The 116429-nt window shown below is 42.0% G+C and overlaps 1 protein-coding gene across 2 annotated transcripts; it reads right to left on the bottom strand.

Annotated features, from left to right (window-relative positions):
• Positions 1-7157: 7157 nt before the first annotated feature.
• On the bottom strand, positions 7158-113664 carry GAREM1 (GRB2 associated regulator of MAPK1 subtype 1). 2 transcript variants are annotated; one of them, XM_055800141.1, is made up of 6 exons: positions 109629-113664; positions 86076-86216; positions 30805-30935; positions 22364-23542; positions 16956-17122; positions 7158-13400 (listed from the first exon to the last, which is right to left on the bottom strand). In XM_055800141.1, exons 1-6 carry the CDS (start codon positions 109747-109749, stop codon positions 12491-12493), a joined length of 2649 nt encoding a protein of 882 aa, XP_055656116.1. In that variant the 5' UTR covers positions 109750-113664; the 3' UTR covers positions 7158-12490. The 2 variants fall into 2 exon arrangements, with proteins under 2 accessions (XP_055656116.1, XP_055656117.1); XM_055800142.1 differs by lacking the exons at positions 30805-30935; positions 109629-113664 and having other exon boundaries at positions 86076-86188.
• Between the last annotated feature and the right edge of the window lie 2765 nt (positions 113665-116429).

Here is a 116429-nt window from a genome sequence, read left to right as displayed (position 1 = left end):
ATACAGCTGAGAGATAAAACACAGACCAAGTTACAACAAAGCTTAAATCCAAAATAATTACATTTTGTCACAATTCCTTCCACACGGCCCAAGCTACCAAGGAAGTGAGCTGCCAGCACCCGGGGAGAGACATGATTTGCTCCACAGCTCCCTTCAATCCCAGTGCAAAAATTTCCAAATGTTTGAAACAGGGAGCAACTAAATCTTTTAATGCTCTCTGAAAAGCAATCAGCTCACCAAACGCATCATTCAGCAGCCTCCAATATAAAATAATTAAACCATGAAAAGCTGCTGCTATAATCTTACTTTAAAATCCTAAATTCCTTTACATTTTGAGGATCTGATGGTATTGACTCCAGTCAGACACACACAGGCAGGGCAGAGACCACGGGAGCTTCTCACAGCTCAGCTGAACACACCTCTTCCACTCCTTGAGCAGAGGCAGCTTAACTTTATGAAGATTTGTTGTTGCAGCAAAACTATCCAGGAGATACAGCTAAATCCAAATTCATTTCATTTCCAGCCAAATTATACTAGAAGTTAATCTTTCATCTCTGTTTTTCATAAATGAAAACACTTGCCCCCCATAAAAAAAAGAATTTCAGATTAAGCAGCATTTATCATACTAAATGGAATCAAATCAAATGGAAAATTGCATAAAGAAACTCAGTTAAAACAATAAAATTAAAAAGCCCTTTACCTGTGTGAATGTAATCTTCGATTTTCTCAGAAGTGAAGAAACCCTTGTTATTAAGTGAACTTAAAAGGGAGCCTGGATTACCCTTTTCCCATTTCTCTGAACTTGAACTGTCAGTCTGTCTTCATCAACAGATTTTCCTTCCCGTCTGTCAGGCAAGTTCACTTGCTTGTTCTCACATGCTAGAAAAACTCATGTTTTCATTATTGCAGAAGCACTTAAGCTGTACAGTAAGCAGCAGACAAGTAGCAGGTGATTTTTTATTTGCGTATTTTTTGCTAGTTACTTGCATATATAAGGACATGCAGGTGCGTACACACCCACCTGCATTCTGTAATGTGTTGCAGCTTTAGCAAAAAATTGAGCTAACCAGAGGCTAGCCTGCTTTTAACAACCTTTTGATGATGCTCTGGCTTTTAAAGAGCTCCCATCTGAAATAGCTTATGGTAAGTATTAAAAATGAAGAAACAGCAAAGCCTTCTAGAAGACACCTATTTAAAATTATCTTACAAATATTTCAGCATAATTGGAGGAATTATAATCCTTCTTTCCCCCACAAAGTTCCAAGTCTTCCATTACATCAATTAAAACTGCATTTATGAGCTTGGCTTACGGCAAAATCAAGAGCAATAAGCAGTGGCTGTTATGGAGAATAGCTCTCTGGGAAGAATTTTTCTGATATATAACACAGGTCTAAAAGGCTCAATAATGCCTTAGGTCAAATTCTGCTGATAAACATTATCTTAGTTCCTTGGCTGGAATCCCCTCTGGCTTCTAAAAACCCTATTTCATTTCAGGGTGAATTTTGTCTGAGAAATAAATGCAGAAACCCACGCAGTAAGATTGGTTTCACGCAGAACTTGAGAAATGCTGAGGTTTGGGGTCCAAGACAACATTTACTTTGTTCCTTGGTATTTGGGCACATTTCCTTTAGAACCCCATGAATGAGCCGGTACAAACTGCACCTCTTGAGAATTGGGAGAAATTTTTTTTTTTTACAGAGTCATTTACAAGCATCCCTTAATTCAAGGTGCTCCACAGGTTGTTGCATGAATCTCAAGCTCTGTGAGTACCAACAGAAAGTTGTAACACCTTGGAAAAGCATGCAAGAACAAAAATACCAGAGGCAGAGTCACATATGGTTTACAAACACAACATGCTGATCCTGTTTTAGTGGTGGCACTGGGGTCTTGAAATGCATCTGTTCCCAAATTCTTGATTTTGGCTTAGCATTTCTGAATAAAATCCAACATAAGGCACAGGTAAAAATTTGCATTTTAGCATGAAACTTCAAAACTCATTAGTGAAGACAGTGACTTTTAAATACAAAATATCACTTCTGTCTCTGAAAGCCCCCCAGATGTAAATCATTGGAGACGGGGAAAGCAGTCCCAAGGAATATCCTGGTTTATCCTGTTCCCATTCCTTTGCCATGCTTTTTGCTCAGAGCTGCTGTGAGGGAGGTGCTACCAGGCTACAACCTTGCTCTGAGCCGCTGCGCTTCAGTTTATGCTTGCTTTTTTTCTGTATGTTGGTCCTTTGTGTCTGGAGATGAAAGGTGCAGCACGACAGAGAGGCCTCTCTCTTTACTTTAGAAACTGCCTTCTCATCTCTGGTTTTTTACAGTTCAAACATAAGACTTTGAAAAAGATTTCAAAGCTCCGTCTTGTATATGGAAATTCATGGCTCCAGGCAGGTTCATGATCAGCCCTGAGATTTCATGTTGGAGATTAAGAACCTGCAGCCTTACTATAACTCCTTTTACTTGTGCTTTGCCCATCTCTGTTTTTTTCTGTTTAAAACCATCAATAGGAATAGCATTATACCAGTTTTCGTGGATCATCTACGTAGTTTTACTTATGTAGATACTTCAATTTTCTTGTAAAAACACTGGCTTAAGGAAATATGAAAACAAGCCATCTGGATAAACTATAAAAATCAAATTCCAGCTGCTAGCTATCAAATATAAATGACATTATACATGTTTAGGAAACTGAACTCCACACAACTAGACAGCAGCTGAAGGTGCCTCAGTAATCCCCAGAGGGCTGAAATAACCAAACGCCTTTCAGGGTGGTAGGAGCAGAATATCATGCCATACACTAGGACTGGGGATGGGCTCATTTCACATGTGAAGAACCAGGGAAGAAGAATGAAAGGAACTCTATCAACTGATAGCTTTGTAGTCCTCAAAACAGCTCTTACTACTCAACAGTAGTGCAGTATTTTACAAACATTGGTTGCCTGCTTTTATGTGTGCATATCACCCTACCTGATTCCTTCAGGATTTTCAGCCATGGTGGAAGCCAAACCCAAGTTATCTGCAATGAAGGCTCAGAGGTTAAAGCTCTTGGTGCAAGAGGGGTACCGACAGCAGGAGCAGGGCAGGAAAAGGATGGCCTTTTTTGCCTAGGCACAGCTGTAGGGCTCTGTGTGGGACCAGAGGCAGCCACACATCCCTGCAAGTGCCCTGTCACTAACGGCAAGAGGCACTCAGTCAGTATCTGGAGGCCAAAAGGTAGCAGAGGAGGGTGACAAAATGAAACTGTACGCTGGGTTGAGTTTGTAGGTCAAACTGGGAAACTTAGTTTTGTATTGTTGCTTGTTGCTTTTTAAATTTGTGTGCTTTTTATCCTTGGCCTGCCGCATTCCCACTGGAGGCTCAGTTTCCAAGTCCTAGTTTTTCACATTGCACAAGAAGCTCAGATCTAAATCTATAAAGTAACAATGAACATTGGGGAACCTGTGAAATGACACTATTTTTTCAGCAAACCAGCCATAGCAGAGCAGAAAAAAATCAAAAGAAGAAACAATACGTGTCCTTAGTTTGGTTTTTTTTTTTTCAAGTCAGGAAAGAAGGGTTATTGGAAAACTGACTAGATAGGCAAACTAAAACTGTTTAAACTAATCATTGCCTTTCATTACAGGAAGCAGAAAAGGAAAACATTTGACAAATCAATAGCAAGGCAAGAGAAAATGCAGACCTCTGTGGGACAGATATAGACAGAGGGCCGTGCCCATCTCTACTACCATTTCACTGATTTGGTAGTAAAAGGAGAAAATTCAGGGCCATGAAAATGGTCAGAGGGCTGGAACAACCGCTCCTATGAGGAAAAGCTGTTCAGCCTGGAGAAGGCTCCAGGGACCCTTCCTTACATTTTTTCAATATATAAAGGTGGCTTATAAGAAAGATGGAGAGAGGCTTTTTACCAAGAACTGCACAAACAGGACAAGGCACAGCAGTTTTAAATTGAAAAAAGGGTAGATTAAATTTTGACATAGGGAAGACATGTTTTTACAACAAGCCTCGTGAGACACTGGAACAGGTTGCCCAGAGAAGCTGTGGATGCCCCGTCATTGGAAGTGTTTGAGGTCAGGTTGGATGGGGCTTTGAGCAACCTGGTCCAGTGAAGGATGTCCCTGCCCATGGCAGGGGCATTGGAACTAGGTGATCCTGAAAGGTCCCTTCCAACTCAAACCATTTTACCATTCTATGAAATACTAAACCAGCGTGATTTTCCAGAGGGACAAAAATACCCATTTTCTTCAGGGGGAAACTGGAGGGCTTTAACGGGATGGCCTATGCTTCATTTCTCAGGACCAGAGGCTATCTAGGCATAGCATTTAGGATCGATTCTAGCTGTCACATATTTCTCACACTTGCAGAGCTGCAGTTAAATAAACAAGATTGCTCAAGATACATGCAGTTCTTCAGGACTCTGCTAGATCTTCTGCCCGGTCTTGTATTGCCGACGCATTAAGAGTTTCCTCCTGCTTTGTGTTTGCACTAATCCATGGGAAACTCAGTCCTGGACAACTGCTTCACTGACCCCCATATTCATTAAGAATAATTGTTGATACTGTATAATGGAATAGCAGCAACACAACTGAAACATCTTGCGGCGTAGCTTTTATAGGATTAGCAGAGAGTCCCAATGAGGTCCCTGAACCCATCTATCACCCTCTGCAATCCCTACAGCAGGTTTCATCTTTTGCAGCTGTCTGCCAGTCTGACACCATGGCACATACAAGTACTATGGCAGACACTGCCACACAAAGCAAGAGGACACGTCCCTCTGCTTCATTGCCAGCTCCTTAGACTTGGCAGCTTAAATATATTTTCTCCTTCCTCCCTATTTTCTTTCCTCTTATTCTTCTTCCTCCTACACCAGACTCACCTGTGAGGAATAGTTTTTGTTTAATCCAAGCATGTTTGGCACCACATTCCTTTTGTCCTGCCCAGGAGCCAAGGTCATTTTGAGGTCTCATCAAGCAATAAACAAAGATTTGGTTCATATTTCTATGCTCACATTGTGGTGGCTTGGTTACCCATCTTGAACTTTCCCCCTTTGGAATCTGATGGCAAGAACAGGGAGAAGACACCTCCTTCTCAAAGCCATTCTTCACGTCAGCTCTTCATTGTGTTGAGTGAAAATGAATAGCAAGGTTTTATCCTGGGAAAGGAGAAACACTGCATCCAGGGAACTGAATAAAAATATAAATACTGTCAACTTTCAATACAAATTGATCTTCGCTGAGTGTGACAACCACGGGCAAGAGAAAAAAAAAAGTATATAAAGAATAAAATTAATCTTGAGTTTTTGTGGAACTACCAGAGTTGCCATTCCAACAGCTGCCCATAGGGGCATAGACGGTGCTGAGCAAGGGGTGCCAAGCAAACCCCCGAAAATCATGCTGCCGTGGGAGCAAGGCTGCTAGGGAGATGGTCCAGCAGCACCAAGGGCCTGGGCAAAATCACCTACAGCTACTGCCAGAGCAGCCCAGATTTTCTCTCCATTCTGCAATGGCAAATCCCACCATCTGCTCAAGGCATGGAACAAAGGGAGAGCAGAAGAGCTTTCCCAGGTTTGCAGGTCACCCTGTGCACAGGAGAAAGTGTTTACATATGACGTGTGCATCTGGTGACATAGAGCATATTTATACCTGGGCAACAGAGCATGGTGTAGAGTGCTAGTGACAATCTGAACTACCACAGCCTACTGCAACTAATGACTTCGGCAAGTTCAGTTCAGCATCATGAGACAGGACATCATGCTTTCTCAACATCCTGAATCCCACAGCAACTCGACTCAAGGGCAGGAGCCCCAGTGAGAGGGAGAACAGGGTACATACCCACCTAACAGATCTAGGGGAGCCCTAATCAATGAATGTGTCACACCAAGATGAGCGATACATCCACGAGCGTTAAGCTTGCACTTCCCAAACTGGAGAGGTCCCTCCCCTGCCTGTATTCCTTACTCACATTTATAGGTAGCCATGGCGACTAGTCAGACAGGAGATTTATGTCAGGATTGATGACTACTATAATACAGATAAACAGAAAATGCCCGCCTTAGAACAGCACTTCCTTGATAGATAGGGAGATGGCCACACTTTCACTTAGGCTATAGTCCTTCCCTTCCCCTTCGTGCATTGAATGCTTCCCCACAGACCCCTTTCACTCAGCCTGAAGCCAACTGACTATAGTATTCAAAATATTAAATATTTTTTCTTCCCCCTCTTTGGACAGCAGAGCAGAGATGCGCTCTAGACAGCCCTGCTCACTGCAAATTAGATATTTCTTAACCGGTGAAAGCAGTTCTGCTTCTCTCTGTTTCCCTCTCCCCAGATGCACATCGTGCCTCCAGACAAACTTCTCCCCTCTCCTAGATGTGAGGGTTGGAGGTAAGTAAACCCCATCTGTCTCAAATCCAATAGCAACCACTGTGGCAGATTCTGCCCTGCTTTATTTCTCATAAACATATAGTAATAAGTCCTTCCATAAAACCCTCCACAACTACCGTTGTGCTGGAGTAAACTTTCTTTTGGCCCAGTATCAGCAAACAAAGCTTCAGCCCAAAGCGGAATTTGGCACAACAGCAACTTATCTGCATGACCTGGATGGCTGTAGAACTGATGTTTCATCCTACTGCCAATAGTGGCGGAAATGTGAACAGCCAACCTGGAGCACAATGGTTTTTTGCCTCTAATTCTCTCCCCACCCAATAAATGCTTCAGAGAGTTTTTGCAAAGCAGAAATCCTTGTACATGGTCTTGCACTTAAAAGCATATGCAAATTATAATTGAATACATTTCTCCAAAACAAAAATAATAGGCTGAGGGCTTGGAAAATAATGTTTTAGGTGAATGTCTGCTGGAGCCAGGAGAGCTATGTGGCAACAAATTCTTCGGAGAACACACAGCTTGATACTCTTGCTGAAGGGGATCAAGTGAAATTACAAGACAGGGAAAAGTAATGTGTCTTGAGAGGTTAAATGCAAAAGCCTGACTGCTCCTCTCAATTACCACAATCTCACTTTGTGAATTCACTAAGAAAGCTTATTTCCAAATTATACTGAGATGAGCAAGAGGATAAGTCAGCAAAATTACAAAATGAAAGCTAACCATTTTATATAATACATGCAACCCAACCAACTGATTACAACAAATTCTGTACACATTTGAAATACCATGAAAATAGTGTCTTTAATATACAGTTTATATACTTACAATACGCAGTTTAAATTTTTTCATATACATTACAGGGATATTTATTTGCACCTGGTTTAAATAATAATCCGCCTTCAGCCTTTTACACAAAAGCCCAAAACAGCACAGAATTCCACAAAAACCATGCTTCGTTTTATAACGGAAATGTACTAAGCCAAAGTTTTGGGGCTTTCTCTTTTTTTGTCCCAAGTGTTACTTTTTTGACCTACCCAAAGTGAATCTAAAGAGCTAAGAACTAACAGATAATTTAAATATAATTCCAAAGATTGTCCAAGTTAAGAGAATCACTCTGCAGATCTCTGCAGATTTTCACACTGAAAATTTGGTTATTACGCACAGAAACGGTAAAGTCTGAACAACTCCGAACTATTAGGATTTGAAGACATAACAACTGAAGAGTCATTTATTGCTAGATCTCACCAAGGGGCCTGCATTTCCCCACTGCCCTGCTGTCCCTAATATTGCAAATATAAAGGACGATCTCTTGCTTTGACTAGGATTTCATTTGTACCTTCTAGCTTGTACGTGGCAACACTGCAATTTCAGAGCATCAAAAAGAGAAGCCAGGAGAGCTGGGCTAAGCCCTGCTCCTTTCACAGAGGGCTGGTGTTTGGCTTTTCAGTAGTGCGGTGTCCCCCCTGCCTGGCCCGCAGGCAGGGCTTTGCTGACCTGCACTGCAGGCAGACACCCCGCCGGGCAGTGCACAAGTAGCTGGTGCCAGCACATTTAATTTAGTAGGGAGACAATCAAGAAGCTGATTCAAGAAGAAAACATAGGAGAAAACACTTCAAGTATTTACAGATTTGAAACATGGTGGGTTTTGAGACAGTATTGCTATTTATGCTGTTTCTCTTGAAGCTGTTGTGGAATAAAGTCCACTAAAGTGGCAAGTAAAGCTGTTGTATTGGAAAAAAACCCTCTGAACACACAGTTACTTCACACCCTTGCTTCTAGCTGGAAAGAATACTTCAAAATACATTTTCCTTCTAATTCTGCGTGGACCAAATGTTTTCCGTCTCTAATTTTCTAGCTGTAGGCAATTTTTACAATACAGCAAGAATAAGAATGCAAATATGCACTTTGAGTTGATTTCAATACAGCTTTGGTTAGCCAGCCAGGCAGCGATACAAAGAACCTGAATCCTAGGCACAAGGAGCATTTAAAGGAAACAAGCATTTCTCCTCAAGCTTCCTCCCCATCCCTCCCCCAGGCAATTCTGTGTCCCCCTCCAGAAAAGCCCCCATGCCAGAATCCAGCTTTCACCACTGAAGGCAGCATCAGACCCTGTGGTGCCATGCAACTGTTGCATAGAAAGGATGTGTTTCCTGGTGCAGGACAGACAGGCTCACACGGAATGACACGCCAGATTTTTTGCTACCAAAACCCCCCAGACAAACAAAAACTCCCGAGGATAACACACAGCTTCAGACACCGATAACTAAACAAGCACCACAGGCCTTACATTTATTTAATCTGAGGAAAGAAATACAAGAGTAGGACTGGCCTATTTTAGTAGACTGCCTCCAAAAGTAAGAGATTTTAGGTCCACTCTGGCATGATGCGTGTTGTCTGAACTCAATGGCTGCATTTCTATTAGTAGACAAAATGGGCCAGAGCCTGCTCTCAGGCCCCAAGGACAACCAACACAGCTTGCATCAACGTGGTTGAACTCCATTACCCTCCAAAACCAGGCTGGTTTCCCCCACTGCTAAGCTCCAAGCTGAGCTTGGGAGTTGTCTGGGATCACCCATTGCACAGGCTGGTTGGGTTGCACCAAACCAGGCAAGAGCCCACAGCAACAGCTCAGCAGCAAGGGACCCCCACCAGAGAGTGCCTATGCTCCGGCGCCGCCCAGTTTGCTGGTACGGCTTGCAAGTCCTGTGAAAAGCTGAGTGCTGTCTTCTATTCACATCAGCTGGTAAAAAGTTCATATCACAGGGATATTCCCTAGAGCGTTTGGACACTTCTTAATCACAGTGGGAACATTAAAGTAACCCTTCATCTCAAAGTACAGCAGGCAGTGCAGCATTCTGTGACCTTTTAGAGATTTTAAGCCTCCAGGTTTTACCCCCCATCCTCCTAAAGAGACTGTGGTTCTCTGCTCAGGCCTGAAGCTCTCCTCTACTCCTGTCCCATTTCAAAGGTTCCACCATGCCTTTATTCCCAGGGACATCCATAATACCAACACATTCACATCAGTCCATCCTGTTCAGACTGTCTTCTACAGCACCAAGGACAGTCCTGACCCCCTAACACCCCAGCAGGGAAGCTCAAGAGGAAAGCAAATACATTATTTCCCATGGGCATCAGCGCTGCCATAGCCTGGCTACCTACACAGCGGTGCAGAGGCCAAGCCACCACACTCCAGATGCCCGGATTGCTCATCACTGTCTTGACTTCACCAGAGCAGATGCTTCAGTCCAGCCTGGGCATCACAGCAGGCACCTCAACACTACAGTCATACAATTTACACAACGCAAAGGTTAGGAACACATACATCACTAAAAAAGGCTTGAAAAATTAAGGTGATCAGCAGCTAAGGGCAAAAGAAAAGGTCAAATGCTAAAATATTGTGCATAAAAATAAGCAAGCAGTGCCAAGGCAGAACAAGACAACTGGACGGACATCAATAGCAAGTCTGCAGTTAGAGGTTTTAGCTGTACTTCTGCACACAGGCTCTGCTTCTGAAATTATTGCACATTTCTGGGCCTTTGAACAGGCCAGTTGTATTTTGGTCTATGCATATGTGATGCTACTGCAGCACACTCAACGAATGCAAGTTCCATCAGGCTGCTTGCGAGAAAACACATTCCAAGCAGGTAAGCAGAGATAACAGAACAGGTGACCATCCATAGTCAAAGAACACTATTTTCTTGGGGATGTTAATATCCCAGGGGCATTAGCAATATTTAATGCTAATATTAACAAGACTCAATTGCCCCCTTTTTTTTTTCTTTTGTCTTTTTTGGGTGGTTTCTTTTTTTTTTCTTTTTTTTTTTTTTTCCCCTCGAAAGAGATTTTACTTGTTTTACCTGGTATTAACAAGCCAAGCAAACCAAAGAAAAGTACCTAACATTTAAAATCTGGCCCTTTCAAATCTGAATGCTCATTTGACATAGTGAGGGTTAAAATGCAACTGACTTCAACTTGCACATGCCTACCAACAAGCATACACATCTGAACGCTACTTCGATTTGATTTAGTCTTACTTGCAGCTAAAATATTTTAGGATGCTAATTAAAAAGCATCCAGACAAAGCCATTAATCTGCTGCTAAAAGTCAATACATTAAGAAGAAGAGTAGGATTATGAACTCTTGGGGTTTTTCTATTGGGATATTTTTTGGCTCACTGCTTTCTAGTACCCACATCAATTGGGCTTTGCTCTCTGGTTAGGAACTGGTGGTTTGCATTATTGCAAGATGCAAATGATGCATCTTGGCTTCGACATGGAGACATGACATGAAATTTGCCCAGGCAACAGAAAACTCCATTTGCAAATAAATTCTTTTTAATAAGTCAATATGGTTGAGAAAACAGGCAAATCAGCCTCCCAGTTTTGTCCCTGCTCTGTATTTTCTCTTGATGCTCCTACTGGATGCCTTACAATGAACAAAGATTTTTTTGTACTTCAAAAAGGTCAGGAAGGCAAGTGATGGTGTTAACCTGGCCAGGGCTCTGCTCAGCAGCAGGTGCAAGTGAAGCTGCTTCAGCATCCCTGGCTCTGACTATATGAGGATCCTGGGCACACACACTTGCCAAGGATGGACACCACTGCCTCTTTCCAGAGGACATCCAAAAATCCTTGCATTCGGTACTACAAAGGCAGGGGATCCTGGGGTTATTTAAACACATTTCAGAGAGCTCTGCCAATTACAAGCAATCAACAACTGACTGTCAAAAGTTAACCCTATTTCTAGCCTTCTGAGCAGTTAAAATCTGAAAGGTCTCCAGGGGCAGACTAATGCCCCCTTCCCATCTCTGTGCTCCTTTTTGACTGCTACTTCTGCATGACACCTACTGCAGTGAGTTTTTGCAGCTGGGCAACTGAATTAGCATATCTTACAATGCTGCAGTCCCTCCCACTTCGACACCCACATCCTCCTAGTCCTCTGCAAACAAGTCAGGTGAACTTAAACATCACAAGTATTTCCTGTAGCACGGCCCAAAACCTCACTTGGCCCCTTCTTACCAGCACGCCATGTGCTGTTTCTGTTGTCTCCCACCTCGCTAATGCTTTATTTCAAAGGCATCCTACAGGAGTACTGTCACCTTCCCACACAGATCCGACCACAGGAATAGGACAGCACATCCAGCGCATTTTCAGATCACGGTAACAGCAGCAGAGGAACCATAAGGGGGTGCCTTTCGCCAGAGCCAGGCTATTGCAAGGGCTGTGCTAGCAGGCTACAGATGCAGGCAGGATCTGCCAAAAGAAGAGTCTGTGCACCGAACTGCCTCTCCCATGAGAAAGCTGCACGACCAGAAGTCATGCTACTTACTCCGGCCACCTGACTACAAAAGCAACTTTTGAAATCTACAAGTCATAAACTTCTAACTGGCCAGGGCAGAGTGGCTCAGTAGGAAAGTGCCCCTTCTTCCTCCCCTCTGGGCAATGAGCTAAGCAAAACTCTTGTTCTAAAAACATTTGTTTTCACTCAAAGTAACATGGAAAATGTATCCACATTACAGGTAGTCAGGAAGATACCATTAATAAAAATATGCTGCAAGGATAGTGTATTAGTGGCACTTCACAGCAATTCTTAACATTTTCAGATGTAGTGTTAAAATGTTTTTGTATATCTGAACATGCTTTTGTTTACAGAAATGGAAGAAAGTCACAGCATGTTGCCAAATATTATTTGAACAGAAATAACCCCATAAGAAATACATTTTTTTTGCAGTTAACACAAAACTGTAAACTGGATTGGTGTGTGTCTTTCAGCATTACATTGTTCAGTAATAAATACGACTAAGTCTTAACAGACCATGGAGTAAAAGTTCCCTTAAGTGTTCAGTTTTTAGCAGCTGTCGAATGTTTAGGGATGCACAAGGCACCTCTGCAGATTCTCTACCTTTATTATTGACATTAAAAAAAAAACCCAAAATACCCACCAAAACCCCAAACCAAAATCTGTTCACCACTCAAAAATGTTTATCTGCATAGTAAGAATTTTTCTACTACTATTTACACGAAGGGCTTTTAGTGCAAAAAACAGGAAGTGATGTATTAGCTGAAGTGCAACAAGCACATCTTGCACAGTTTCACTACTAACTAGTTGGCATCACATCTTGGGCCGCCAGCCATTAATGAACTGTAGTATTTTCTTAACCTGCAATTTGCTTAGCTTAAAGTCTTCTGACAGAATTTCTTCAGTAAGCTGAACTAGTAAATTGCCATCAATCTTCTCTGTAACAAAAAATGATATGACATCTTCTGACAGACCAATAAACCTCAGTGATTTAGACACTTCCTCTATCGAGAGTCCAGAAAGGTCTGTGGGTGGCTGCCAAGGAGAGCCATCCCCACAAGATCTTGGTGCTAACTGGAGGTGGAGGGGAGATGAGAAGGGGTATGACACAGAGAATGTATCCTGTGTGCCCTTTTTAACGAGATACTGATCTTCCAAGAGGTCTGGAGAACCAGTTTTCGACTCCTCCTCAGCACCATCTATTTTCAGTGGCAAGGGACACATGTCTGTAACCATTTTCTCTTCACTTGACTTCGGTGCCCGAGGAGGTAAGGCAGGACACGAATGGCTCTGCTTTGCGTTGCTGACTCCCAGAGTTTTCTCATCCGTGCAGTCTAGAGAGTAACTTGCTGACTTCGGACAGCTAGACATGGTGTTCGTAAACTCTGCTGGGGTCAGTGGGGAGTACCCTGCCGGGAGCTCACACCCGTCAAAGTCAAAAGTCAAAGGTGCTGGGCAGTTTCTCTTTGGCGTGCCTGGAGTCTTCTGTCTGGGGTAACTGTAGCTCCTGCTTGGATCGAGCAGGAAATCAGTCCTATTCAGGCCTTCAGCAGTTCCTGAAAAATGGTTTGGCCAAGATAGCCTTGAAGGCAGAGCTTCAGCTGAGGGGCTTCCCAAAGGCAGTGTGCTCTCAGGCTCTTTGGATTCAGTTTTCATCATGTTACAAGGGTAGCAGGAAACAGGTGTGCTCTCAGCTGGGTTAGTGTCGCTCTCTGTGACATTGCTTAAGGAACAAAGCAAAAAGGATGTCATTAGTACAAAGAAAAAAAAAGCATCTGAACATATTCATAAATCATCTGACAGAGTCAGAGGGTGGCTGTCACAAGGAAAGAATCTTCTTTCCTCCAGCAGAACTTTTGAGATTTGAATTAACAACATGTTTGAATAATGCACTGACAGTTCTTTTACTCCTTCTACAAGCCTGACAAGATGCTGATATACCCAAAGCCTCATGTCTCGGTTTTTCAAGCTCATAAAAAAGTAGATGTCTCAATTCAGTTCTGTGTCACCTCCCAAATACTCAGTTTTTCCACTGCCAAATTCCTGAGGGACACCACCACAGAAAAGGAACAGACTCACATATACTAGGAGACATTCTAATCCTGTATTTTATATTTATATACCACAGGTGCGCCATGGTATGCAAAAGCCTGGAAGAGAGGCAGGTAACCATTGCACTAGACCCAAGCTTGACTGACTTCAGAGATGACCAGAAGCCCTTTTGGAAACAACATTTTCATTTGTTACGGCACTTGCATGGGCACAGGGTCCTGCCCCACTGGTCACCAGTGCAAAAACTGCACCAGTGCACAGTACAATAACATAGAATAAGTTAATGCTTACTGCCAAAGGAAAGAGTTTTACCTGGAAGAGTAAGCAGACCTAGCTGTATGTGTTGAAGTATCAAGCTTTAAGCTTGCCCCAACAGTACCTTGTTTGTGTGTCCATGTCGTTAAAAAGCATGATGACAAACGCCCTTCAAAGGCACCTAAAGAAAGTTACCCTGACCTACTTCCAGGTGGTAAACTAAGCTCAGGCTGTCCGAAGGAACCGATGCTTTATATCCAGATATTCCCGAGAGACTGAGATGCCAACAAAAGCATGCAATCTGTTATCAAAAGCGAATGTTTGCTGCTTTTATGCCACTTCCTAAGAGAAAGTCTAAAGGATTGGGTTGGCCTTTGGAATTCTGGCCAATTAAGCCTGAACACTGGAAAAACAATTAGCAGATTTATAAAATCCTTACTTAATACAACAGACTGAAACCAACAGTTGAAAAAAGTTTTAATTACGCACCTCTCTCTCCTGGAAACTAACTACTCAAGAAAATCTCGGTAGTCATTCTCTGACAGCTCAGTGAAAAGTGCTTGAGGAGGGCAGCAGCTTTCAGAAAAGCAGCATAGTTTTGAATAGATTGACACAAAATTAGTTCCCTGTGTGCTTACAGTGAGTCAGAGAGGAAGCCAACCTGGACGTGCCCAGCTCAAACACAAAGCACAGATGCCTAAAATCAGCTATACTAGCGGAAAACCAGTTATAAACCTCTTCCCCAACAGATGCACTTTCCCTCTATCTAACCATCCCTCTGTCTCCATTCCGTGCCCTCCAAACTTTTTTTTCCTGTTTATGTCACCAAGACAAGTCTGCCAGTTAAAGCAGTTAGATGCAATAGCAGAAATGTTTGGGTTTTTTTTTTCCCCTCAACAAGGATACACTGCCAACTGGTCATTTCTGGCTGCTTAAAGGCCAACTGGTCTAACATACACAGTGCAAAGCATTTTTCACAAACCAAGCCATCAGGTTGCTCAATTCAGAGAAGACAGTCAGTGAGGAGTTGTAAACAACTAATGATACAGAGGAATTAAATTGATTGATCCTGTCTCTGTTCTCTAATTCAATATTAGAAATGGAAACATTTAATGATTTAAAAGATTAACAGAATTACCCAAAACTGATAAAGTAACATTTCCAAAGCAGTTCCTCATTCATCCTCCACCAAAATTAATTCACTGGGACTCAGTGCCAAAGGATGCAAGAGAAATCTCAAATACAGTTGAAGTGAGGAATCAGGCTTTTTTATAGGCAGATAAGGACAGATCATATCGGCTTTATTTGTGTTTAAAATATTGGCTGCAACCTTCTGTGATCCAGAAAATAAGATCAATGATAAAAATGGCAAGACTTGAAAAGCAACTTCACCAGCAATCTGGTTACTCCATCCGTTGCCGATTTTCTAGCAGCTTTCTCTGCAGCACTACGTCAATGCTACCAAAATAGAGATATCTGGCCTGGACCCAAGCTGGAGATTAATTTCATGTAAATATTGTCAAGTTCAAGACAAGTCACAGAATCATAGACTTGTTTAGGTTGGAAAAGACCTTTAAAATCATCAAGTCCAACCATTAACCTAATACTGCCAAGTCCACCACTAAACCACATCCTTAAGTGCCACATCTACACGTCTTTTTAAATACCTCCAGAGATGGTGACTCAACCACCTCCCTGGGCAGCCTGTTCCAATGCCTGACAACCCTTTTGGTGAAGAAATTTTTCCTAATATCCAAGCTAAACCTCCCCTGGTGCAACTTGAGACTATTTCCTCTTGTCCTATGGCTCGTTACTTGGGAGAAGACACTGATGCCCACCTTGCCACAACCTCCTGCATTCTCAAGAAGCTTTACTTCTCACTGTTCTCCTGGTTTCTTGGGAGGCAGATGTACTATTAGCTACAAAGAGAGAAAGCAGCATTTGCCAGGCCCCACATGCTGGGAGGTCTTGCGCTCAGCCTCCTGTGGAGGAGACCTTGACAGAACTATCCAACAGGCTTTCAAAAAACCAAACAAGCAGCCTTGATCTAGAGTGATCAGTATCAGACACACAACACTAAGCTGCAAATGAGCAGTATGGCTTAGAAAGGCAATTCCAGCATAAGTTATTACACCAATTGCATCTAGGCTGAAGTGATTTCAGTGGCATTTCAGGCCAGTTTGTAATATCCAGGCAGGTAGTATCTTGTCATTGAAGAGATACTAAAAATAACAGCAACAAGACATTCACGGCAAAAAGGAGGTGAGACTTCAAAAGTCTTACATACTTTCTAGAACCAGAGAAAGAATACTGCATTGCTAGGAAAAGGTATGAGCCACATAATACAGAATTCACTGTCAACTTTGACTAGCGCGAGTGTTTTTTCCAGTTTGTGAATTAGGTTTGTGCTGAAGTGAGTTTGATCTGGAAGCTGTTTGGCCCCCTTTTGCTCCACCTTACTTTGCACTTAGTGGTGCCTGCTGGCCTCTCTGTCCTCTGTCACACCCATCCCATACAGCTGGCACAACACGTTTCTGGATTACCATGCCCCTTTTGTGCCGCACTGATCAGAGCTGGTTGCACTGCATGCACGTAGCACTGAAATCCCATGTGAAAACTAGCTTCAGGATGTTTTGGTTTGAAGATTCAAGCCCTTCAACATTATAGAGAACTGTACAGGATTTTCCATATAGACAACCTGTGCCACCTTACAGTGAGATTACCTATAGCAAAATGAGCAGATATTTGATATAAATTGCTATGTCCTATCTAGTAAAACACAGTTTCTGCTGGAGCTTTGCTTCCTCTTGAATATTTAAAAATAACTTGACAGGTTAGCCCATTTCATAAAAAGTCAGCCACTCTGACACAGTACCATGCCTTTATAAAGGAGCGCCTTCGAAAAGAACACTGCTAAATTTAACTTTCTCAAAAAGCGCTAGTATGGGGCTCTCACAGCTCAAACACATACATGTTGTGCAGTCCTGAAGAGTAGTAGGACAGAGTAGGGCTAGGAGAGCGGGTCTGCTGTCGCGTAGGTTTGACTGTACGAGGAGGGATGGAAGGACTGGTGGAGGACGGCTTTGAACTCCGCGGTGGGACAGGGGGAGCATTCAGAAGCCTGCATTCCTCTTTTACCTGTACAAAAGAAGAACATGTAAGTAAGCAGTGAGAAAATCTGGGGAAGAGCACTTTCAACCGGATGAAACACATCTGGTTCTGCCTTATTCTGTGAAAAGAAGTAATTAAAAAGGGAGAAGAGAAAAATTATGCTAAGTATATACATTTGCAACAGTAGGCGGCTGTCATAAAGTAGTCCGAAAGAATGCCTTGCTACCAGGAGAGCTACTAGCAATCTTTTTTTAGCATGCTCTTCAGTAGTTTGATATCCACTCATTTAAAAAGCAGCAGTAATGAAACAATGTAATATAACCTTCTAGTAACAAACAAAATCAGACAGACTGTTCTAGATATTTTACATTTTGTAAGGAGCAATTGATTAGGCTTAAACTTCATTAGTGTTGTTTATTTAGATGTAACAAACCAAGCTTACATAATGAAAAGATCTCAACAGACTTTGATGTTTCCTGACTGACTTCACCAGTGATATCAGCCATCCAAGCTCTAGGATAATTCTCAGCCTCCTTTCCCCAGGAACAGCATATGTATCTGGAGATTCTGTCCTTCTGTAGCTGTCAAAGCAGTCCAGGATAAGGCTAACTACAAAACGTGCAAGTTGAAAGGTGGGGGCAAAAGAGTTTGTTCAAATAATGCACCCAGCCAACAGGTCTACTTTTTGCAGCCAGCCAACTTTGCAGTGTAAAACACATGACACTAGCACTGCTTATCTGACATCTAGTTTAGTCTGCCTGTGTAGGAGCAAAATATCAATATCCATCCCCATAGAAAAAAATGATGGAATTAAGATCTTAATCTCGTCAGTACATATCTGTGAGAGCAAGTTTATTTAGTTGGGGTAGAGGTGAGCAAGGCTCTTGAGAATTAGGCTGTCAAGCAGGATTTTTAAAGACCCACCACCTCCCCCTGGGCAGGAGGAGACCTCTAAGTTCTCCTTGTCTGAAACAGTCTTAGATAACAACACTGCAGAACTAAAAGTTATCATAGCAGTTCTGCAACACATAATTAGCAATTAAAGTGACTTAATTTATTTAAAAACAAAATAAATGTGGAACCTTTTGCAATCCACTTCAGTGCTTTCAAAATGCAACAACCCATTTAGTACTTTTCTGAAATGGAAAACTGGGGACTAGGACATTGTAGTACATTTTTTCCCTAATTCAAAACAAGTCAAAATTACAGGAAATGCCCGACAGCATAAAACACTGAAATAAATCTTGCTCTAAGGGTGCTTATTTGCTCTTTCAAGAAAAAAAAATATCAATTTTATTCATGTTTGTTATTGAATTCAGGCATAAAACTCTTCAACCATTTTAGTGCTGTGCCCCAAGAATGCCTAAGGACTTCAGTCCCATCGTGTCCCCACCCCCCGCTCCGCAGTCAGACTATGCAAAGTTAATACTGCATGCTATTGAATATATATATATACTCATGGGGGTTCGAGACCATTCAGGGGAGCTCCTGGAGCACAGCAGACGGTCAGGGGGTTAAAGGGATTCTTTCCTGGGAAGACTGCCGGCATTCATAGGTGCTGGCGTAACAAACTATGCCAAGCTCCCTTGCTGACCTAGATTGCCGATCAGAACGAGGCCATAAATAATACCGTTTTGCGGTCCCAGTTGGTCCCTGTCACAAGACTGTGATTACAGATGCCAGACACAGCCTTCAGGAAACCCAGCAAAGGAATAAAAGGAGAGATTTTGCAGATTAAACTGACAGGGGCAAGGGGAAACTTCAGAGAAGAGCTACCCTCACTAGGTCCAAGACAACAGCAATGAAATAAGTGTGGGAGAGGAGGGGAACAGTCACAGTGCAGCACGACGATCACCTCGATGGCTGCTGCTGCTCTTAGTAGACAACACTCTTTCGCCCAGAAGCACTAGATGTCATACGGCTGCCTGATACAGACAAAGTGCATTTGCACTGCACGTCCTGGGACTTTTATTTGTCACCATCTGAGTCCTCCCATCCTCCAACACTCCTTCCTGTGACACGGGGACAGTGACCCCTTTCCAAAGGTGTGAGGTGCTACGCTGATTTTAAGACCTCTGGTCCTGTTCCTTGGTGCCAGCCCAAGCCCTGCCAGCAGCACCTGGGGCGTCACTCCTGAATTGGGCATCGCAGGTGCCCGTCACAGTGATGCTTTCGAGGCTGCCCAGATAAAACCCACCCCATCACTGGCAAGACCACAAGCGTAATGCAAAGTGGTTCAATGCTCCTTGCCAACAGCAGCCTGAACTTCCAGCACACTCCATCAGGGACATGCTTTAAATCAATCAGGAAAACAGACTCTGATTTTATGCAAATTAGTGTTTGGGGACTGAAGCAATTTCTAATTTACAGGCCTTATTTCAGAGAGCGTTTCCCCCCTCCCTCCCCCTTCTGCCTTCATGCTACTTTGATTTTCTAAAAGGTATTTAGAAAATACATGATATATCAGAATTCTTCAACCTGCCAGAGAAAAGAAAACCAGAACAATTTCTGAAATACCCAACTGTCCTTTTTTCTCCTGCAAACAGCTCCTGTACACACATTTAAAATTTAGTGCATGCAAAAATACAATTGTCAGCCAACCTTCAAACAGAAATCTATGGAATATCTTTCTAGAGGGAGTGATGACTAAACCGCATGTTCATCAGCAGCTCTTGAGATCTACTTATTCTATAAATAACCTACGTGGAAACCATGCAAACATCTCCTCGGCCCCAGCCCACTGATGAATTCAGTAGGTCACTGATACTCATTCCAAAGCTGTTCCAGGAAGCCACAAACCTGAGTCTATATTATCATCATCTACGGAGATGTAGACTTTTTATTTTATTTTTATGGGGTTACAACCCCTGCCCACCCCTAAATGCAAGATACTATCTTTAGCAGAAATTTTTTCTTCTACGTGGCTAGAAAGCAATACCGAAATTGCTGACAGCACTCACATGTTACCTCAGTAATGTAAGACACGTAACAAAATTGCACATTTCAAAAAGACCTTAACAGGCAGCATACACATCTATATCTCAAATGCCACCCTGCTGCCCCCAGAAGGGAGCTGCTATGCAATGAGATCTCCCCAAATGTGAGGGTCCACACCGATGCTGTGCAGATGCTCCCTCAGCATCCCATCACCCATGCCTCAGGCATGATCCGGGGGGCCGGCTCCCCCCTGCCAGCAGGGCTGCCCTCACCCCAGCACCCCCTCGCTCTCCCACCCACTCCCTAGTGCTGGCTCCGGCACTCTGACCCCGTGCTGAAGCAGTTCAGCTCACAGAAATCAGCAGGAAACTAATCATTTTCCAGATCCAGACCTGGCCGCTTGCCCAGGCGCAGGAGTGCCAGAGCCAGCACAAAAGAGGAGCCAGGACCATGTGGCTGGGAAAGGAGGAGGAGGGTGGGACCAGCCCCACGCCAGTTTACGTCAGTGTAGGGTGCCAGGGAACCTCATCCCAGTATGGTGCTGCTGGGTACTTGGTCCCAGTCTGGCCAAAGCTTCAGTGCATACCTGACCTCGCAGGCAAGGGAGTGCTCGTGGGTTCCTGCACTTAGACATTACACATAAACACACTTTACTACGAACGCATAATGTCTTGACTTCCCTGTCTTTGCACAAGCTGCTGCAGCTGCTTTTTGGGGAAGTTTTGGCAGCGTAGTCAAAGGGCTGCAGTTGTGCGTTTTGTGTCTGCACTGGCATCCTCCTTCCCTCCCCTTGCCACACCGCCCCAGCAGCTGCACAGCCTGGCCAGGGGGATCTCCACAGCACTCTGCTGCAGGCTAACCCAGCACAAATAAATGCAGCTTTCAACCAGATTGTGACCTGGATCATGATGGGAAGGCTACAGCCAAAGCTGCTGGACTGTTAGATGGCAATAGGAAAGGGATGGGATCACTGTGGTTTGCTGCAGTTTGGTCTTAGATTAGTCTCGGTTTACTGTGCAGCCATGCTCTTGAAAATACCACAGCACTTGCAAGTGGAATGATTTTTTAATTTAAATTCCACCAGAAAAATGGCAAAACTGATTTGTTAAATACTAATATCCACCAAGAGTCACATGATGTAAGTACATATCATTTACATTTTGCTAAAGGCTCCTAGACACCTTTCCCTGGGGGAATTTTTCTTTTTTTTTTTTTTTTTTTTTTTCTTTTTTTTTTTTTCTTCCAAATAACTGTGTCAAGTGACCACACAACGGGTAGATTTTCTGGCCAGCCCACATAAGCTCCTGTTGATAAAACACATTTGTATTTTTGCCTCTGAAGTCTCCATGACATTTCAGATTCGTAGTGATTTCTCCCACAAGTTTTCATTAGAAACCCTAGGACCAAAACCATGCTATGTTTAAAATCGAGTCCTCTACAAGGCTCATTTATCAACTCTGCAGAGTTCTTATTTAAACATATTTTCTTTCAATAAGCACTACAGAGCGATTAGTTCAGGTCTAGTTTGATACAGTTTCCCTGGGGACAACGACACTTTATAGTCTTCAAAATCTGCCACACACTCCTTAACAGACAGGACAATCCCACACCAACAAACACTTCAAAACCGTAACAATTCTAGCTGTCATCGTTATCAGGGCCTGTTAACTGAAGATGCACACCCCAAGGTGATCTGAGGCTGTTCAAAGTGGGGTGGTGCCCCACACACTTCAGCCACAGAAAATATGAGAAAGCATGGAGGCCGTGCGGAGAGATGATGTGGAAAGCAAGGGAAGGAAGTGACCCGGCAATTCTTAGACCTTGTTTGTGTGAGCAAAAAACCCCCAGAAACACTAACACAAGGACATAATAATGAACATGCTGTATAAGCTGTAGAACTACTTGTCCATACAAGCTGGTAATTTTGAATGCAGAAACCCTGAGAATCTAAAAAGCAAATGCATTCATGTTAGTGAAGTGAGGGATCACATGGTGAATATAACTGGTAGTTCCCCCACAGAAGTTTGACGCTGCCCTGCACTGGACACTACACAGTAACAAGGATTTAGGACTACTTAGAAAAAAATTTAAAAAATCCAGAAAGTATCAGGATTAAGCTACTAGATCAGTTATATTAAATATACTTCAGTGATTTTTAGGACATGACTTACACTTGGTAGGAAACTAGTTGGAAGTTGCACATCCCAAAAAGTCTCACCATCTCCTTGCCCTCCATGTGCCCCCGCTCCCAAGTCTTCCCTAAAAAACATCCCCAAGCAAAGTTCACCAGCTAAAAAAAGAAACAAACCAATATAAATAACACTGACTTACTGCTTCAGATTTGGGAGGCACTGGAGGTGGAGGTAGGGAAACATCTGAAGACTTTGTGGTTGCTCCAACAGTTGCAGGCACAGGAAGAGATGCGGTACCACACTTTGATCGGAAAGACCCTCTGGAGTTGTCACATTTGTTCTTCTCGCTTAGCGAGCGAGAGAGAGGCTGTTCACCAGCTTTTCCAGACCCTTGGTCCAACCACAGCTCTTCATAAGGAAGTTCTGGTTTTGTAGGCAGAAACATCGATTCTTCGCTAACTTCAGGAAAAAGGTAATCACTGCTACTGTCACCAGACTCCTGGTACTGAAGAGCATCGTGAGAGAAGAGCGCCCACTCGTTACACAAGTCCCTGCAGCCATGGAGGTTCACTTCACTATTCCCATGCAAGTTGTTTCCATAGACGCACACCGAGAGCCGGTGGAAGGACTGCGTCAGCTCGTCCCGTGCGTAGCTGAGGGAGTTGGGCACGTGGCTGTGCCCCGTGCATCGGCTCTTCTTCGGGCTCTTGCAGTCTTCATTCCAATCAGTTTTCACATCTCTCACGGCACGGGAATACTCATCTATGTCAAACTGTTCCTGGCATATATTAAACCAATGCTGGATGAGGGATTCGTGCCACAGCTCCCCCTTCACCAGACTGTCAGGTAGAGTAAATTTCGGAAGCGTCAAGTGCAAGGGAAAATGCATGGGAATAATTTTGTTGCCGCGAAGCACGCAACAAACCACCACAGTCTTTGTTTGAATGTTGACAAACTTGTACCTGTGCCCTTCACGGATAAAATGCAGGTCATAAGGGTTTCTTGGTGTAGGACTCGGCACAGTCACGTTAACAGGCAGCCTGGTTTTTTCTACTATATTGCGAATCGTATGCTCACCTTCTTGCATCTGCACCTCCAGTGGGCTGCGAGTGCTAAACTTGCCCTTACACTGGAAAGGGAGACTGATGCTTTCGTTGGTCCTGTGGTTCATGCAGATGAGGCAGGGCATTTTGCCTCTGCCTAGCTTACTGATTGAATTGAGTTTCCCAATTTTTTTGAAGATAGTGTTGAGTCGTGACTTCTCCTTAGAAGATTTTGCATAAAGGATTTCAGCTTGCCCCATTAAAGTGAGCTCATCCCCAGTACTAAGGGTAATGTTGTAAACCTCAGTGTCTTCATTGCATTCACCTGAAGCCACCTGCAAAATAATAACAAAAAGTTTGGTTTCCCCCACTGAAGTTAATACTTCAAATCATATCAAATCTATTAAGACTGAACTTACAAGACCACATATGGGGAGAAACTAAACTCACTTTATTTGAGGAGCTGAGTAGTTAAGCACAATGTATTTAACCTGAAGTTTGGCCATATGAACTTTTTTTATTGTTCTGCACATTCCTGCATCTTACTTGAGGGGAAACAACCACCTGAAACTGCCAAAGAAGGCATGAGAAAAAACATAACCAGTTTTTAAAGAAAGGACAAACCCACATATCCCAGCAATTCAAACAGCCACTTGCACCATACAGCTATGACAGAGCAAATCTGGATTCCCTTGGGTATCTTTTTCCCGTCCCCTTGCTTTTGCTGTTTGCTGGAACTTATTCACCAGGCTCTTGAGGGAAGCAAACTTCTTCTTTCACCATCTTCAGCTCCCCGAGGAACAGAAAAGATGATGTCATCACTATAGATGAAGCATATCCCTTTGATATAATCTCTTCCAGGCTAGGCGGAATGACAGATGACATTATTCCTTGAAGAAGTCAAGAATATCTGTCTACCCCACATGCCTAACTCCCCCCTCTGCTTTGCTCTCCTAGTCATAGACTTCCTTCCCCATTTTTTTGATCACAATTGCAATTTAAGAGATTAAACAACATATGCACAGCCATGTGTGTGCTTTTCTAGTATGGAAGTTGTACTGGAGAAAAAAAAAAAAAGTAAAAAGCAAAACAGATGTCCAAGGCTCATTTGTTCCTGAAGTTATTTCCTTAAGATTAGAATAACTCTTTACAGAAAAGATTGCTCTACTTCACATTTGCGTGGTTTAATGTGAAAAGCCCTTTTCAGGGACCTAACAGAACCCACCAAGTTCTTCCTCAGCAGCAGCAGCAATCTGCTCATAAAGGAAGATGTGTCAGATAAACGCTACTGGTCTGTTACAGACCATTTTATTTGGAAATATTGAACACACTAAAAAAATTGCAAAGGAAAACATATGCTAAATTTGTACATCCCTTCCTCACCTTCGCAACCCCTAAGGACTTCACGGAGCTGTGTGCAGTTCAAATATCAGGCTTGAAACTCCAGTATCATCACAGAACAGCCACTGCATGAAATCAAGGCTGTAATTCCAATCAGTTATTAACTGAGAAGTGCTGCAGATAAGGCATCCCCTTGGAAGATGTGATCTGCAATTCACCCATATTTGTGGAGGTGTGATTATCTTCTGTGAGCCCCTCAGCGCAAACGCCCAGGCAGCACGGCCGAGGTGTGCCGCCTTAGCCGTTCAGTCTCGGGGCTTCCGCATAGGAAGTCCTCCAAGCCCTGAATTATCTAAACAAACACTAATTGGTCTAATCCAGGAAACTACTAGGATTTATGGGACGTAATACTCATTCACAGTTCACACCGCTGGCCAGACAGCATTTTGAAACGCCACGACATGAAAGGAAAGTGCTTGGGTTTTTGTGCGGCTAACACCGGTGTGACACTCATTGCTGGTTTCTCCTCAGAACGGCGGCAGAGCACTGCTTGTGAGCTGCGGCCACACAGCCCTGCCCTCGGTGGAGCTGGTGAGGACTGAGGACACACAGGGCTCTGTGCATATACCATTCATTCCCACCCTCTCTTTCTGGGAGGGTGCGTTCCGTAAGAATACCGGTTTCTAGTATCAACAAGTCCCCACAGATGGCTTCTTTGGACAACGCCAGCTACGCTGTCAGATATTTTAACCTGAGCTGCTGCAGTTACAGCTTGTTCTCTCTTCCTGTGGGACACTGGCTGGAGCGAGGGAGGTGTCACAGCCTATGGCTGTGGGAGCTCCCGCTTGGCCAACTCGCAGATCCCTGGTGATTCACAAACAAACAAGCCACTGTAGAAGGAAATGATGGGTCAGATGTGAAACCACAGAGGTAACTAACTGGCCAAGCTTCACAACAAAGATCTCATGAAGCAGCTGCTTGTTAATGGCATCCATTTCAACCAGCCAAACAGTAAATGGATTTTTAGATTCAACTGGCACATTTAAAGACAGTTATTATCAATTAAAAAAATCTGGGAAACTTTTTTTTTTTTTTTTAAATACAGTTATAGGATAACAATAGGTGAAATGAGGCTGAATTTTACTGTGCTGGAACAAAAGAAAAATCATGCCATGTTTCTAGTGGATGGTATCCCTGCCCATGGCAGGAGGGTTGGAACTAGATGATCTTTAAGGTGTCTTCCAACCCAAACCATTTTATGATTCTATGATTATGCTCCTTTACAGCAGTGGGTTAAGTCTTAAATTAACCTAACAGGGTTATGTTTTAAATTTTAAGACTCCCACAAATTCAATAACATTCAGAAGCCAATTACATCTACCGCAGAATACAGCCATCAGGAAAACAATGAATGATTATCTAGGAAACGCGTTCTTTGGGGAAAGCTCAGGTACGTAGTTTCTTTTGTTTAAGGAAAGGTTAACTCAGAAAAATAGATTTTGGTAACACCTGAGACAATAGCCTATCCTGGACTCCAATTGTTCTAATTTGTTATATTTTGAAGTAGAAGTTGTTAATCACTTGGACACATAGAAACTCCTTATAAAGATGATTTGTGGCTTTATACTGCTTGTTATACCTGCTAGATTTTATTAGACTAATGCAAGCATTTCATTCACTTCAGATATACAGTTCAATTTTATTTTTTTTTGGTAGAGCTCTTTTTAACTGTTAAGTCTGATTCATAGTTACCACATAAGGTTTTTACTATTAAAGCCAAGAGACCAGTCATAGCGCTACACACATTTATATAATACATACCACATTAATTTTTTATTTTTTTTACAGGTCACAAAAAATGGGTAAAGATTTTTAAAATAGAAAGAGTCTTCAGGAGAGCTATTAGCAGAAAAAAATATGCAAATATTTTTAAAGGAAGTTGACTAAATTCAGTAAGACAATATCCCATTTTTCTTTTATAAATGTGCCTCCCAAGACAAAGAATCAGCTAGTACAACTCTTCATGTTAGCATATGTGCATTTTCCCTCTCAGCCGAGAGGCACTATGCCCTGACTGCTACATTAAAAAGCTACTGGCTTCAGTGCTGTTTAAGGATGTCTCAAATAAATCAAAGTGTTCCAAAACTGACCCAAAACATGACAGGTAATACCGCAGAGCTCTAACATGAAGCATCCCTTCACATGGGATGTCAGGCAGGCCAGCTCCTGAGGCCACTGTAAGGCAATGGTGCTCACTATCCATGCTCCTTTCAGAGCAGAAACCCTCTAGCAGGTGCATCCACGTAGGTATGAAGCAGCAGGTCCGCTTCTTTCTTACTCAAGCCACGCACCAGATGCTGGAGGAAAGGGGCAGCCACAGCAGTGCATGGCCAGTGCAAGACACTGTGGTGCACAGCCTGTGTGTACTGGGGACAGAGGGGGAAGAGAAGAAAACCTTCTCAGAGCTGAGGCTTGTACCCTCATAGGGCTGGCATCAGTCCACAAGGCAAAGGGGAAAAAGAGGACTAAAACACTAATTCTCAAGGTGAAGTACTATGAATCGCTTGCAAGTTTGGAGCTAAAACCTACACATGAACTGATCTCAAAAAAGTCTCTATTGCAGCATCTAAAAATGCCAATGCAGGTTACAACCTTCTATATGTGCTTTTTGGAAACTCAGGACAAGTTTATCAGAGCCAAAAGAATTGAAATCAATCACTGTACTGCATTAAAATTGTAAAAAATAAAAAGTGCAAGGTTTTTGCTATAGATTGGTTTCTGCAAAAATGTACACTGTATGGGCCAACACAGTTAAACCACTGTGAAAAGAGGATTACGTTAAAAAAAATAAACAAACCAGATATTAAAAGTACACACCAGCCAAACAATGTCTTTGATAGGAAAAAAAGGAATCATTATAGGGCTAACTAACTAACCCACCTCTCCATCCTGGAAAGGATCTGCACAGCCTCTCCAGGGAGATGGAGTGGTATCTTCAGGACAAAAATGATATCCCAGAAGATTTGAAGGGTCCTGCAACACTAATTGGGCTGGTTTTTAGAGTGCAGGAATGAATGGCTTGTCCAATGTTCAATCTATCAGACCATATTTTTGCTTTTTAAGAGAACTTTTGTGAATTGCCCTCGGTATGATATGGGGCTTTTGCTGATAGATCTGTTTTTAACTCTTAATGCAAACAACTTCCTGAGTATTTGTACAGTCCAATATCTGTACGTGACCACAGCAGCCAACTGCAGAAATACAATGCTGTTGCTTCAGCAAAAGCTAGGGCCCTGAGGTAGCTCAACTTTCTTAACAATATTTTTTCTACCTAGCATGGAGAAACAAAAAAAATCCTCATCTTTGTAGTGCAATGCTGTTACATAAAATTAGGTGCAATTATGCACTGAATATTAATACAAAAAAGGTTATCCCCTATCTGGTCAGTGAAGAAAAGACAGAATGCCTCTAATTTTCCATCAGGAACAGATTAAATACCTACTGACTGAGTGAAATTAGCTTATCCCCAGAACATTGTACGTTACTGTGCCTATAGATGCTGCTGGCCACTAGGTACCTGTGGCAACCGACTGGGTATCCAAGCACAGTACTGATATGTACATACATAGATCCAAAGAAGTTACCAGAAGTAGTTTTAGCCATTACAAAAGTTGGGTTTAATCTAAAACAGGGGTCCTCAAATACGGCCTCCCAGGGTCCTCAATCCGGCCCCTGGTATTTACAGAACCCCCCCGCCCCCCCCCCCGCCGGGGGTTGGGGGGGAAACCAAGCAGCCGCAGATGACTGCCTGCCACTGCATCCATGCGCCGGCCCCCTGGTTAAAAAGTGTGAGGACCCCTGGTCTAAAATTTTTGTTTGCTATTCTGTGCAAAGTGACTCCACCTTCCAATCCCAGCTCTGCTTGCTGGCACATGTTATAGCCCTCCTTCAAGTATCTGGCAGGTCCCAACCCCCCTGCCTCAACACACCGCCCAGAAAGCCCACCTAGCTGCAAAACTGTGGGGAAGGGAGGGAGGGAGACCCATCCCCTCTGTCTCCCCTAGGATAAGATGGATTACTTTTCCCTTTAACAACTAATACATGAAGTAAAAATAAAATAACCATCTTGAAGAAGATCCCGCAGCCTGTCACAGCGAGAAGGCAGTTTGCTGAACAGCAGTGCTAGCTGTAAAATCCTGCTGGAGCAGCAAAGCATTTACATGGAGGAACAAAGTTTGCACCAAGTTGAACCATAACCATGGCATATCAGCACATGCAAGCAGACCTCAACGATCACAGACAAAACCATGCAGTTGCTGTCTGATGGCACCTTGTAACTCTACAGGCTCTTTCTTCAAAAATTATCCGTGAAAGACTTGAGCGTTTGAAACAAGAAAGAATTCCCAGACTTCAGAGTTCATCCCCCGCGTAAATGTTTTTATATCTGGTTAGCTATCTTCTGATACTGTTCTGAATTTAAATGGGCACACTGCGCTGGACAGAAATCAACCGCATTTAGTATTCCTCCCTTTGCTCTAATCAGCTTGACAGGATCTCCCCTATATTAAAATTTTAGCATATATAATTCTCTTGCATGTAAAGGGTTATTAAACACTTTAATAGATTCTGTTAAGTTCATTTACTTTTTGGAAGATGATAATCTTGGAATAGGCTTCTATGAAACTGGAAAAACTGCCATGAGAAATACTGCCAAGATAACTGTGTAAGTAGGTTAAACCTGGATTATTATTACTGTTATTTATGTTAAGGAGTATCACTATAATACTTTTTAAAAATTGATTTTATATCTAACAGTAAACTATACTTATTTCTCAGTTTGCTAAATATGACGAAGAGTTTCAAGAACACTCATATGAAACTCAAGACACAACATTTTACATTCAAACAAGTCTTTCTCCCTAAAAAAATCAAAGCTGCATGTTTTACTCTACAACTCCTTTGATTTGGTCATTGAACAACCGAGAAGTAATGGCACAGCACTGGATAAGGCCAGCAGTCCCAAGGTTAGACTGATTTTCTTGGGTAAAAATTAAATTTTCTTGTTGCCTTGATTTATCCAGCTACGTCCTAAATGTACAAAAGTGTTCCAACTTTCTCATGTAGCCTTCATTGACGAAAGGCTCTATTTCATGGGTTCAGGTTAATGGAGAGCATAAATGAAAACAACATACTGTCTTGAAAGGCATGAGTCTGTGTTGCTAAATGAATTAACTGATCAGCTCTCGCGCTTCAGCAGTCTTCAGCAATCTTGTTTCACCTATAAAAATCGCAAACTAGCTGATGTCCCCCAACTCTAGCAGTACAAGTAAGAGAAAAAGCCATTAAAAGATTGTTATACAAACCCTACCTTGCTACACACAGGACCAGGAAACTCTATACTGGTTTTGCACCAGAGGTATCAACCAGTTTCCCCTGTAGGGTACATGATGAGGATTTGTGCCACTGCATCCCAGTTCTAGGATGCTCTTCTACCAGTCTTAGGTGGTGTACCAACTGAAGCAAACCAGACAAGCCAAAGAACCACCCTGCTCTGCTGGCAGAACTGACCTGCCTTGGGGTAGTGTCACACATATGGGTATGACAAGGAAGAACAAGTTCTCTGTTTCATGCCCTGCTCTGCAGTGTTTGGTGATAGCAAGCCCTCTGACATTCATGAGATTGCTGACCCTTTGACGAGCTCAAGAGGAGTGCACATGCAAACAAACACACATGCACACAGAGAACAAGTGTGTCTTTTGGTTTTTTGTTTTATTCACAATGCTATTTAGCTGCAGTAATTTTGAGACTAGCAACCCCATCATTTCACCCTGCATGCTCTCTGAGAACAAGGCTTTCTGGACAGGGATTTGAGCAGCTGCTGCTTAGCAGAGAATAAAATTCAGACTGCTAGAGGGGGAGGACAAAGTGGGCAACAAACAACATTTGTTTAAAATCTGGCAGAAGCATCCTAAATAGATGAATTATTGGATGGATCATCAGGACTGCTCCCCAAAGTGCCATAGGACAGGAGAGCGCTTAGAGGACGTGTTGATTTAAGACTGCAAAAAGCATCCCAAAGAGCATCATCACCGAATGCAGAACATTAAAGGCTCATTTGTCTCAAAAAAAAAAAAAAAAAAAAAAAAAAAGAAAAATCATCACACTTCCCACACAGCGCCGTTGCTCACTTGCCACATATATAAAGGTTGTAACAGTTAATCATTTGGACAGAGATAAATATTTATTCAGGGACTACCTTAACGTTGAATGTTATTTCCTCCATGACGTAAACTCGTTCAGGAAATGCTTTAGCCACCTCCTCCACACTGTTAAAATACTGCACTGGCTCCTTAATATCTCGGTCTTGTTCCAGCAGCTTAAACTGCCCTGAAAACAGATGATAAACAGAAAAGTTTTAAGATATTTATATTGGACAACTGTCACTGTGGCAACTGCTGGGTCAACTTCTTCACCATTTTGCTCGGTGGATTTTTCCGGTTATTAGCAGCCAAACAAGACGACAAAAGATTGCAAGGAGTCTCCTGAACCTGCCGTGAAAGACATCCCATTTCACCAGGTCAGAATGAAAAGAACATGTGGGAGCCAAAGTTAAATTTAAATAGATCCTTTTATCACACGCTCTCTAGAAATAGTAAATAAGTACAGAGACATTTGTGTACTTAATTCAGTGTAACAGTATCTGTACCGATAGCATTTTTTGGCCCTTAATATTAAAAGTTTTACAGAAAGAAAACACACCCATGATCATAAAATTCCAAAACAATAAACACAAAGCGTTTGGTTTTGGTTTTAGCATCAAACAGCTATTACAAAATGCTAGGCTAAAACCCTTTTCCCCCTAGGCTTCCCAAACAGTGGAAGAGCACCTAACTTTCCTCAACCATAAACTAAGCCCTCTGAGAACTTCAGCTAACATAGAAAATTAAACCATACACATTTAAAATCCTTTTGAAGGTGGTCACCTTCAGAAGAACATTATAAAGAAGTGTTTCTTGCTGACTTTACCTCCCCCCAGCACAAAAACCTTGGCTATTTTTTAAGTCTTGTAAAAGGCAAGAACTAACACGGAGGCAGCTGCCCTGGGCAGATCTGCCAGGGACAGCCAGGCACATCAATCACCTCTGTGCACCATGAACACAAAGTTTAAAAGCTTTCTTTTATAAATACAGCAATAACGAAAGCTTAGACAGACATATTTGCTGCTTATATGACTTGAGGTCAGTAGAGTGATCCTCCCAAATTTAGAAACATTAACTGCTAGAAGTTAAAGGCTGGTCTCAGCAAGATTCAATGTAAGAAACAACTCCAGAAAACAAGAACAAGACTGAACAAAATCAATGGTTAGTGCATCTCCTGTAAGCCACATTTTAAAATTAGCAATGCATGCAGCCACTGGATTATCATCCCCAAACAGTGCTCAGCTTCATTAAAATACATCAGGATGTCAGCCACCTACAGAAATATTTTCTCACTCCTTCAGCATTTTTGTGCACAACACCCTGCTGCCCCTATACACCACATCAGACTTGAGACTTTTGTAACCTCATTGGAGAATTCACCCATACTAAACTATTTCAGGCCACCTAACAGCAGAGGAGGAAACTAACATAAGCTCGGCAGGTTCTGATGCCCAATGAAAAAGTCCTGTCCCACCACCCTGCCAGGTGTGTGCACACATGTACACACACGGACACCAAGAGAGGAATGAGACTAAGAGGCTCAGCTCCTCCATGCAACCCCAGCACCCCACTGACAGAGGCACACTCTTCTAACCAGTATGCTTGAGTACTGTGTTGTAAGGCTACATACCAACTTACAAGACAGAAGACTTCCTTTCATTCCCTTCCATACATTTTGTCTTTCTGAAGTGACCACAGTAACTGTGAAGTATTACCAGCAGAGTAACTAAAGATGCCGATACTTCCCCTTGCAAGACTGCACTTTGCAAGTGTTTAGTAAGCTTTGCTACACTTGAAAAATCAGTTGCCTTGGAGTTTTGCTAACTTTGTGTCTGCTTTAGGACATGCTATTCTTTGAAGTTCAGCCAAGACAATTTATGTACTTCGAAGACCAACGCTAGGGTAGAAGCAGCAGGACTTTGGGTCTGACCTGCTGAAGCCATTCCTGCACTATATTACAGCAACGTAGTTAACTACAGGAACGGCTTCTTCAGGTCAGACCAAGGTCTGTCTCATGCAGCATTCTGCCTTAGACAGAAGTAAACAACAGCCGTGCAAGAGGACTTTAAGCACAATTAGCAAAACCACCCAGAGTCTCCTCCACACCTGTCAGAGGAAACTCATGGCTCAAGAATGCCCAGAGCAGGGAAGAGGCATCTTTGGGCTTAGTAGTTCCAGCGGTTTTCTTCCCTGTATATTTTAACTGCTTACTGAAAGTATCTAAAACTTCCATTGTAGACAAGCCCTTTATCTTGAAAAATTACGGCAACCTCTTCTTCCAGACTTTACAAGACCTCCAGGATTAAGAGTGGAAATTTTGGGAGTCACAAAGCTACACCCGGCAGACACTATGGGTAGCAACAGCAAACCTGACAGCGGACAAGCATTTGGAAAAACACTTCACATACTCAGTAGAAACTTGTCAGCATCCTAAAGCTGAATGCCTCAGCCTGTCCGCTCTGAGCCCCTTTTGGTGCAATGCAATAGAGAGGCCAGGCAGCTGGCACCTCTGGGCTCAGGGAATTTGGCGTTAGCAGGGAGGTGTTCAGCTAAGTGATGATGGAAACTGTGTTGTGACTGACACCCGAGGCGCAGACAGAGGAATAGGAAGAGAGGAGAACTGTGCTTTTTAATCCCCAGTCTGCCATACAGACCATGTAAATCCTGGTTTCAGGATTTACCTGTCAGCCACAGCCTAACCAAGAAGAAGATGCTTTCCTTGGCACTGCAGCTCCTTCCTCCTGCAGGCACCCCACTTTCTTGCAAAGGAAATTCAGGAGCTGCAGGAGAGCTGAATGAAGTCAGAGGTCCTCCCATATGGACTCAGGACATGCCAGGACATCATGCAGCAGCAGGGACTGTAAGCTGCACCAGGGAGCACATGAAAACTACTACTTTAGTGCAATGACCCTGTTTCACAGACAGTCACTACGGGCGGGATGTTCTTAAATTTTACAGAACTTGTCACACAGTGTTTGTTCACCACAGGCTGACCTGAGGTTGTTGCTCTCTCCGGCTTACCTCTCAATTGCTCTCCTCTGACTACCAACACAGCCACCTGGATGCAAACCTAATTGATTGCCCAATTTAGGATCCAGGGTTCTGATCTGTAGGATTCCCAGCTGTGGTTACTACTCAAGGCAAGCTGTGATTACAATTTATAATGACATTTCATAGTTTAAGTTCCCTGAAGAAAAAACCACACAAAACCACAGCAAGTTTGAGTCACCTGAGACAGATGTAAATCCAGTGGGGTTACTTCTGATTTAAAACTCCTCCCTTACATAAAGAATGGAGTTGACTGCAATACTGCATGAAAGCTACATAGTTTTTTGAAACTGTGTGACACTGTAGTGATAAAATTTTGTTAGTTCAGAAAGAAACTGAAAACACTCACTTCAGAGCAGGAACTGAATTGGGCACAGTAACAAAGCACGAATTCACATGAACAAGGAAGGAAAACAACATACTGAATAATAACACATTATATGAACAATACTCATCCAGCACTTTGAATAAGACATTGGTCTTTAATTCTAGATTCTCTAGTTACTCTGTTTGGTAATACTACTAGTTTACTATGACTTATGTATTTAACATTAGATAGCTTGGTGGCAAGAAAAGGTCAGTTACTCATTGCAACCCAAATGACTACAAAGAAATTACAAATTCCTCAGCACAGAACAAATGCTTTAGGCTGTGTGCCACCAGGAGCAGAGTCTGCCATCTATTGTAGAATTACACATAGAATCAGAGAATCATTTAGGTTGGAAAAATCATTGAGTCCAACCATGTTCTTACACCCCCACCCTATGCACCTCCCCTCCCCCCCCCCCCCCCCCCAAAAAAAAAAAAAAAAAGTCAGCTGGAGCTTTGCTTCGGTACAAAGAGATGCTCAGAACCATCTATGTCACTATCTGTGCCATCCTCCCCTTCCTTCAGCTGAGCTGTGCAAACACAAAGCTGTCTGTGCCTTCACTGCTAATAAGCAGCAGTTCACGAGGAGGTTGACTACAGAGGAGTACACACAGATCCCAAAGCATATAATAGAAGGGCAGCATTAATCTCCTCTTGTTACGAAATCAAGAAGTATGCAGTGCATGGAAGCTGTCAGGGCTAGATGTTAAAATGCCTTTCTTCTGGAAAAAACAGTTTATAACTTGAAATTTTCGACAGTTTTAAAAAGCTTATTTCCTCATTGAAAAAGGCAGACTTTTTTATTGGAAGGAGAGAAAGAAGGTCTTAAGAGGGGCCTGCAATACACATTTGAGCCAGATGTTACTAACTCATGGGGAAGATGGAGACAATTTCTTGTTGTGTTTCTCCCCAGCCTCTATTCAACCTGCCATAAAAAAAAAAAAAAAAAAAAAAAAAAAAAAAAAAGACAGCATGGCTGAAATACAAGTTAAATGGTCATAAGTCTGGCTTGACTGCAAATTAAAGTGGAATTTTATTACACTTTGCAAGAGGCATGATTTCATCAGGAGACTTTACAAAACTGACAGCAAGCTTAAATTACAAGTCAATTTAACTGTGTGTTAATTAGGTATTTAACAAGAAATTAAAGACAATCTAAAGCTAAAACTGTACTTTTATAGAAGTCTATCCCTCTCTCTCTTACTAGGACAAAAGGAATAATGAAATGTTTCTCTAGTAAATCAGCACAAGTTCAGAAAGATCAAAGATTTGTAATACCTACATGGTCCACTGAGCAGGTGTGGTTACTCCTTCGCAGCCAAATGCAAGGGAGTAATGAACAGCCACTGCAAGCCTTATATCTCTTTGTCTTTCAGCCTGGCCTCTGACAGGCACAGTATTGGAACAGTTTCATTCTAGTATATATTATCTCTGCAGATTATGAAATCTTATTTCCCTGTGAAAGTACTTACAGCAAAGACAGTAAATCCACTACTGCTGGAAATGAGTCCAGAAAGATAAAAAGGGAGGAAAAGACCTAAACCAGGGCTTATCCTCCAGTTTATGGAGACATTTATTAACACCCAGTAGGAGCAGGAAGATCAGTCCATCTTCCTTCCTGCCAGAAGTTACCCGTGCAATATCTGCGAGCAGGGGCATTAACCAGCCCTTTCTGTCCCAGCCTTCAGGTTGCTTCTGCTGCTTCCACTTCTTAGGCTCCTGCAGGGTTACAGATGCTCACAACTCTAATTCAACTCACACTGGTTATTTCTGTAAGGTAAGATCCCTTTGTTTTTGCAGCAAACTTACCCCTCGCCACCAAATAGTCCAGTCGTTTCCAACAGTCCGGAACGTTTCCAAGACAGAAACATTAATTTTGTACTGAGCCTAGACCAAGGGAGTCCTTATCTCTGGCAAGGCTTCACAGACTGAACAAACAGTCAAGCTTTCATTGATATAAAAGGATGAGAACACATACATGCTCATATACTAAAAAGAACATCTGAAAAAAGAAATGCTGTTAAAATAAAGAAAACAAAAACAGAAACTGCATGTCATCAGTAGGAAACATGGAAGGTCACTGAAACATCTGCTCAATTGCGTTATCTGTTAAATGTTTCTTCAAGAAGGCAGGGGTTGTATTGTCTTTCAGCAGCTTTGATTATTTTGTAAGCCTCACATCTCTCTATGTGAGATTGTACGCAAAGCCCAGCGCATCTCAAGAATGTGCAGACAGGCACAGCAGGGTAGCAAAAGTACTGCAGAGGTTTATGTTTCATATTATTTGTTGACTGCTGACTGCATTTCAGTATTTCAAAGAACAGCAGAACTGACTCCAAAAGAAAAGGCTCTCTACCTGCCAGAACACCACAATTTTGGAAAAAGACAACTTTTGTCTATATTTTTCAGCATTCATGTGCATCAAGCTGATAGGAAGTAACTGGTTTCCTCCCCCCAAAATGATCCTTGATGAAACTGGGCAGAGTTGAAGAGCATAAGCCTAAGGCATAAATAAGACATAATAACAAAGGGCACAGGGAGGTGGATTGCTAGATATCGGGAAGAATGCAGCTGCATGAACTGGTAAGTACACTTTAGCAGGCCCAGTTTTTAGATGGACCTCTACAGTCTACAGCTGACAGTGCACTGCTCTCAACACCTGATGCAGAAAAGTTTGCCTCTGTGGTGGATGATGGAAGGAAATCTGTTTATGGTCTCACTTGTCAGCCCATCAACAAGATCATATGGTCGGTAGAGCTATTTCAGCCATACCTAATCCTTAGACAAGGTAGCCAGTCAAGAGGGAGCCTGGCAAACCAAAGACTCTAAAATAATAGATTAAGATAGAATCCTAACACTCCAGCCTACATGTATTTTTTTTTAAATCAGGTTTTTATTTAAATTGACATTTGCCAATATATCTTTGCATAGAACCTACACGTTGCATTTTTTTGTTGCAAGAAGTATTGTCATGGCAGTGGCTGTAGCTGTCTAGACCTGAAAAAAGGAAGAACAAAAAAAGAATCCATTGCATCTTTGATACAGCTATTACGTGACTAACTGGAACCAAGGTATGAAGTCATGCTGCAGCTCTTTTGGGGACCTATCACCAAGTAAACATCAGAAGGTTTGGCAGACATGCAGAAGTAACGATGAGTGGGAAACAAATGCCTTGCTTCACTTCTGTCATCTTCCAGCTTGTTGAAACTTCAGTGTTTGTTCACAGGTCTCCAGAGGAGAGAAGAGCGCCTGTGTGCTCAGGTCCTGTGGAGCAGTAGGGCTGCCAGGTCCCCACCGCAGGGGGAACAGTACAGGGTAAAAAGACTCACCTCAGAGAGAAACTGCAAGTATAAATGGAATTACAAAACTCTGTTTTGAGCAGTGGGTGCAGACAATAGTCTGCAAACAAACTAGCGCAGACAGGCTCACAGCCCTGCTGCCCACGGAGAGAACAGGAAGGCCAGCCATCTGCCCCGTCACCTCTGGGTTCCCCATTGAAGGAGCCACTGAACCACCTCAGTTAGGACCTGGCAGCAGACAGGGATGCGATGCTATGGTAAGTTCCCTCCCTCAGTCCAAGAAAGAGCAAGGCAAGCCAACGGTACAGGTTCATCCTTACCAGCCACACTGATAGCGATGCAAAACAAAGGTTTGGGGGACAGAAAAGGAAGTTTTTCCTAGTTATTCATACAAATTTCTTTGTTTATTTTCATATCATGGCCTATTGAAAGCTTACAGGAAACTATAAAAGGGTGGAGAATAAAGCAGGAAAATACACAACGAGAGTCTTAAGTACACAGTTTCCAAAGGACAACAACTGGGCCGTGACCTGGAAAAGCTACAGTTGATTCTTATATTATAATCACCATGAAACAGCTAATAAACAGGCTTTGAAATACTGCTTCTGTTTTTTTAAGAGCTGCCTGTCAGTACTTTTTCTTGAAGGGAGGGAGAGGGGTAAAGAGGAGGACCTCCTGTGTCCCCTTCTGCACCCAATCTTCTGGAAATTTTGGGAATGTATTAAAAAAACAGATGAAACATGAACTAGAGACATATCTAAGTAAACATGATGAATTCTACTTGTATTAAGTGTACTGGAGCTAAACTTATGGCGCTGCAAAGCAGAGGGCAAGGCACAAAGGCACATTCAGTCAGAGATTGTGCAACATTTCATGAGGAAGGAGCCCTTCAGAATGAATAGCTTTACTTCTCGGAAGTATTATGAAGATTCTGAAGCCTCAGATGCCTTTATTCCTCTCTGTGTTATGTCTGCAGTATGAATACCCATTCAACCAAGAGCGAATGAGTCAGGCATCACAACCTGGTGAGACATGTCAAAGCAGAGTATCAGCGTGCTGACGCATCACCTGTGCATATGCATAGACACCATTTGAGAGATCAAGGAAGGGAATCCAACCAAGCTTCCCACACAGCAACGCAATGCTTGCTAATCAAAACCTCTAATCCTATGCTGGCAAAGCAAAGGGGATGGTAGAGCCTAGCGCCCTCTTTTCTCTTATCTGACTTTCATGATTTAAGTAGCACAGCAAAAAACCCCAACTTGATTCTGTTGGCAGCATAACAAAGAAAAATCAGTTCAAATGGTGACTGATGATAGCTTAAAGCAGATTTAACTCAGAAATATTGCATGAGAGGGAATTTTGGGTTACAAATGATGTAAAAAGACAGACAGGGAAAACAAGCTTAACCTCTAACCTTTGTTTCATAAATTATTATCATCACAAATACAAGGTTACCACAATGAAATGTTCCAATTTACAGGGTCACATGTTTGAGTGTCTGGACTGTAAATTAACTAGATTTAACTTACTCACTGGGTTATCATCATTCTAACTTGTAATTAACATAATTCTATTCCTTTCCCATGTGTGGCCAACAGATGCCAAGAATATTCCATAGGTAGCATGTTAGTTCCCATTCCCCAGTGACCATGCAGAGGACTCTAATGACTACCACACCATCTGACTTTCCTAATTAGGATTAACAAAAGCTGTTGCTAGTTTCCTGTTAACACTAAGAATATACAGACATGCACATGAAGATGGCATGCTCTCCTGGTGAGTACCAGAGCATATCCAGATAGCAGCACAAAAATGCATCAAGAGAAAAAGTTACAGAAACCCCAACTAAACCAACCTAGACCTTGCATGAAACAGTGTTGAGATGACTATGTTTAACAGCAGCTGCCCAATGACAAAAGCTTTTCTTATGTAACTACCAGCACAGTTCCCTTGGTACCAGAGCGGATACGCACTTTTACTGTTTTCATGACTGAGGTCTGAGTCACTGAAAGCTTATGGCTTCAATCCACTACAGTGGCACCCAGGATCCTTAAGAAAACATCTGCTGGAACTGCCTGCGACCACAGAGGAAGATTTGATAAGCCAACTTATCCCTCACTTAACAGAAGCCTCTAGCAAAACCTGCTATCCTCTATACGAACAGCCAGAAAATGTGGTAGAACCAAAGATGAAAGAGTACATGGTTGTAGTTCTTACTGTACTTTGAATCAGTTGTCTTACTAAGCAAATACATTGCTTTCATTTATAAGTTAACACTGATCGAGGGCTAAAAATCAGTCCTTAAGGAGTGGAGACCCCACTTGGCTACGTCAACACAAACTGAACATCAGCCATTGCACTGGATGGCAGACAAGTCACTTAACAGCATTTTAAATTGTTCTGCTCAAGCAGATTTTCCTATTTCAGTGAAAGACATCACATATGTTTAAATTAAGAAGCAGCATAGACTTAACCTGCCTTTGGATCTATTCTTAACTAGGTGATCTCCTCCCACATCACCAGTATACACTTGTCCCAAGACAGACATACATTAAAAAAACACGGTTGTCTACAACAGATTAACGTTTAATTAAAGAACAGGAGAAAGTTGAGATGAGAATAACAAAATAAACTCCAGGTTAACATTTGAAATTAATATTACTAGTTTCAAGTAGGCTCAAACAGACCACATTAGAATACCTGTTAAAGGTTAGCCAAGCATCCTGGGATTTTATGTCACAGCTCCATCAAAAAATTCTTCCTTTACACCACTGATTCCCTCCTCATTAACACTGATTTCAGTAGAAATTATGAATGCATACAATTTCCTCTTTAACACAGAAAAAGCAAAATCCAATTTTTTATCAAAACAAAGTTTGTGATCATTAGTTTGAAAAAAACACAGTAACAGCAAACTTCTTCTGTTTGGGCTGATGCCCCCACCAGCAACTGTGCAGTTTTAGTTCATAATCTGTGTGACTCCAAGCACCAAATGAGTATAGAAACCCAATTCCATCCTTCCCCTGCTTCAGTGGATGTGTCCTCAAGAGAAATCTACATGGGAAGAAACCTTTCTGCCCTTTTACTCTCCCTGTGTTGGTTGCCAAGTAGTGAATTTTAGTTTCTTGTGCAACTGAAGTGTCAATGAAAGAAACTGCAGTATTTTCTTAGGGCAGCAATATTTCAAGACCTCAGCTCAGTGCAGCTGTAGTTGAACAGATCCTTCTAATTCTAGTGTCTAAATTTGTTCAAAAAGGTGAAGGGGATTTTTGCACTGATAAAGAAATATTTTAAACATAGACTGTACTTATGGAGAGTAGTTCAGTCTATCTCCTCATTACCTGTGGACGCAGGTAAGTGACGTTGTTTATCTGAAGTTAAGATAAAAACCAGCCACCACTCAAAAAAGAAATTCTGTCTGGTGGTGGCGAAGAGGCTTCATTCTTAGAGGAACAGCTGAGTTTAGAAAGAGGGCTAATCATTTTAGGGGACTGAAATTTGATTGCATTGAAGAAAGCAAACTTCTGCAATTTAGAAACTACCAGGTTACAACCTTTGTGTCAAGCCTTCTCTGAGTAGTATTACTTCACTTTGCTGATTAAAAAATTGGAGAGAATTGCAATTACAGGGAGGAATTTAAGATGTGCAGTGGCATCTTTTTGGTCATAACATGGATTGCAGAGATCCTAATCATGAGTGACTTGTGGATTTACACCAGACATAACTTTTTGGATTTGGTAGCCATCCCTTAAAAAATAAATTTGACAGAACAATAAGTGGCTTCTCCAAACAACTTCATACACATTCTTTTATTTCTTGGCAAGTCAAAGCTTTTGCTAAAATGACAGCAGCAACTGCTGAGCTTAATCGTTGTCTGCCTTACTGAGTAACAGCTTTTATTTATTTTTCAAAAGCTTCAAAGTCCACACTCACCAAAACTCAAGCTCTTAATTATTTCTGCCACAGTGCAAAGCCACTTTCTTCAATCATAAACCCACCACCCTTTATGCTTTCTGCTCTTTTGCTGACACATCTTTTTCCTCCTGCTACTCCCACGTGAGTATCCCCATTTCTATGGTCTGACTTCAGCACCATTCATTGCTTTCTTGTTTGCTGAGCACCCTTTTCTGCCTTTCAGGTTCTGACCCCGTCCCATGCTCAACGAGCCCCAGCACAAGTGTAGGATGGTGTGTAGTGAAATATTCCACCCAAGAAGGACAGTCATGTTGACAGTACTGCCCCTGGCAGGCACTTGTGCTGCAATAAACAAAGCTAAAAGAAACAGTGCATTCACGGAGCAGAAATCTTGAAAATGTACATAGATCAATTCTGTATAAAAAGTGCTTTTGTTTCCTGTTCAGGAACAGGTTTTTTAATTAACTGAAAGGGAGGAGTTGTAAAAACCAGGAACAATGACTGAGTCAGCAGCTCAGCCAGTTCTTAGTAGCTTACAGGGCTTTTACATGAGACAGAATAAACGTATTTCATTCAGAGTTAGAGACGTTTTTATCAATATGTAGAGAGACTTCAGAGCCTGGGCTTGGTATCCTGAAAGACCGTCTGTGTATTACAGAGCAGCTTATTGTTTCAAAGCTCATATCTCATTTGCTTGCTGAATATACATGTGGTTTACAATCTCTAGCTGAGTGTGTATTTTTTTTTTTCTTTCTCCCCTCTCCCTCAACTTAAATCTACTGAAGTATTGCACTCAAATTACTGGAAAACCTGTTGCTCAAGTAGTTCCCAGCGTCTGTGTATGAGCAATGGAAAGGAGGAGTTGCTGTTCTTTTGTGTGATTAAAAAGACAATTTTCTTGGGAAAGGTACTATCACTGTGGATTGTCAATGCCCAGTGCAGACTGTAGCTTTGCTTACATATTTTCAAAGTGTTTAAATTAGGGAGGAATTCAATTTACTATAGCTCTGACCACCAGCGATCACGAGCAAGTTCTGAAAACAAGTTCACTTCTGGAACAAATTAGACAACATATTTATAACTGAAATTAAGCCAATTTCCAAAGAAACTCCCTAATTACACAACAGAACTGGTTCATTCAGCTAAAGTCTCCTGTCAAGGACAGTATTCAGTGTTAACTACATTTTATGCTACAGGTAAAACTATACTAAAGAGAATTTAAAACAAGTGTAGAGCCAAAATAATACACAATCTGCAAATCACCTTAATGAAATGCATGTAGTAGCTTACTCTCCAAAAATTGTCATCCATAATGCTGTAATATCTATCAAGCATGCCAACTAACTTGCAGCAAGCAAACATTTGTAACTTTTTTGGTTTAGGATCAGCAGTCACGTTTATATCATTGCCTTAGTGCCTCAGCTGAAAAGCTGGTGGTATTTTGATACCCATACTCTGCAAGAGGTAAGCCATCTCTTCACTCACTCTGTATGAATGCAACAGAGCTTCTGTCAGAATCATTTGTCTGGTTTCCAGTACAAGAGGACATTGATTCAGCACTGTGCAATTTATCTATGAAGCAGACAAAGCTCTTGATAACAGCTCAAGATGAATGAAATCAGCTTTTAAGAATGAACATTTTGGCATATGTTCACAGCATGTGCTAGTGGGACGAAAAGAGGAGAAGAAAAGAAAAGAGGAGAAGAAAAGAAAAGAGGAGAAGAAAAGAAAAGAGGAGAAGAAAAGAAAAGAGGAGAAGAAAAGAAAAGAGGAGAAGAAAAGAAAAGAGGAGAAGAAAAGAAAAGAGGAGAAGAAAAGAAAAGAGGAGAAGAAAAGAAAAGAGGAGAAGAAAAGAAAAGAGGAGAAGAAAAGAAAAGAGGAGAAGAAAAGAAAAGAGGAGAAGAAAAGAAAAGAGGAGAAGAAAAGAAAAGAGGAGAAGAAAAGAAAAGAGGAGAAGAAAAGAAAAGAGGAGAAGAAAAGAAAAGAGGAGAAGAAAAGAAAAGAGGAGAAGAAAAGAAAAGAGGAGAAGAAAAGAAAAGAGGAGAAGAAAAGAAAAGAGGAGAAGAAAAGAAAAGAGGAGAAGAAAAGAAAAGAGGAGAAGAAAAGAAAAGAGGAGAAGAAAAGAAAAGAGGAGAAGAAAAGAAAAGAGGAGAAGAAAAGAAAAGAGGAGAAGAAAAGAAAAGAGGAGAAGAAAAGAAAAGAGGAGAAGAAAAGAAAAGAGGAGAAGAAAAGAAAAGAGGAGAAGAAAAGAAAAGAGGAGAAGAAAAGAAAAGAGGAGAAGAAAAGAAAAGAGGAGAAGAAAAGAAAAGAGGAGAAGAAAAGAAAAGAGGAGAAGAAAAGAAAAGAGGAGAAGAAAAGAAAAGAGGAGAAGAAAAGAGAAAAGATGAGCTGAAAAGGTGGGTGAAGAGAGATGGTGGGTAAGAGCACTGCCACTTCATTTAATTTTCACTGCTACTTAAGAAGGCAACAAAGATGATAAATCTAAAATGCAGATCTAAGTAAGATACGCATCTACCTCAGTTCTCTTGAACACATTCCATCACACATATTTTGTTTCATTACCTTAAATAAGGTGGGTACCATCTAAACCCCTCTCTGGCAGTTCAAATTATCATAGCTGAATCCAAATGGTATAAAGAAACAGAATACCCAGCCAATTTTTCCCTCTTACAAGAAGCCTGCCTGCTTGCTGAGAGCCAAACAAAACCAGTTAGTAGAGGCAGCCTAGCTTAAAACAGCTTGACAGAAAATAAATGCTACAGACTACACATGGAGTGATTCAGTTTCAAAGGTGTTTTTAGAAGACCACTTAGGGGATTTTGTTTTCTCCATGTAAATGGTAATTCATGATTTGAAGAGTTGTACTATGCCTTGCTAATGCTTTCTGAAATGCTATTGAATATTTCATCCTACATGCATTTCCAGTGAAACCTTCTTACTAAAACTGGTTTGGGCATCTCCGGTTGAAAGCCATTTTTGCACCAATTCCATTTTGCAGCCTTTCAAAGAAAGGGCTGTGAAGTAGTAATTATCACAGTGGCTGGCCGCCTATTTGTCTTTGAATGCCCATGGACCTCCCCAGCTGCTAGACTATCAATGAGATATGTTATTATATACTGATTTTTAAGTACACAAGCTAACATTAGCAGCTGAGAATGCGCCAGAGAAATTCTGTGCTTTGAATTCCTGTAAAAGATCTTCAGTTTTAAAACAAAGTGATCTTACATCTACCTCTGGGATTAAGAGAAATACTATTAAAATCTTCAGTTCGAAAAAGTTATTCCCTGAACAATGAAACTAAATCAATACTGAGCAGTTTGTACTAGCACACAGATTTAGGGTGGTTACTGTAGATATTTTGAAAGAGTCAGATGATGCTTAGAGACCAGAAAAACTGGGACATCCCAAGCTAAAAGCAACTCAAACCCCAAAACCATCAAAAGATCGGTCTTTGCTAGAGTTATCACAAAGTATTGAAAAAGTCCCAACAGCTTAACATTCCTTCCAGGAAAATGACTATTTCAGTCGAGATTTCTGAAACATAGACATTTCTGTCTTTCTGAGCAGAAAGACAAAGACACAGTTAAGAACCCCCACCTCTGAAATTACATGAACTGCACTCTTTGAGGCAGTGATTTCCTAAAAATGTCCTTCCCTTCATTCTTCAACTGCACTACTGCAATACCCAGCAAGAGCAAAGCCCAACAGCATACGTGGCCTCCCACGCAGCAAGCCACCACAGACATGCAGTGGCACAGTCATTACCATGCTGCAGAAGATCGCTTGCAGAAGGGTCACCCTGCTCCAAGGAAGCACCCCAACACCTCTCTCAGCCCTTCAGTCTGCCACCGCCTTCTACCATGATGGGTTGCCTTGAGGGGACCGAGCATCTACACCACCACCACTACCCTGCCACTGAAAACGTCGGTCTTTACCACTAGTAAACTTGGCCAACAGTGCGTGCTGGGGTTCATAGTAGTCACAGGCATGGCTTACTCTGACTGGACATACGGCACTACAGCCAGTAGGCTTATCTACACACAGCTTCAATATCTGCTTAACTAAATTAGTACAAAACATGTTTAGTTAAATCACTGGAAAGACCGTCACCAGCTAAGCCAAGCCAATCTGGTTTACAATCTGTACAATTTTATCTGCTGGGGGGTCTCTGACTGCAGGATGTTGAAGGGAGCAATTCCAGGGTCCTCACCTTTCTTCCCTGCAACCCCTCCGCTTGCTTTGAGCACAACACAGAGGCCTCCCTTGCCACTCTGTGCTGTGAATTGCCCCAGTGGCCAGGGGTCTAAATACCTATAACAGTTACTTAACGTCTTACCTACAGGTTACTCTTCACCATACGCACTCCTGCCTGCTACAGGCTTCTCACGGCTGACCAGGCAGATCAGTTGCCAGCTCTGGGAAGACTCAGCTGAGCCAGCTCTCAGAAAGCTGTATGCCAGCTGACCCAAGATTTTTCTTGGACAGGAGTCAGAAAACCACTCTGCACACTTTCCATCTGATTCGCATTAAACAAGTGCTATGATAGCCAAATAGCACAAAGCGACAATCTGCAGTATGATAAAAAGGTGGGTATTTCTCATTTTCCATAGTAGAGAAGATGAGTGGTATGCATCTATTCTGTTTGGATGTACAGCCGTCACATATGCTATTGCACGTATCCGCTTCTTTGAACCAGCACGCCTGGCAGCAGCAAGGCGGATACGGCAGCGCCGGGCCTCATCCTGAAAAGCGCAGGACGTCTTCCAGGGACTCCCGGCATGCAGACCTTGGTTGCTATCGGATGCTGGGTTGCTGCTCCTTCCCTGCTATTGTTAAATGGGCAAGGCAGTACACGCTGTGATCTTATGCATCCATGGTGCTGTGTGGGTAGACCCTACGGGCCTCACTTCCAGGGCTTTTAGGGAAAATCCAAGGTCGTGGCAGACAGCTGATCCATGAAGCCTGAGCACATCTTCGTTCAGAGCTGAAAGCTTAGTGTGGCCCTTTATGTTTTACTTACTTGCTTCTTCCCTGGCAAACATCATGTGTGCCAATTCCTCCCTACTCCCACTCTCCCTCGCTCAGAAATATTTCCCTCTGAAGAAAAGGAAAAGCAAGCAAGAAAATATGTTAGAAACATCATTTGTGATTCTCCTCTAGAAAGTAGTATAGCCAGGAATCAGTATGACCCAGTTTTCATAGTAAATGTCTGAATTGTACGGTTAAAAAAAAAAAAAAAATCTATGCTACTCAAAATTATTTTTTTCTTCCACCATTAAAAAAAATGCTTTAGAGTTAATAGTATTATTGAGAGAAGTGAAAGTTAAAAAGCATTCTTCCTGGAGAAATAATAGAGAATGAGTTTATCTATGACCACATAGCACAACACTCTAATGATCAGCAAGAAAAGAAAGCTTAATTAGTAAGTAAATTAAGCCAGATTCCAATCCTTCACAACAGAAAAGCAGTATTAGCAGCTTACTTATACCAGAAATATCAAAACCACACACTTAAGATCTTTGTGCAAGATTATAGCACAAAGCACTATAGGCTAATGCAGGAATGCCAGACAATTTAATTACATTTTCTATTGAAAAATTAAACCATATGTATAGTTCATCAGATCAAGCTTTCTAACATGTTTCTGTTTTTGATATCCAACATCTGTCTGAAAATGAGATTTTCGTTTCCCTCATGAAATCTGATTCTAGCTCCACAGCCAAACTGAAGCAGCATTGATGGAAAGAAGTGAGGGAAAAGAGCGAGTGTTGGGTCATCTGATTTAGCCTTATAGCAGAGTTCAACCTCTAAATAGTAAAAATGTTAGAATATGACAACTCTTTTTTTATAGGTGAAGGCAACAGGGCAATGCAAGAATAATCAGGTTTTTTCACCCCTAGAAAATATATCCTAATTTTTCTTCATTTTCTTCCTTCAGGTCCACAAGTAGTTAGGGTCTCAGCCGTCATTAAATGATTCCTCTGACACTGTAGTACTGCTTCACTAGTTTTGGCTGTCTCCTTGGCAAAACCATGCAGAAGGACTGCACATCTGCAATGTAAAGATAAAGTGACCCAATGCTGCTGCTGGATCAGCTCATCTGCCATCTACATCATCTGCCACCTGCTGTCACTGAGCAACATGAAGCACGGTGAGCTTTAGAAACTCACCCATCATGAGGCAATGCACAGTGCTCTAGCTCATATCAGCTGAACAACGTATTAATAGTAAGGAGAACCGTATGAGCAGGGATTGAACCCCAAAAATCGTTGCTATAAATGATCTTTTACATAGTCAGACCAATAAAAAGCGTTTTTCTGTAGAAGGCAAGCCTGCATATTACATCTATATTTTACCTTATACTAGCAATTTGCTTGACCATTTTTTGAGCAGCTTCTTTCCAAAGGATCTCAAACTTTCTATGAAAACTTTATTCCACTGAATGTACAGAATAGTTCTGTATTCAGAAACTTGGTTAAATTTTTCCACCCCTCCTCATACAGATCTGAAGTCTTAGAGTTATTTCTTTCTTTTCTGCAGCAGTACTACTCTGAGATACTTTCCCAGCGCTTTGATGCCTACAGAATGCATGCCTGCATGCATGTGCACTCGGTGCCACCAATTAGGGTTGGACAACCCTACATCTTGGTGAGCAACTTTAGTTCACCCCACTCCTCTTCAGTTTCATTTGAGCTAGCAGTTTGAATCCAGTCTCACATCCCTGCTACAAAACAGAAAAAGAAAAAAACCCAACCTTTCTGCTGCCACCAGAACTGTATATACATCAAAACAATAATGAACTGCTCCAAATATAATCCTTGGGGTAGAGCAGTTGAGTATGGTCAGGGAACCATGAACATATGAAGAAAATTTCAAGCCACCGCTTCAAATCCAACAGGGCAGGAAATGCATGAGCATACACATTTTACATTATATGCTGAAGTTTTAAATTACCAGTTATTGTATGGTACAATTTTCTTTTCTACTTCCACTGTGGATCTGAGAAGCCTTTCAATCAAAACCAAAAATACCCCAAAAAGCGCCAGCCTTCAGACTGAACTCAGTGTGGTCCTGCAACAGATTCAACAGGTCAGCATCCCCAAGGCAAAATGGAATACTTGAAAATTAATTCTGCTAACTCTAATTTCAAATCGCTATGAAGAGATCATTATGAATGTTCACTTGCAACATTCACCCACACTTATACTAACAGCTGTATTTGACTACAAATTTCCTGGTGATGGACATGCAATAAAAAGCAACAGCAAAATGTCTTGCCCACATTGCTGTCAATTTAGCAGAAAAAAAATTCTTGAACCAGAGGGACGCAAGTTAAAAGTTTCATCAATACACGTCAGACAGCAGGAACTGGAACTGTATACGTTCTTTTTAATGATTTCCAAGTAATGTTTGCTCATTACATTAATTAAAATAATAGCTCAATCTTTTCAGGGTCAACAGTTTTCTAAAACTTAAACTGCTTTATTTTAGCTTCATCCATCACCAAGAGTAGGAAATTATTTTTACACCAGAAGGGGGTTCCTTCTCACCAGACAATTTACAGGATAATCCTAGATGCTGCAGAGAAGCCAGCCAGCACAAGGGGGGCATTGTTAGAAGACCCCTGCCTTGCAGGGGCACCCTAGCTCCCCTTAGGGCAAGGGTTCAAAGGCTTCATACAAAGCAGTGGACGGGGCAAGCTGTAATTCATCCTCTGCCCTGCTTCTTCTCCTTGCCTGGAGAGCCCGAGCTGATGCCTTGGAGACAGGTTTCAAGGATCAGGTCTCCAACCTTGACTTTCTGCACTCATCTGACTTGACAATGAACTCTCCTGAAGGCTGGTGGCAGAGAGAGGGTTGGGGCTGTGTATCCTTCCCTGTCAGGACCAGTCCCACAGGAGCAGAGACACAGTTAAGCTGTTACACAGAAGGGAGTTTTGTTTTCATTTGGCATCAGAACTGATACAGAGAATCAAAGGGAGGATCAGCACTGAAGATTCATTTGTACATCAAGGGGAAATCCAGCAGCCATTGAAACTGTTTACAGCAGGTTGAAAGAATAATACAAAGAACAAACTTTAAACTGACAGATACTCAGATCACATTTGTAGGCAAATCTCAACACCTTTAGCCCAGCTAAGTTTCATTAACACTGACATGTCATTTCAGGATTTTATTTCTAACATTTAAAAAGCATCAAATTATGAAGGTTTCAGAGAAATGGGAGTCAGCATGCCTCCCCCCCCCCAACTCTGCTTTGTGATTGAATTGTATTTACTTGGCAGAGCAAAATGGTTCAAGCAACTGGTGCAGGTGACAAAGAGGGGAATGGAGGAAAAGGTGTAATGCACCGGGGAACTAAAGGGCGCTGCTTGTGCACCCCCAGAGCTTTCCTTTGACAGTTTCATGGAATACCTGCAAAGCTACTCACTGCCCGAACAGGCCACCCTGAGATATGGAAAAGGCAAAACACACATACAAGAGAAGGCAGGTCCACCCATCACCTTGTATTGAAACACTTAATTCTTCCTACACAGGCTCACCCTGGCAACTTTGTTGTCATTTGAAATCCCTGTGTCTAGGAGGATGACAGCAAACCACAGCAAGGGTTGTTTCCCTACCCAATACAAAAGCGAGTCAGGAGGAATGTGTGAAGGACTTGCAGTATCCCGTGGAGGCCACTCTCTCCTCAGTGGGAATCTGGGTGAAAGTATTCAGGCTTGTTTTAAGACACAGAGTCATGAACATTGAAAATATCCATCCATGATGTGCACAAATTAAAAGTTTACCTGGTAAACCCCTTCCCCATTTTCTGGTACCAAAATTTCTTTACTTCAGTACCAATGCATTTTGGGCCACACCACTGACAGCTTTTTCATGCATTGGTATGGACAGAGTGAAAACACTTAATGTTTTTCAGTCTATCCAACTACATTCCAGGTTGCTGATGGAGGTAAGAAAGGGTGAAAAAGTAGCACCCAATCCTTCACTTTCATATAACAGCACTGAAGTTAAAAATAGATTTATAAAATATTCATAGTCCTTAATCTCCCTTCAAATCAAAGTGGCGGCTATATTTGCTAGTGATTAGAGACCCCAAGAGATTTGTTTGTAAATGGCTGGCTCAGACTCTGCTAAATCCTCCTGCTTTTTTATTTGGCCAGTTTGGTGACCTGGTAACTATTCAAAACATAAATTTTAATGAGAAAAATATCCAACCACCTCCAGCACATTAAACTTCTATAACAGACATTATAATGGGGAAAAAAAATAAAATAAGGTGTTGGTTCACACAAAGCTGGTGGGGGGAGGGAGACCTTTTCAGCAGCAGATGAATTCAATGTTGAGAAGCGTCCTAATTCTTCCATATAGGCAATGTGTTTTGTGGTTCCCTGCACAACTAATCTGTTGTTACTCATTCTTTTTCCTTCAGTATAGATGGACCCTGGTAGCAGGGAACAGGGTTTTGGAGAACAACCCTCATTTTGTTCAGTACAATACAGCCTTCTCAACTCTTACGCTGCCACTTGAACCCTCAAACCATACACAGGCGAGAGAAGGACAATTTTGAAATGAATTAAGTAAATAACTGATTTTAGTCTCCTTTGGGTGTAACGTCACATCCCAACTTAAGGGCTAGTAAAAACTTCTATGTAATATTTTCCATGCCTGGGAGTTTATACAAACACCCCCTACAGGTATTTCTTGGCTTTCCTGGAAAGGAGACAATTGTTCATATACCAAACAGATTTCCAATAAGATGTTTGGTGAAGGTCAGAGAGGAAGGCATTAACTGTCTGCTTGCACGTGACTGATTAGCATCCACTGCAGACTAGTGGATAGCTGCATTTGTCTAAGGAAATGTTTTAGGCTTTATCAGTGACATTTTCGATCATGGTCAAGGAAGGCTTGCTGAGCTATCATGACTCAACCAGATTAATATTTCCCATAACAAATTTAGTAGTACAGAAAGAAGTTTAAAACTTCCCACAGCAACTAAAAAAAAAAATAAATCCCATCAAAAGCAGTTTTTGGTGAATGCTGATATTTTTATATCACAACACCCAAAAATACAATTCACATACTAAATGTGTTCCACTTAGATAAAGTTGTAACAGATTTTTATCCATCACGGCTCAGAGAAATGCAAGCCCAATTCTCAAAAGACGAAGGAATTCCCATTCTCATAGTTAGAAGTGAAAAGAGTGGGCTGGAGAGGAAAGTGATTGTAGTTAAAAATGTCAAGGAGTCTCAAGGAATGAATATGCATTGCCTGACCTGAATCCATTCCAGTTTCACATGGTATGAGAACAGAACATTTGTTTCCAGCTGAAGAACAAAAAAATAAATGGGTTTCCATGGCTTTCCTGGGTAAAGCTATATCTGAGTTTGTTTTGAGATAGCACTTTCTGTAAAACGATTTTGTTAATAATAAACAGTTCAGAGCACTTCAGTCTGCTAAAGGATAAAGCAGTTAGATCGTTGGCTCACTAAGATAACACTGCTTTCAAATATTGTACAACAAACAGAAAAAAACCCTTAATTTCAAGCAAAGAAAATCATCAGCAGCAGGAGATCTGTGTTGGCATTTCATTAAACAGGATGAAATCTATTGCTCAAGAAGAAAGTTCAGGACATCGGAATCTTGCCATTTGCTGCGAGGCTGGATGTTGGTGTGAGAAGCAGGTGTGACTGAGCAAAGAGTTGTTGAAACATGCTAAAGCAAGCACGTCCCCTGAACTCCTCCAAACACCAAGAGTTCATTTAAGAAGTTTGTTGTCTTAAAGTGGTATTTGTGAGCTTTAGGTTTCTGAACCCAAATGTGCCCAAGCACAGTATTGGCACTTTACGGACTTGCCCCCAAGGAAAATGTATGACTAACATACCTTTTAAGGATACCTATGCTGAGCTATGAGACATGGGTCAGGACATCAGAATTCACTCTTGTGGGAAATTCTGCACTGAGAAGGATTTTATTTTATCTTTTATAAGCAGTTTTTGGCAAGTGTCATTACTAGGACTGCAAAAAAGAAACCATGGAAGATAGAAAAGGAACGGAAAAAAAGAAGAGAAAAGAAAAAAAAAAGATTGGTGATATTAATGGTTACATCTAGCAAAGAACTAAATTAGCACAAAATTGTATAATCATGAAGCTTAGAAATCATGGTTCTTTAGCTGCAAAAAGAAAACCCTAGCCTAGCAAGCACAGTGGCTGTTTATCTATTGTACCCTGAGCAATGGGGGGAAAAGAGAGGTGACAATTCAGAGTATTTGGCATCTATCTCAGCGTGCCACTAAGCCCTCTCCTTCCATCCCTGCCCAAAGCTCCAATCCATAAGATTGCAAAGAGCAGCTTCCAAGGAACTAACTTATGCAGTGGTTTAAGGGAAACCTGGAACCACATATATGGAAAAAGAAACAGTAAGGCTCGAGTATATTAGGGTCTTTACATTTGATGGAAAGAAAGTTTGAGCACACAGGTAATTCTGGGGAGTTGATATAAAAAAATAGGCAAAAGACTGTTTACTCTTAAAAGAAAAAGAATCCTAAAACTCAGACCTTGGTTTCTGCTTGTATCTGGTCACCTCTTGAAAAACTGCATGGATGTTTGAGCCTAAGAGGTAACCTGGATGGGTATGAAAAATTTTTTGGAAGAAAATGAGGTGGCTGAAGAAGGGAGAAAACTGTGTGCCTCAGGGACAACTGCACAGATGAACACGAGTAGTCCCAACTTGGATGCATAAGGGCTTAAACCAGTAGGATCCAGTTTTCACAAGTTAACAGCCATGAGCACCGAGACCTCTCTTAAGAGAAGAGCGGGGGAGGAGAACCAGCAAGCTAGCCAAGGAAGGCCATCTGTTAAGTGAACCTCAGCTATGAACTCAAGACCTGCCCTCAAACATTAATAGAAGTGTCCAGAAAACACCAATAGCTAAACAAAAACATTCCTTTAAATAAATAAATAAGAATAAAATTGAGGTGTCTTATTTCCAAACGCTGTTACCGTACGCTATAGCCAATTAGTCACAAATTGGATACAAAATAAACTTCACAACAAACTGCAAAATGAGAATATTCTTAGTATATTCTCGTCAATTAGGGATAAGTGAACAATTAAATTATACGCACACGCCAAGTTTTATCCTGGCAGTATTTGTAAAGTTTAGAAAATTTTGGAGGGATGCAAGGAAGAAAAGGGAGAGGAAAAAAAACCCCTCCCACACACATCCCCAGCTCCTAGCAGAAAGGGAGAAAAAAAAGTGAATCTGAATATCAGCTCCAAATTTCACAGTATAATTTAGAAGGTGGGGAACCTGAGGAACAAGAGAAACTAGATGGCTATCTATAGCTATAGAGCTGCCTTTCCAAGGAAAAGGAATTTCACCAGTGTACTGCAGGTGGTAAAGACAGGTTCATTCCTTTCCCCATCTTGCTGCCCAACTCTTAACAGCATCTCAAAATGAGATAAATGTCAGAATAAAATTGTCCATTTTAAATCAAGGTGTCAGTACTACAGATTCAGCTTTTAGTAATAAGCAGGAAATAAAGAGAAGGGACTTCTGTCCTTACAGGACAAATCTGTAGTGTCCTTAACAAATCACAATTTAATTTGGAAGGGACCTGGAGGTCATGAAGTCTAATCTCCTGCTCAAAGCCAGATGATTCTGAAAGGTGGATTGCAGCACTTCACTCTATCAAGGTTTGAAGGTGTCCAAGGACAGAGACTCCACAGCACCTTTAGGTGATCCCCTTCTCAGCTTTAACCACAACCATGGTGACAAAGCTTTTCCTTACATCCAAGTGGAATTTTCCCTATTGGACATGGTGTACAAGGAAAGGGCAATATACACAACTACGAGTCTGACTTGTCTACTCTACAAACCTGCTCTGGCTGGTGGAAGATTGGCACTCTCATGTTTTTCCTCTCTAGGCTGAGCAAGCCTACCTTCCTCCAACTTTCCTCATACACAGTGCATTACAGCGCCCAACTATCCCAGTGACTTTTTGCTGTTGATTACTAATTCCAGATACACTAAAATTTGTGGAGAGCTCTTCTCAGCTAAATAAGCTTGCCAGCAAGACCATTCAGAAGTCAGCAATATTCCTTCTCTGACATTACCTACTTGCCTTTATATAGTATGTTGTTGCCATTTCCCTCAACGTGAAATATGTATTGTTTCATAATTCTATCTATAAAGGGTTAACAAGTACTGAAAATGTAAGCCACGCCTCCTCTGCCCCAAAATAAATTCATGGTATTTTTAATGCAAAAAAAAATATCCACACCACCAACTGCTTGGTTGTTGTTCTTCTTCCTCAGATTTTGCAGCTTTCAGGACACATTTATATAGTAGTTTCTAGCTTTTATTTACTAAGAATTTAAGAAACTTGTATCAGCAATTATGTGACTCCAGAAATTGTAGTGTTAGATAAAAGAACCAAATGAAACAATTACTGAAGTAAAAAAAAAAAAATAAATTAAAATCAGAATTGAGAGGAGTTCCCTTGATGGTAACTGAACAGTCCCCTCCCTGCTGTGAGAAGAAAAAAAAAAAAGCTAAAAGATGCTCCTCTGACATCAAAATTGATAGAAACACTAATGACCTAACAGGCTCAAAGACTAAAACAGACACTTTCAGAGAGAGATTACAAAATACCAGTCATGGGAAAACCCTCCTTTCATTCCCACGAGAGCTCCTAATCTCTCATGTACCACCCCACCCCCCATTTTGCAAAATAAATTATGAAGCCAGAAGGAGCCAATGTAATCATCTAAGCCTTATCTTTTTGATAGCACAAGCCAGAGGATTGCAACAAATTATTTCTTTTGGGTTAAGGCTTATGGGTTTTTGCTTTTTCCAAAGGGGAGAAACAAATTCCACCGTCAATCTTGATTGAAATGTTTCCAGGGAAGGAAGTTCTACCCTGAAATTCATATTTTTTCCTCATGTTCATTGGTATCATTTTGTTTACTTTCAATTCCAGTTCTGCTGTGACTTGGTCTGGCAGGCTCTTTCAGCTTCAACATTACATAGCTTAATTTCACTTTGATAAGGCAAAGCTTTTGGAGACAACAGTTGAGTAAAACTAGCTTCCCTTCCAAACCCCCAGAGTCTGCAAGTAATATTATTTTCCAGCCTGTCATGTTCATATGCCTTTTCTAGGAACTCTGCTTTTCTCCCCGTATCTCTTCCACTGTGAAAAATCACCCATAAATTTTATTCCGGCTGCAGTCACATGAGTCCCAAAGACAGATTTGTATATGCCTGTTTTATATACCCATTGGTTACATTAGGCCCATTTACCACAGAATCCGACAAAAACATCACAGTAGATAATGAAGCCCTTTTCAGAAATAGTGCTTCTTAAAATAGTGCTTCACTATCCAGTAAATAGAACTTATATTCCTTTGTTCAAACACATATAATTTTTATATCTCTCTGTACTGAAATAGTTTTAATATAGATCAACATGTAACGTGGTTTCCTTTACTACGTATGTCAACCTTCTGCTTCCCAGCCCTTTAATTCATTAATAGAAATACTAAAAAACACATAAGAATGGATATGAACACAGCTTAATACAACCTCAGTTCTTAAATAACAGAAAACAAGAGCTGATGTCCAAAGGTTCCTTCTTCCCTCCCTTCTCCCACCCCCAATGCAGAACGTTACCTCTAAACCAATTCTAGCAAATGTCTGACCTGTTCCTAAAAAAGTTCTGACACAGGAATTGTGAAGGCAATTCATGCCAGTATGTAGCACCCTCACATTCAGAAAAGTTTTTGGGGATACTTGAAATAGCTCATGTAAATCTCCCTTGTTAGAACTATTTCCTTCAGAGGCAGTGTTTCCTAGCTCTTGATTATTCTTGCTGCTGTAACCTGGAATTTCAGTTGTCTGTATTTTTGCTGAAGTTCAGTGTCAAAAGTGAATGTGCTGCTCAGCTGATGCCTTAACAACAGCTGACAGAGCAGAATCGTATCACCCTACAGCCTGAATTTTATCTGAGACACTTCACCCCTCCTCTTCCCTTGAGGTAACATCATGATATTGTTGACTCATGTTCAGATTTATAAACAGAAGTAAACTATTACTAAATTTGTTTTCTGTATCTAAATAACCAGCTGAAAAGAGGATCTTTGATGTCTGTTGCCAGCAACGTGCCTGATGTCTGCCTTTTAACCTTTTTTCATGCTCTTATTCTAAAGCAGATTTCCTTTCAGCTCTCACCAATTTTCAAACTACAACCATGAATAGCTTGGTTGATTTTCAGACATATCAGAAAGCCATTTTCTCAATAAACAAATAAAAGCATATCAGAGTGGTAGATGCAGACCACAAATACTACTTGCTTGAATATCAATTCTCTGTACAGGTGAAAGGACTGAGTATCCAACTCAGCTTGGACATACATTTTCTATTTCTTCAGGAAAAAAGATCTATCGTTAAAAAAGTTTCAGTGAGGTAGAACGTCTTGCAGAACTGGATGACAATTAGGAGGAAGAGGCACCTGCAATAACCACTGAGATAAAGTGTTTAGTTGCATACAGAGATTTCTGTCTTTGTAGCAATACAGAAATAAAAACCCAGCAAGGGAGCAATCAGGCTATAACCCTCTACAACATTCATGAGTTTAGACAACTTCTGTCCTTACATATAAAACCAACTGTTTTCATCACACATACACTCTCCATGTTTTAGAAATGCTTGTAAATTCTACGCACTCCAAAACCATATTGCATTAGAACATTTGACAGAATAGATGATGTTGATATCAAGTACCACTACAATAGTTTTCCAAATGGAAGCTGATGTGCAAGACCAGTGAGGGCACTGCAAGGTGGGCAGAGTTGAGGAAGAGTCAAAAGAAGCATTTTAAATATAGGAAGTAATGGATAGGAGAGGCATTATGCATATGTAAATGCAAATGTCTTAAGTTCCAGTAGTTCCTAATGAACAGAGATGAATAAACACTATGAAGCAACTGTAGAAGTCTTAAATAAAAAGGATTTATTTTTTCTAACATTTTCTAAATGCTGTTGGACAGAAGGCTGATAGTGAAGGAAAAAGTAGGTTGCTTGAAGCAATTAAATTTATGTCTTTACTTGTCACCTGCTAAGATATGCTGAACAGTTCTGACATGGGCTTTGAATTCCTCAAAATTAGTCCAAGAAAACAAAGAAGCTTGTATTGAATATCCTCCTTCTGAAAGGTGTCAGGCAAACATATTTTTTTCCCCTCCTAAGGAAAGAAGTCGCAAGACTTATTAATAATATGCAAGAGTTTACAGAAATAAACACTGAAGTAATACCATAAAAGGCAGAAATAAGCTGTAAAATTAAGAACTAAAAAATGACATCTCAATGATGCCTCCCAAGCAATGATTAATATATTCCTTGCCTCATATCTGTGTAAGTTCTGGAAGCTATGGTATGACAGGCTACAGCCTTCTTTCCGGAAAGAAATAGAAAATCTTTGGATTTCTCTTTCAAAAGCTGTAAACCAGAGCAGCGTGAGGGAGTTTAAGTGAGGCAACTCCTGTACTTCGTACACTTAATACAGAGGGCATCCTTAAAACAGCTTGAATCTTGAAAGCTGCTTTTAAGTATTAGTTACATAGCGCTAGTCCTCTGAATTCTAGAAAGGGACATCATTTAAGAAACAGTTCTGCCTAGCTGATTTCTGAATTGCTAGTTAAGGTAGATCTTATTATACATAATTTTATAAAAACATTCAAATCTGATAGGGGATGGAAGTACTTATAAACTGTAGTAAATACCATTAAAACCATCCTCATTCATAGTGAAAGATGCTATGGTCTTACATGAGGCCAACAGACAGGAATTGCCTTTTCTATCAATGAACAAAGTTCATCCTTTCCTTCAAATACATTTTTCCACGCTTTACTAAACAGTGTTTTGTACTACAAACATAACTTTTCCAGTTTGCCTAGTGTGCTCCTGTTCTCAGCTGTAGGACAAAAGTGACGTAACTTTAGTCAAGACTTCAGAGTCTTTTATGGAAGCACTGTTATTTTGTTAAGTATACCAAGATAAACACTATGTACATTTCAAAAAGTCTTGTCTTGTAACAGCATATAAAAGCATTCTGAATTCTAGAAATTTCTAAACGATCAGACAATATTCTTTTAAATCAAGCTATTAGCTCCCTCCACACCCTACCCATCACCACCAACAAGCATCTCTAAGAACCTCTTGGCACATCTCAATTTTCAGGATGCTGTCTAAGCCTAAATACTACTAAATCTATTACTCTCAATGAGACTACTAATGAAAAATCTAGTAAGGTCAGACGCTTTCTTACATAGATACTGCTGTACTTTTCACTACACAGACATATTAAGCAAGTCTATAAGCTTGTAAGGCATCTTTATGCACTGATCTACTAGATGCCTAGTATATTGTATTTGCCTTTATTTCCTCCCACCTGATGCTTACAGTGACTACAATGTTTAGGACCTGAATTACATCAGAATTGAAACAGTGCTAGGAAGTTATTTGGAGAATCAGCATTGTCTAATAGCTTTGAGTTGTTCAGACCTATTAGAAAAATACCGATAAAGTCTTTTTGCATGGTTAAAGTACCTAAATTAAATTCTTGCATGTGTGGCCTCTTTAATCCAGACTAATCACAGATGGTGAATGCATGCATTATAAGACCACGCATCTAGCTCACTCTTTGAACTCTTCTTCTATTGGTAGCTAGTAAATGAGTGCTTTTGAGACGGACTTGCAGAACTAAAGTCCCCTTAAACACATTCTCAAAAGTGCAAAATTACATAGTAAACAACTATCTTCAGTCTTCTAAAGGAGAACTGGTTGAGGTTAGAAAGGCACATGCAATTTGAGACAATGACATCACAGATTGGTCAGGGTTGGAAGGAATCTCTGGAGATCATCTAGTGCAACCCCCTGCTAAAGCAGGTTGCACAAAGTCACGTCCTGGTGCATTTTGAATGTGTCCAGAGAAGGAGACTCCACAGCCTCAGGGTAAAGAAGTTCTTCCTCATACTCAGATGGAACTGCCTGTGCCTCAGTTTGTGGCCATTGCCCCTTGTCCTGTCACTGGGCACCACTGAAAAGAACCTGGCCTCATCCTCTTGACACTCACCCTTAAGATATTTATATGCATTAATAAGATCCCCTCTCTCAGTCTTTTCTTCTCCAGGCTGAACAGGCCCAGCTCCCTCAGCCTTTCCTCACAAGGGAGATGCTCCAGACCCCTCATCATCTTTGTATCCCTCCGCTGGGCCCTCTCCAGTAGTTCCCTGTTTCCCCTGAACTGGGGAGCCCAGAACTGGACACAGCACTCCAGATGGGGCCTCACCAGGGCAGAGCAGAGGGGGAGGACAGCCTCCCTCCACCTGCTGGCCACACTTCTCCTGATGACAGTACAGTACAGCTCCTCTATGTTACAGTACAAGATAGTGTTTTTGTGTGTGTGTTTTTTTTTTAAATGCTATTAGAATCCATTTAAAAATATATATATTTTAACCGTATAAACAACTAAAAAAAAAAAGGTTATTTCTAAGAAATTTTTGCTGGATTTTTCTACTACAACCACTGGATTTCAGATCCTACAACATCCTTTGTCATAGTTCACTGCTTAGATTTGGGACTACAGGCAGCATCTCTCTTCCATGCCTGACAAACCAGGCAGTCATCAGGCTCACCTGCCACACAAGAGGTCCAGCTTCCCAGTCTGCTAGACCAGGGACTGAAATGGACATGACTTGTGTTCAGGTGAGCACTCCTGGTTATCTTCTAAGAAGGTCTCCAACATGGCTTTTTCTCCTCCCCATATAACAAGAACGCCTCCTCCCGTCACTTGTGCCTTCCCACAGAAGACAAATTTCCCGGGTGCTGGAGTACTAAGAATCAGAAGAGGTCTTAGACGAATGCACCACTCCAAAACCAACGTGGTGCCCACAGCGCACTGAACCAGGCACTTCCCACACCACTGTCCGTCAGTTAATAACAATGGCCAGTCACACAGAAAACCAAGCTTAAAGTCTCACTCTGTAAGGCTGAGATAATTTTCTGCTGTACATCAAACGGTGTTTTGCCCTCCTGCTCCGATACGTCCTCCATTTTTTTCTTTCTGCCAAGGACTCCATGTGCCTCATTCCTCCCATGCAGTGCAAAAATAGCTGTTCCTCCCTAAGGACCATGTGCCCTAAAATCTGCCTGCCTTTTCCAACTGTGCCTTGTGAAATTTCGCCTGGTCTAACAACAATATTATGTCTCCCCATATAATTTGTTGTTGCAGTGAAGCAACATCCCTACAAACACTACAGCTACTGTCCCCCTCTGCACTGTCCTCCTCCTGCACTTTTTCCACAGATAAAGAAGAAACAAGCCATTCCAGGGTATCTAGGTTTTACATCTTTAGCTGAGATTTAAAGTCAGACTACCCAAGAAGCTGTCATTTATTTGATTTACAGAGAAAGGATCAAACCTGCTCAGAGTGCTAGCCGAAGGCCTTCTGCTCTCTGATACTTCAAACATCTACTGGCATTTTGGCATCAGCTACATGTAGCATCCACAGAAACATGGGACTGGAAAGAGTCATCTGGGCCATCAAGTTGGGGTTTTTGATCAACCACAGACCATCACAGTAACAGCTCTGTAGTCCACCAAGTCTTCCAGGATAACCAGCTCCCACTGATTATGTCATTATGGACACAGGCACCACAGGATATCGCACTGGCCTCTCTATGACCGGCAAAGGAGAACTACCCTACAATTTCCAGAAAGACCAAAGAGATTCTTCTTTTGTAGAAGAATCTTCTACAAAGAATTCTTCTACAGGAGTTCATTTAAGTGAAAAGCATTACCAACCAGCTCTTTTTTCCATAGACACAGTGAGATGATGTAGCTCTCCAATGATCTCACAGGAAAGTGCCTCAAGTTCATGCACCCAGATTTTAAAAGCATATGCCCCCACCTTCTCCCAAGCAAACCTTTCACTTCCCAGAGGTGAAAGCACCCTCCCTGCAGAGCCAGGCTGGCTTCTCACCCCTCTGTACTGACCTCTGGGAGAAGCAGTTAGCAGCTGGAGCTCCGAGCAGGGTCTCTACCAACTGCTACCAGCAAGTTTCACTCCAATTAACATTTTTGTCCTGAACTCCCTCCCTGTCTACCGTTAGGCCAAGTACTAGTAACCTGTCACCACCTGGAAATGACAGCCCTGTGCCTAGGACCTGAGCTTCTGCTGTGATCACAGAAAGTCAAAAACACCTCGCCTCTTCCAAGTAGGTAGTGGCCACCCATTAGAAGTTAGTTTTCATGTTAACACACACTATGGGACATATTCCCCAGTTTGGCTCACCTGTGCAGGATTTCCAGCCTCAGAACATGAACTGATGCATCCCACATGTAAGCCATGTGCTTCTACTTTCAATTTAGACAGAGGACAAGCAGTGAGGTTTAAGCTTCTTTTGGATGCTGGAACAAGTCTACTTACATTTATCCACCCATGCAAAATTGTTAGGAATCTATCTCATTTGCTGCAGGACAGTCATAATTATCTAAAAACCTTAGGTTCTTATATGGATTTTAATTAAATGTGTTTATAAACTGATTTATAAGATTACAGACAGCATCTGAATCACCAGGAAAGCCCTTAGGAAGCATTTAGTAAAGTAAGAGAATTCACAAACAAAAACACACCTGGAAAAAGCTAGATAGCTGCATGTTTTGGCAGGCCCCCAACAATTGCTTTTACTGGTAGCAATCAACATCCACCACAGACCCTGTTTTGTCATCTACTACTTTTAAAGCCCAAACACCACTTTAACCGAAAACTCCAGTCAAATCAAGTTTCCAGAAAAACTGAGCTAGGCAATGTACCCTTCTCTGTTTTCGTTAAGTAAAAGGTAATACACACACACTACAGAAAGCTTATACTTCAGAGTAATGACACGACAAAATCAAGTAGTTGGTAGTTATAGCTGTTCTTGATTAGTTCAGAGGTAATAAATTAATGCACATTAGTTTGGTACAGTGCCATCTCAATCAGCTAGGCGTAACTGAGTCGATGTGCCATCAAGAATACTCATGAACAGAAACTTCATCATCTAGGTTAGACCAGCATAGTCCTTTGCTTGATGTAAGAACACTTCAGCCTGCACAGCAGCTATCGGTTTTATATATAAAATAACCTAAAGAAGAAGAAACCCTGTACAACTTCAACAGCAGGTAAGTGGTCCAGCCACTCCAGTGAAGTCAGAATGACTGCCTCCAGTTCCACAAGTCTGTCCATCAGCATAATATGTTTGCTGTACTGAGACAGCGTCTGGGGTAGTCCCGATTTTTAACTTTTAACTGTTAGGTAAAAGTTGGAAACATGGAGCAGCACAGTGTCACCACCCTGCTAGTGCTCCAAAGACCAACTAGTAGGTGGTCCCACAGGCCATCACCTAAAAGCTTTCTGCTTTGGAACAAAACACCTTTAGGTACTAATTAACTTTGCAAGATTGGTGAAGAGTAGCAATGAATGAGTCAAGTATAAGATTTTCAGTTCCACATAAGTATAATTACCGTACCCAACTACCAAGCATAAAACTGACATTATCCTGGAAAACCTCCAAGGGTCACAGGCACGATACAGGAAAGGAAGTTACAGAAGGAGCTACTGTATTTGCTTAATAAATCTACTGCACAGGCTGTTGTCAGTGGATTTTGTTCCAAGAAGCTACGCAAACAAAACAGTCTTTACAGACAGAAGAGAGGAAAGGGGGTGGGAGAGAGGCGAGAAGGATTTGATCTCATGATCTCTAACGAAGTTGAACAGCTGAAACGTTCACGGACAATGCCTGTTGAGCCCATGAATTTTCTGAATTATTGTGACAAACTTCAATTTCACAACTTGAAGGAGATGAAGACCACTTCTGGAAGAAACCAAGAAAGAGCCACAGTTTGTTGTTTAAACATGAGGCTGTAATTCAACAGATGGATTGTTTTTTGTTGAGCCATTTGCATTCTTTGATAAATTTCCCATCTTTTTGCAAGATGGGAGTCATTCAAACATTGTCTACAATAGCTTTTCTAGTAGAATGAATGGATCAAATTTTATACAATCAACTTTCCTATAAGATCACTGGAGAACTCTACATATACACTTAAGTTTGATTTTTTTCACATTACCTTCTCAAATCACTGTAGTTTAACTAGTAGGCCTAAACTGTGCTCTCTCTGTATGGAAACATCAATGTTAAGGAAAAGAAAAGATGTCTTTATCACAAGTTCTCCTAAATTTAAGACTAAATACACTGCAAATATAAGGATGCCTTAAGATCACAGAAAAATATATTTCGTTATTCAGCTTTAGGAACAGAAAAAAAAAAAAAAAAAAGAGTAGTCAGTTCTTCTTATATTCTTCAGCTATGCTGCTTTTCAGTAAAATTAATATACCCCAAAAGGTGTGACTTTCATATCAGACTGTCTGTACAGTAATCACTGAAACACAGCATTAAATAAAATAATTATGTACAAATAAGGTAACACTACTGGCTCTTTCAAAGTTTTCCTGAGGAAACATTTTTGACAGGACTCTCAGATGACTTAGTAGATGGCAAAATTGACTGTACTGCCATTTATTAATGAAGACTTATTTTAGAGAATTAAGCTTGCATACAAGTGTCTTTTGTAAATCAAACTCCTTGCAACTAGGTCTTGGCATGTAATTCTGGTGCTCATCACCTTCCTAACAGGCTTAATTGTTCTGCAGAAATATTTTTTCCTTCACTTCTTATACTACTCTTATTTTTCTGTTATCTGTAACAAGAAATTGGCCTTCAGGAGCAGCATTGTAAAACTCTGAATTATTAACGGTCACTAAAAGAGGTAGCAGTAATTAGTAATCATAGTTTCATACATATATATACTTTTATAGATACAGATATGTGTGTGTATCTATCTGTGTATATATATATATTTATATATGCTTCATATATATATGCATATAAACTATCAATTTTAAAAACACAGACCTTACCTTTCAACCCCTGCAGAGAAATAAACAAACCCAAGAATCCTGCTTCAGAAACTGTAAAGGAGATGTTTCCCTCCAATTTCCCCCCTCCACATCCACCACAATATACTTAAAGCATCTGTAGATGTCAGAACAGCATAGCCTTCCCTCCTTCAACACATAACCCTGACCCACTTCACTGCGGAGAGCTAGTGAAACAGGCTCCAAATATTTCATTCTGCAGCTGGTCTTTAAGCCCTAATAACCAAGGGAGGTTGGAGTCACTCTCTAATCTCCTAATGTGTAAGAATCAACAGAGCTCCCCTTTGAGCAGCCAGCCTACACCAGAGCACAGAACAGATTGTGTCAAGTGACAGCTGCTTTCTGGCAGAACACGCAGGCTCCCTACCAAGAAAGGGAGGCAGGAAGCATCACTCAGTTGCGGAAGAGGTTGCCAGCTTGAAAAAAAATAAAAAAATTAAATCATACAGCCATTCAAGTAAGATCCATGCAATTCTTTAGAGTTGCCTGGATATACGTTAAATGTATATACGCCGTTGCTGTCTCTTCTTCCCCTCCCCTCTTGCTTCCTTTTAGCTGGATTAAAGTTTCCCACCTCAAGGACATTTGCCTGTGTATCTGGATGGTGCTTAAGATATTACGGCTGCTCTACGAAGACAAATAATAAAGGATTGTCAAGCTCTCTAGTTACATCAAGTTTGAGATCAAAGCTGTCATACAGATACTCACTTTTCTTTGAAAAGATTTAGGCATAAGAAAGTTAGCTGTAGTCTGCTGACTGATCAGAGGTATCACTGTGTGTGTATACACACATGCAAACATGTGGAGGCACATTCCTTGCAGTCTTATCAGCCACGCATAAACTAGGCAGGTAATAAAAAACTGTTTCATAGCTCCATGTTTTGCCCAGCTTATGCAAGTATTTTAATTTGGAAGTAGCCACTAAATACAGCTTAAGACCAGTCACAGCTCAATTCAAGTAAGAGGTTTCTGAAGTTAGTCATGTAAGCATTTTTCCTGGGTGTCTATAATGTTTTGAAGAACCAAGTTAGTTGTTTGGTTTTTTTTTTTAAAATGCTACTTTTATTGAAGACAGGTTGCTGGAACTACACTTTTATACTTCTGGGTGTAAAATGTTCCAAGATGGGGGAAAAATATCCAGCCCAAGCACCTTTCCCACCTCTGTTAAAAAAACTCCCAAGAGAAATCTTGGCAACGAATCAGCAACTCCTTTTTTAAAAGGACCACTTTAGATGATACTATGGCTGCAACACTTGACAAATTGCATTCATATCCTTTAGTTGTATGACTTAGCCCTTGTTAGCTTGATTTTGGTCCCGCTTAAAACCTTTGTCGCTATGTCAGACACAAAGCAGGCTGCAACAAACTGCTTTGTCAAATCCACATTTATGTGGAAGCAGCCAACATACAGACCAAATGAAAGGATTTTTACCAGTTAGCTTCAGCAGGATAAATAAAGGACTGGAAAAGGATGTGGAACTAAGCATTTTTAGAGGAAATGGACTATCTAGGTTGGCTGTTCTTTTGAAAGAAGGTGGTCATATAAAAATCAGACTTAAATCAGTTCTAATACTATACTGTCAGTGAAGAATGTTAAACTGCAGAACGGAATCTTTCAGGAACTCAAAAAAGGCAAAATGGGTGTAACATAAATACACCAGGCCGTTCAATTTGTGGATGAAAGAGAAGCCTCAACCCCTAAGAATAAACACACCTACAAACAGTTCTGGTAATAGGAAGAGTTTTGCAATACAAAATAATACTAATAAAACAGGAAAGGCGGTTACAAAATCCCCTCGTGTAAGTGTCCTGATGTCATCATGAATTTAAGATTATAAATTATTGTCTTTACTACTTCCTCCACTACTTCACATTCAGTTTACCAAACAAAAATAGCATGCAAGGAGTCTGTAGCAGGTGTCCCACTTCGCTCTATGGCAGCAGCGTCCCACTTGGCCACTACCTGCCACGCGCCAGCAGTGGGGCACCTCTGTGGAGCCAATACTCCAGCTCACGGGACAACTATGAAGCTAAAGCACAGCTGGGGCACATGAACAGAACACAGATTCAGACTCCAGAACTAGGTAACCAAAAGCTGCTGCTGCTACTGTTGAGATGTTAGTGGCTGGACAGACATTTTCCATTGCAACTACATGACACTCTTCTAGATCTGCATCTGTGTTCATGAATACACCGCAACTCAATACCAGATTACAACTGTTCTTACAAACATTCCTCTCTAGCCAGATACCAAGTACTTTTAAAGCTGGTCTGTGTTCAGGATCAGGCTAGTTTAGTTACTGTCCTTAATTCAAGGTCTCTCTAGCACAAGCCCACATGAATACTTCAGCGCAGAGTCAGGAATTCCTCCTCATTTTCCATCATTTCAGCCTGCACCATCTGGTATACAAAAATACAGTGTCTCTTATCTTAGAGGAGCAGCTTATCTAGAGGCAGGTTATGACCCTCGTGCTCTGTGTCCAGCCTGAGGAACTTCAGGCTCATCCACCTTCTTGTTTCACCTGGGAAGCTCTCCTTTTCCTCCTGGCTGGGCCTAACCATCGAGCTGCATCCACAGGAAGACCTTCAACAGCACGTTCATAGCCAGGAAAGCAATTCATCTCACAAAGACCCACCAGGATGGCCCCACCGTCTTGTCCTTGCAAGACCACAACAATAAGCAGTCTCTTCGAGAGCTTTACAGAACTGAAGAAACCTTAGAAAACCTATTGCCAGTATTTTGGACCTGAGCAAGATTTTTTCTAACACAAAGCAGCTTTTAAGACCATATATCAGTAACTTTTTAGAAAGTAATAATGAATTCTACCAACAAAACCACCCTACATATATATATATATATATATAAAATTGCCAAATGATATACAGGACTTGCTAACTGCACAACGAACGAAGGAAGTGTTTAGTTTTTTTAAATGGCCTAAAATCTACTCTCACCATCAACAGCTATTCAAAAAAGATTGCTAAAAATTTCTGCTAGTCAATTACAACATAAAGATACTTTTAAAACTACTACTTTTTGCAATTCTCAAGACCAGAGAGCTTTTACTCAAAACCTAAACGCTGAAGTATTGAACTTGCAGAATAGTGGTGCTTAACAGCCCACAGAGGAACATGCATCTCTGGATGACTGCAAAACAACAGGGAGAGAACAGTCTAAAAGTGACTTTGCTATATTTAGGAATAGCACAATCAATACAATACAGACATCAACTCCACAAATATAACTCGGGTCAGTCGCCAATGCCTGAAGCCAATACATCTGCAGGGAAATCAAGTAGTACATAAACAAACAAACAAATAAATAGAAAAATCAGTCTGATAGCATAAAGGGAAAAAATTCTAATAAAAGGATTTGCCAGGCAGAGAAGAAATGCTTGCTTGTTTTGGGGGGAAATTTACCAAATCTCTATACAAGCAAACTCTTAGCTGTTTTCACATTTACTTTAATTTTGTGTTAGTTAACATGAGATTGTTGAGCAGTCAAAAACATTCAGGTGATGCCACTCACAGGCTCAAAATGACAGCAAAAAAAGGAACAGCAACCTAACAACCTCTACTGACAAAATAACTCTGACTTTGCAGCTCAAAGGGAAATCTTGCATTATTATCTGGATGCAGTCAAATCTCTGGTGGGTTTGTAAATCATTGCTAACAATCATCTGTCTGGTTGTTTGCGCTATTTAAAGGAATACTGGTGTCAACACCCAAAGTTTGATTTCCACGTTGCTCGGAACTCTTGCATCTCTAACTGTTTGCAGACAAAATTTTGTCATCTCTGTTAGCTGGATGTTCTACAACAGTCAAACACTGTAGTTATTAGGTCCCCACAAATCATAAGTGATAAACCTCATGTAGAGAAGTTTGCAAAATAAATTGGAAAGATAAAGCCAAAAACTCCACCAAAACATCTACCAACAGACTGAAAGACATCCATGGAAACAGTACTATGAGATTCTACATTTACTGTGTTATTGACTTCTACACTGTATACGTTCCATTCATGATGAAAAATTCTGTACATTTACCTGGCTGCAAAAAACCCCCCAGATTTGAATACTTAAGGAAAGCACCACTTCAGCAGTTTGGTTTCTTTTTTTTTTTTTTTTAACTAAAAAGTTATTATACAGAATTAATCTATCCACTTGTTTTAGTATGTGCAATTACATCCACTGGAAAGGAAAAGAGGAGAAACAACAGTCAAGTGCATCTGTTTCCATATATTTGATTGATATGGTTCTAACAGTCTGCAGCCCAATTCTTACAAGAAGAGGTGCTCTTACTAAATAATATAAGTCCTTTGTATATGGTCTTGCACCTGCTGTCTTCAGTGGAAAACAGATTTTTACTGTTCTTCACTGCTACGACGTTTCTGAGCCGTAGCAGCTAAGAGTAAGGAACCTAAATTTGGTGCTCCAAAAACACAACACCCATAAATTCATTGCCATGGGTGGCTGGGATTGACTTATTCAGTGCATTTAAAATTACTAATTGTACTTACATGCTCCAAGTTTGTAAGTACACATTTTTGTTGTTGTTGTTGCTACTCCAACCAAAATACATTCAATATGGCATCACATTTTTGTTGTTGCTACCATTACATTCTAATTACCTTTACTATGGAATCAGCTAAACAAATATAAGCATCCTCATATATGCATTAGCTTCATCCATCCCTGGGCATTAAACTGATTTTGCTATAATTTTTTTTTTATACAGATAAAGATGTACATTCTTTTACAGCCACTAGATTAAGGTTCAAAGTCTAAGGCAACACACTTTTGAATCTTAGTTGTTTCCGAATAGGACTTGAAAACCTTGCCATCTGTAGCCTCTGCCTCCTCTCATGGAAGTGAGCCCCTAGATCCAGGGTCATTGCATTCAAACAAGCAGAAGTCACCCACATTGCTTCCTCATATTTCTCAGTTTTTAAACATGGTAGTATCAGCAGAATACCAGAGAATACAAGTTTTTTTGAATACTCAGAAGCAGGCTCTTCAAGAACCCTTATCAGTAATCTAGCTCTGCTTCCATTGAAATTAGCAGGACTTTATTATTAATCTCTTGAAAAATAAATAAAAAAAATCCACGGCTCGACTCAGGAAACGTTATGTACTTCTGCAAAATTACTTACAGAGAGTAGACAGTTTTCCTCTGACCTGGTTAAGAAGAGCTTCATCTATTCTTTCCCTGATCCTGTGGTTTTTTGCTTAGTCCAAATGTTACCCCAGAGTTCTGACATCACCCACATGCCATAACCACTTTCTTCCTACAGCAGGGAAAGGAGGATTTTTTCCTCCAGTGAGGATTTACCAAGAGAAGTGACTGATGAGCAATTCAAATGAAGACTATACTTGGTGAAGAATTACCTAATGATGGTTACTAAGCTCTGAACTAAAAACCTGATCATTTAACACAAATTTCTGAGTTACAGCATTTGTTAATTATAAGCATAATTGACTTGTGAAACTCATCTGGCCTAAGAAGCCATGATACGACATGCTCTAGCCTGCAACAATATGGAGTTGTGGCTGCATACCACAAACAGACCCCAAATAGAAGAAAACAAAGTTATTTTTAAATCCATTTCAGAGAAAGTGTTTGAAGACATATAGGTGAGAAGGTGTTTGTATTCGTTTTAATGAGTCCTCAGATAAAAGGACACATTTTTTAAACAGTTTTGTTTATTTGTTTGGTACAGAGAATTCCTGGAGGGGGGACTAATATTTATAGCAATGCTAGTCAAAGTATTCTGTCTGTTCCCAAGATCACGCCTCCAACAAAGGAAAGCAAGAAACAAAAAGCCTCATCTGCCAAAACCAGTCCATGTAATTTCTATTGTTGATTGCTTTTGAAGTGAATGATACTGAAGCCTAAAGCAAATGCTAACCAACCAGGTCCCACATTTTAGTTTTCCAAATAGCTATCCACACAACATTTTAAGCTTCACAAACAACTAAGCCTTTAAAAAGGGCTTGTTTTAAACTGATCCAACTAAACTATCAACATGATGAAGTGTTACTCAAGTGCTGCCTTTCAAAATGCAACAGTTGAAACTTTTGATTCAGATTTGGAAGAGCAAGACTTACTGTTGCTCAAGGTGAAGCCCCCGGCAGTAATGCTTATTTTCTCCTCTATTTTATAAATGCATCTGAAGATCACTGTGACTGGACCAGCAACTACGAAAAACAATCAATACCCATCATCACCACACACAACAGCAAACATTAGAAATATGCACGTAAAGCACATATATGGTTCCTACGATATAGGCCCTTCAAAGTGAGGGTCTATATATGCAATACAGATCCTATCCATCATAGCAGCTTATGAGCACAACGAGCTGAAAATGTTCTTACCCCAAAAAAGTAGCCCTGTACTAAAAAAGGCAGCAGATACTTTGTGTTGTTGATTTGGGCAGAGCAATCCTCTCAGAAGTATTCATATAGTGGTTCTGTTTTGAAAACTTGAGGAAGAGAAATTTGATTTTCATAGGCCTTAGATACTTACTAGGTTTCTAAGTCTACAACTCAACCCCCTTCCCAGCTTTTTCAAAACGGAAAGGACCAGTTGCAACCTTCTTTTACAGAAACTTTCTAATGGAAACACCAGCTTCCTTGAACATCCACTCAGATGTATACAAGCTGTGGCAATTTGTCATACAGGAATTTCACAGCATCCCAGACTTCTTTGCCCATCTCCCTCAAGCACACTATTTAACTTCATTTTGTGTTCTTGTAATTTGTGACATTAATGTATTTCAGTATTTCATTTATCTCCATGTCTAAAGCATTATAGTTTTGTTGAAAACTTCATATGAAAGAATTCTTTTGGCTATTTTTTGAGTAACCAGAGATACAGAAGATTCAAAAGCCTGCTTTTGAGTTGCATTAAATTTACCCTACCCTTTTTCAGATTAATGTAAGACAACAGAAATAAACTAGATACCTTACCAGTTTATTCCCAGATAGGAAGGCATCAGTCACTGCAAAAACTTTCTGCTGCTTACTATACAGTCAGCAGGACCTACCTACTCCTGATAGATCCTATTTAATTCACCATGCTATAAAACTATACACTCCCTTTAAGCTTTAAAATAGAAAACCTAGATTTTTAAAAAATAATAGATCAATCCCCCTACATGCATCCCAACAGTAAACAACACAGTTTAGCTCAGTCACATTAGCAAAATAATGTAGACTATTTTGCTGCATTGCTTTTTTTAGTTACTTGTCCATCAGAACAAAAATTCCTTAAAATATATTCGCATTTCTCCCCCCCAAAAAGTTCAGCCCACTCATACTGAATGGTTTTTACTACTCACACATAAAGAAAAGGTATCTGGAAGTAGTCTGCTTTCTGGCATACGGATACCTTGGAAATCAAATTGAAGTGAGGTCTGGCATTTCTCTGTGTGTGTGTGTGTATATATACATATATATATATAGAGAGAGTGAGCGCGCGTGCGAGCGGCTATTACTCACACCTTGCTATGATAATATGACTTGGCAAGTACAGAGAGTCAAATGCCTTCCCCCTCCTCCCCTCCATATCGTACTGCTATAATTGTTCACCAGCATTTTGACATAGAGAAGGTTTGTACATACGTGCTCCGCTGGCGTGTGTCCAGACACGGTCTGGGGAGGGAGAAGTTCTCAAGAGTCCCTGCTAGACACACACAGTTGGAAGAAAGCCTGAGAGACTGCAGATTAAGTCTACAAAAAAACCACCCAGACTGTGTTGGCCAGCTGAAAATCTCATCCCCAGATTTCAAACCAGTCTGTCAGACACTAGACCTAGCAGTGTCTGAGGCTAGCGGCACAGCTCTGTTTCCAGGCTGCTTAGATAACAACTGCACAGCTAACATCATGGGCTGAGAGAAGTTATTTTAAGTTGCAATTACTAGTTCATATCTTATCAAAAGAGCTGGATGTGCACAGCCATTGCTGCTAATAGCTTCCCTTCCTCTTCTGAAAGAGGAACAAGAATGTTATTCACGGCAACTAAAGAGAGTAAATAGTACCAGGTGAAGCATTAGGTGCACTCTGCTGCTGCAACCACCCCAGTGAACTCCAGTACCTCCCACTCTTCTTGCAGGCAGTCCCGCTGAAACAGATTTGAACCACAGCTCTCTTTTTTTTCTTGCAGAAATACTTAACCAGCCTCTTTCTTACAGTGACAAAGGATCCAATCAAACTACCATGCAGACACAGTGCTCAAAGCCAAAGTCTGCACAAGCAACCCTCTCTGTTTAGCTGAGAGCTGGGCAGCCCCAACTGCACACAGAGGGTGGCAAAGTACTTTGCAATTTCAAATCACTGAGCAGCCAGGAGAGGTGTTAGAAATCACAGCAAGAAGGAAAAGTGGCACTACTGCACATCAGACATGGCAGAGCTTCAGAGGGAGTCAGTAGCAGGATGACTGAGAGCAAAGCATCTTCCATTTGCTATACACAAACTAACTCCAATATGAGAATGAACATCAACCACAGATCCAATACTAAAAGTCATTGCCTTAGCACAGAATATTCTTCAGCAGGCAAGGTTAAGCGTTGAAGGACAGCCTGACCTTGCTACAAGTTCATCTGAAGTCATAAAGCTGAATGGAGGAATCTGGACATAAATAAATATGGTTTTACTTGCATGATTCCTTACACTGCTACACCTCGGCAATGGATTTCTCTTAGGTCAGTCACACGGCTGTTACTAACAGCAGAGACTGGTCATCATAAATATTATGCTCCCATACTGGTGGCACCTACAGTTTAAGAACAATGGTCCCATCAATCCTCCAGACCCACTACTGGCAACCAAATACAGTATTTTCCATCAAGTATTTAATGAAATTAATTTAAATAGGATTTTATAGACCAGCTGCAATCACTTATTGCAGCCTTTTAGACCACTGTGACTTTCAGAAGTTAGGCATTATGTTACTGATTTTATTTATCATTAAAAAACCCCACATGCTGTAAAAGGGTACATATGGTACCCAACCACCATTGAAAGGTAAAGAACTGGGTGCTTTCCAGCTTTCTAAACTAGGTTCTGGAACATCTTATAGTTTGGGTAACAAATTGTTGAAGAAGCTAACATGAGGCTTTGTCTTTTTATAATACTTAATCTGTGTCGTGCTGTCCCTCACTGCCCCTCCCTGAAAAAAAAACCACCAAAAGGTTGCAGGAGGTGGGTTTTTTTCCCTGGCAGTGAGATGCTGCTCTAAGACTGTACCACACACAAACTGAGTGAGCAGCCAACTGCTGAGTGGGAGGCTCATTAAAAAGGGCCATTTGCTTGCCATATGTCTCTTTCTTCTAGACAGACTAATTCTAGTTGTTAGAGTTCTAACCAGAAACGCAGATCAGTAAAGCAACTTTTTGTTAAAATGGTACCAGAAATTTTCCTAAGCAAAGTACTGAGAAGCATGCGGTACACAGAGGGAATTACCGGTTAGAAATGAGAGCCCTGATCCCAAAGTGGGATTGGCAGAGTGCCTCATCTTTGCCACGCTGGGCATTTCCCAACCTCCTGCAGGGCAGCCCTAGTCCCACCACCTCTTCCTGCTCCTGCCCTCCATCACCACCCGGGCTGCTGCCGCTATTGTCTCCTGCTTCCCCCCTCCACTGCCATCACCCCCTTGTTCCTCTCCCTCCCTATTGCTGCCGTAACATCTCTCCTGCTCATCCCCACACCCAGCAGGATGACTACAAACTGACAAGATCAGCCAAGCTTGTCTGCTATGGAGAAGTCTGTGCATGGTGCTCCCAGCTTGGGAAGGCAGCACAAGCACATCTGCTCCCAACCACCTATCTAGAACAGCTCTGGCAGACCTTTGGGTCTGTGCTGTGTATCCTCAGCAGTGTGGGTACTAGCACATCAGTAGATAAACACAGGTAACCCGCAGGCATGCCACAATGGGGTAGTGGTCAGTCAGCAGGAATCAAATTGACAAGAAGGAAAACAACCAACAAAAAAACCCCAACCCCTTAAGATTTCAAGTGCATCTCTCAGCCTCTTTCTTAGAGTTAGACAAAGAAGTTTTTCAGATAGGATCACGGGCATACTAGATCTGTCAGTCTCTCTTCTATTTACATACTGTTTTAAGACACCACCAGTCTGAAGCCAGACTCAGGTTCTCCATTAGTTTTAGTTAGGAAGTTTGTCTAAATTCACATTATGTTTTGATAGCAACTGTCCTCCTGAAGGATCTGAAAGCACTTCACAGGAAAAAGTAGATACCGTGAGCAGTTAACAAGTAATGACCATCTCTCCCATCTGACATCCCAACAATGTCTAGAAAAGGCTAAAGCTGATTTACAATCACACTGCAATCTCGTTTCTGCTTAAGACTATTTCTCATAGAGCACCCCAAGATATGCTGTAGCCATTCCCCTATAATAACTCTAAGGGCCACAGCCTTCCCAGAAGCTCATTCCAGGTTTCCAAGTTGCACTGGTTAAGAACCTCTCAGCTCAGACCCACAAATCTTAAACCACAGCATTACTTTGTTTTTCTTCTTCTTTTTTTTGGTGAAGCCATGTGTGTAACAAATGTCTTAATTCCCCACATATACTTTGAACCCTAGTAATTAATCTAGCAGGGACACAGTAGCCAAAGAACTGGATTACGCAAGCCACCCTGTCCCTCTATGTCACTAAGGTTTCACTTTTCCCATCAAGCTTCACAGTAGTCCCACTTGGCCTACACAGTCTTTATTGTTTGGAAACAGGGGCCCACGCAGCATTTAATCAGAAAGCTTTCCCCCATCAGTACTTCCTGCTGAACACTCTTTATCCTCCACAGATACACATCTCACACTTGCCTACATTCAAAACAGTATTAATTATTTAAAAAAGGAAAAAACACCAAAAAACCCAAAACACAAGCCAAACCTGTTCTTCTGGCAGAAGACAACAAATGTACTTCCCATTATTTTGGTGAAGACCTGCAGAAACCTTCAGATGTGACCATACATCCTAATTGAACATCCCTCTACTTTTTTTGTGCAAGCATGCAGCCATCGTGACAAAAATAGGACCTTTCACATGATGAACTTGTCCCTATGCACACCAAAAAAGAGGGATCAGGTAAGCACTGCAAAACTAGGCAACAAGGAGCAGACGCAGCCAGCTCGAATTATTTCAAAGCCAAACGCAGCCAGCCAGCCTTGGCTGGCTATTCCCAGCCTACCGCAATACAGAATTCAGGCGAGATGAACCAGAAAAGGTTGAACTGGTGACAAATACTGAAAGAGTGTGCTGTGAAGGTCACTGCCCTGAAAAACAGAACCTTCTTAGCATTTAGATTTAAAACTTTCTTACTCTACATAGGCTATCAACCATCCAAGATGACAGTAGCATTTGTCAGTGTTGTAGATTGTGACAGGTGGCTCCCCAGCCAGGCGTTCCTAGTTTGAGGACACTCATGAAAGCTCCTGCACAGTGCACGCATGTATGATGCATTTCCTTCTTTGCTGCTCTGCCCGTCTTTGGGATCAAACTGTGCACTCTGGTTCAAAAGAAAAGTTGAGTCTCAGCTGCACTAAAGGGTATGAGTGGAGAAATGGAGCTTCACGCCTGTACATAAAGCTGTGAGGGAAATAAGTACAGGCTTCAGTTTCCCTCTAATGCTTAGGTCCTTCAGAATGAAAAGTTAAACACTCATGTTCCTCCTATCCAGTTAATAATGGTCACCTTTGCTATTAGTGTTAATAGCTTCCCACACACACATAACACAAGTTAATCTTTGCCAACTGAGAACAGAAAATCTCTACAAAACAGTTCATGACAGAAAAAAAGCCAGTTTTTCCACTCCTCGAAGTTTCAAAGCACACAGAAGTGCCCTTCCCTGACACAGCAGAATTACTGTCTTGGATCACAGGCTAAATTAAACACACAAATTACATTCTCCATATAAACAGAGTTACACATGGCTTAAATAGCATGGTTTTATTTTCCTATTGGCACCAATTGGCACAGTAGTTCAGTCAAAGCTTAAGACACCCGTGATGTCAGTTGCTTTAATAGGCAGCACTGACGTGACCAGCCCTCGTTCCCAGACATGAAGTGTGCTGGTTTCCATGGGGAGGATGCTGACTGAAGAATTTCTATCGCACTTCCTATCAGTTGTTTTGAGCAGCAAACACTGGCTCCAGGAAAAAAAAAATAAATCTGTTTGGGCATCCAAAAATTCACAACATGACATCATCCTGTGCGACATATTTCTCCGCAGCTCCCTCCTCAAACACACATGACCTATCAAAAACCCTGTTCTACATTCCTGCCTGGGTTCTGTATTTACAGAAGGGAAACACGTTCATCATTTTTGCCTTGCTTCTTTGCCATGTTAGCTCAGTTGTAACAGTTTCCCCTCCAGCCCCAAGAAGCAAAAAGGACAGTCAGTTTAAAAGAAGTTTCTTAGACTGATCATAGGAAGCTCATGGCAATTTCTTCCCTCCCAAATTCCCACACAGATTTAGGCCATGTAACAAGTCAGAATATCAACAAAGGAAGAAGAGGGGATGAACTTGAAACAAAGTGAAACCAAAAGGCAGAAGAGGCAGCTCAATGAAGTTAAAAAAAATAAAAATGCAGTAAACTATATGCAAATCAGCTAAGCATTAAGGTTTGTACTTCGCTGCAAAAGCATCTGCTACTAGCATGCATTACAATCCAGGTAAGAGTCATGGGGTAGTTGCACTGGTGACTGCATTATTCTCTGTAAAGATATCACAGCAGTGACGTATGCTTGCTTTCTTCTGCACCTGCCTCTGTTCATACAAAAACACAAACCACACACCAGCACCAAGCAACAGGTTAACAAAAGGCATCATTATCCATATAAACTATCAACTCAAAACGCACCCCCTTTCAGCTCAAACAGATCTTATAAAGAGTGTTCCTCAAGGTTTGCACAGAAGGGAAAGCACATATTTTTTGAATGATTAAACAGTAACCATGTCCTTTACAACTGCCTTCTCTTTATTCTCTTCTCCCGTCAAGGGTCAACTTCGAGGCCAGATGGGTAGCATTAACTCTGTAAAACTCTTACTTTTGGGAAACCTGTGAAGTTCCAGACTTACAATTACAGGCTAACAGACCCTCTTTGAGCTTCTAACTCCCTTTGAAGCTTTTTAACTGTATGGTTTTCTACATGCCTGAACATCTACTTCAGGGTAGGAAAGAGTGAAGCAGCTTCACAATTTGTGCCTTGTTCACTGTCTAGGAACAGGCAGCTCACCCCTACCCCAACCTCGCTGGCATGAGCTTACCAGCAGGGCCGCCTGTTGCGTTCATGCATCTCCTCCCTTTTAAATCCTTAAGTTACACCTCGTGAAAGAGGAGAACTGCTTCCTCTTGGGAAGTCAGGAACCACATTCCCGGTTTCATTGTAGCTGGTACTTAGGGCAGCCTCAAGTGGTCAGAATCGTGGGATCAGACCGGAACCTTGAGTGAAGCTCTAAAAACACCTCAAATTCCCAGCAGGGATCAGCCTTTTCCTCTCAGCTTCCTAGTGGTTAAGTTAGGCAGCTTTTAAGACCCTTCTCCCAAGTGCTTAAATCTTTCTAGCATCGTGCAAATCAGCCCAGCGCTCCACTATACTAGCCAAGAGCTAAGGCAAAGCAATTCAAGCAGTGCCAAGCAAATCCTGTGTGATTAGTCCATCACCCAGCCTTCTGGGAAGCAGTTTCCTGGCTGCTATCCTACCTTTCCCTCAACTGCAATCTTTCAAAAAGTCATCCTCCCAAGTTCATTTCTTTTGTACAAGCCTCTAGAGTTCTTTCTTAACTGATGCAACTCTGATCAGCTTCTTTGCTGCCCACAGAGATCTGAAACAAGCAAACAAAACAAAAAATCCACCTTACAGTGAATGCTTATGAGGTCACAGCTGAATTTCAGCAAGTCGCAAGTTTGCAGACTTAAAGTAACAGCCAAGAACTGCAAGTCTGAGAGGAATGTGATACTTCATAAGCTGTAAAGGCTGCAAGTTTTCCCTCTCTCCTCCTACTCCTTTTCCCTTCTTGCAAACAAAACACAAAGTTCAATGCTGAGGCAAGACTTAGGTTTTTTTTAAACAGGAGTAAGATTATACTCACGAGCTAGTATTGAAAAATAGCACTATCTTCACAAGCTTTTGTTTCCTTTAAGGCACCAAGCAAATCCCATGAAACCAAACAAATTTTGTAGTACAACTGGGTGTCTATAAACGACAAACACTTATTCCAGGTTGGAAAGCAAGAGAGAAAATGCAGGTATTTTCTTTCCATGAACTTCTGGGACATAATCAGACTCTTTCTCAGTTACTGGGAGTAATACTACCCTGTGAACTAACTCAACCGTTCTTAAGAGCAGCAGCCTCTACAGCAGTTTCAGACATTTCAGATGGGCCAGGCAGCAAAACTAGAAGGTGGATGGGAACTAAAATAGAGTTGAATAGGGTTTCACCAGAGGGCTAAATACAAATTTTGATATATCCATTCACCAAACTGAACATCAAGCAAATTCTACAAATTCTATAGGCAACTGTAGAAATCTCTCATAGACATGAAGCTGTATATATACAAAGAGAAAAGCAGTCTCACAGCCTGCTAACTCACATTTATGAGGAGGGTAACTTCAAGGAAACCAGACACTGCAAAAAGTCTGGCTGACTCCAGAGAGACAAAGTTGAGAGTGAAAGACACTCCGCAGTGCAACCTGATGAAGAACTGTACACCATTGTTTCACTAGAAGCTAAATATGAACCATCTCCCTACACTGAGAAGGTATTTCTGACCCAATAGCTTGCATTCTGGGAAGATGACAGTGCACAACACTAGAAAGCAAGTACTGTATATACTCAGAACAAACTCCTGGGTCTCAGGACAAGTGCCTCAATCAAAACTCAAGTAAGCAAGCAAACAAAAACCAGGGAGCCATCTTAACAGTTATAAAACTAAGTGCAAAGTAGAAGGCCACCAGTACAGATGGTCAGGCAAAAAGGGGACCATTTCATTAAATTTAGGCAAAAAGCTGCTACTTCACCAGACTGGCTAAAGGGGGAGGGATGAAAGAACAGGAAGAACATGCACATACACGGGTGCAAAAGAAATATGTGATTTCTGCCAGCAACTTCAAGTGCCTGCATTTTGATCCTGTGATTTGATATTGCACTGTAGATCAGTGGTGAGGCATTTGCCAAAATTTAAACAGGCACAGAAAAGTGGAATAACAGACAGAACCATAGGGAAGTCTGATAGAAACTGACCTTGTTGAAGGTAACTCTCTGGGGGAAAATGAAATAATTTAAGAATATAGATATTTGCTCATGCATAGAAGAATAGTTCATCTGTTATTTCAAGGTGGCAGGTTTGAAAAACCCAGGAACATGAAGTTTCCAGACTACAAAGCCATGATTGCCTAGAATAGAAAAACTCAGTCTTTGATAGCGAAAAAGGAGGCAGCAATTAAATAAAAAATAAGTAGATAAATATATTTTAAGGCATAATCATTTCTCTGTCAGAAAAGCACAGAATATGCTATATGGACAATTGGAAGTGTTTCAGACATTAATCTCAGACAGCTGAAGAGGCACAATCTGCTCACTAAAACAAACACCTAGGTATCTCACCCTACGATACCCAGCATCTACTCTGCAATCAAACTTCTGCACAAAAAACAAAATGCCTTTACTCCTCATAAACAAATAGAAGAAAGGGTTGCAATTGTCAGGAAACATCACAGTCAAGTATTCAGAGCTACAGGAGTCATATTTATCTTTTAAAAGCACAAAGACTATAAGCTAGTGGCAATGCTTTTATTAGCAGTACCTGTGAAAAAGCTTTCAAACCTCCAACTGCTTTTCAGATCATACAAGCTTTTTCAAGATTTTTTGGAATCAAAAACAACAAACCAAAACAAAACTTGTGTTCCAGGGGGTTAAACATGTGGGTGGGTTGGGTTTTTTTTTTTCCTGGGTTTTCTTCTGAGGACATACATTCATTAATTATTGACCAGCCCATAGACACATGGCAGCCTGCCTCTCTCGGAAGCACTGTTCAGGCTGTTCTCTCCGCCTTATATTCAGTTGCACAGCACAAAAGCCCCAGGAGAGCTTTGTGGTAGCTGGATGCCAGGTTAAATTCAAAGCAAAACACCAATTAAAATGCAAAACGCATTTCATATCAGGGAGTGGTGTACCTGTTGGCTGGAAAGGACTCACCTAAGTAGAGTTGCCTACTCCAGAGCAGTGTCCCTCCCTGTCTTAGATCTCACCCACCTCTTTGAACTTTAAAATTACCCTGCCAGAGCTGTACTGCTCCACTTACAGAGAAGAACAGGCGTAGCTCTCCCTGACACCACCCGCTGTTCCCAGGGAGGCAAAGCCCCAGACAAAGAGCTCTTTATCCGACACCACCTTCCTTGATCAGCAGACAGCATGAAGTTGCACTTGAGGGAGCGAGGAGTCCAAACTGAACATAAGACAAGGAAGCACCTGCTCTGTCCCCAAAGTGACACAAGTTGGCAGCAGACACCATAAAGGCGTCAAGCAAAAGACATTTGCCAGTCTAATGTTTACTCTTCTCTCCAGGGCCACAAAGGAGCTGTACAGCATACTTAGAGAAGACCCAACGTACTATAAACATCTAAGTGCTCAGTATCACCAAATTAAAAATCCAGGCTCTTCCAGACCTTGGATACATCAGGTTCAGGGTGGGTGCTGAGCAACAGCAGCTGCTGTCATCACCTCAAGACAACTAGGAGATGCCTAACTCGCACCATACTTCAGTGCTGTCCTTCCTCAATGTCCAAGGTCTGACAAACCCAGAGTGGGCAGCAGTACACCTGCTGGGACTGCAAAGCTGTGTCATGCCTTTGGACTTCTGCAGCTGCAAGTCACAAAATCTCAGGGAGCTCTCCTACTCCGCCACTGTGAAGGCAAGTTCACTCTTGAGAAGGCCTGCAGAGACCGTCTTCCTCCACATTAGCGTGACGCAGTGAGGAACAGGCCCATCAGGCACCACTCCATCATTAACAAATCAAACCAGTAGAAACAAGTTTCGGTAGGATGTTTGTTGTACACCACTTCTGCCACCAGAGAAGGGACTTCTGACTCATTCCCACCTGGCACCCCACCTGGGGAAGGCACGCATGACAAGGTTTTACATGAGGAAATGTAAAGGACATTAAGAAAGCTATCAGCACACTCAGGTAAGCAACTGGACTGGGCACCAGCGATCACTCCGTACTAGCACTTGCATACCTTCACTGCCTGGCAGGGAGGTGTGAGTTCATGGGAAGGGTATTCCCAACACCCCGGATGTGTTAGTGTGGCACACCCTGGAACAGGGAGTTACTTTCTAATGTCTTCATAAAAGTATTTTCTTCTTTAGTTGCCACCTATGTGCACACAGATGGCAGCAGTGACACAAGAGGTATTCCCTCCAAACTTTGGGCAAAGATGAGTAAAAACTTAAAGAAAAAGAGGTTGGATCTTTAAATATATATTTTTTTTTAACATAATCTCAAGAGGAACAGCTTTGCTCTAAGAACAGAAAAAGCCTCAAATGGGCAGGAGAGCAAATGAACCATCAGTTGCAACAACAGAGATAAGGCCCTAAAAAACAACAGTAAAGGTTCTGTTATGATTTGATTAAATGTAGGAGTGAGTATTTGGGGCACAGTAACCTAGATGCTGCCAACCCATCCCAAAGTACTTTTTCTTTTCACTGCATGCACTCACCAACACTAGCATGGCCTTTGAAAGAAAGGGCTACGCTGTGTAGGTGGGGGTGCGCACGGGCATGTGGCTTACTCCACAGCCCTCTGTGCTGCTCTTCCTGCACAGCAGGTTTTAAGCAACCATATCCAACTCCATTAACTGTCACATCAGTAATCCACATACATAAGGAACCATGGCCACAGAGCACAAGCATTTACACCAGGTTGAATCTGGGCCATTTAGAGTCAGAGCAGAAGACCCCTGTGGCTTGAGCTGATGAATCCTCAAAACCACTTCTGATAGTTTTGAGCTATATAGAATATATATGGAAGGTAACACATAAAGGGTCAGACAACACCCAAGGGCAACAGCGTTCAAACCCTGGATGATGTCTTCAGTGCCTTTTAGCCATCACAGAATATGCTTGAGACATGGCCATCAGACCCCTGGGATGCACCTTCCTGTGCTGGTAGCTCTGCAAAGGAATGAGAGGTGTTCCACTTGATAAGCAGCATCAGCACAGTGAAGTCTAATTCTGCAAGATACCAACACAGCCTGTATCATCCAAATTCAGATCACAAACCAGTAGTTTCCAGAGGCTACTAAGGGAGACATTTATCAAAGTCAAGACTACAGTGCTGCCTATGCCAAAACTAGCAGTAACACTTGACATCAGCTGGAGGGTATGGATGATACTTCTTTTAGAGTTGCTTTTGGACTCTCTTTTAGAGCAGAAATTTAGTATTAAGGATATCCAGGAACAATATAAAACTAGTTCAGACAGAAAGCTAGTAAGACCATCCTGCAAGTATCCAAGTGTGAATTACGTACCTGAGGAAAGCAAAGGACACCAAGGCAACATCCTTCTGTTGTGATGGTTTACCTTGGACTCTTGTAAAGTCCACCCTTTCACACCAAGACAAGGGACTATCAGGACAGTAATTCTGATCTCCTTTCCATTCTATATGCACTTGAAGACCTCTTTTGTTTTAGAAGCCAGAAACACATTAGCCATTTGGTTTTAATTACACGAAAATTGAACTCGATGCTACATTAACCTTAACTTTAAAGAGAAGCAGACTGTAAAGAGTATTCAAGAGGGAATGGTTAGACTAACAGCTGTCATATATGACTGTTCTTTGACAGCAACAGCAAAAATTAACCATGTCAGCCATCCCCAACAGAAACAACCAGGGTAGCAGTTTCCCAGCAGGGAAAAGACCATCAGCAGGACTGCAGAACTCAGAATCTGTTTAATGAGATTTCACTTAAATGTAAAATACAACATTTTCCTTCTTTAATAAGGCTTTATTGTATTTAGGTTTAATAAGAGGATCAAAACCCAATTTAGCAAGTAGCAAAATAAGATTTACTTTATACTCATATTTATATATGTGAGTGATGACTTTGTGGTACTTAAACCCATAATCTCAGGAGAATAACATCAGTTTCAACTTCCTTTCCCACTCAACTGTTGCAGCCAAAATCATGCTGCAATTTGCTACACTAAAAGTCTGCTAGGGTTAAAAAAACCCAGTTATTCCATTAAAGCCAAAATAAACCTAGAAAGTAATTTTAATGAACACTTATGTTCCATCTTTAAGGGTCATTCTGGTAGGCAGTGCATCTAACCTGACAGAAGTTTAAAGTTAAAGCATGCAAAAAGTCAGTCCTATAATCCAAAATTTATACAGCAATACATTTTGCAAACATTTGCCTACAAGGATATAAAATCCCTCCTCTAAACCCAAAAACTAATGACTGAGTCTCATATAAACATTCTGCTGACTGTTCTAGCTGTGTTTTCTGCAACGATGGAAAGTTCCCACATGCAAACGAAGGGCTATGCCAGCCAGCTCCCACAGCAATCACCACCTGACGGCACTAACCTTTTGGTAGCAGCACATCCTCCTCAGAAAGGTAATGGTTCTGAAGCACTCCCACCTCCCAGAGCTCACTGCAGAGCAGACAGCATGGCTAGCTCCAGAGCTAGCAGCTTAACTGTGCCAGATCAGTGCCCAGCCCAGCAAGTCTTCTTAGGCAGCTACATTCACCTCTGTAGTGTGGGGTTCTGGATGCCAGGAAGCAATAAACGCAAGGCGCTGCACAATGCAGCCCTGAGAGGTCATTCAGTGTTAGCTTATGCATGGTAATCCACAGCATCATAAGTTGATTTTTAGGGTATGGAAGATGTCTCTAAATTCACTTAGATGTTAGCACCCAAGCACCAGACTGCAGTACTTTGCTAACTAAACCTTCACATGTTTAGACTTGTCTCTCCTTTCTCGTAGGCAAGACCATCAGACATGCTCTGGTACCCCAAGTTAGCACTGACCATTTTTGTGAAGTTTCTTCAGCAGCATCAAAGCCCATCACATATTTATTAAGTGCCCTCACTACACGGCAGTTTCTGAACTTTGATGTATTTTCATCTCATTAACGAAGGGTTTATAGCAGGGAACTTTCTGGAGACTGTCTGACAGCAAATCGTATTCTGCCAACTAAATGCACACTCTTTTCCTGCATTAACATAAACAAGGAAGATATTTTTGCAGTATCTTGGGGGACAGATTTTGATTCTGCTGGTATCTATGTAAATTTACACTATGAATGAATGGAAGTATGAAGAGTCAGGAAACCCACTTAGCAGATCTTGGTTAATTGCTTTAAAAATTAAAACCAAAGCTTTAGTAAACCTATTAAGATCCAGCCTTACTTCATGCCAATAACCATTTTTTTTTCTGTTCTCCTTCTTCCAGGAATCACAGTGCGGATTTTAAAATGCATCTGCTTGAAGGAAGTGAAGTGTTTATCTGACCACAGCACTGAAGCTTATGCAGCAGCCAGGAGGTGCAAAAAGACAAAAAAAAAAAAAAAAAGATTAAAAAAAGTTACATTCGGAGAATTTTAAAGCCATGTATATTATGACACTGTATGCCATCAGACCAAAGCTTTTAAATGCCCGTTAAAAAAATTAACCTTCCCAGAGTGAACTCCAAGGAGAAACAGTACATAAGAAGGCAACTGGTGTAAGTTTCATCACTGAAATAGGATGCATCACTGCAGTTGCAGCACTGGTGTGATTGAAATAAAACATTTCAGTCAGCTCTTGTACAACTTAGCACACCCTCATTGCACCAGCATCTTAAAAGAGACCTTAAGAGAGCCAAGTAGATTACTTAATTGACAACTGGCTACAGAAGACCAAGTAAAACACAATGCCCACATCTTTGCTTTGTAGCCATGGCTTGCCCTGCTCACACTTTCCAGCTTCTTCAATTTTCTGTATTTACTGCAGTAAGATAAGCACTTCCCACTCATTTAGTATTGTTCCATTCAGCCTGTGAATAAGGACATTGAGCAGTAGGAAACAGTTATTAAAAATAATTTCCTAGGAAAGTAATTTGAAATTGTAAAATAAATATGGATTAGTTGCATCATATCTGCTTGGAACAGTATTATGCATCATCCAAAAAGGCAGACAGTGACAAGGAAGTACTGAGAAGCATTAGTGTAAAACCGCACTATTACAATGAAGGGTCCCTGGCTTTTAACATGGAAATATTCAAAAATCCCCTTCAGCCTGAGTATGCAATGAAGTGTAAAACCCATTCCACCTTTGATTGAACATGTCAAGGAATTTTCAAACTTTCACACTTTTGTCACCACATTCACAGATGAGAAGCACTGGCAGTTCATTATACTCAGACTGAAACCAATTCTTCTACATAGCTATGTGTTCTGTCAATGTGCCACCCAGTCCAATACTGACTTACTCCCAGGGCTACTGAATAGATGTGTCTAACATTACTAAAAAGTTAAGTCACAGACACTGGCATCAGAGACTTAGCTTCCCTCTTGTCAAACAAAGCGATCAGTGTAAGTGGTAGGCAATTCATTCTCTTTGAATTTGAATTTCAGGTCAACAATAGCTTTACCTGCATAATGTACAGGGATTTCTATCTTTGGCCCTATGACGTAGTGACCCTCCTCCAGACTGTGAGCTGTAATTGTTGTCCACTGCCGACATGAATGAATCAGAAGATAATCGCTCTCTCGAAGGCCTTCTACAGTTTCTCCTGCAAAACAGAAGTAGGGTTTTTTTAAAAAACGACTTCACAGATTGCATCACGAATTAGGAAAACTTCACAACAAGCATATTATTCTTATTGCTATTTTTTTTTCAGATGTTTGGAGATTTAAAAATCCAATTCTACACAGTGTTTATCTTTGCAACATAAGCACTTTACCTTACAGAAAACAAACATAAAGCAAAACAACTCTGTGCATAAATACAATACCACAGAGATGTAATCCAGATTATTTACCAGTAGCTCTGGGGCTCCTTTTTCAGCTTTCTGCATAAGCAGACTTTTCATATCTCTATGTCTGCCTATCTCATTTGATATGAATACTTGAGAGCTCTTTTAGTTTTTAAATAGATGATAAAAAAGGTACATTTCCATATGTTGAAAGATCACTGTCACACCACCCTACAGCCACCTGAAGCCAAATCTTGCTTATCACTATGAAGTAATTGAATATCATACACTTGCAGATACAGAGATTTCAGCTTTGTCATTCTATCCCTTTGCAAGGCACTGCTTAATTAGCCATTCCTATGCCTGTAACCTTAATCCTGCCACTTAATGAGGCAGAAAAAAAAAATACAAGTTTAACACACACTAAAGTCCTCTCAGAGATACATTCAACCAGAAGCCCCCACAGATAATGTCCAGCTCATCTTTGTAATTCCCTCTCTTGTACTCTGGTGTCTGTCAAATCCATCACAAACACAGCCAGAAATCCAGCTCTCCTTTTTAGCCCTGTCCCTACCAAATCCTCTGCATTTCTGCCGATTACTTTCCCCTCCTCCACCAGCTGCAGTGCCTGATCAGGACTGGAGTGCTTTGCCTGGCTTTCCAGCAATTGAAAGAGCCACACTAGACATAGTACTCCAAGTGCCAGCTATACATCTCAAGCATGATATACGAACAATCTTCATAGAGCACAGCATATCACGGCAGACTGCTCTTACATACCTGCAGTCCTGCTCAGTACGTGTCTGCATTAAACACACAGAAAACAGCCTTTCTCAAGGCATGTTTAAAACAGCCACGTGAACTTTCAGGAACACTTAGTAGATGCTAAACATGGGCCAAGAATAATGAAGTTTTAAATTTCATTTTCCTTCTCTCCAACCAGCCCCCTGCAGTTACAGTAAAAAATAAAGCAAGCAGTTTAGCCCCGGAATCAAGTTGGACAAAACCCATCCCCTTCAGCTACTACAACAAACTGCATTCCCTTCACTGTCCTCCAGTATCCGTAAAAGTCAGTGGAAGAATGAGACTTCCCTCAGCCTGAAGCAGCAGACGTTTCCCCCATTCAGTCTCTGCAGTGGAGAGATACTTCCCATGGAGGTTTTTGGTTTTGTTTTTTTTCCCTTTGCCCACACCAGACAATCTTTTCCACTGTGTAGGCAATGGCTACTACACACCCCATTCCTGCCTGATTTCATGCTCCCATTCTATCAGAGAGCACCCTCCTACACAATTCACAACACAGCAACTGGTGTGTGTGAGAATTGTTAAGACTTTAAATCAGAAGAGACCATTATGACCATCTGCTCTGACACTGTCTGGCCCCAGGATTCTGCTTGTTTCCTCCAGAAACTTGGATTTGGCTAAACAGGTGTGAGACCTGCTCTGACGCAGGGAGTGCAGGTGATGGACTTCCCTGGGTCTGCTGTCCCACAGCCCGTTAAACCTTTAAAAAGTTCCTGTTTTGCACATTTGGGGCAAATATAACTGTGGGCAAACTGTTGTTATAGGGGTGTAGAGGGGGAACAGAAAAATATAAAATATCAAAAGGTATACAGAGCTCCTTAATACCAGTTATTTTTGCTCCTATGAAGGCACCATTTCCAGGTTTCCTTCCTTTGCACGGCACAGTAAGTAGCTTCTAGGTAAGCAGGACATTCCAAGAACTAGCTTCCAAGTGCTTCTTGGACCACATCCCTTGGCAGCCCAGCCAGCCAGACAGGCTGCTTAACAGCAGTTCCTGCTCCCTGGGAAGCACTACCCCTCCACCCACAGCACACTGGGATAAGGGACCTCGGAAAGCCCCTGGAAAAGTGGCAAAACCACGATGAAGTGCTGGAGAACTCTTTGGTCCCATCCATATTTTGAAGGAAATTCAGATATATTTGCTGGAGGAATCATGTATCCACTAATTTCTACCAAATCATCCGACCTCTAGGACCTCATGTTTTCTGCTCACAAGGAAACTCCTAATACATATGAAAATTATCCTCAGCTTGCTGCAACAGAGGTTTACAATTTTGGGGAAAACCACAATAGTAATATATGGTGTTATTTGAAACTCGTGTTTCAGTTCAGAGACTTACTTTCACGCTTCCTATAATCCATGGCAACAAGTAATTATTCCATCCCACAACAAACTAACACCAATGGCACCTAAGGGAAGAACTGGTATTCTACTAATTTCACTGACAGTAGCAAAGAAATTTTGAAGAAAATACAAAGCATCTCTGGTATGCTTTTTCTCTGCCTTACAATCCATAGGTATAATTTTGGAACGTTACCTAAAGGAAGGCTGGATTCTACATCCAGGACTGCAGGGAAATAATTACAGTATGGGTCACCCTCAAAGCGTCTGAGGAAATTCTCAGGAAATATTCTTAGGAATATTCTATTCTTAAGAAAACAGAGACAACTCCAGTCATGGCACACATGCCATGATCTGTTTAAGTGGTTACTCCACTAAAACTGGGTGGGACAGGTGAGTGTAAAAAGAGATTACTAAGGCAGGTCCAAGAGTGACTACATAATTAAGTCTGCAGCTGGAAGTAGCTGTATATTTTAAATAGAACCTTGGAAACCACAATTTTTCTCACACCAATTATTTGCTCTAACCAATTACATCGGAAACAGATTTCGCGCTTTGCCATGGGAGACCGAGCCGAGAAGGTGGAGTGAATGCAGTGGGGAGTTCACGGTCCCTCCGGCTCCCTCACAACAGGCAGGTCTGTCCTTACTAAGCCCTGATTTTTCCTAACTGTGAGCAAGACTGATTCCCAGGATTGCTTTATAGGAAAAGGCCCTTTGTCACCAAAGGGATTAACAGACTTGTGAAAACACCTGGCTGGTGTTTCCATGCTACGGTGCATGCAGACGCTTTCCATGCTATGGGAGGAAATACAAGGAAGAGTCAAACGTGACTGAGGACAACAGAACACTGTGATACATATGCTCTTCTTTCTTCCATTTTTCTTCTAGTCTGTCTCCCCCTGTAAGACTTGCTCCCTGCCTTTTCAAGCAGTTTCCTCCTGGAGAGGAGGACCTTTCAGGCAGGAGACACCTCTGGCATGACTCAGCTCCCAGCCCCAGCACAGCTCAGGTTTAGCCCTTTACACTTCTCTCAGCCAACCATACCTTAAAAAACAGCCACGCATATCCAATCTGTTTTTTTTTTTCCCGCTGCCTCGGTAACACAAGTTATGCAAGCCTTTCATTAATCACATTTTAACTACGTGGGAGAGAACTCGGCAGTCCTCACATCCACCAACTATGCAACTTGGTTCTCACCTATTCAACATACTCCTACACTGCTGCTTACACAAAAATCAGACGCCATAAGAAAACAGAGAACACAGGCCACTCATCTTCAGTAACAGTTTTGTCTCTTATGATCAAATATGGATTAGCTCTATCTTCTCACCCTCTCCTCCCCACCCCACATACCCGCAATATAATTAAACCACTACAAAGAATCTACAGGCAAATACTTGCATTGTTTTCTTTCCCCCAAATAAAAGTCAGAGAAGCAATGAACTATCACATGCAATTCTCCACCCTTCCTCAAGTTGCCTTCCTCTTTCCAAAACATGAGTCAAGTTTATTCATACTATTGCCTGAGACTAAGAAACCCATGATTCGCTAACAGCACCTAAACAAAGCACCAACACCCATCCTTGCCTGACAGTAAAAGCGTCATACCGCTGAACTGAAATATCAGCCCGTATGTTCCTACACAAGCTGTCTTCCTAAAAGCACTCTGACCGTGACCAGTATTGGGGCTACTTCATCATGCATCACGAAAGCAGCACTGCAACAGCTATTCATGTGTTCACTGCAAATAAGATGTCTTACCATTTTTTAATTACATGATCCATTTCTATACAATTCCTAAAAAACTCAAAAATTGCAAACCTCTCCCTTGTTGAAGGGCAGTTGCAGAGGGAATGCTGACCATGAAAGAAAAAAAGTAATTGCTTAATCGAGTCCCATGCTTATTAAATACCACCTACATTAAATGCCAATACTTCTTTAATAATTTTTTCCAGTTCCAAAACTGGATCATCCACATTTGGCAAACCTTGGCTCTGTCACTGTAAACACTCCAGCCTCCAACTAACAACTGTAGTATGACTGGGAGCAGGATACTTCAATCTGCAAGTTCTGAGATGAATTTCTGTTTTCATTTGCAGTTTTTAAGAGCCAGAGAAAACAGAGGTTGGCTATGCACAGGGACCAAGTTTATACATGGCGATGCTGCAGCACAGAAGGGAAGCTCATTTCTTTGGAGGCAAGCAGTGACTTCCCTGCAGGTTATGGCCACTGCTTACTTTCTAAAGACACACACTGGTTGGTTGTGGGGGGGTTTTTTGGTATTTTTTTTTAAGTTTAGCATTTCACAGTTTTCAACTGTCTGGGGTAAAGTCTCAGGGGTAGAACTGAAGACCACTCCAGTTTTGAGGGGTCTGAGCACTCCCACCTCTTCTTCACTCCCTTCTGGATCAACCTTCACTGCCTTCTAGATCAACAATTAAAGCTTGGCCCATTACAGTCCACAAAAGACAATTCACACAAGTTCCACATATTCTGGTTTGCCAAAGAAGCAATGACTTAACACCAACACCTGAAGAAAAATCATGAAGCAAATGAAAAAAGAAAAAAAAGAGCCCACAACTTTTAAGGTTCTCCTCCTAGTATTGAGAAACTAATGTTCAAGTGACTGCAAAATGTGCAGAGCAAAATGACTCATTCAAATAAGCAGTGGTCTACAGGAGTATAAACACTTTATAATGCCACACACTGTCATCTTGGCTAAGAGTTTGCATCATTGCCTTAAAGCATAAGCTTTGCGTCTGGAGACATTAAAATAGTAGGTCATGAGCAATTCGGAGAAAAAGAAGTCAACACATGCAAGGTTCCAGCAACATAACAGATACCATTTACACACGCCAGATGTATTAGATACCATCTCCTCCTGCCAGGAAGATGGCTACGGAGACATTCCTCTCATCTCATTCATCACAGAAGACTGGAAAGTGAGCTTAGCGCTGTCCCTTGCACATCAGTTCAAGCATGCAGAATTTCTTCTTCCTGGAATAAAAAGACTTACAGAAAAGAGCTAGGAGCTCATGAGAAACTTAAGATGGCTTTTGTGAAATAGCTAGTGAATATGCCCACAAAACTCCAGGGAAAAGGGTCATGACTTCAGGCCATGTGTTTTGATTAAGCCTGAACACCATCTGCATGCAAGGTAACAGATGCTGTACAATTAAGTGCATCACCCGGCCTGCCTTGGTCAGTTAAGTAGGTGGTGGGTTTAATTATTCCATCTAATGTTTCACAGTTGCATAACGTCATTACATAACAAAGTCTCAGCTACATTAAAAAAGCATTTCAGTGGGTGCTCAAGCCAGGTACCTACAAAATCACGCAAATTAATAACTTCAAGTTTATCCCCGCTCGGGCTTGCACCAACATTTGTGAGGAATGAAGGGTTAATTTGTGGAACAGCAAAAAGAAGTGGCTGTCTGGTCAGGTGAGCATGTCTGCTGTGAAATAACTACAAAGAACTGTCAGTGAGTGGCTAGTGTTACAAGGGAAGACTAGCCACCAAGGTTTATTTTACAGCAACTGGAAGATAAGAGAAAGCAGAATGATTAGAAGCTGGAAGAAAGAAGTGAGGTTCTTACTTATTTATCATGCTGTCATTGTACTGAGGAGCCTTACTTACAGAGTATCTGCTTCACTGGACCTTCCCTAGTTGAGGACCAAACCAGCCATGCATTAAGATATACCATAATATTATCTTTCCACATCACGAAAAACAAAGCACAGCCCCAGCCAGTATGAATTGAATTTATATTCTACTGTTAAAAAAGACAACCAACAGCTCCTCCCCCCCAAAAAAAAGAACAACCTAAAATAAACAAAAAAGACTGACCAAAGAAAAGACAGTATTATGGACTTCATGGGTCTGTACAAAGAGATGTTTCAGGTCAGCGGGAGGTCACACTGCTAGCACAAATACAAATGCCAGCGCTGCTTTTCCATTCCAAAAGAAGGAATCTACAATACAGTACAAGAGTCAACTAATAAAAGCTATCTTGGGTTTTGGAAAGGCAATCTTGAGTTTCTGCAAACACTAATCACATAGCTCTCACACAGGTAACACCTTAACAGGAATTAGATTTCTTTTCATTTTATTGGAAGATTCACAGCCCATAGAAGTTGAAGCCAAGGCCTCCTCTCAGCACAGAAGCTCAGGGGGTCCCCATCTAAAGTGGGGAGCCCAGGGTCTAGCACTGATGAGACAGCACACCTGAAGAGACCACACACAGGTCAGAAACACCCAGCTGTGCAGTGAGCATCTACCAGCTGCAGGCATTGCACACACTAACTTCAGCCTCCTTGGCAACGAGGGTCTGTGAGCATCACAGGTACCTGCAAGCCTTTCCAAAGTAGGCTTTGTGGTATCATCAGGTGTTAAAACCAGGCTGGGTACCACAGCATCCTTTTGCCTTTAAAAAAAATAAAAGAAAATTCAGGGGCATTCTTATCTGGGAATCTGTGTTTCCTTTCACTGCTGGGCTCATCCTTTACACAATCTTCAAAGAGCTCCCAACACTTTGGTTCTTGTTCAGCCACTTGGTTGTTTGGACTTCTGACCTCTTAAAATACAAGACAACAAAAACCAAGGCTTAACCACCCACAAAAAAAGCCAGCAGACAGTAACTCCTTGCTCCAAGTTAACCAAAACAAGTAAGCCAAAAAAGATGAAGATGTACGCCAGACTACATCACAAAAGATTTTTCACTGTTAACTTCAGTTTGGTCTCATTTGATGCAGGGACGCAAGGAAGCATCATTAGCACCTCAAGAAGCACTGCACCGCGTATGTTCCTTTTTTGTTAGTAAGAGTACAAGTTCTTTGAAAAACATACACAAAAAATTACTATAACTCTTAGCACGGGCAATAGGCTACTGGAAGAGAACTCCAAGTAGTCCATTTTCCAATACCTTTGAGGCTTAGCATCTATTTTTATTAGAGTCTGAATTCAAAGAGCAGTATGAATTCTTACACTTATGGGACAGGACTGTGCTCCTAAATAACCCTCTCTGGTTTTAATATATGCAACAGAGGAGAAACAAAAGAAATGAGTATGTGACAACTCTGTAGAAGACAAACAATAGATTACATTCGTTTATCAAATACCTGCAGTATGGTCATATATGACCATCTGACAGCGGTTGTCATCTAGGGGAGGAAAGGAACAAGTGGGCAAATGCTCTTTTTCCCTTAGAAGCACAGACTTCATCTGAAGTCAATGAGTGGTTTTGCTGTTTCAAGCAGATTGAAACTGCAACAGTGCACAGGACAGCTTCCATCTGACCTCCCATCAACCACGATGCCACCAACATACAATCCTTCACCTCCAGCACTCAGTTGTATTACCACAGCAACATCCCACTGGCAGAGCAAATGCCTCTTCTCCTACAGATCATTCTGCTAATACTTATAATACGCTAATACTTTTATAATGCCGAGTTTAGAATTTTCATTTTAAGGGAAGAAACACAAAGTTGTTCTTAAGTCTGAATATTCAAATATGGACAATTTATTTTATTTTATTATTATTTAACAGGTCATGCAACCTCTCCTCATGACAAATAACTCCTACCTGAACTCTGAGGGAGAGTAGAGAGAGGAAATCAATGTGGTTTTTTTCCCCATGCATGCTGCATCTCACTCCAGAGTATCTGTTGGGTATTTATCTGTGAAGACATACCTCAAAGAACATCAAAGACTAATAAATACTAAATCAGGGTGGTTTGCTTGCTTAAGTTTTGGCATTGTACTTGGTTACTGAGTCAAATCTCAATGAGCTGTTCAGCCTGCCAGTGTTATTTCTTCTGCAAAAATAAAACTTGCACTCATCCATGCTGGAGGTCAGAGGAAAAAGTTCATTAGGAGAACATCTGAATTTTCCAGTTTGAAGGAACAATGGGAATTTTCACGGAAAAAAATTAAATCCCTGTAACGTTTCTTCACAAAGGAAGGAAACCCCGAGAAATCTTTTGTTGCACAAAGAGCCCCACTTGTAGCAACATTAATGAACATCAGAACTACATGGATTGAAAATTTTATGGGGGTTTTTTGTCACTGTGACTGAACAGATGCTTGAAAGAGTTACTCTTGCACAAAACGCCTAATGGGAGAGAAGTAAGAACACGTAACTGCAGAAAACACTACTACTAGTGATGAAAAACCTCCTTTGAAAGCCTCTCCATGTTATCAGTCTCACTTTGTCATTCCATACAGACACAAAAAAAGGTTGCTAACAAAAAAAAATATCTAGCAGATTAAATTTCCTTGTTTAAAGAAAAGCAAAACAACTTGCATGGGGGTGTATCATACAAAGTCTAAATACAGACTGCCAGTGAGTTAAAAGGGTAAATATACTAACTTCTAGGAGCAAATATTGTAGTTTCTAGGAGCAAGATGGAAAAAAAAAAATCAACCAAAACAAACCCAACCCACATTAAAATTTAAACATCTCAGGGCTATAAAATGTAGTGTACTAAATTTTTAATTTTAAATGGACAGATTCATTAGGAAAGCCTGACCGTGGTCTCATCTGACTGTCTGTGTCTTAACATGGTGGAAAAGATGAAAGCAGAGGGCTCTGCCCTTAGGTACACAACATTTTGAACTTGCAACACAAAGACGTGGAAAAAAATTGCAGTTTTATCTAGGACTGTTGATAATCAACCACAGTTTTTAGTTTCCCTTCTTCCTTCTCAATTTCCCAAGCAGTTTAAAATATGTGCTTCTGTTTAGTTGTTCCATTCCTGCAGCACATTTATTTGTGCTGATTCCTATTATCTAGATCAACTAGTATTTCTGTCAGGATTCAAACTGCAATCCAACACACTGACTCTCCAAAGAAATATTGATTTGAACTTCTGTCAACTGCATGGACCCCACATCTTTCAGTGGATGAAGAGCTTCCCTGACAGCATAAGGTTTCATACTCATTTTGATTGTAAGACAACTTATATTCTTCCTTTGTTTGCCAAAAGCAAGAAAAGGGAAGAAGTTGCAACTAAAGCAGGGAAGATCAGGCAAAATGAGTTGAAAATCTTGTGTGCTGTCTCTCAAATTAAGATTCAACCAGTTGCTTCAGACTTGCTTTTTACATTACAAAAGAGTTGTTTGTTTTTTTTTTTTTTAAAGGGAGTTTTAAAATGTTATATATATATAATTTTTTTCTTAATGTTTTTATTAGAGCCACAGGAGAGCCCAGGCATTGAAGCCAGCTCAGGCTGTGCATCAAGTTTACCAAGAGTTTTGGACTGCCTCTTTGGCACTTTGCTGCAGAGATCATGTAAGATGTGCCCAGGAGAATCATCCAACCCCGTCCAGCCCAGACTGAGACACTCAGCTGCCCAAAACTGCTCATCTGCAGCAAAGGCTGTTACGACCAGCTACTGTTGTCTCAGCCTTGGATGGTGGAAGGAGAGACACTGAATATTCTCACAGCTTCAGGAAGAGCTGAGCAAGATGCATCTACCCATGAAATAGCTTGTCCAGGATTAAGCCTCTCCCCACTGTACACCTTTTCCCTTGGATGAAACACAACTGTTGCTGTTTACAGTTGGCCATGCTGCAACCATTTTCAGTTGTGTCCGAATGACAGGGCACATCACCCTCAGACTGCCCAACATCACTACTTGCAGTACATTGTGCATTAATATAACCCTCCAGCCTCACTGTACTGTGATCAAACTTTGCTCTGGATGACCATTAAATATTTCACAATCAAGAGAAAGGAGATAAGGCTTTATTTCTGCAATTTCCAATCCCTCTGCAAAAGCCTGATACAATCAAATTACTTCAATCCAACTGATGCTGAACTCAAGCTATCACCCATTAATACCTAACAAGGGAGCAGAGACTCCCATCCCCCTATTCTTTTTATGCCTGCCAGCAAGAAGACAGATTTATTTCCTTAGGATTAGCATTTTGCTATTGGAATGACTAGATATACCAGTACTGTTGCAAGAAATCAGCATAAACCATAATCTTGTTACAAGGCTATGGGACAGATTAATCCACAGAAAAATCCAGTTTGTTCCAAGACAAGCTTTGCTCTAGCTGCAAACACACAGAGACAGCATCCCAGCGAGTCTTCAAAACAACCTGTCTGACCTACTGCAGGGAAGAGGAGCACAAATATTTTAAACACTAAGTGGAATGAATTCTGGTGCCACTGGTGGTAAATGCACTGCCAACTTTAGTAATCTCGCAGTTGAAAGCATCTTGCTTTCTTTGTCTTCATCAGAAAACTAGTAAAAAAAAAAACCAACAAAACAAGAGTAACAACACAGATTTCATTGAGCTGTGTTTGTGTTTGTTTCAAGCCTTCAGAACAAACATCCTGGAATGAGAAACCTTACTTTTTATGAACTCAAGCCAAAACATCTCTTTCAACACAAACTGGTCTCCACCCCCACACAGGGGGGTGGGGCCGGGAATCCTGCAAATCTTAACATTTACATTCCAAAACACAGTAACTTTCTGCTGCTATCATAATTACTCTTCTTATTAGTGCTGAGTATCACCAGATGTAACTGCAGCTTTGCTGCATCCTCACAACAGATTTAGCTGTAGGACTGATCCAACAGAACAGTCAATCATCATGGTTAGTCACAAACTACCCTGGAAAGTCTCAGCAATTCTTTCAACTACTCCAATACCCTGCAACATGTTGAATAGTGCCAACTATTTATTGTGGTATCTTATATTTGAAGGAAAAAAATAATCTAAAAAATTTCTTAGAATCACACAATTAATTAAAAGTTTTCTGGTTTCCAAGTCACCTAGGATTAGCAATCCAAAGTATTAAGAATAAGAGCAAGGAACACTAAGTTTAACTGCACTTAAAATGATCACAGATTAGAAATATTGAGAAGGAGAATGATAAATAACTTTTCATTGCATGGAAGAGAGGTTCCAGCCTTGTTTAGTGTTACCATAGAGAGGGAAAGGAATTTTTACATTGGTTTCATGTTTAGTTTATTTTCCATTTTGAATTCTCATGGCCAAAGTCAGGTGAAAAAAATAATAATTATAGTATTTCTCTGCCCTGTGCAATCAAGGCACCAGGTCTGGAAACGAGGAATTTAAAAGAGTAGCTTTCATAAGCAGCTTGATAGGTATGGATAAAGAGAATGACAGTACTACCTGACCAAAAGAAAAACACAGCGGTAATGAGACTTTTGAGCAGCCTGCTGCCATCCAAATCAGCTCATTTAAATACCTCATTAAGAGAGCTGAGATTTTCTTTCATTAGAGGCAAGCATTCCTCATGCTAGAAAGCTCCTGCTCAGGTGCATCTATAAATACTCTGAGCTCTGCTGGACAATACGCTTCCAAGAGCTGTTTAGCATTAGGTGCCTACCTAGCTGGAGAAGTTTAATACTTGGGAGTATTATATATATTAATATATATTAATAAATGGGAGGTCAGCATTCAGCATTGCACTACGTGCTTTTACTGGCTTCCTGTTTATTGCCAAGCACAGATACAGAACAGTTGCTTTAACTGACAAAACTCAAGGAAGCTGCGCACCTTAGCTGCTACAAAAGTCATGTCTCCCCACATGCAGTGATTGGGAGTCTTGTCAGGGAAGTCTGGCTAAAGCTCCCCAGACTCAGGATGCCGATGAAGAAAATTTTAACCCTACCAACCTCATGGATTTAAGGCCTAGAATCTGATTCTAGATTGCCCTGGCAGACAGAGAAGCAGCCTATTCATTCAGACTTCCTGGGCACAGCATAAGAGCTGGGGAGCTCTCATTGACAATTATTTATAATTAGATGATATTTTAAAATAGCATCCAAGTAAACATGCTCAGTCCTCTCATTATATATCCCAAGTCCTAAAGAGACACTACGTTGCTTTGTGTTGCACAGCAGTGATCCCTGTTTGAACTTGGGGCATCTGGGGTAAGCTCCCAATTAAAAATAAAGCTGCCCAAATGCAGGAGCTGCTCAAGCATAGTTTTCTTTGGCTTTGAAAGAACTCACCATTACACTTCAATTTGTCTCTGATTTTTGGTGCAGCCTGGGTTAAGGACAGAATCAAAACAGCTGGAAGCGAGCAAAAGTTCAGCTCTGCTCGGAGGTTAGGTTGCCGCCTGTCTGCTTGCCCAGTGGCCTGGCCCATCTCCCCATGCCCTCATAGACATTGCAGACACTAACTGGTCGTGCACACGTGGCCCCTGCTTGCTGGGGCTGCTGTTGCCTTTGCATTTGAGCTGTGTGTCTGTCCTACCCTTTCAGCTCAACCTGGAAAAATTCGAGTATCACTAATAAGAGGGTAACGCCTCTTCAAACATGGGCTGACTGCACACACAACAGAAATTTTAGATGTTCAACTGTAATAAGGCACCTGCTTGGTTACATCCTGGTACAGGAAGAGCATCTGAGCAATATGGGAATACTAACACGAGGAATGCAATCAAAGCTGCACCTAATTCTTTTCTGATCAAGAACGGTCCTAACCCTGAATGCAATTTATTTTCATTGCTTCAGAGAAATCTACACTTCAACTGTAAGGTATAAAAAGAATACCTTTCTTTTTAATAAAACATAAGGGATACATGAATAATATCCCTTTCATAATATTTTTATCTTCTTTAGAAGACAAAAACTAAAACCAAAACTCCTCCTGTGAAGAGGAAAGCTTCTACTGGTGAGCAGCATGCAGAACACAGAATGAAGAAAAGCCCATCATGCCTCACTTTCCCCTTGAGGGCACATTTATCTTTGCCCACAGGCCACTTGGTCTTAAGATATTCTGTTATACATTGACAGGCACCCAAATGATATTTGATAGTGCAACCCATAAAACACACAACAAAAATGATCTTTTCCTCCAGCTTGCCCTACATTCTGCTGCAGCAGTGCTGCAGCTTTGCTGTTTGTCTACAGCCACATCCTGGCTACAATGACTGCAGCAACACCCATGCAGCCAGTCACATCTCCTGTTTTCCTATGGAATCCTATCATCTCTCCGAGTCACATATACACCAATGCTTTCTATATTTTCCTGCTATGTGTATAATGTAGCTTTACATTTGGAGACTAAGACAGAAAAAAAGTCTGACCATAATGAAAATACATGCTTGCAACTGAAATAAGACTTTAGATATTACCCAATGTGTGTGGTTATGCCCCCCTTCAAAGAGAAAAAGGGGCTTTTTGACCTTTTAGTAAATAGAAGCCTGAACAAAACCGTTAAGAAAGAAGCAGTAATAATTTTGTGTTTTGGAAACCAGTCTTCCAACGAGGATATATACTCAACATTCTCCTTCTGGCTACTCACATTGTGTAACAAACGGACAAGGATGACTATTATTCTTACAAATACAGAGCCTCTCCAGTCACTTTCTGTAAGTCGAGCAAGCAGTCAGTGCTGACTGACAAAAGGAAGCATTACATGCAAAGCCTACCAATTCACGTCTGAGTCCTGCCAGCAAAACTCCCTTTACTGAAGTTAAACAAAACAGCACGTCAACAGCAAAGTGTAAGACTCCAGAGAGGGAGACCCCATGTTATCTACACTAATATAAACCACCTACCTCTCTGCAGTGAAACCCAGAACGTCTGTCTCCTTCCAACCAGTTGCAGTTCCAATTTCTGGTCTCAATGACCAGAAACTTTCAAGTCCCTACAAAATTCCCTGCTTGTTTTTCAATTCTGGTAGCACACACACAACTGTCACTCCTGGTATGTGCACAGCCAAGCATTATGCTGCTGCCTGGACCAAGAAACACCCCGATCTCCTTCAAGTGGGGGGGGGGGGAGGACCGACCAGGGCATGGAGGGAAAAGACCAACCAGAGCACGGAGGGATGGAGAAGCAAGAAGTGCAAGAAGTTGGAGGACAGGACAAGAAAACAAACAGCAACGTGCCAGTAATGCTGGAAGAGGTGAAAGGAAGGACTACCCTACCTGAAGGCAAGAAAGGATAACAGAAAAACAGGAGCTCCTTGCACCACTCCATTCTGCTACTGCTAGGCAGTACCGGGTGTTTTACCTTACAGCAACCTTGGAAATGACTGCAGATAACTTGCAACTACTGAAAGCCCACAGGTGCAGGACAGTAGCCTGAGGGATGGACTGCATGATGCAGACTGGAGCCAAGGTCTCCCTGAAGCCAACCATGCCCAGAAATGGTCCGCTGAAAGACGCAACAGAAAAGATGGACAAGAAGAAAACATCTGTGTACATGTGTTCCCCCCGCAACACACTTAGGTAAAAAGTTTCCTTTATCTCCCTGCCCGTCTTCTGCCTTTCATCTCCAAAACGATGAGGTGCCAGGAAGCAACAAGAATAGTCAGTGCTTGCTTTTAGTGGGGCAAGTAAATAAAACTGTCAGTTGGAAGAACAGTAACAACTGCAAACAGAAAAACGAACACACGGGAAGGGCTATCTGAGCATTTCTGGATTACTTTGAGACAGTTCCTGGAAGTAATTTAGTAACTGAGTATTTAGACTGTGTAACTCTTACAAACCCAGCTGCAAGGCAAGCCTGCAGTTCCAGTCTGGCAGTCCAGCCTGCTTCAGCGCTGGGCAGCGTCCACGGCAGCATGGCGAGGGGGGATGCTCAGGCAAGGCCAGCAGGCGCAATTTTGAAATGATTGCTCAGGCAGACGCAGGGACCTTCCTCCACCCGTACCTTCAGGTCAGTCTTGGGCACAGAGTGTCTTACTTCAGGACAGCATGAATAAGCAGTTTAGGGTGGTTCACCTCTTAGACTCGCTCCAACTAGCTCATATCTTTCTTGCAGAGGGGAACCGTAGCCCCACACAGCCTTGCATCTAACACCTCACCTTCGGAAGACACACATCTCTGCACCAAACCCTGGCCGGTGTGCAGGCAGCCACAGCTCCCAGCCTTTCCCTGCAAACCTGCCATCCATCAAGCTACGTCCTCACCCATGCCAGGTACATGTTTGCCACAAAGGAGCAGAGATCGCAAGCAGAGCATGCATGGCACACACTGGCCTGTCGAAGGGGGCTTTTAGTCCCTTACTCAGCTTTTCTTCCCACATCCCCAGCTCCGAGTGTAAGGAGAAACTTCCCAACTTCCTTGCTGCCACCACTTCACCAGAAACGCTTCCCCTGCTCGTTTCACAAATACGATTGCAGCATGTTGTGTTTTATGTAATATTTACATTTGAGTCACTAAGGTTCAGCCCTGTCATGAAGCAATTCCAGTATCAACTTCATCAGGCTGAGCTCTCAGATATCTTCCAGCCTCTGAGAGTGTATTTAGATCTTTATCCTTGGTTCCCTTTAGAAGCCCAGCGACACCCTCACGCCCAAGGAAACACACACAAGTCCGAGTTCTCTGTGATTACAACTTGCACCAGTTACAACACAAGGAAAGAAAAAGTCGAGAAACAAAAAGAGCACTTTCCAAACAATTTTGCATTTCCTGAAGGTCTGCACCTCCAGGAAGCTCCAAGCGACCTTCCCCACCACAAGATTTGCTATCTTTCCTGGTAAAAGTCACCATCCACTCCTCTGCTGACAGCACACTAGCTCTTGCCTGGGTGTGCACACGCTGCAGCCATTGGCACAGGGCTCCCCCAGCTCCCCAAACCCACAGCTCTGGCAGCTCTCACTAGTCACTTCAGGTCTGCGTCATGGCTCGATCCAGACACTTGATGTGCATTTTGCAGAATCTGAAGCATCTCCCTCCTCACAACAAACTTGGCTGGGAGATGTCTGTAGGATTTGGCAATTCTTGCTCCCTGCGTGCAACCTCTATAACAGCTCTATGCCTGTTTCTCCCACAGATAGTCAGCTGCTGCAGTAGCTATTGGTGTTAATGCCTTGCATGAGCTGAACAGTTACACCTCCTCCCCACCACCACCTCCCCGACAGACATTCCACTGACCTCTTTCCAAAGGCCAAGTTCCTGATCACTCCTCTGCACAAACTGAAAGCCAAAGCAAACTATGGGACAAGGAGGCTGGACTCCAAACCCTCGCCACTCCCAGGAAGACGCTTCTACCCCCCCCCCCCCAGCTCACACCAACAAGCCTGACGGGGCAATACACCATGCAGCAGTACAGGAGATACCAAGACAGAGCAGCTATTCTTATTGATGCCATGTATCAGCCAAGCATGCAGGTGCCCTGGCAAAGCTGCAATACTAGCAGTTTTATACTGACACACAAACTGTCACAAAGACTGCAAAGCAGATGTGGACCCAATTCTCAGCAAAGACACATTCTTCAATCTGCTTATACAACTCATTTCTGCACTAGGCCTTCAGATTAGCAGATGTGGCTTACAGGGAGAGGGGCAGGGAAGTCAGCTCCACAAGCTTTTCATACTGCAAATGGTATGAAAATCACTGACCACAAATGCTATGTAAAACTCATTCCAAAGGGTAGCACCATTAAAAGCAAACATTTCAGACTTGAAATATTGGCTTACTGGGTTTTATGAAGGTTGGTTTTGAGTCATATGCAATCCACATTAAGATGATGAATATTTTCCTATAGGGGAGAGACTTAAGCTTCCCTAATCCAACCAACTTGTTACTCCTAATGCCAAAAGGAAATACAGCAACACCCATGCCCTTCGCTGCTGACAAACCACCACTGGAATGACTGGAACACACTGTAGCTCTTCCCACAACTTCCATCAAATCCTGGAGCACCAGATCACACTGTCCAATATCCTCCAGCACTTCGTCTTGGCATATTCCCTGGAGTTGCCTTTGCTGGGCTATTATAGGGAGTGCCAATTCACGTAATCACCGAAGCCAGGAACACCTAGTTCCAGAACACCACTTACAGACAAAGCATAAAACAACAAAACCCTGCTTTCCTATGCTAGACTTGTACCATTCCTTACTACCACATCTTGCAACTGCAGCATATGATTCATCACACCACACTTGTTTTAAGATTAAGGATTTTACTAACTGTTCAAGACACCTTAATTCCTTAGATTTTATGTGTATCTTGTGCCTTACCTGAAAGATGAAAGTAATTTAAATGGGGGGTGGGGGGGAGAAGCCAAGGCACTAAGCCTCCTTTTAGGACTTTATCCATGGCTTTCAAGTTATAGCACTTCAATTCCAATTAAGGAAAGACTAACAGCGTTTCACCTTCCAATATCTGAACTACAGAATTATCCAGGAAGAGTCTGTCCACATGTGTACACAAAGGCTTCACCAAAGAGTCAAAACTTTAGAAACTGAAACAAATAGCTGTAAGTTTCACACCCTGTATGGCAGAAAAGAATACGAGCATTTATTAACTACGTAAGAAACAAGAGCAAAGCAACTATTTTGCATCTTAGCAGCTCTACACCACTACCAAGGGTCCAGCGTAGTACAAATGGCATAACAGTTAACAAACATGCAGTACACACTATTGTACATTAAATCGTTGTCAAACATGAAAGCAGCTCAAAGAAATCACAGATTTTTAGGTCTAAAACAGGTATGCTACTGAACTCTATCTTCCTCATCAGAAGCCTGCGGTACCCCTGGGAATAGGTGTTGCCAAGTTACTGGCCTCCATCTCCAGGAGGGCACTATAATCTTCACAGGCACCATTCTGTAGCTGCAGATTTTAAATGAATTAAAAGCTTTTTCACTAAAATGTTTCTGGAACACATCTCTGCCAGCAGAAGGGGAAAAAAAACCCAACCAAAACAAAAACCCAGGAGCAGTGGTTAGTGGCAACCTGTCAATTGTTTTTTCATTCATTTGTCTTGATGGAAACAGCAGACCACAAGGTAAAGGAGGAAAGAAGAGAAAGCAAGGAGGAGATGTCTCTGAGATTATACTTTAATGGCAGAACACACAGTATAAACAGCTAGGAGTTTCAAAGCTGCTCAGCACGTAAGGAAGAAATCAAGCCACGTGCATACAGTATATCTTGAAGATTTTTGCCTTCAAATCAGAGATACTTGTCTGCCCAATGCATGAGAACTGTCACCTACCACACCACTGTACACAACAGACAGCCACACCTAGACTGGGAAATCAGATCACAGCCATTGCCCAGGGTCTCAGCATATATGAAACCTCTTTCTTGGTCTACTCAAAAGCTTTGCCCTACCCCCACACGATGCCTTTTAAAGATGTATTCAATAGCAGACTACTGAGACACCCTGCACCAGCTTCTCAAAAGGAGGTGGTCATTCAAGACAATTAAAGCACGGATAGCAGATTCAGACCTTAAAAGAGTAAGTCTCTTTGTAGTTTCAAAGTATTGTTCAGCTGCACAGATAACCCGCATTTGTAGACTGACGCAATACAAAATTTTCATTATGTACATGGCCACACTGTTCTGTTGAGTGGGATGTTCTTTGATAAACTGTGAGGGTGCTCAGTTTCCAGATATTTGGAACCGGAATAAGCCCTACAGTAATGTGCTGCAGGGAACAACAGTCCCTTGAATGTGACTGGGGTAGACAGACCTCACTATGAAAAGTTCTGAAATGGAAGAGAGAAAGAGAACCTGAAATACAGTAAGTAAATAAGTAAATAAAATCCCTCAGGAGCAAGAGCAGCACAGACTCACTACTCACCCACTGCTGATACTCACAAGAGTTCACTCAGGGGTAAAGAAAGAAGAAGTCACCCTTTAAATTGTTACCCATTTTATAGATTCCTTCTTTCTTTACCACCTCTAATTCTGTCATTTCATCTTACAGCAACCACACATTTACAATGCATAGAGAAGAATTTCATCTGGAGTCTCAGTGGCTCATCACGATCCACGATCTCCCTTCCAGAAGAGTTCAGCAGCATGATTTCCCCACCATGCGCAGCAGGGAATCGCTTCTCTGTGAGTTGAGGACAAGTGCCACTATCTTTGATCCCAAGAACAGCAGTTTCCATAACACCATCTTTTTATTTTTTTTTTGAGCATGTATAAATATGTTTATCCCTTGTCAAAAAACCCCAACAAACAAACACCCAAATAAAATCAGAGGACCACAGGCCCTCTGCGGGCAGAAACTTTAAATCCCTGAAACTTTAGCTTTTGTACACAAGCTGTGAATTTCTGTGAACTCTTCCAGTTCATACCCAATCGGTGGGTGAAAACTACCTACCAGCAAAGGCTGCTCTTTACTTGTGGAAACACAGCAACAGGGGCTGGGGGAAAGGGAGCTCTCCTAAAAAAAAAGAACAACAGACTCCTGGAGTCTGAAGGGACCAGTGAGCTTACAAAAAAGCTGGGCCTGAAGCTCAGCTCTATGCAAAGCAGCATTAGCATTTTCCAGATCTAAACCCTGACAGCATTTCTCTTACCCTCCAAAATCACCCTTAGAAAAATAATTACTAGAAATTTAAAGTCCTGAGATAATCATGCACAACATTGTTTCAGCATTAGCAACAAGACACAGTCACAGCATCACAGGTAGCCTTTTTTTACTGATGATATGAAGACATGACAACCAAAGCCTCACCAGCAACGCTCACCTTTTGCCCTGTTGAAACAACCACACTCAGATAAGATAATCTCTTTCTGCTTCGGGTTCCCAGAGCCAAATCTCTCCCCACTGCACCCACCCACAAGCCTCTCAGTGTCACTGGGGTGGGATCCACTGGTGACAAAGCAGATCAGGACAGCAGTGGGGGCGAGGACAGGAAAAACACAGCACAAAGCTCCCTCCTCTCTTGCTTTTAGTCTTGCTTCTTTTCATCCGAGACAGCCCACTCAGTGAATTCCACAACGTGAGATAAAGTCCATTCATTTTCTTTGGTATGGTGTTTAGCAGTCTTTTAGCAGTTCTGTACTTGAGTTATCCTCTAGAAATATTTAAGCCTTTATATATGCTGGGCGGGGGGGGGGGTGGGGGTGACGACTCACAGAAAACAACATTTGCTTTCTCTCAACAGTGACAGCTTTCTTCCCCCACCCCCCCAGTCTATTTGTTCAATTAATATAGCAATATTCACCAGCAAAATAGTAAAACACATGAACAGGTTTGAACAAACAAAACTTGACTGACGACTTAATAGCATCCAAAAGGTATAACCTGGAACACAACTAAACAGTATTAAAACTTCATCTGAAAACACAGAATTTGACATATATATATATATATATGTAATTTCTGGATGGATAAGGATGCCTAACTACTTCCAGTTATATCTTGATGTAACAACAGACTCTTCCCCCATTCTCCCTTCATCCCATACCATCAAGAAAAACTCTCCCTTCTCAGCAGAGGACCAAATTTAGTGTGCATAAATATTTCATAACTTCATCCTGTCAAGAAATCAAACTGAACTACTTAAGGGCATTTTTCCAGGAGCTGCACATCCAAACTCAAAGAATAAAGCTGCATTCATCATACTCATTCTCCCTCTTCAAACTGAAAGGCCTGAAGGTGAGGCAACAGTGAAAAACTAGAGATCTTCTGTGGGCATCATCTAAGAACATTATCCACCGAGTGCTAAGCTCCATTAAGAAATGTAGAAACAACATAGTAAGTTTCATCTGGCATCTTCTGAAGAAAATACATCTCCAGCTTTTCAATCCTCTTCTACACCTTAGTCCTCCAGAAAAAATGAATTTTGGATTTCACAAAACCTCACAAGGACTGAAACAACCAGCCTAGAAACAACTCACTGCTACAGACAGAAGCCAACCACAAAATCAGAAGGTGACTTAAGACAGACATCTACAGGTGGTTTGATTTCCAACAGCACGAAACACAGGCACCTCCCACTGATCTGGAGAGGAATTCAGCACCTAAAGAAGAGACAAGGCTGTTTCAGCACAACTGGACCCTGGCCCATCAGCGAGTATCTGCAGGCTGTACCTGCAGCAGTGTGGAGGGAGACAAGAGCTGCATCCTGATAAAACTGTCACAAGACACTACTTTGTTAACAGAGGCAGCCTTAAACTTCCTGAGCATTGGATGACACGCATTTGGATTGGACTCTGCATTTATTTTCTTCAGTATTGCATCAAGAAATTCTCGGACAGAACTCCACTTGTTAGCTTTGCAAGACAAGGGAAGAGATGCAGAGCAACCGTCCTGGGGCAGCGGGTGCTCTGGTCATTTCCACAAGCATTGTACGTTCCCAGCTTTCCTTCTTCAGGAGGCTACGCGCTGATTCATGGTTCCTTTCTCTTAATGCAAGGGAACCTGCTTTGGAAATAAGACAGTGTTCCCTTTGTACCACCAAGACCATAGCATCCGTGTTCTTTATAAAATATTGATTCGTCTGCCAACTGTAGTCCCAGAAGTTGAAAAGTACATCTATACAAGTAGGTAAAAGCAGACCCAGGAGCCTCTGCCTGCATGCTGAGCTGGGCAGACCTCAGCCAGTTCCAGCCCAAAGCCCTTAGCCCATGTGCTGTACCTGAGCCTGCTCCACACGGAGTTTAGTGTGAGGATGAACCGTTACTCGCAGGACACCCACACCAACAGCTGCCTCATGTCTGGCCATCTCAGGGCAGAGGCAAAAGAGCTCGGGACTGTTTACATCCACTTGCCTGTGCATATGCGTCAAGTGTGGCACACGGCACAAAAAAAGCCTTTGCACAAGATCTACGACATCTTCATCTCCCCAGCAGTTATGAGACATTCTCGTCACCAGGTCTGGCATAAGACCCCCAAAAAAAAATAAAATTCACTTGCCTCAAAACCCATAAACTTTCTCTACCCACAAAGCTTTTTCAGGTCCCTTCCAATGAAGCAAGACAAGACGAGCAAGGAGATTGGGAAGTATAACGCGCAGAGAGGGAAATTAATAAGTCATCAATACATACATCCTGTTAAAGCCTGAACCATTGCCAGGAATCTCAAGTAAATTGACTGCCTTAAGTGCAGTGACTGGAGGCCATCTTAGCTGGTTTTATAGTGACAGAAGGTATTATCACAAGGAACTCCTTAACGTACCAGCTTTGCTGTTCTCACAGACAATATACATTCGACAGTATAGAAAACAGCCAGCTGCAGTTAAAAAGGCAAAGAAGCTTTTCTTTAACCTGCTCCTGAACACCTGCTCTGAGGAAGCACTACAAGGTATAGGAAAAGTACTGCACAATCGAGGGACAAAGTCAAAAAAGCCCCAGCTTGAATCATCGCTGGATTATGTGAACTGCAGTTAAGCAATAAAGCAATCCTGGTCTTGACCTCCACGCTGGGGAGTAACAGAACACAATGCCTGTGCTCATTTTTAACTTTTGAAATCAATACAAAACTTTAAAAGAGTACTGTTCTATTGCACGTTAAGTACAAGGTGACTTCATAATCTAACGAATCAAAAAGCCTGGAAATTTTTCCCGATTTGCGAGTTATCTTGTGCCTCCTCTTAAGAGATGGGAGAGTCGGGACAGCTTTTACAGAGCTACCGTGCCATGCACACACCATTACGAAGCAGCTGTCTGCACCTTTATGAAAAATTCCCCGAATTTCCCCAGTTCCCTGCGCTGACACTTTCTAAGACGCGTCTCTAGGAAAGGTGGAATGCTGCTGGCATAACTACAATGTCAGGCTCGTTTCTTATTTCCTGGAGTAAACAAAAAGCTGCAGACTTGGAGACGGCAGGTGAGCACCCAAGCAAACAGTCATAAAAAGTTATCTGGAGGCTGTGAAGGCTCCTCACATTACTCCTCTTTTTTTACGGGTCCCTGGCATTTTTGGTGGAGTGTTACATTTGGGATTTAGCCCGCTTGGCCATTTCGTTTCCCTTCTTACTTGGCCTTCGTGCAGCGTCACTTCATCACTAGGCTGGGTCTCCAGGACTGAAAATGCCCTTACACGGTTTAATTTGAGACTGCGAGGACAGTTCTCAGGGGCGGGCAGCTGAGAGCAAAGCCCCCCCCCGGCCGCACGGTAAGGGGGCGGGGGGGTATCGCCCAGGTATTTCGCTGGGAAGCCACGCACCGACTCCGCCGCACGCCGAAGCCTGGCACCGACACCCGGTGACGGCAGGCGGCGGTGCAAGGACGGCACGGAACGCGCTCCGGGGAGCCGCGGGGCTCTCCGGCCCCCTCGGCCGCGGGCGGGCAGGGGGCGCCCCGGGGGTCCGGCAGCCCGCCCCAGGCGCGGCCCCCGCCGCCCGCCCCGCCTCGCGCGCCGCCCGGCCCCGCGCCCCGCCGCCCCACGCACCGCTGTCCAGCCGGGCGATCTGCGGGAGCCGGTAGGTGCTGACGAGCAGGTCCAGGGGGACGGCCACCGCGCTCCACTTCACGTCCTTGAGACTGCAGCCCAGCGGCGGGCCGGGGTCCATCTTCCCGGCCCGGGGAGGGGAGGGACGGGAGCCAGACAGGCAGCGCCGGCGGGGTGCTCCCACCCGGCGGGGCTGCAGCCAGCGGGGCGGGGGGACGGGGGGCGCCTGCCTCGCTCAGCGCCGGCCGCCCCGGGACATGCCGGGCTAGGCAGAAGGGGAGGCCCGCCGGGCGGTTGCGGTTGCTGCTGCTGCTGCTGCTGCTGCTCCCGCCGCCCCCCGGGACCGGCTGGGGCCGCCCGCTGCCGCCGCCGCCGCGCCTGGCCCAGGAAGCGCCATCCCAGCACTGACTAATCAACAGGGTGCGAGCAACGCCTGCGCAGCTGCCGCTCCTCCCCGCGCCGAAAAGGAAAGTGCCGGGCTGCCCGCCCGCCGGCAGCGCCGCCGAGCCTGTCCCTCTCACTCCACCCTCCGACCGCTCGCCCGACGTGCAGCCCGCCCGCGCCGCGCCGCGCCCCGCCGGGGGAGCCGTCGGGCGGCCCCGCAGGTGTCCGGCCCCGCCGCCCACCGCCCGGGCCGCGAAAGCGCGGGGAGAGCCCGGCAGCGCGGCTGGGGGGGCAGGGGGCGCGGTTCAGTGGCCCCAGGGCCACCGCGGGCCCGTGCGCGGTAGGGGGGCGGCGTCCCTTGGGCACACGGGCTCGCGTGTGCCGCTTCCCTGCGGCAGGGGACGGGGCGTGCGCGGCCGCCTGCGCGGTTGCCAGGTAAGATGCCGCACGTCATTGACCAAAGTAATTTCGAGCAAGCGGGTCGTGTTGCATCTTCCCGCTATTTCATTTCGCACGGGAGCTTTTCCTGCGAAATTCATCCCACGTCAAAAAAAACCCAACACTTAGATGGCAACTTTGATTATGTATCTATTATTTTCGTTTTCACCTGTGAACCGTGGATGGGTATCTAAAGGATGGAGAGCAGTGCAAAGAAGTTAGAGGAAAATCTTTGACTTAGTCCTATTGTGGTTACAGCACATGCAAGTATTACCCACATTATGTATCTGCAGGTCTTCAGACCACGGGAGTATTTAAAATCAACTACTGGTTCTCTCATCAAAGTAGATTATGTGATGATGTCTTACATGATCTTCATAAGATACTTAATGTTGCCATTTTTAATGCATTTTTACCTCCAGACTGCAGAAACTCTGGGAATCAAACCAGAAAAACTAACTCCTGGGTGGCTGCAGGGTACTGTGTTTGTTTACTTTGTGTCAAAACTGTTTATTTTCTTGCAGTAAAGTTAGCTACATTTAAGGCTGTACTGTTGACTAGAAACATACAAGTGCCTTTCAGTGATTTGTAAAACGACTGGAAACATTCAGAGCTAACTCATCTCTCCAGGCTCCATCTTCCGCAGGATCTATCTTTACAACTGCTGGGGATGGCAGCGGCTGGGGACGAGCTGTTGTAGGAGGATCTCTCCTGCCACTCGCCCTTCCTCCCGTGCCCACAGACGGGCCAGCCACCGCTGCACGCCTCTCCGACTGCTGGTGCCAGCGCACCGCAAGCACGAGGAGGCCTGAGACAGACACGCTCTTGTTCTGCTCCACTGCAAACAGAGACGGGCACTTTATCCATGCTCTCCAAGATGAAACAAAGACCGTGGAAGCCAGTTGGCACAGAGGATTAAGAAACCCCAAGTTATCTTGCTTTAAATGGATGTGGGTTGGTTTGAACCTCATCTTCCTGTGGATCTGTGCTTTAGCTCCACAGTTTGGTGCTGGGACTTCCCAGCGCTATGAAAAACCTTCATTCTCCACATCGGTCCTGCTGCTGTTAGATCCTACCTGCCAGAACATCTACCTTCAAAAATATGACGCTGGATTTTTTTTCCAAATAGCTTCCCTTTTACAGAGTTCACCAAATGCTTTGAACAACTTAAGTGAATTAAGCTATTGAAATGCAAAGTAATACAACAGCTAAGAGCATTATTGTTGAAATATGGAAGGCAAAAGCATGGTTTTAACTTGTTCCAAGTTTGACGAGGCTGTTGGGTGCAGTGTAAGGCAAAGCAGATCAGGTCAGACTGGGACTCATCAGGACTGGAAGCACTGGTCTGTCAAGAACTGTTTTTAAACACTATCTTGGGTACCACTAATTCTAGGATAGACACCGTCTCACAGCATATGCTTCTCTCAAACATCATGCACTTCTGCTGTCGGGGGAAGAAATGCATCTTTCACGCAGAAATAGTTACTGCTAATTTTTCTTTAAAGATTTTTTTCATTCTTCAGATAGTTTTAGATGTCCCATGGCTTTTATGTCTGTCTTCACATAAACCTGTTTGTGTTCTCTCCAGCCAGCAGAAACCCAACCCACTCTCACTCATCCTACTGGAACAAGATGCATTTCTTTTAAAATGTAACTTCCAGATACTACCTAAATTTCATTCAGTTATTTCCAGACAAAGAGATGTTATAAAGCTTACTAGTATTTAAATGTCTCACCGGAGCTCTTAGTGACGTTGTTATGTGTCCTAACTGTACTACAGCTCAACCTCCTTGAAATACAGTCTAATATTACATATACAGTATTCAAATCACCAGCACATATGAATCTCAGATGATTTCTTGTTTTAACTGCACCTGATGTATAATTAACACTTCAGATACAATAATTTCTTTGATGTCTAGCAATGCCTTAGTCCCTTAGTGTGATCTCTTACCAAAGTCTCCTACTGTTGCAAAATGCTAATGAAGCCATCAGACCTTGAGAGGAATCCCTGCGAGCAGATCCACCTCAGGACTAGGGCCCCAGTTACACAACATCTTAGTTTCTGTGTATGTGCCTTTCAGGCAGCATTCACAGACAGTCTTTATGTACTGACAGCAAATCGTCACCATAAAACCACCAGCAGTGGCACGGGGACTCAGAATGTAATTCCTGAAATTAGTCTTAAATGCACTTTGAATTTACGGAATTTTCATGTTGACTTCACAACACATTTTATGCAGCAGGCTTTAAAATACCTAGTATATACTTATTCCATTGCCAATAAAATGATTTTTAAAGCATTTTGGTTTGTCATCAGTTCATTTCTATGCTAACATTTGAAATGGAGCTGTTCACAACAAGCTCATTTTAGTATGAATCTGGTAATATGCTTTACACTATAGTATGCGTACACCAAATAAAACTCTGAGCCTTATACAGTAAATTTCATGTGAAGCCATCACAGTCAGTACTTCTTCAAAAAAACCCATGAATTTGCATTCCTTCTTCCTACATGTGATTTACCTTTACATCAAAGGTCTGATTTTCATAATTATTTTTTTTTACAATACAAATATCTGCAAATCCAATGAGAAACAACAGGACATCCAGTGACCATTTCAGAATCGCATCCTAAATACCTACCTTTCTCTGAGGTGAGGGGGCAAGGGGAAAGAACAATGCATTTGATACGGTTGATGTCTGTGGATCTCATGTTTGGCAGAAGAATGTTATTCCTGTCTTACTGGCAAAATCCAAGCAACCTTTGCTCATGCAAGGTATTCTACAGAGATCTGAGGGTCTGGTGTGAACATTCACTTTTTATCTTCTGTTCTGCTGTAAGAGGTGTCCTCCTTTTTCCAGTCAAATCCCTTATATTTAAGCTTTATTAATTCTAAAAATTCCATCTGTGGGAATTTGTGCAACACTAACATCCAGCCAGCTTTGGAAAAGAACTTAATGAAGATAATGTTCTCAACTTACATCCTATTTTCTAGCTGGGAAAATACCTCCAAACACAAGAATGCTCCAGTTTTGTGGGAGGTTTTTTGATCCTTTCTAGTGACAGTGGTGGGGTTTTGCCCAGTGGCACACTCCTGCGAACGTAGTCCACAATGCATATGCTTAGAAAAACGGCAGTTCTTTTGCTCCAGGAGAGCAAAAGATGTGGAGAGCACTCACGCTACCTGGAGTGCTAGGTGTAGCACACTGCATCAGCTAGCAGGGGTGAGGCATCCTGCAAACGCTGCATGGGAATCTAAATATTTGCATCTCCCTAAGGTGGGCCAGTGACTGGATCGTACCTAAGCCACAAGTAGTAAAAAACACTATGAGAAGGAAAAATGTATAAAGAAACTCTATATTTGAAATTCTTATTAGCTATACAGAGAAGAAAGCAATCTGACCCTATTTATCTATTTTCATTTTTAGGAAGAGGAGGAAGACCTAAATAGAGACTTAAGAGAACTAGCAGCTAAACTTTGCACATTCAGGACAGCTTAAAGTTCATCAGAGATCCACTGCTGAAGGCAAAATTTGATCTACACAGAGGAAGAACAGGAAGGGAAATAAAGACTAACTTTGCTGAATCATAAGATCTTCAATGACCTAAAAGAAAGTAGAAAGTAGGTCAGATTACTAAGTCATGAATAAATATATAGACTACATAGTCTATACATATGGGCAAAACCATAAAGGTAAGGTCCCAAAATGTTAGGAAATCTGATATAAAAGATAGCAAGGATGCTAGAAAGATGTATAGCGAGAAGACCAAGGAAAAATTCAGTCTGTTATTCTATAGAGGGGAAATCTGTTTAATCTTCACCTAATGACTGGTGATGCTGTTCCTCCTTACTTGGCGCCAGTATTCTTAATGACTTTTTTAACCTCAGTTTTCAATTTAAGAAGGCAGACGTGATTTCACTACCAGCACCACTGACACAAGTCTAAGAGCTTAGGCTAGAAAAATTAATAAATAGACTAGAAAATACTTAGATAACTTAAAAAATTTTGGATAGACTGGACCCAATGAAAATCCCTCAGAGTTAAAGCAATGTTAGAGCTGCTAATGATTGTCTCCAAGAATCAACAGGGAATGAGTGAGGTTCCAGAAAACTTGACAAGGATTGCATCTCTCTCAAAAGGTGGAAGGAAAGAGCTCTACAAACTGATTAGCTGAATTTCCACAAAAAAAAAAAAATACCAAAAATTAAAAATATTTCAATGGGTTATTCAAGCATTTGCAAGAATCTAGAAAGTAAAGATGTAAGAAGTAACAGCGTGGATTTGTCAGTAACAAATACTACCAGGTCAATCTGGTCTGCTTCTACCAGATGGTAACAGGCTTTGTGGATAGGGCAGAAAGAGTGAGGATCACAGGGTTTCATATAATGTGCTCTTAGGCAAAAAAAAAAATTATCGTCTAGACAAGTATATAAAATGAGTGCAAAATTACTTGGGAATAATTAGTACTCCAAGCTGAAAAGATACATGGAATTTCATTGAGATCTGTCTTGTATCCGGAACTATTCAGTACTTTCACCAGTATCTTTGACGACTGAACAGAGTATGCTTACTCACATTTGGAGACTGTATCTACAGGAAAAGGCTCCAACTATGCTGGAGCACAGCATTAAGATTCAGAAGGATCTTGGCAGATTGGAGAAAGTGAAATGCCACCAAGTAAGGAGGAACAGGAGGTTCTACACATACAACGGAATAATCAACTGCACAAGTATGTACCAGGATAAAAAAGCAGTTCTGCAGAAAAGAGATTATGAATCACGAGCAGTGCTAGGCTATCTTGCCTGACACCGATGCTGGAATGCATAACTAGGAGTATCACAAATAAGATAATGAAAAAATAGTTTTCATCTGTCCTGCTGTTATTATTTAAACCCGAACAGTCTGCTCAGTTTTCAGGTCTACATGCCAGGATAGCCGAGAACCAACCCAAAAATACCAAGAGGAGAGAGAAAAAAATGGCAAAGATTCTGGAAAACTGACATTGCAAGGGAAGGTAGAAGGGACAGGAGTTCTCTGGCCTGAAGAGAAGAGCGAGGACAGGCAGGAGGAAAGGAAGAACCTGCCTTCCATGTGTACCAGTTAGGTTAGGTATAAGGATAACTTCCTGCTTGCCAAACCAGTTAAGTAAGGATGACTCAAGAGAGACTGTAAAATGTCCATCACTGCACTCTCTAAACATCTTCCTGCAGTACAGCAGGGACAGCTGATTTGAGGCTGAGACAAGATGAGGACCTAGACTGCTCTCTTCCAGCACTAGTTTCTTCCACTGCTATGGTTGTACCTGATGCAGGGATTACCCATTGTTCCTTGTTTTCAGATTTTGCTCTAAACACTAGCTTAAGTGACTGGCCATGATGAGTACCATAAATACATAGTCTCTGCCATCCTTTCGCACCCCTTCTGTGAGCACACTCAGTGGCCTAGTGGCACATTAACCTGGCACTATGATCAGGTACATTAGGCCCCCTGTGCTTCAGAAAGCATTTTCCAGTTGAGCTCACTGTCTCCATACCAAATTTAATAATAATGTGGTATTATGACAATCTGTGAACAGCCCCCCAGAAAGCAGCAGACATATTTCAGGAGGGTAGTGACATTCCAGAACAGTGGAGTTAGTCATTCTGGATGTGCTGGGATAGCTCACAACACAATTTTGCACAGCCAAATTATTCATTCGCAAATGGTAATAAACCAATCAAATTTAATAATGAGCAAGAACCACATCTCCCAGGGAAAAAAAAAAAGACAATAGAATAACCACAATTCTTCAGATTTCGCAGCTTGTGTTTGCTTTGTGCGCATCCTGCAGGTTTGTGTTCTCTTTGCTTTTGATTAAAGAAACTGGCATCCTGATTCTGCCCTCATTTAAATTTAAACTAAATTTGATATCCTCCACTGACATTAAAGATATTGCATACCGCTATATAACAGATCTAAATGAGCAGAACCAGG

This window comes from Falco peregrinus, chromosome 3, assembly GCF_023634155.1.
Source record: "Falco peregrinus isolate bFalPer1 chromosome 3, bFalPer1.pri, whole genome shotgun sequence".
Taxonomy (NCBI): domain Eukaryota; kingdom Metazoa; phylum Chordata; class Aves; order Falconiformes; family Falconidae; genus Falco; species Falco peregrinus.
Note: the sequence above shows the minus strand (reverse complement) of the source record. Positions and strands in the feature narration are given on the sequence as shown.

What these genes read in the sequence shown, in the direction of transcription:
- GAREM1 (XM_055800141.1), bottom strand. Translation starts at nt 109,749, where the DNA reads ATGGACCCCGGCCCGCCGCTGGGCTGCAGTCTCAAGGACGTGAAGTGG. An exon ending in GATCGCCCGGCTGGACAGCG is followed by an intron (nt 86,217 to 109,628) that starts GTGCGTGGGGCG and finishes TCTGTTTTGCAG; the next exon opens with GAGAAACTGTAGAAGGCCTT. An exon ending in TCTTCAGGACTGCACAACAT is followed by an intron (nt 13,401 to 16,955) that starts GTATGTGTTTGA and finishes TTGTTCCTTAAG; the next exon opens with CAATGTCACAGAGAGCGACA.